Source organism: Sinohyriopsis cumingii, chromosome 16, assembly GCF_028554795.1.
Source record: "Sinohyriopsis cumingii isolate HCF-2022 chromosome 16, ASM2855479v2, whole genome shotgun sequence".
NCBI lineage: Eukaryota > Metazoa > Mollusca > Bivalvia > Unionida > Unionidae > Sinohyriopsis > Sinohyriopsis cumingii.
This window is the reverse complement of record NC_142976.1, coordinates 39,448,311-39,564,376: the sequence shown is the minus strand read 5'-3', so window position 1 is coordinate 39,564,376 and position 116,066 is coordinate 39,448,311. Positions and strand designations below refer to the sequence as shown.

General features: G+C 36.1%; 3 protein-coding genes across 3 annotated transcripts; 1 reads left to right on the top strand and 2 right to left on the bottom strand.

Annotated features, from left to right (window-relative positions):
• Positions 1–2,024: 2,024 nt before the first annotated feature.
• Positions 2,025–47,681, top strand: LOC149780259 (uncharacterized). The gene is made up of 6 exons (XM_089937064.1): positions 2,025–2,216; positions 6,435–7,031; positions 12,179–12,273; positions 29,550–29,738; positions 38,233–38,302; positions 40,386–47,681. Exons 1-6 carry the CDS (start codon positions 2,070–2,072, stop codon positions 40,539–40,541), a joined length of 1,254 nt encoding a protein of 417 aa, XP_089793190.1. The 5' UTR covers positions 2,025–2,069; the 3' UTR covers positions 40,542–47,681.
• Positions 47,682–68,290: 20,609 nt separating this feature from the next.
• LOC149780258 (uncharacterized) lies at positions 68,291–77,353 on the bottom strand. The gene is made up of 6 exons (XM_089936359.1): positions 76,461–77,353; positions 74,996–75,023; positions 73,880–74,052; positions 73,212–73,446; positions 71,928–72,252; positions 68,291–70,764 (listed from the first exon to the last, which is right to left on the bottom strand). Exons 1-6 carry the CDS (start codon positions 77,319–77,321, stop codon positions 70,023–70,025), a joined length of 2,364 nt encoding a protein of 787 aa, XP_089792485.1. The 5' UTR covers positions 77,322–77,353; the 3' UTR covers positions 68,291–70,022.
• A 488-nt stretch (positions 77,354–77,841) lies between these two features.
• LOC149780257 (uncharacterized) lies at positions 77,842–89,406 on the bottom strand. Its single transcript, XM_089936188.1, has 3 exons — positions 89,268–89,406; positions 79,555–79,614; positions 77,842–78,404 (listed from the first exon to the last, which is right to left on the bottom strand). The coding sequence occupies exons 1-3, from the start codon at positions 89,368–89,370 to the stop codon at positions 77,842–77,844; spliced, it is 726 nt and encodes a 241-aa protein (XP_089792314.1). The 5' UTR covers positions 89,371–89,406.
• Positions 89,407–116,066: the final 26,660 nt, after the last annotated feature.

Sequence of the window (116,066 nt, the reverse complement as noted above, 5' to 3'; positions counted from 1 at the left end):
CCCAAGGGTGTTTTTAATGCTAATTCCCATTGAGGCTAAAGTGCCCCCCTTCACTACTCAGCATTATGTGTTGTGTTCCACAATGGTATCAAATTCATTAAAATTATCATATAACATTGAAAGTGCTTTAGTAATAGCGGCGTTGTCAAACGGGTTTTGCCAATTCATGGTCAGATGATCCCGCAATTAGTGTTTGCAGTTAAGGACGCAGTGATTAAACAAAGTAATAAACGAACGGAAATAATTTAAGTTAAGATGGTATCCTAGAATAAACTCAAGAAATGCCAACGTAAACAGACAAGGAAGTGCCACATATGATTGATGGCAGTGAGGAAGTCCTCTGCTGAAAATCGGACCAGTCAGCAAGTGAAGTTACATGCCAGCATTTATGGACCATTGCTATATTATATTAAAAAATATTTTAAATAATAACATGCTTTTTATCTTTGTTCTTGTACAGTATGAATTTCAATTTGCATACAGTTCGATAATACATTTTTATATAGATTAATTAAGTAAAACAAATATTCCACATAAGCTATTTTTAAAAAGGAATTAAAATTCGCAGACCAGTATATATCAACGAAAGAATGAACCAAGAAACTAGCATTCTGAGACCATTACTGATTTTCATTAAATGTAATTTTTTGGTAAAAATACCAGTATCACGCATGCAGAGTTTTATTTCCTTAAATGTGTATTTTAACTGATCAACGTAACAGGAAAATAACGATAAATATTTTATTTTAAGCAAATGTAAATGTCACATTTAAATCCCGGACGAAACTAAAAAAATATTTCACATGGTCCGAATCAGCCTGGCATTTGGTTCGAATCAGTCCGTAATCTAGTCCGAATAAGCCCGGTCCGAATCAGTCTGTTACCCTCACGTAGGAACCATTTTCTTCAAATTGGCAAGCTGAAATTCAGCATATTACACTCTCTTACTATATTTGCAAAACCTAGAATAACAACAAAACTAAAACAGGAATGTTCTTCCATTTCTTTTTTTTTTTTCCTATTAACCTGACATTGGGTCTGAATCAGCTACATGGTCCGCATCAGAAGCATTCCTTTTGCCCCAAACTTTTCAGTAAATTGTCAGTTATAGTTTAAACCATATTTATTTGAGAAACTTTGTCAAAAGCAATTACAAAAATATGATTTGGGGCGATTCAGTAGAAAGTACACGTTTAATGGTACTGTCTCCCCAACAATAAAGAAAATATAACATCAAAGATCTCGATACTGGTACCAATGGTTTTACAGAAAATATGCATACACTTACATACATCTCATAACAATGAATAAAAACTAATTAATTGCGATTAAAATTGTTGTGAGTTCAGTCAATTAATTAAATCTATAAGTCATCCTAATATAATTTTGCACAGCTAGAAATATATGTGTTGTTTTCTGCAGTTAACATCGGGTTGCCAAATAATAATGCATGTTAATGACTTAAATTTTTCACGAACTCTATAATAGATCTGTGTTATTAAGTCTAATGTTTGGTGACCTTAGACTATCCCTAGGTTAACAAAAATACCCAATAAATATTGCTCGATATGTTACTATGCATACGTAGTTTGTTTCTAGTCACAGAAGAGCGTGCCAGCTGAGACAAGTAAACTAATGCTTGCAGAATCTGGATACTACATTTATTTCCCTTGAATTTCGAATGCCTGACGTGAATTTAGTTCCATTTACTGGACGATATGGCTTCTATACATCCTTTCTACGGATAAGTTATCTTTAATTTGTAAACAATGGGAACCAACATTTATGAATCATAAAATTAAATCCCATACCATAATGATGAGGGCATTTTGATGCTATTTCCCACGAGAGAACTGTCCATAAAGTAAAGTCAAAGCATTAATTGTTAACAGTGCGGGACAATATCGTAACTTGATACAACATTGAATTATAGCCAACAGTAGTGTCCTTACAACCTCGAGCCCTGATTTTAGTTCTTGGTTTAAGTTCAACCTATCTCACGTGACCTTCGCGTTACACACTTCCGCTTTTCGTCTGCTTGTGGCAATGTTCCAGAATCAAGTAGCAAAATGACAGTACACGGGCGATTTGTTCAAATACACCTAACAAAGTTGCACCAGCTAAGGCTTTTGCCGCATTCACCAAATACAGCCGGCAATGTTAGCAGTGGAAAAGGCACCCTTTTCGATTTCCAAGACAGCAATATTGTCAACAGTGTAAGTAGGGGCAATCGGTAAATCCGGGTTTCATCTGACCTTTCCGATTAATTGTCTGAGATTGAACAGTTATGTTGGGGTGGGAGGTCAGATTGCATCCCGTTTTGGTATAATCATCTCCCTGCATTCATTGCAACCTGCGATCCTTTGTTCACTGACATTGGGTACAACCTAGCCCGGAACACTGTATTATTGCGACACTTAATATTGTTATCGGTACATATTACAACCGTTTTGTTGTTGCTGCATGGTTACAGTTTGTGAAGCTTCTATTCTCTCTATTTATTCCAGTAAAATCCTCTGTCAATCGAAGCACGCAAATGTAAATAAAATCACAAACAGTACAACTCACGTGTATTTTCGTAACCCCACGCAACGTGGTGATGGTGGAGAGTAAGTGCAGAGGATTAAGAACAAAAAACCATAACCATCTCTCCATGCATTGTAGTTTACAGTTCTAATAATGATTCCGCCATTAACAGTGGAAGTTTGGTAATTGTTTTTAATTAATCTGTCCTCAAGGTATTGTTGAAATGAATGATAGTGTGGAAAATTGTCAAATCTTAAATGTTCAACAAATTTAAGGCATTCAGCATGGTTGTATCCACTTGTCCTTTTATTTGGTCATTCTTGTTAGGAAAATATAAAAACAAAATGTGATGGGTAAAAAGCTAATCAGTCATAAGTAAATGATACATCAGTAACCTAATTGTAATATAGTTCTAGGTCATTTAATTATTTCAATGCAGTTTTCACCGCTCCGGTGGCCTAGTGGTTAGAGCTTCCACTCGGAAGTGGGATGTCATTGGTTTCGAACCCAGGCCGAGTTATACCAAAGAATTACAAAAATGGTACTAACATCTGCACTCATCATTAAGAGGTTAGTATTAGGACTGGTTGGCCTGGTGTCAGGATAATGTGACTGGGTGGGACATCATGCTACATGTCTGCAGCATGATGCCCAAGTGCTAGACATCAATATAAACTGCCACACTGCAGACATCATAGTGATATGACTGCGTCGGTTCGAGTCTCGGATTCGGCTAATGTGGTTATGTGAGAAAGCTTGCCAGTAGCTTCTCGTGGGTCGGTGGTTCTTTCCGGGGGTTTTCCGGGTTCTTCCTCCACCATTAATACTGGCTGCCATGTATAGCCTATCTTGTGCTGAAAAATGGCGTTAAGCCCTACAACAACAACAACAACAACAACAACAACTATTGTACATTGATTTGAAGGGTCCAAATATACCAATGTCTAGAGGCTGAGTGATATGGCTTGTATGAGGGGGCAGAACAAAAAGAATCACCTTATTTTTCTATGCCCAGTCAAGCAGACTTAAAGATATGTGAAACTTATGATCTTACAATGAAGGTTGGCTGTGAGTTATTTCCATCACCTATTAAACCATGTTTGTAAAGTGTGTGGTAATGTAATTGTGAAATATGACAGAATTGGACCAACCATTATTTGGCATCACCAACTGAACATGGAGCACCTTCTAGAAATTGACCATTCCACTTCTTCCCAGGGAAGATAAAGTATGGCAGGATGTGGTTTCAAATTGCGTTGCCACACCCAGCGATGGATCTTGTGCTGGACATTTTATTTGGTGTTTCCATATCTGATCTCACTATAAACTTGAGATGATTTACCAGTTGACGCTTTTCACTGAAAATTCTCTCCAGACCTGGGTTGGCATCAAGGGATGCATTTCCTCTTGTCCTATCTCTATGGATTGACTCTGGCACACAAAATTGCCTAGCTGCATGATATACAGACATGCCTTCAAGAGATGCATTAAAGCACTCTGTAAATCTGTAGAATTATACTGTTGCCTTTAATTGTTGATTCTAAAAGACATCAAGAATATAACTTCGTAATTATATATATATATATATATATATATATATATATATATATATATATATATATATATATATATATATCGCTAGGATTTTAAAACAAGGAGTACAGGACTCCCATTTTGGTAAAAATAGGAGTCTCACCATCAAAAGTTGCAGTCCCTTCTTTCCTACAGAATCAACACAGACGTGAGTGTAACTATTTTTAAATGGAGAAGTTTCCTTAATGTAATCACTCACTTTAATATAGCTTCATTACAATAGTCCATTGACAGGATTGCAAATTTATGGTTTATTTATTTGTCTTCATCCTTGTAGTAATTTTAGGCAATGGTTAAATAGTATCTGATTTGCTTTTTTTTCCCCGTATTTTCACAAATACGTGTCAAGTCAGAAAACAGCTTAGACTCTAAAGCTCATCTCGTGAATTCCACAACACAACATTGTCCTCTACGTTTATGACCTACATAATTTGCAGTTTAAAGTTAAATCTTTAATAAAATAATACCTTGGCTTTGTTTTCAATGATTTGTATATTTTTCTGAAAATATTTGCCTGATGATTTTCGAAAACAATCTAATAAACTTGTACATCCCAGACTTAGTGAAGTAAATTATTTCCCGTTAGGCCTACCGGTTCACTTACAGTTTCAAACTAATTAAATAGCTCATGTTCATCAATCAGAGTGATACTGAATTTTGTCAATCCAAGTAAGGATTTATTCCAAACACTAAACTAGGCATCACACACTTTCATACACTTAGCTCCTGTCCTAATCGAACTATCAATTCTAACAGCTTTAGCTCTCTTCTGAATCTTGTTACAATCTTTGTAAGTTTGCCGTTTAACCCCAAAATACTTATCCAAATTTGCGAATGTCATTTTGTCTAAGTCTCAACATGTCTTGATTCTCGTGCACTACTTATTCCGATACATTCGGAAATGAACACAGTAACGAAAGCTAAAGTTGTTTATTTGATGTACTTTTATAGATGACCACATGTACATCTCTGTGTCTTTCTGACTCTGAATTCAATCATTATAAATATCAGTACATTTTCCCACCCGGCCGCCAGTTAAAGCCTTTGAACTGGCCGCCCAGCTATTGCATAATGTTCATTTTGATGTACTCTTATAATGGCAACATGTATGTACATCAAGGGGTCTTTCAGTCACTGAATTCTGTAATTGTAAATATCAGCACAGCTAATTGATCAACACATTTTCCCACAAAACGGGTGGCTGAAGCAGGACTGGCAAGTCTTTGAATTTTGCAGCACGCCTATTACATGCGTACGGAGAACTCCCGCCTCAGTGATTTTCTGTGTCCCAGATCAAAAATTGGCATCCAAATACTTGTAATTAAGCGTTTCCGAGATCTCTGTATATATATATGTATGTGTATATATATATAGATGAATACTAAAAAATATATTATTATTGTTATTGAAAAATAAATGAATGATGCATGGGATCATTGGCTATGTTTTGTCAGTTTTGTTTCTTATTGACTACAATAGAATGAAATTACATGAACAGGCTTCTTGGGGCCTGTACGTCACCACCCATATAAATCCTATAAGCATCAAACTGCAGATGGCACACTGAGTATATTTCGTAATCAAGACTAATGTAGAAATAATAAGTTTGATAGTACTTTTGTACATGATGATCAATAAAATTGCTTGCACTGTACCAAAACGTGAGGTTCTGGGTTTTTCAATGCAGACTTACCAAAAATGTTGATATGTTTGATGAAACAGACAGATTTGTGTACCTCTTGGCAGCAATGTTACATAGGTGAACAGCCGCTAGGAATAGCATATTCAAAATTCCTCAGGAGATACTGTGTTTCGCAATAATATGGGGCCCGCAATATTACAGCATTGGAGTATACATAGTTTGCTTGTCAGAATTTGAATCCAAGAGTCTAATTTGTTTGTATTTTCTGTCAAGAATGTAGCTGAAGCATATCAGTCCTTATTACTGGGAAGTGTACTATCAGAAAGCTAAAATTTAAATTCAGAATTAAAGATTTTGTTAGCAGTGGTTTTAGCTATGTTCAGCTAAGTAACTTTGTGAATTCAAGATGATTTGCCTTAGGTATTGTTGAAACTTTATGAGCAAGCACAGCTAGATGCCACGTCATCATTAAAACCACATGATAAGAGGTGTTACAGTTCTTTGATCTATGTAAGTTTTTTTTTAATTTCTTGTACATTTATAATACTACCAGAAAGAATGATTAGCAAATATCAAATACCATGTATGTCAAGCAGTTATTTATCATATTAACATGAATATATGTTGTTGTTTGTTTACGGATTCTAATGGTTGTTGTTTTTCTACTTTTCAGTTTGGTATACCAGAAAGACTCCAGGCTGTTATATTATGTGCAGATGGCCACAATAAGATCTTTGCTGAGGAGTCTTTATCTTGGGCAGAGTTTACACAATCAAGACATAGAACAAAGAATTTATTGAAGTGGGAAGAACCAGAATTGGCACTTTTAAAGTTTACTGACAATTCCAGCTTTTTAAATTCACTAAGTACATTCAAGGACACAAAGAATTCTATTGGACCAGTAAAAGAACCGATGCAACCTCGAAGTTGTCTAACAGACTTTTTACATCCAGCTGGATATGTAACAGATGACATACATATTAGGGAAGATTGTTCTTATAGCTTACTCCATCACAAAAAGTTGCAGGAGAATTTGGATATAATAAAGAGAGAACAACACCCTGTCACCATTTTGAAACATTGTGATGTTCATACAGCTACAGTGAGACAAACTGAGTCCATGTTGCCAGCTGTTTTATGTTCAAGACATTCTAATTTTTGCACCAAGACTATGAGTTGTAAATCAGTTGGAAGTGTACCCTTGCAAAACCATGATGGAAAACCTTCAGTAGAGCAGCTGGAAAAAATGAAAGCAGCTCTGATTGAAGTGGTAATATTCATCAATACTTATGGTGTAATTGACCCCAATGTAGTGACCCCCCCCAATTCTCACTTTCTCCTTCTGTCACCTTTTCTTGCTCTAATGATTTCTCTCAGGATTTTTATTATAGATAAATAAAATCGGGTTCTTAATCTTAATTGAGTTACGAAGCTAATTGGGAGTGAAAATAACAATTATTAAGGTAAAATTTCAAGTAGAAGTCTGTGTTTGATAACACCTTACCTGTGCTTCCCCATTTTGACCACTGATGTAAAGATTTTGCCTCCTGGATTGGTTTCTAATGGTAAGGATCAACCATTTCAATAAGTATTGTTGCTTCCTTTAGGGATTTATTTCCCTTGATTTGGCCTAGAATGTGTTTCATTTCTTGGTAGCAAGCTCTTTGTATACATTCAGTTAGTACATAAATTGGTACTTGTATACAGAAAATATTTTAAAAAATCAGCATTGACATGGCTTGTATGTAATGGATAAAATTACTGATGTTGCATTTAGAACCATTTAATATTCTCTTGCCTCCAAATATTATAGAAAATTTAACCCTTAGAAATTTACAAAATGTATTTTTAATAGGCAATTTAATAACAGTAATACAGAACCTGCTACGCTTGCATTACTTTCTTTTTCTGGGATGCTAAGTCTCATGCCCAAGGTAATGTTCCCACCTCCATTCAGTTGGAGATCCCAACTTGAAAAGAACATAATCCCAGTCTGGTTCCATAGCCACACCCAACAGAGGGGGATACTCTTTACCCTTAAGGAGAGCAAGTGCACTTTCCTGGCACATATGAGCTTCACCTGCTTATTGAGAGTAAGTAACACCTTCACAGCAGGGTTAAGCAGTACCCGCTCAAGGTAAGTAGAGTTCTAGTAATTAATATAAGTATGTTTCACCTTCCTGACAGGAAAGAGCATCAATCATGTCTAGATAAATCTGAGGCGGGTTTATCTGTCAAATCTTTGTTGTCAGTCCAGGCATTAGGCAGTTACTGGTCGCTGGGCTTGACATATTCCCAAGTTTGACAAAAAACATTCTTGCTTCAGGTCCTTTAAAAAGTCCAGGTTCACTTTTGACTAAAATCAGCTCCACTTCATGTTTTTATAAGTTTACAAATGTATCTACTTGGTACTTAGTAGAACAGTTTTGATTGCAACATGGGCATTTACTGTATTTTAAATGGGAAATGATGACGATGTCATACATAGCAAAACATATCAAATGGTCTGCAGCAGCATTCCATAAATAAGTGGCATGTTTTGTTGTTGTACTACCCATGTATACATATACATGGAAGAAAAATTTGTATTCCATATATCTTTAAGAACTGATATATATTTACCAAAAATGTGCTATTAGGTATATTCAAAAGTTCTTGTTATAATGAAGATTCATGTATTCATTGTGAGGCTTTTACCATCAGATGCCAGCACTTTTTAGCTGTGTCATTGTGAATAATTTTCTTGATGAAAGTGTTCAATTTGTTTCAAAGATATTATTTAAGTAATATAATGTACTAAGTTTTATGAAGTACATTGCTATTAGATTCAGCCTTCTCATTATCGACTGGCCCCATTCAAAATTACTGCGTACTTCTTTCACTGTAAAAAAATGTGTATTATATTGTTGAATTGTATTTCTTAGTTCTTATTTAAAGACCATAATGAGAAGGGCTGTAGCTCAGTTCAAGATAACAGAAGTAGCTGTTGTATAGCAAGGGTCCCACTGAACTATGTTTCACCATTTTTGGAACTGTGGGTTTCGAAATGAAACCTAAACACATTGTTGAACTGCAATTGCCACCAACATCAGCTCTGCAATGTCTAATTTTTTTTCTATAAAGATTAAAAAAAAGAGACAAACCCCAAAAATAACAAATATTGTATATTCACATTATTTGAAGGCTGAGGCCCACTATCAGAGGGTGTAGGTTGCTCCTTTAATCCCATTTGGATTTGAGTGTTGTCAAGCAAACATTCTCCTTATTGTGATCTGATTGGTACTAAGACTACCTCAGCATGGTCAGTAGATAAATATTTGAACTTAATTAACCACATGTCTGTTAATTGATTGTAGAGGTAGGCTAATTGACAAATTATCTGAACCAATTTTCTATAAGTCCCTTTAGCTAGGTTTTTTTCTTTTTGATATTTCTTTTTTTATTGTTGTCATTTAATGAGAGACAGATTTGGTTAATAGTAATAATGTCTTGCAAAGTTTGGATGAAAAATGTATATTATAATGGGACATTGAAGTTCTGCTTGTTACACAGTGCAAGTTACCAGGATGTATGACCATCTAGCAACTGATTGGAATTTCAAATAAGTATGCAATGACTGACAATTGTTGGTAGATAGGTGGAGTTCGACAATGCTTTAGTTCTACGCATATGTACTATATTGTACATGACCCGAGTTACCACTAGGTGTTTTCTTATTACACCTCATTTGATAATATGTTTGTAAATTACTTAAAGCAGCACTAAAGATTAGATCATGATGAAGAAAGCGGAGTAAGGAACCCTACCTAAGGGCTCTTGCAGAACCAGGCTGATCCACTGGTGGGAATTGAACCCGTGCACTTCCAATCATGAGGCTAAAGCTTTGACTACCGAGTCATCATGGTTTCACTTGATACAGATCAGTGGCTATGTTAACACCCATAATAATAATTCATATGTAGCATGTACCTATCTCTTTCCAGTGACTGATGGGCTTTGGTTGACATGACTGGTCTTTAAGAAAATCAAACACTTTACATTATTTTCATTATTGTTATAAATTTTGGTGTGTGTGTGTGATTTGGATTTTTAATGTAGCTTTAACAATTTTCCAGTCATATTGCTATGATGTCTGTAGTGTGGCAGTTTACGTGATGTCTAGTACAGGAGCATCATGCCGCAGACATGTAGCATGATGTCTCACCCAGTCATGTTATCTTGACACCAGGCCGACCAGTCCTAACACTAACCTCTTACTGCTGAGCGCCAAGTGAAGCAGATGTTATGACCATTTTTGTAAGTCTTTGGTATGACTCGGCTGGGGATCGAACCCACGACCTCCCAAATCCGAGGCTAAATTTTGGTTGTCAGGATTCATTAAAAATAGGGGCAAATATTGTTCATTATGTTCAGATGTGTGTGTGCATGCATGCGGCTCTGTGATTTGTCAGTTATAGGATAAGACAGCCATTGTGTCCCATTAAAATGTGCATATGAAAGTAAATGTACATTCCAGTCATTCAAGTGTTTTTTTGTGCATAAAACCATGCTTTGGATGAAGCTTGATATTACTTGCCTGACATGGCTCAAATTCATTGTTCATATGCAAGATTGAAACTTTGTAGACAAAATCTTAAAGTTATAGAATGTTAACAAAAGAGAGGTAAATGGTTGACAGTATTTCCATATATGATGGTGTATTAAACTGTATAATATTTTATGCTTAAATGGAGTTGGGGGTATAAAACAGTATCCTGACAACCTTTTATCCACTTGTCATATTTTACATACACATATTCCACCAATATCTGCAGTCATGGCCCAAGTCATTGTGTCAGTACATTAATCTCTCTCTCTCATTAGTTAAGTATCTTTAAATTCTCTGAAGGAATTTTGCTGTGTATAATACAGTTTCCAAGGAGTTCTTACTATATTAAATCTAATAAGTACACTGTCCTAATAGGCACATACACACTACCATTATATGTATAAATAAGGGTTTTGGAAATTATTTACAAATTGTCAAGGAATGGCTAATTTTGTAATTTATTTGCAATGCCGATGCACACATGATTAAATGCACAAGGAATATTCAAATTCATTGACATCATCACATTGCACCCATTAACTCATTAACCTCTGAGGTTTTTGTTATTTCCGTCTGAAATGCGAGTAGGAAACGCATTTTGGGTACTATTTCTGAATTCATCCTAATATATCGACTCACAAGCAATTTTGCTTGTGCATGAGCAGAAGGTTAAAAGTTGGAGTTTATTCCAAATGCCTATCTTATCCTACTGTTTACGAAGATTTGCCTGTCTGTGTGCAGTTCAGGGTGGTTTGCCTTAGAGCTGAGGCCAAAAAGTCTGGACACAAAATCCAATTCCAACTATGGCAAATCAGGTCCAAAAAAAATGATGTTTGTCCCTCTCTGTGTTGTAGTGCAACTAGAAAGTCTAGATTTTTTGGTATCATTGTAGGGCTACATCTGTCTACCTTCTATAATACCACCCACTTTAGTGTATCTTAAATGTCCTTGACGTTACAAAGCTCGGAAGTAGGCTACTACATCTTGATGCGTAAACGATGTGCCAGTGGTTAATGAGTTAAGGCAATTGGCATAGTTTCCTACAGAGGATTTATGATTGACAAGTTTTTTTGAAAAATATGTTTGATTGTAGAGTTCATTTCTCATAGTTTTCCTCTCACAATTTCTCATAAAGACAGTTTATGCATAGATGATTAAGAACTGAATTATCTATCTCTGGTAAATGTACTTCTTGTATAATGCAGCTGGTATTGTTTTCTCTGAATATTGGTGAACCAGCTTGGTGTTTATACACCATTTAATTATTAGCCACAGCTACCAGCTTACAGAAAGTATCTTGGGTGATGCATGCATACTCTTTCCCAAAAAGGACATGTTTGCATCATATATAGGGTAAACAGAACCTAGTCTTTTATAAAGCTAATGTTGATCTACTGTAAAATATGGCTACATTACAAAAACTTGAAGAACATATCAAAACCAACAGCTTTATCGAAGGAATACTGATACGTTGGACCAATTTTCACAGATAGCATCCTGTTACAAGGCCTTTCAGTACTTGACAAATTATGCTGATGTGCCATTAAATATGGATGCAGATGCCAAAGATATGTCAACCTGAAAACTCATTCTCATCACATAGGCTGTCAACAACATTGGAAGAAAATTATATCTGAAACACCTTACTGACCCAGATTTCATTGCCATCTTCTCTTGCTTTGGCTATTAGGTAATGTCAGATAGCTAAGCATTCTGGGTCCCATTTGGGTCTCTTGTTTTTGCTTGCTTTATCAACCTATATTTTGGAGAAGTGGTTAACTGGAAACAATTACCTGTGATGGTTCTCATATTTTAAACTCCCTTTTCAGTACCCAGAAATATTTAAGACTGCTCATCCTTATGACCTGTATCATGACAACATGTTGTTTGAGAACAATTACTGGGGCAAGAGTATTGTGAGAAGGTAAGTGCAAAGTGTTTTCAGCCTTCTTCAGAACCATTTCCTGATAGATAACTAGAAACAATCAATTTATCTCAGATATAGTTGTGTCACAGGTCTTTCTATAACGATACAGTTATATAGTTTCAGTTTTTCGGTAGTTTTATGTAAAGATCACAAAAGATATGAATAGGGATTAATATAATAGATCCTTGATCTTCACCTCTGTTATTAAACTGTTGGCTAATTCTGCAATGGAAATGAAGAGCAGGCAAAACATTTTTGTAAAATGTCAGATGGTTTTAGTGGCTGCCATATTTTGAATCATCTGTATCACTTTTCTTGCATGCATTTGATAGAGTAAGGTTGAAATGACTAAGTTTCACCTTTATAATTTGTCTTTTTAGAAATAAAAGAAGCTGTCTTGACTTAAAAAGGACCAGTCTAAAGCATTTTCAGTAACAAAATAACTGATAGGGTTAAATAAGTTACCTCAGGCATAAAAGGACCTGAAGCTCTAATATATGTCTGTTGCGCTATAATATATTTCATCTAAGTCATTCTTGCCAGGGCTTTCCCTCACAAGACTATAGGTGTTTAGTATACTCATATCCATCATTTGTACTCAGATTAAAAACACTGTTTAGCAATTTATTCCAGGTTGTCACCATACAGCATGAGAATGACCTTGCTTTTTAGGGTTGTCTCACTTCTTTTGCCTAATTTGTGTTAGTCTATTATAGATAGATTCTTCTTCAAGTTGTTCCATTCATCATCTTAAATATTTGAAGCAGGCCAGCCATTTCTCTTAAGTGCACACTATCACACTAGGGGGTAATTGAGGCAAAATAACTGCCTCATTGACAGTGACTTTGCTTTTCTCCGCTTTCACTGACACCCCCCACCGCCACCCTTTTCTTGCCATTGGGTGCTTCACTATTCTGAGTACATTATCAATTCTTGTCTATTTTCTGTTCAAAGAGCAATGTAAAGCAGTATGTACAATAATTTTCGTACTTCTTATCCATTTGTATAATACCGTAGTATCATTTATTTTTGTTGGGCTCAATTTTTGTGGTTTTGTATTTTAAAAAAGACATTTTTTAGGTACTTAGATTCGTGGTTTTGCCTGTCAAAGTTTGCATAATAGTAGGTATTTCATTTCATGGTTTAACCTCTACAAATACCCAAAATAAAGAATATAAAAGAATAAAATTTTGCCGACACAAACAGCGGTCACTTTAATGTTTTAAAGCAATACTACCACCTGTATGAGCACAAATCAAAGACCCGACAAGTTCAATACTTACACCATGTTTTCGACCAAGTGAATGACATCAATCGAAGAAGAAGCAGCTAACAACACTAAAACAATACTTCCATCTCTGTGAACATGAATAAAACGCCAGTCAAGGTTAATCACTTTCGCCATGTTTTCGTTTGAGTGCTCAACATCAAAGGAAGCCGATGCAGACATCAAGACTAGGCCAGTTGGTTATTAAAGTCCATATGAATGATCTCTTACTTAAACCACTGTCCATCTTGTTGAACCATTAGTACTTTCTGCTGATCATGGCATTAACTCATTGGCTTAAGAGTGGTAAACTTTAACTTAGATGCCCCCCCTTCAGCTCCTGGGCTTTCTAACCTGTCAGAAGCTGCGAACACGTCGCAGGCACATGCTTACCATGCAGCTAATGTTTGTGTCTGCCTCTTGTACAGACTGACTTCAACCACTAGACTTGACAGTAAATAAAGAGTAGAAAGAATTAAAGTCACACTTACACGAATGGTATGCTAAACAGGTGATGGACACCATTATGGAAAAAGATGTTACTGGTGACAACCAGTGCATATTATTAGTAAACCTTGCAACCTCATTAATCAAGCCAGTTCATGCTGGATGAATAATTGCAGCTCATGCGACAATGAGTGAACGATAGTACCTAATTATCAGTGGTTTTGAGCAAGCTGGACTTGTTTAATTTGGCAATTTGGGGATTATTTACTTGGGAAGCATTTGTGAGTACCATGTGACTTGATTGACACAATGTTGATACATTGGCATTGTCCAAAGATCTGTGAAGTGTGAGCTTTAATACAATGCTGTAATTAGTGTTTATAAGTAGTGTTTCATTAATAATAGTGTTTCAAGAAATAGTTGTTCTATTGGATTAAAAATGCTTGGATACAATGAAATATGCTTTTAGAAGGATTTAAACATTTCTACAACAGTTGTACTCGAAGGATCAATTTCAATAAGTATTAAATTTAATTTTCATATACTGTTATTTTGTATTATATTTTTTCATTTTCATTATTACTATTGTTGTTTGAATACCTTAAGCTTTTTCTCTATTTTCTTTTTATCCTTACTTACCTCACATAGTGGTTTAAGTCAGTGAGTGTAAAATTACAGCTGTTGGATACCTTATCGAACTTGTGCATTGAAACAATATAACATAATTTATAATTCTTGTTTCAGAAGGTTAAAAAAAAATACACACATGTAAAAGCTAATATTTAATTACCAGATTACAGTATTGACCTTTATTTATCAAATACTGGTAGCTGTGTTAATCTCTGAGAATGAAACACTGTAAGAAAAGGGGGGGGGGGCATCATTCAGTGTGGTTTATTTATCACTGGGGATTTAAATTTGTGGTTCGGGGCAAACAACTAAAACTATGAAAATTTGTCACCCACGAAAATTGATGATCCTACAGTAATTTAATTAATTTTTTTCCTTTCTTATAAGGTATCAGTCTATGAGATTCTCACCAAAAATTTACATTTGAAACTTGACGGCTGACATCTTGTAAATGTTAACAAGTTTACTTCATATTTCTTCCTGTAAAAGTAGGAAGTAAGGACCTGTACCTCAATATTTGTTAATTGCTTTCAATAGTAACCTATGAAGGCTACCATCTTTTACAAAAGACAGTGATGCAAGAAATTTGCTGTATCAGACTATAAACTGAAATCCTAAAAGTGATTAATTTGTTATAGTTGCTTGTTTCTTTCTTCATTCTGTTAATTACTCCAAATGAGGGTGTATAATTTTGTCTGATGATAAGAACATCTATTTTTATCGTTATATGAACAGCTTTGACAAACCATACCTTATCCCCATTCTGGAGATACCTGTAATAATTTAAGGTCATTATTGCCTTCATATGTATTATGTGATGAGGGTGGGGAATATATATATATATATATATATATCACAGTCTGTCAGTATGCATGTTCATAGTTCTCAGACTACTCAAGGTGTTTCAGTCATTCTTGGTACACATGATAAGGAAGTTGTGTAGAAGTACCTTACTTAGTTTCTGCATTAAATATTTGTATCACATACATGGTAAGTAGGATATAAATATTGCTAAGTTTATGTCTTTTAGTAAGCCTTTTTATGTTCAGAACATATTTCTTATACTGTTCAAGGTAATCATATTGGGCAAATAGGAAGATGTTACTTTTGCTATTTACAACTAATTAATACCACTATTTCCATGTTTTTATATGCATGCCATAAGGTGGACCATACTGCATTACAGTATCATCCATCCATTACCAGTTTGGTTTCCAAACATTAACTCTAGTCCACTATGTACAGTTTGTGGATTGCTTGCACTTGGAGTACGGAAGAATTGATTCGGGATGAAAAGACCAAAGATCAGGGTCAATGCGGATATTGTATCATTATGTTGAAATGGAACCTATCTCTCTGTTCATGGATACAATGAAAGTAATGATCATGACATTTCCATCTATTCCATGTGTTAATGTCAAATCTCCACTAACATTAGACATCTGATAATAGTATCAAGAGGTAAGATGAGCAATGATTCAGTAGATATCAGGTTTAAATTATTATGATTACATCAGTGAAAAGTACTACAATACATTTAATTTGCCAGAAAAGTCTCATGTTGACAGAAGACTTCAGCTATTTTATTTTTGACAGTCCAAGCATCTTCTCTGGCAAACAAATTCCGGTTCCTCAACATTGAAACCTCTCAAAACAAATTACGTCATCATTTCAGATTCACGCATCACATTAAAAACATTGTGAATCTTAAATCTGATGACCTGTTTGTATTCCAGACATGACAGAAATATGATGTCATATAATCTGGGAAAATTATTCTGTACTATTGGCATAAATGTTAGAGAAAGATTACCATATTTACCGCATATGTTGGGACACAATAAATTTGTTTTCATATCCCAGAACTTATGGTGAATTTTTTTAAACTTATATCATGTGTCCAAAAACTTAGGAAAAGAAATAAATTGTGTTTGATTTGCCCCCCGCCCCCTGCCGCAACCAGCCACATCGCATGTTACAATAAAATAGATAAATAAAATGCTTTTTCGATAATAAAATGAAAGAAACTAACCATACTGTTATCATGTATTCACTTTTTTGGTCGACATTAGCATTTTATTAAAGGAAAAATATATCCACAAACTCCTTATAAGTAGTGCATGCATCCATAGTGTTATCACTTTTGTCAGACAACACAACACATTGGTCATTGACGTGAATATTGAGAAATGAATCATGCTCCTCAAAAGTTTGAATGGCATGAGAATGAAAACTGGATGCAGCGAAATCACATACAAATGAGAGAGAGTGTTAATTATCAATCCCTTTGCTCAAAATCACCTGCCATTTATGCGTGACACAGTGTTAGGTAAAAAAAATAACCAAGAGTATTATATCCAGGGTAACAATATGATAATATATCGCAAACAAAAATCATTATTAGAAATACATTCACTGTGAGTACAGATGACAATCTTTTTGATTCCATGAGTTACAAAAAGTATTATTAAAGCAAGTTAATGCTGTGTATACTATTTACACTGAAGAACTCGAAACCTGTTTGTGTCAATTATGACTATAGATGGCATATAAATGAAAGTCCAGGTGTTGAATAAACATACCATGTAACAGCCATAAACTCGTTTGAACTTACCGGTAGGATATCAAATACAAAGTTAATTTATTACAAAGCAAGCTGGCCCCAGAAGCAGACTTAAGATTCCTTTTAGCGTGGAGATTTTTTAAAAAAAATATACATATGTATACAAAGTCGGCCGACATAAGGAAGACATCTTTGATTTCTTTCTACCAGTTTTCACTGGGATTTTGAAAATAAATAGAAACAATTGAACACTTTGAAAGGATAACTTCTCACACATTTATACAAAACGTGATTCCTTGCTATTGTTATTGTTATCACGTACATAGCATATATAAAGGGGAATAAAACAAAATAACCAAAATTATATATATTTCTTCCATTATGGTTAAGTTTTGTAGTGTGATACTCAAGTAGTGAAGAGGCCTTGCCTTGTACATGGAAAGAAATTGCGTTGCCAAAAGCTTCACCTAACAGGCCCATAGGTCGACCAAAAAAGCGTGCTAGAGAGGAAGAGTGTAATTAATACTAAGGGAAGTATTGCAGTATATTGATCTAAGAAAGAATTACAAATTGCTATTAATTTATTGAAATAAAATGAATGCAAACTGCATAAAATACTTAAAATTATTTAATTACATAATTAACATACAGTAGAGAAAATGAATAAATGCATTACAATAGTTGCAATCTAACATAGCAATAAAGAGTTACAATTTAATTCTTTTATCTGAACAGTTCACAGTTTGTAGTTTACTTTTTGATAAACATAAAGTGCATGAAACTTCAGATTGGTCTCTTCATTGTCACTTTACCCTGTGTAGTTCAAATTGAACTGCCTTGAAAATCACATGATGGAACTTCATATTTTTTTTAATAAGATAAGAGCATCAACATGATTTGGTTTTACGGCTGAACATTGTGCGTTTACTTTATCTCCAGCAGTGGAGAACACCCTCTCAGAAGGGACACTTGTTGCTGGGATGCACAATAATGATTTAGCAAGCTTTGCTAATCTAGGAAATCTCTGCTAGGGATTTTTCCACTATTGAAGAGGATTTAAATCCAAGGGAATCGACAGAAACACTATAGTTCTTGAGCTCTTCTAGTTCATCCATTTGTGTTTTTCAAGTCTCAACACCAGTTATGTAGACATCACCAAGAAATTCTTGCAGGCCAGAACAACAGGTACCATTATCTATCATGTCACTCTGACCAATGTCTGACTTGAGCTTCTTGCAAACTGGTTGAGCATCCTTTGCAGCCAAATTGGCAAACACACATAACTGTTCAGTTAGCTGTGGTAAAGGTGGCAGTTCTGACTGCCCACTATCACCCAAGTGCATTCTGCAAAATTTTGGTAAAGATTTCATTCCTTCATGCATCGCTGAGGAAAGGTAAGGCTTTAAAACATGGATCCAAGGCAGCAGCAATGGTGAGAGTTTCTTCTTGATGAGTGTATCTATCCCAAAGATCATCAGCCATAGCCCTTTTCATCTGAGCTATTACTAGGAGTCAACATCGCTGTGTTGGAAAATGCTGTCAGTACGTTTGTGATGAAGAGGCATGGTACAAAAAAAATGGTTGGAACTGACTATGCACAAAGAGTGGTTGTCACCACTTTAAGAGGTTTTAGACAAACCATTACCTCGTCTGCCAGGCAAATGTCATCATCTGACATTGTGTTCAAATCTTTCTCTTTTATTTTAGCAAGATCTTTGGATCTCAAAACGGCAATTACTGCACAATGCATTTCAAGAAACCTTGAAATCATGTCATAAGTACTGTTCCATGTAGTGGGCACATCAGCTATAAGCTTATGATCCGTTAGACCCAGCAATTCAGCCTGGCTTCTCAGTTTAGCTGCTGCCTATGTACTTCGGTGGAAGAACCCAACTATTCAACGAAAGCTGCTGAGCAGAATTTCAATGCATTTGATCTTGAGACGCTTTTGTGCAGCTTAATCAATTGTATGTGCATAACACTTGATGTGAAAGTTGCATCCTAAAAGAGTCCTGCCTTTTCCATGTTTGATGCATTGTCTGATACAATAGGTGGTATGGAGATAGACTGTATTTCCCATTTTTTGAGGGCCTCGTGAATCACAGCAGCTATATTCTCACCTGTGCCCTTCATACATGGGCCGAGTTTGAAGAACATAGTTTATCAGCTTCCAATTTTTATCAGTTTGAGTTGATGTGACTGTCAGATATGATTACGTTGACCTGGACATCCAACCATTTGTTGTCAATGCAACCTTCTCAGCATTTCTTAGGTCTTCTGTTACCACTGCCTTGACTTGAGCATATTTCTGAGAAATGATCAGCTCTGCAAACTGCTTTCAACCTGGAACATTATATCGGGGGTCAAGGGTATGTATAAGGTCTCTAAACTCTGGCGAATTCACTATTCAGTATGGACACGTCCTTTATCATAAGTCTGCACACTTTGTCAGTTATGTGTAAAGCACAAGAAAAATGCAAGGGGTATTTCACACCAGTGAGCCCTGGTAAGGTTCTCTGGATGAGCTGTGACGTTTTAGTTTTAGAAAGATCGGAAGTATCTTCACATGATGAAATCAGATTGGCAGGGATCAATGATCTGTTGTCTGTCATCTTGTAATTACGACAATTCTCAGGACGGTTTTTGTTCATGTGGTATGCTAGATTAGTGGTTCCACCAGAAAACTTAACAAGAGTGTCAAGTAGTCGGCACACAGCTTGTAATTACCACAATTCTCAGGACGGTTTTTGTTCATGTGGTATGCTAGATTAGTGGTTCCACCAGAAAACTTAACAAGAGTGTCAAGTAGTCGGCACACAGCAATTGCCTCATCAATTTTCCCATCCCTTTTACTCTTTCTTAATGTAAAATGAGTCCATATGGCAGATTGCACTTTTTAATTTTGTACTTAACCATGCTTGAAATAGTTGTAGCTCATGGTTAATGTCAGTTAGTCATCAATGTCAGCAAGGTGCTTATTTGTTGACAAAGAGAAGTTAAAGCTTCATAAGGATGAAGCTTCACAGATGTGTAACTTCCAATTACCCATGTTGCAACTTCTCAGGAAGCGAAATAAAAATGTTACTGAAGCTGATTACCAGAGGTAAAGGTTTGGAATTCAATAGGACATTGTCAATCAGAAAGTAGTGAAGAATGGCTAATATAAATTTATAATAATAATAATAATAGAGTTCGTCTGCTACTTGTTTTTCAAATTTTACATCAATATCGCACTGTATCGATATAAGAAAGTTATATCGCGATTATTGTATTGTATGTTTAATACCACAATATACTGGTATTTGATATTATCGTGTATTCCTAATGTCAGGCAAGGGCATTACAAGCATTTTACATTAAAGCAAAAAGAGGAGTTTGTAAATTTCTCAAAATTGCACGGAATTCAAGTAACAGCAGGACATTTCAAAATCCCCAAATCAACCATTGCAAATTGGTCAAAAATAGATTTTTCTCAGCAGCAGAATGAATGGGGACATTTAGCACAGAGTGGGAGACCAGTATCATATGGCAGTGAGTTAGAAGGAAAAATTGCAAAGTGGGTTCTCGCCGAACGCGATCTGCAGATACCTTTTAGTGTGGACACTATACGTTCTTATGCCAAGGAATATGTGTCAAGTGAACATCCAGAAATTGAGTTTCAAGCCAGTAGAAACTGGGTAACTGGTTTTTTAAAGCGACACAACCTCGTTCTTTGTTCATGGACAATGATGGCCAGGCGTCTCCCAGAAGATTTGGAGGAGAAAATAAAATTATTCAACGAATTTGTAAAGGCAAGAAAAGAAGATGATTTGAAGACAAGATGATAATTATCATGGATGAAACTCCTATGTACTTTGATCTCATTCCCAGACTGTCAGAAAGAAAGGTATTAAAAGTGTGAGAATTTACATGACTGGTGCAGATAAAAAGCATCTGACCTTAGTACTTGCAGTTTCCTCAGCAGGTAATGTGCTGCAACCCATGATAAATTTTCGTGGTGTGAGGGAGCTAAAAGATATTCAGGCACCAAAAGGTTGGATCGTATGTGTGCAGGAGAAGGGTTGGGTTGATGAGGAGGTGATGCTGCAGTGGATTAAGGAGATATATCTCAAATATACAGGAAGGGAATGATCTCTTTTAGTGATGGATTCATTCCTGGTTCATATTACAGATGCTGTAAAACAGGCTTTGAGAAGTGGTAACACGGTGCCTGCAGTTATTCCGTGTGGATGCACCTCCAAGTTACAGCCACTAGATGTCGGTGTAAATAAACTGGTCAAGTTGCTTGACAAATTTTATAAAGCAGCAGAAGCAGATAAACACACAGTTGTGGACTGGATTGTGAAAGCAGTCAAATCGCTTTGGGACAAGCCAGATCTGAACTGAAAATCATTTAAAGTTTGTGGAATTAGCAGTTACTTGAATGGATGTGAGGACAATATCAAAAGAGATACTGAATGTGATGGCAGCGACAGTGAAGAGGACAAATTTGATGGATTTGAGCCTGAGGAGGTTGAGTAGGCAATTAACAATGTGGACAGATTGAAGGATTTAAATTAAATATATTAGCTGCATTCAGGTTTGTTCAGCAGTACTTGAATTATGTCAGATATCACTGCTGTGTAAATAAAGGATGTTCAGTTTCGGAATTTGTATACTCATCAGTCAATCTGTACCGTCACTATTTACTGGTATTAACTCTTTCTCTGTCTCTCTATGAATATATTTTTACCTAATTATAGTGAATAGTTTATACTGTTCTCATTAATACTTATTTTGCCAAAATAAGTCATGTAATGAGCACGAACAGCAAATAAACTTTGGCATTTAATTTATATAAAAAAATTGTTGAAGCATAAATTAGAACAGAAAAAGTTGAACTCATTCTCATTCTTAGCAAATTTACATCTAGGAAGAAAAGTGTAAATAAACAATACTCACAGCATTTTCTTTTTTAAAGTTTTCTTTAATAAAATTTATGTTTGAGTGCATTTTCCAACATGTAATTTTCAAATGAATTAAAAGGTGTCTCACAACTTACGACTTAAAACCTGTGTCCCAGAACATACAGTGCACAAAAAAGTTACTTTTAGAATTAATTTATGGTGTCCCAACATATATGGTAAATACGGTAGATAGATCAGCCATCACACTTAAAAATATGAAACCCAATATTGGAGAAGGGCATCATCATATAGAACAAGGCCTAGTAGTTAGAGACTCCACCTTGGGTGTGGGAAGTCATGGGTTTGAACACTGGATGAGTCATACCAAAGACTTATAAAGACTTATAAAAATGGTACTAACAACTGCCTCACTTGGCACTCCGCATTAAGAGGTTGGTTTTAGGACTGGTCGGCCTGGTGTCAGGATAATGTGACTGGGTGGGACATCATGATACATGTCTATGGCATAATGCCCCAGTGCTAGACATCACTATAACCTGTCACACTGCAGATATCATAGTGATATGACTGAATTTTTTGTAAAGCTACATTAAAAATCCAAATCACACACACAGTTTATCATGTACTTTTGTGCTGAGGCACCAAAACACTACTAACATTACTAACATACATACATACATACATACATACACACACACACACACACATCAATACATACATATATACATACATACAGTGGAACCCTGCTATAGCGCAATAATTGGGGTCCAGAAAATCGGATCACGTTAATGCAGGGTTTTACAGTATTTTACTCTTTTCAGAGAACAACTCATTGGCACATACATGTATATGTGTATTCATGTCTAATGTATATGATGAATAGGATATCAACACATGTGGTTCATCTATAATGCATATAATTCCATTGAATAATCAATAATTTTGTTCCAGATCATTGTGTCTGAATTCAACATCTAATATACAGCATGAACAGAGTATCAACACCATTTACTTGCCGTCTGATATCGTATTGTCAAGGCCTGTAATTAATCCATAATACATGTAATTCCATTGCAAAAATTGCATACTTATTTAAACTATTCAATAATTTTGTCCCACATCATTATGTGTCTGAATTCATTGGGAAAAATTAACAGCAAAATTAGGTTAAGAAAGACAAAGCACATGTAGAGTTCCCTACATTCCAGGGTCTATGAACAGTGACTGTACAAATTTCATACTGCTAAAATTACACTGTCATGTACATTTATCCATTGCACATTTCCAATAATTAACACGTGTACCTATTCATTTGAACGACTACAGCAAGAGTAATAAACAATCAACACATTTTCAGCATGCATAAAACTTTTACTTCAGATTTTGTGAATATCGAAAGAAATGTGTGAAAACAACTATACTAATCATTGCACGAAGTGCAGAGAACAACTTACACTTGTGAACTTGCTTTTCCATAATGGTAAAATATTTTTATAAAAATAGGAAATTTATAACGATTTCATAAACAAACACCATACTCATGTAAAACCAGAGAGCTAAGTGCAGTAGGCCTGCAATGACCGGTCATGAGTCACTTTCATAAATTTTTGTAAGCTGAATGAATGTACAATTTCATGCCCTTTCGATTTCCAGCTAATAAAGCAGACATTATTAACTGGTCAGCTGATTGCGTCAAATAACACTGCCAAGCCCAGCAAGCATGTTGGTGGGTTTCGTTTTGTGATGTTTTTTAAATTGTGAGAATCTTTTATCAACCACTGCATTGTCTGCTTCTTAGTTGTGTATGCAGTTAAAGAAGAAACACATGTTGGCTATTGTTTTGAGCAATGATTGTATACAAAATTAATTGAAGACAATCACAAAGACGACTTAATGGCTTTTACTAATGTATCAGTAATAAGTAACATTTCCGATAATGTTTATTTTGGCATAACACTTCAAGAACCTGCCGAAATTCTTAAATTTCATAAGCTACAACATGATCATATTATATTAAAATTCATATGCGAACTCTTCCTCAAAATGATAATACATTTTTTACACACTGTTTCTCATACTTAAAAAAAGTAATCCCAGTATGAGAAAAATAAACATACATGTATTTAAAATTTCAGGAACCATGCCACAATCATATTATATACTAATTCATATGCGAATTCTTCCCCAAAATGATAATAAACACTATTTCCCATACTTGGCCCATAACATATTTTCTTCATGTGCGAATGAATATACTAAATTTCGGGAGCCATGCCACAACCATGTTATATCCGAATTCTCATTAACGCGGGCGCGTAATGGCGGGTTCACACTGTACATACATACATATGCACATGTAAAGATGATTGCATAGTTTTATTTTACCTTAATGTTTGAGAAGTATGAATTACTTAATAACAAAAAAGTTTACTCCAAAAAAAATTTGGAAAAATGGTTGGTCCATTACCTGGTGGTATGATTTAAAGACAAAACATTGTTTGGTCAGGATATATTATTAAACTTTAGCTGAATCAGTCTAGTTTTCGGAATTAACGTAATGCTTGTACAGTTAATGAAGAAATAGTCGAAGATTTTGTTCCCTGGTTAAGTATGAAAGGAAAAGGATGATGTAGATTGCAGTTGTTACATCAGTAGAACATAAGGTATATTAAAAGTTTATCCACTTGTATGTCCATACATTATCCACACTGTAGTTTCCAGGGAAAACTCTGAAACCATGTTCTATATCTTTTAGTTTCAATATACTTTATGTTTTTATTCATTTGTATGTTCATTTACCCAAATTAACACTTTTGTTTCCATGGCAAAACTCCAAAAGTATTTAAGATATCTCTTTGAAATTGAGTACACTTGCTAGACAAGTTGTCTTGATTTTCTATTTGCATTTATTTAGTTTCAGTATTTTAAATTGTTATCCATTTGCCTGTTCATCCATCCATAATTTGCACCGTCATTTCCAGAGCACAATGCCTACACTATATCTTTGAATCTTAGTACACTTTTCAGGAGTTAAAATTGTGATGCCCAACATGTACCTGTATACTTTATAAATACAAACTACTAACTTCATTCCTCTATGTGAAATTTGTAACACATTAGTTTAATGTCCCTTTTATGTAATAATCTCTGTCTACCTGCTGTAATTTGCTGTAAACATTTTTGTTCAGGAACTTACAGTAATTCTCAAACTGTACAGTGTACTTCAGCCATACACATGTCAGGCAAGTTGTGTGGAGGTTGCCTTTTGTTTAATAGAATTTTGCATTTTCAATACTTTTTATGTTGTTATGGAAATAAAGCAGGGCTTGAAATTAACAGTAATCGACTATCCTGCCATAGGAATTTTGCCTATGGGTTTTATAACCCGTCCATCACTAATCCACTAGAGCAGTGAAAATTAACACTGGTAGCTATTATAGCAGTTAAGATGTGTTCATGAGTTGGCAAACCTCTTTAATGGGTAATTAATTATTTTATTATGATATTAATTCTGTACCTGCCAGTATCATGCACAAGACAAGCAACGATAAATGCTCATAGCACAAATGAACAGGTGTTTAAACACTCATCCATTAATGATTGAAATTAAAGTGATTATTGTCAAAACAGTTTACTTGCACTTCACTGATTTCATTAGTGATGGTAACAAAAGGTTTCAGGCTACTTTTGACCAAGTGGAAAAGGTTGAGTTCGCCAACTAAATTAATGATCTGGAATTATGCCAGACAGTGTGTTATTATGTTGTTCAGTTCATTAAGCCATGACAAATGTAAACACCTGGAAGTACTTGCCAGGTGCACATCTAGAGCTGTGAACAGGTACCCACCCTTTGATAATAACCCAGGTAATAAAATTATCCATCCAGTAACCATTTACTATATACAAGTTTTCTACCAGTGCACCTAGCCCCATAAGCCCTTGGTTTGTAGAGACAGCACTAACTTTGTTTTCAAGTTAGCAGTTCTTTTGATCTAGTTGTGACTTTAATATATATTCATTGCCAAGCTGAGGTCTGCCTCTTCCAGTAAATGTTTGACCTTAAACTCTTTGCTTCTTTTCCCATGTGACAACCCTTTGATTGAGCTGTGAGTGATACTTGTTCATTTGCAAGTAACAGAGAGTGGTTATTTGATCTTGCCATACAACTGACACATGTTCAGTTGCAGCCTTTATAGATTTCACAAACTGTATAATCAAAGTAATATTTACAGAGCCCAAGCTCAGTCTCTTCATAAGCACCTACATGTGACAGTGAGGCAAAGGAAACGGAGTCAGATGATGTTCACGATGACTAGACCATGATGATTTACTAAATGATGATAGAATATTTCAGAACTTTAGCAGACAATTACAAAACCTATTGGACATTGTATCAAATGACATTAGGTAATGACATTAATAGCATACTGAGAATATTTAAATATGTGGACTTAACTTTCATTGATTATTCAGTGAGACACATGCAGTCAACATACTCCACTCCCTCGACAACTCAACAAACCCACTTATAACATGGGGTCAGTTGTCCATCCTCTTTTTTTTTAATACTAGAAAGTACCAAGCATTTGGCCCCTAGTTGTTGAATATGAAGAAAATTGTGATCAAAATTAGTGACTAAAACCTTGATATATCGCTCATTTTATCATTAAAAATGGTTGATATGACGAAATTTGAATCAATATTATGAAATTATCAACTTTTAATAAGAAATCATGTATTTTCTTAAAATTTCTTCCCAAACAACATTCTTGGTACATTGTATATAACATTGTGCAATAAACTTTCAATCAATGAAATTGTCACTATTGCCTACTTGAGGCAGCACTTTAATAAATAAATACCAATTAAATATGTTTTTTAGCAGATGAAATGTGTTCAGCATAAGTGTAATGATCATAAATACAATGTTCCCTGTTGTATTCAAACATGGAATATGTTAATCTACCATAACAGCTATGTCCACAAGTGTTTCTTTGAGAACCTAATTAAGTGCCAAGGATGTTTTTATACCTAATTTGAGTAATATTTCTTGTTATTGTTGCACTGAATTTAAAACTGTCCTTGAATTACCACGTTAATTATGTCTTTTGTATCAGAAAAAGGGGTGGACAAAATAAATGTTAAAAAGCATGCAAATCCAACCTGCGAAAGAGCTAGCAGCCCTGGTCTAGTGTCCGGTTACCTCATTTCTAGTGATCAATCAAACCCTGTTTAAAAAAATTTGAGAATGTAATATTAAACTACCTTAAATTAGCATACTGATTCACAAATGTGATCAATGATGGAAAGGCAACCAAGCAAAATGAATACTTGATGACGTAAAATGTTGTTTTACAAATACACTTTATTACTGCAAAGTTCATTTTAAAGTTTATAGTTAATTTGCAATTCCTTAATTGACACTCAGAGTTTTTTCTCACAGATGAGAAGAAATTTTACTATTATTTGCAATGAAATCATAGCATCAATATATTATTATAGAACAATACAAAAAGTTTACTTTCGACAATGACTGCTCTTTCATGAACTCAATGTTCTGTTTATTAAAGACAAGGAAATCTTGTTTGATTGTGAATTTGAACCATTAACTAGTCTGGTTCCCTTTTTAGAATGCTGCTTGAGTTGCATGCCACAAGAGTAGAGAGAAAAGCAAGTAATAATCAGGGAACCAGACTACTCAACAATAACATAAAGCAGTTATGTAATACACAATGTTTTCACATATGTGAAAGTTGTTGAGACCAGTTGGAACAGCAATAATAACATTCTCTCAGTGGTTGGATATCTTGAAAATAAAAGTCATTTTTTTATAAAAACAAATAACTTTGTTAGAAAAGCGCTTCGTTACAATTATTCCCAACACAATTTTAAGAGTATTCAGCCATTAAATAGACTAGTTCGCTCCCCACAGCCCCACTCAGTTTTTTCTATGTCCAATGAGGATATTAACATTTCATATTGTTATGGAGATCCCTCAATAACTTGTGCCCTCATTTATGGTTCAGCCTTTGTTTCTGGATCCCATTGTGTGTGAGTTTTTTAGGGAGAGGTTATTATAAGATATTGTAAATTGGATCATTCTGAACTATTTGTTGTTGTTGTAGGGTTTAACGCCATTTTTCAGCACACAATAGGCTATACATGGCGGCCAGTATTAATGGTGGAGGAAGAACCCGGGGAAAACCCCCAGAAAGAACCACCGACCCACACTTAACTATTTGTGTATCGCTATATGACCTGTAATTGAAATCATGGATTTATCATATTAATAGATTTAAAATGTCAAGCATTGTGGATTTTAGTGGATTTAATTAGAACAGATTGAATGTTTTTAATTTTTGTGTGACATTTTACACTCAATAATACAAGTATATTTTACAGTTTTGTTGTTAATTTTCCTTTCTTCCTATCTATCTGCTGATCCCGTTGGACTTATTTATTTTTCAAAGTGCAACTCTGACTCATTGATGACAAGTGACCCCTTCATAGGATCTGACTTGCAAATTACACTCTGACTTGTACACTTTGACCACTGAAAAAATACTCTTTTGCATGCCATTCATGCCAGTGTCTACCTACAACAAAGCTTTTCAGATTTGTACACATTTAATACAATTTCCCTATGATTGGGTACCCAGATAACCAGTCAATAAAATCGATGGGTACCTGATAGAATTTTTCTAAAATTTTCACAGCACAGTGAACATCTGCAACCAAACCAGCATACATTACACAATGGCGAGAGTAAGTTCAATCACAAGTATAATTAAGAGAAGAGACTAAGAAAGTACTTGAAGTGCTGGGAAAATTAGCACAAATGTCTCAAGTATGACCCCGATGTTGTGCACTTTCTTCACTGAGTATTTGGAGAAATGGGAAAGTGTGCAGGATAAGTGTGAGTCCTATTGGTGAAATGCAGGAATTACTGTTTTGAGTTGATGTTATTGATTTTTTTTTAAACACTTGAATTTGAAACTGATATGGTTGTTTTATGTTAGTATGATCAGTGAAATTTAGGCAGAATCAGTAAAATAATTTTTGCTTGATCTTGTGAATTAGTGGGAACAAATTTTTAAATTCAAGCCCTGCGTATTGCAGTATATCAGTTGAGAGTGATGCACCACAAGATACTTTCATAAGCAGGTTACGGGATCTCAGAACGAATTGTTTCAGCAAAGTAACACAATTAAGACTAGATTATGAACATAGCACAAAGGGACAAAAAATTCCAAGACATCTGAATTGCATTGTAATTATACCATATCTTGTCAAATTCTGATCTGTTTGGTGGATTGATCATGTCAGAAATATTACAGGAAAGCAGTAAAATATAAAAAAGTTAACCCACCCTATCATAAAATTCATTTCCATAATGTTTTTCTCTGTACAGTACTAACACCATCAATATAACTTGTCATTCTGTTATCATTCTTTTTAGAGGGAAAAATATGTTTGCGATGGAGATAGCAAAGCTGAGACTTGGTACCTTTAAATACAGCAAAGTCAGACTGATCATCAAAAGAATTACATCACATCCAGATGAAGGGGTAATCCGCATGCATTGGCAGGTGACAGGGGTCTCTGCATTAAAATACCTCATGTCATTAAAAGAGGAGGCAGCAACAGAGTAAGTAGAAAGGAGCTGTCAGTTTAAACCATCCAAATAAAAGTACAGTAATCACACTTTTGTGGACACCTTGTTTGATGAAAAAACAGACTTTTGAGATGGGTTGCTGCTGTTCATGGTGACCAAATAGCAAATGTCTTGGTGCAGGATCTGTTGACCTTTAAATACATAGTCCTGAGGGAATTCAGCTTTATAGTTTAATTAATATTTATGTTTAAAAAATGTCTTAAGTTGCCTGTTGGAGTCCTGTGTGTGTTTGAATAGCCTTATCACAAAATGACCTCTCTTAGGTGTGATATTATAAGAGAGATGGGGCTGTATATTAAAATCCTCTTGATTATATAGCAATCACGTGTTTTCTTTGATCCTCTGATGTCCTGTGTTAGATTCCAGGTTTGGACATGTGCTGGTTTATAGTAGCTGGAACTAATTTGACCTTATGTGTCTTAAAGCTGAGTCTATACTTGGGTATTTGATTGGTCAGTATTATGTGACACCATTAACACCATTGGAATAAAGACTTAAGTTCCTTTAGTTAAATTCAGTCCTCTTTGTCTGTTTCCTCAAACATCTAAGTGATAAAGATGATATGCATCGTTGCAAATCGAGTGCAGGATTGTTTGTTCCCACAATTTTAGGCCTATGTTCCCAAAATTTTTGCCCCCGGTTTCTCCTGATGCATGCTTTTTCATCATCATGACGTGCTTTTATATGCTTCAAGAGGAAAATGGCAAAATCTGCTTTAAATTTGTCCTTAATCCCAGACCATTAGGTGAATTCATGTAGTTAAGAACTTGTATATATCAGCTGCATTGTCATGCATAATGTGTCCATTGGTTTTAACAGAGTTTTTAACACATTGTTGGTTATATCATGTCAAAGAAATGGAAGCTTTGCCTTTCCCTTAGTGTGTCCATGGAAAAGGCCCTTGGCTCCCAAATTCCTTCCATGATTTAGTCAATAATTTGTTAAAAGTACCATTGAAATTAACAAAAACAGAAAACATTTTCACATCAGTGTCAAAGAATATGAATCATACAGAAGTGGTTTGTTGAGTAGTATGTTAGCCATAATAGGAAGTATCATATATTATGGAACTAATATTTTACTAGTTTCTGTTAAACAAAATATCACTAATGGTTGCCCTATGTAATTGTATGCCTGGTTGGAATAATTCTTCATATACTGGTACACAAAAACTGTTATGGAAAATATCAGATTTGCATAACAGTAAAGACTGGAAATGCTAGCCTAAAGGAATATATAAAATTTCATGAATATTCTGTAGTTATTGATTGATTAATATGACTCTAATAACAATGATGTAAACATCCATGGAAAAGTTGGTTGTGTGGTGCAAACTGATTTGAGATGGTAAACCCATCAAGGCAAATGTGATTATCTGATTATATTTTTACTGCTACAAATGCCTCAGGTATCTTCTGGTTCAATACTTTCCTTGGCCCTTTGAAATTGTGTGCATCCTGACCCACCCAGTTTTCCAGAACATGGTGTCCCTTTCTCCACTACCCTTGCTTAGATGCAACAACTTGTGCAGGAAATGTTAAATAAAATTTATATTAATGAAGGGAAACCTTGTTGACTTCATTTTGTTGTTATTGTTATGTACTAATGTTATTTTGATTGCTTTATTTAAGAAGTAACATTTTGGTTTTTATACTCTGTGTACCAACCCATAGCTCTGTTAATACATTATTGCTTAATGAAGATGATTTAGATGGAAATTTTACACTTAAACTGCAGTAATTTTTATGTGCATTAAAATGAGCCTTATGGGTGTTGCAGTTAGGTGGTGGGCATTAAATACTGTACATCACTGTTTGACTGAAAACATTTGTAAATTAAGTTGTTTTATTTATTTTGCTAACAGTCATTGGATTACTCGTGTACTGTTTTAGTTATTTGGACATAACATAATGGATCTATAAGGGTTGGTAAGGTAAGAATATGTTTTTTTGTGGGGGAAAAGGGGGATGTTTATTAGAAGGGGGCTTATTTACAGTAATTTGCAGTCAGTATAAAATGAACTCTTAATAGACGTTGACCCTATTTTTAACAACTAAGGCAAAACAATGTAGAAACAATACTCACATAATTATCACTTAGAGATTATTATAAAACTTAAGAGTAATTTCTTGATGACCCTCATTATGGTGCATGGAATACAAATTTGTGGAGATTTTGATGAATCTTTGTAGTGTGGATTGAATAATTTATGGATGAAATCTCCAAACATGTACCACTGAATATTCATTGAGTAAAGTATAGTATCCAACCTAATTGGCCTACCAGTGAAATCAGAGATGCCATGAAAACATGAGACCAACTGGTAGGCCAGTTAGGTTGGACATTATACTTTACTCAATGAATATTCAGTGGTACATGTATGTGAACTCAAGGCTAATGGAAACCATGCACAGTATAAAGTATGGATGAAAAAATATCAAGTTTGAAAACTTGTTTCATGGCATCTCTGATTTCAGTGGTAGGCCAGTTAGGTTGGTTATTATAGTTTACTCAATGAATATTCAGTGGTACATGTATGTGAACTCAATGCTAATGGAAACCATGCACAGTATAAAGTATGGATGAAAAAATATCAAGTTTGAAAACTTGTTATCAATCAAAGCTTGAAAGCATAAAGAGTCTTTTAAGAGAGTTTTCATTGAAATTATGGGAGCAAAATTTGAAGTTAGTCACACAAAAAAATCATTTGCTTCTGAAAAATAATGCCATTTCACAGGTAACATTGATATTGAAAATGTTTTTAATTTTAAAAAATTCACCAACATAATTTTCAAAATTAAATGAACCTGTAACAGTGAACAACTTTGATGAAATAAAACATGTTCTGCACCAGCAAAATAACATGTTTTCTGTCCCACTAGTATCAAAGAACTTCGTTCCAAAAATCTCAATATGTCACCTAATACAGGAGTTGATCAGATTGGTACATAACTCATGAAAACATCTGCCTAAGTTAATTCAGAAAGCATACCATTCATAGTTTAAGTATTGCAACTTCATTTGCCCACTTCACAAATCAGGTTTTATGGAAGATGTAGATAACTAACAGTCAAATCAGAACTACCAAACTTGTTAAAATTGATTGAAAAACATGGCCTCAAGTCATTCATGTCACATTTAACCAAACACTCAATTTTACACCCAAACCAACAGTTTTGGACAGAATTGTTAAGGTAAAACTGACTTGATCTTTGTCATGATAAATCGCTTCAGGTACTTGATCAAGGCAGAATAATGGAATCTGTGCTTATATATTTCAGGAATGCTTTTTCTTTACATTGGTTGATCAGGATTTTTTAAAAAAGTTTTTGAACATTTACCAATGTGATGACAGAACATTTATATGGTTTACTTCATACTTAAATGAAAGAATATAACATGTTTACATAAAATACATTATATCTTAATTGGAACAATTAAAGAGTACCACAAGGCTTAATTCAGTTTTATCTGTAGATCTCTCTTCAGGTGAAACAGCATTGTCAGATGTCCAGAAAAACAAAGCATGACTTGGATATTTCTTTACAGGCTGTCCTAACAAATTGAACATCTGATTATTACAACTCTATGGACTTAAATAATAGAAAAGAGTGAAAAGCAACAAATTTAGTAAAAGTCAACAAATAATTTCCCATGAATGCAAAGTGAAAATTTGAAAGGAACTTACAGTGTTGTGAATTAAATCCCAAATAGTCCTTAAAGTTCTATCACAAGTCCAGAAGTAAAGAATGTTCTGAATGAATTTCATTGGTGTTCTGAATAAATTCTAGTCTTGAATATGCTATGTGCAAATGGTCTTAAATTTGTTGATATGCCAACAATCTTGATGTATCACAATGATATAATCCAGGATATCCTTGAATGAATTCACAATAATTCCAAAAATAGTGATTTAGTCCTAAAAGCAATGAGCACTTAGTAATTCGAATGAATAATTTAAATAAATTCTCTCATATTATAAATGAACACAACTAAAAGACTGATTCCATTACTAATGTTAAGATAGGAATGAGTAATTCTGTTCAATATAAAAAATCAGACACAATATGAGGTTCAAAAGTTCATTTCCAGAACATTCCAAGTTGCAAAAAAAGATCAGGTCTTTAATTTAATTTTAATAAAGATACGATAAAGTATCAGGTTGACCTGGTTTTCCAAGGGGAAAACCAAAGTTCTGAAATCCAATCCAGTAACATGTTTACCTACAAATAATAATTATCTTAAAATATAATCTACAGTTATTGACAAAAATGTGTAATATTTTGTTTACAAAATTAACATTACAATCTTTAATCATGGTCAAGAAATTTAAATATACACACACATGCACACACACACACACACACATATATACATACATACATACATACATACATACACAAGTGATCATATGATACTTAATACTGGTAAAACTGAAGTATTACTTATCTCAGCATGGCATATGGCTTGTTAATAGAGTACTTGATCATTTTGTAGATAATAGTATAACATGGACTGAACATGTAACATTTATCATTAAAATTTTAATTCAGGTTTATGGCTGTTCAGTAAGATAAAAGAGACTTTTTCCCAGAAAGGTACAGGAAACTATTTTATTATAGCTGCATACAACCATATTTAAATTACTTTATTACCTTGTGCAAAAAAATTCAGTGCTAAAAATGTAGCAAAGCTGGTATGTCTTGGAAAAAGGGCATTCAGACTAATGTCAGACCAATTAGAAAATGGTGATAGCTATCTGACAAGTTAAAAATATTACTAATAAGGACTTTATATAGGAAAAGCTAAGTTAATGTACAAGATATCCAGTAACTGTACTCTATTTATGATTGCTATAATACTATCACACATATCTTGTTAGACTGCTCAGGTGGCCTAGTGGTTAGAGAGTCTGTTAGACCGCTCTGGTGGCCTAGTGGTTAGAGCATCTGCCTGGGATGCAGGATGTCATGGGTTCAATCCCAGGCCAAGTCATACCAAAGACTTATAAAAATGGTACTAACAGCTGCCTCGCTTGATGCTCAGCATTAAGAGTTTAGTGTTAGGACTGGTCAGCCAGGTGTCATGATAATGTTACTGGGAGGGACATCATGCTACATGTCTGTGGCATGATGCCCCAGTGCTAGACATCACTATAAACTGTCACACTGCAGACATCATAGCAGTATGACTGGAAAATTGTTAAAGCTACATTAAAAATCCAAATCACACACACACACACACACAAAACAGCCAGTTGACACTTTCCAACAGAGATCCATGTCCACCATAAAATCAAATAAGGTATTATTCAAAAGAAGTCTCTAGTGCTCTGGAACAGTATACAAGTAGAGATTAGAAATGCACACTCTACTTTTTTCTTTCATAATCAGTGTATCCAGTGACATCAAAGATTTAGCTACACACACACACACACACACATATATATCAGGGCTATTGCAAGCTATGTGAGAGCAGTTCACTTGCACAGGAAACTGTTTTCATAGGGACACAAATCTGTGGAAAAAAAGAGTACAAAAATCAGACACGGAGCTATAATGAAACAAAACCTTTGTTTTTCTTCATATAAAAATCATTTTATTTGATCATAAATTATATAAATTTCTTATGAGCTTTCTCATTAGCAAATATTTTAATGGGGGGGGGGGCAAATGTCTGTTTTGCACTGTATGCCATATTGCCTTACGCCAGCCATATATATATGATTTTATACTTGTTTATTTAGAAATATTTTCCTCAAGGTAGATTAGTTCTTAAGCTAATTATGTCACCCTCTTTCAGTAGTTATTTATTATTATGATTATTATTATTATTATTATTATTATTGTTCATCCAGTTAAATTGTGAAGGTCTTTTGTTTTTGCTTGGGTGGATTTATTTATCTCAAGCCTTTGGCATTCTCACTGCTCATTAACTAAGAATAGTTTGAATTTCTAATAATAGTTACTTTATATATTTAACTCTACTGATCAATTGTTTCTTTAATAAAAAGTGAATCAAGTTTTTTAAAGGAAAATAACTTCAAATCGTAATCCTAAAAGCATTGATGATACTCAGAGTAGTTAATTTACTTGGTATATTTAACATTTTTGTTGAATCATTTAAATAGAAAATGCTTGTAAAAGGTAATTACTTGTGTTATTAACTTATATCTACAGTTATAAACAAGAAGAGCTTATGGGATAATCTGTTGTCCATTGCCCATCCATCCAGCTCAAGTTTATTATTGCTACTCCTAAACAACTTAAAGGATTGACTTGAAACTTTTCATACACATTCATCTGATGGACTAGTTGGTCCTTATTCAAAATTGTGCCACTTTGACATCTAGCATGGTTGCCACACCGCTACTCCTTCTGAAGGGTCAATCATATTGACATGAGGTTTTCACTGTCAGCCTTCTTCTGCTGTCTAGTGGTCTGAAATAAAAATAGTTCCACTTAAGAATCCATCTTAAAAATTTTGTTATTGTTACTCCTGAATGGAAAGTCATATTGACTGGTTTTTCAGTGCAAATGTCTTACGATGTCTAGCTACAACTAATTGAAAATGGTACCATACAGTCATCCAATATGGCAATCACAGTCATGGCTGCTGGCTTAACAATGTTGTTATTGCTACTTCTGAATAAATGCTTGTATCAGTACATGGTTATTACTAGAAGACGTTTTCACCAAGACTTCTTATGATGCCTAGTTGGTTATAAATGAAATTGGTATCAATCTTTCTCACTCTCTCTTTCTGTCTTGCTCTGACTGTCTCTTTGTCATTGTTATCACTACTCCTCAAGGACTACTTGGAGTAATGCGATGAAACTTTACTCATGCATTCGTCACATATTTTGTTGGTTCTAAATGAAAATGGTGCCACTCAGATATCCAATACAGTGGTCAGCTAAGTCATCTTGTTATCACTATTCCTCTTGAATGGATGGTCATATCAGCATCGGGTTTCACTGAATGGATGGTCATATCAGAATGGGGTTTTTACTGAATGGATGGTCATATCAACATGGGGTTTTCACTGAATGGATGGTCATATCAGCATGGGGTTTTCACTGAATGGATGGTCATATCAGCATAGGGGTTTCACTGAATGGATGGTCATATCAGCATGGGGTTTTCACTGAATGGATGGTCATATCAGCATGGGGTTTTCACTGAATGGAAAGTCATATCAGCATAGGGTTTTCACTAGACGGATGGTCATATCAGCATGGGGTTTTCACTGAATGGAAAGTCATATCAACATGGGGTTTTCATTGAACGGATGGTCATATCAGCATGGGGTTTTCACTGAATGGATGGATGGTCATATCAGCATGGGTTTTTCACTGGATGAATGGTCATATCAGCATGGGGTTTTCACTGAATGGATGGTCATATCAGCATGGGATTTTCACTGAATGGATGGTCATATCAGCATGGAGTTTTCATTGAATGGATGGTCGTATCATCATGGGGTTTTCACTGAATGGATGGTCATATCAGCATGGGGTTTTCACTGAATGGATGGTCATATCAGCATGGAGTTTTCACTGAATGGATGGTCATATCAGCATGGGGTTTTCATTGAATGGAAAGTCATATCAACATGGGGTTTTCATTGAATGGATGGTCATATCAACATGGGGTTTTCACTGAATGGATGGTCATATCAGCATAGGGTTTTCATTGAATGGATGGTCATATCAGCATGGGGTTTTCACTGAATGGAAAGTCATATCAACATGGGGTTTTCATTGAATGGATGGTCATATCAGCATGGCGTTTTCACTGAATGGATGGTCATATCAGCATGGGGTTTTCATTGAATGGATGTTCATATCAGCATGGGGTTTTCACTGAATGGATGTTCATATCAGCATGGGGTTTTCATTGAATGGAAAGTCATATCAACATGAGGTTTTCATTGAATGGATGGTCATATCAGCATGGGGTTTTCAATGAATGGAAAGTCATATCAACGTGGGGTTTTCATTGAATGGATGGTCATATCAGCATGGAGTTTTCACTGAATGGATGGTCATATCAGCATGGGGTTTTCACTGAATGGATGGTTATATCAGCATGGGGTTTTAACTAAAATTCTTCATATGATGATATCTAGTTGGTCCTAAACGAAAATGGTGCCAATCTGAGGTCCTGTATGGCCACCACAGCAACCATCTTGAGAATCCTTTTATCATTGAAGAATATCAGATAGTTTCAACACTTGACTATTAGTGGTAAGAAATGGTCTTATCTTGAATTCCTGTAAATTTTTGTTTGGCCCATAGAGCATCTGTCCCTTCAATGGACTCTTTTTAAAAGATATTTTACTTAAGATTGTACATAAGGTATTTTATAACATGTAAAAGAATATTAATGACCATTTTTAGGCCAGTAGAGCATCAGTTCTTTTGAGGAACTCGTTTACTTAGTACTTTTTTGTTTTCTGTTTATAGGGTTTTTGAAGGCATCAACACATTTCTCCTTGGTCCAGATGGAGTAGTTCACAAGCTGTCAGTGGATAGGGTATGATTATTATACCAGAAATCTTACAAGAATTAAATGTTCCCATCTCAGTATTAATTCATAAGCATTTATTATCATGAGATGTTTCAGCAAAAAAAAAATGTTTCTCAGTATCTACAGTTGATGCTTGTTACAGAGAGAATTTGTACACATGATACACACTTTAGTTAATGGGTAAAAAGTCCAAAACCATGTAAGATACCTCTCAACTTTAGTATACTTTTTATACTCTTGATCCACTTAAGACTTGTGCTGTTAGAGCTGTACAAGTTTGCAGTATATATTTTTTTTATTTTTTTGTTTGTCCAGCCATCTATTATTTGAATTTTGTTTCTGAAGCAACACTTAAAATTATTAAATATGTCCCTGTGACAGTGTATGTGTGTGTATATACAGGGTTCTCAATAGATTTAACAACCGAAGTCATTTGACCCTTGACACCAGCTTCTCCGAAGTCAGAATGAAAAATCTCAACAGTCAAAACTGAAATCTCAAGTCATTTATTTTTAGTTGTGAGCTCATAACTGGAATTGTTTTGTTTTTTTTTGTGGGGGGTTGTGGAACAAACAGATGCTTAAGATTTCTTACAGCTTTAGGAAAATTATTTCCCTCTTCTTCAGAATTGGTATTAAATTTCCATTTCATTAGAGTTTGACAGTTGGAATGATCATGACTGATTGGTCATTTCTGAGACTGAGACAGAAAAGAGCCATTGTCATACATGCAAACCATTACGCTTATGGCATAATCATTACACTTTTTTCACTGAATTACATCTTACTCTCACCTATTTATGGATTATGCTCTTGCGATACATTATAAAATAAAATTAAGCAATGAAAAGTTGTAGCTGTCATTTATATTATAATCTCTTCAATTCCTCTCATCATAAAACTTTGAGAATATATTAAAAGGAAAGACTCCTGTGTAAGAATAGCGTAAGAGCTAATTTGCTAATTTGTTAATGTGCATCCTGGCATAAGGGAACATAAGGTTTGTACAGCAGACTGATTTGCTGTCAGATATATCAACAATTACTAAGAATACAGCTGCCATTAATAAAAACAGAGCAGCATTTAAACATCTTATTGACAAAAACTATTTAGTAGAATTTGACCAAATTTGACAGAAAGCATCCTGGCATTGAGGGCTTTAAAATTTGTTTCAGTGTTGTTAAACTGCTGTCAAATATGGCCATCACTACTAAGGGTATAAAAACATTTATATTAATTTTTTATATAAAAATAAATGCTTTACTGAATTGGATCAAATCAGACAAAAAGCATTCACATGTGACTGTACAAATAAGCTGATCAGCCAGCCTTCAGATATGGACACTGTTCCAAAAAAGAAAAACATTTAAACATCTTTAAGAAACACCTATAGATATTGACCAACTTTGTCAGAAATCATCCCTGTATAAAAGAACTTTCAGTATTGAACAAATGATGGTGATGTGCTTCCAGATATGGACAAAAATGCTAAAATTAGAGAAACCTTGAAACATCTGATGTGTACATTCAAAGTTCTGATCAAAAGTAAATACTGTGAATTTGCTGTTTTTAATATGGCATCAAATCGTGTGGTTCCTGCAAACCACAAACTCAAAGAAAACAGTGATCTTTTTGTGCACACACATTCTTTTTTAATCAGTGAATAAAAGTACTGATGCAAAAGTCACTGCCAAGCCATGAAAAATTACTCCCACAAAAATAAAGGAATTCACAGTATATGCACATTGAAACAACAAACAGAAGGTAATGGTATTACATACAATTCCATGAAAAAACTAAAGCCTACAAAATATTGGTAAAACAGGTCAGATCCTTAAAATAAATATTGAAAAATGTTCAGTGTGAACTGCACTCATTTAAAAAGTGCAAAAACTTATGTAGAAAATCATGATGGGATACCTCCAATAACTACCATGTTTCCTACATTACTTTCCACTTACAGCATGCAGAAAAGCTCTAGAAGAAAAGTGTAAAACAATTGGAAATAATAATATGGATCACAGGGACAGCTTAATTCTTAGCATCAGAACCACTGTAAGTTAAAAAAAAAATTTTTTTTGTTTTTGCAGGTAATGCCTGACATAGAAATGGCAGAAGAGAAGAAGCCTGGAAATTTAGCTTTCAAACTTGCCATAATGTTGGGACTAGTGCCAAAACATAATCTGAATGATTTCTTGTGTCTCTTTTCCAAACATAGATCTATACCTGGGCTGGGAGCAAAATAATTAATAATGAATAAATTGTTGTTGCAGAACTACAAAGCATGTTTTTTTTCATGTGTCCAAACCCACAGTCTTCACAGCTACTGACCAAATGATTTGTCAGTACTGAAAATATTTCAAATTAGTTGCACTTACCATCAGTGTTGGAAAGCTACCCAGAAGCATAGTTTTTTCCCATTTCCCAAAAAATGTGAAGGGTTGAATTGCAACATTTGCTTTAGCATGATATGAAGCATTTGTTTGTGCATTTCTTTCTGTAAACATTTTTTAAGGTTAATATTGCTGAATCATAATAGTGAAACCTGTTTTTGTTGAAATCTCAATCATTCTATGCATGGATTTCTGTGAAACTTTGGATGTATTATGGTCATTGTCATATTGACTAATCTTTTAGCTCCATGTTTTTGTAAGTGATGTTGCTATTTTGGACTTGCAGCTGGATGCAATATATGGAACATTTTGTGAATACAACTGTTCTCTCAATTTTAAGTGAATTTCTGTGGACTTTAGAAATCATCAGAAGATATGCAGGCTGGCCAGCCATTGTTATGTTTTGGAAGAGTTGTGCATTTTCTATAGACTCATCTCCATAATGGGGGTAGGGTGACATGTTGGGGTATATTTGTATTTATTTGATCAAATTGCTTACCATTTCTCTAGTTTCCTTAGTTCAGAAAAATGTCACTTGATTTTATAATGAAGACTCTTAAAACATAGTTATGAGCTGTAAAAAGTTAACTTTGTAGATAAAGAAATGCTTCAAAAAATTGAAAAGCACTATAGTCTGAATATACCTCCCCTCACAAATGAAATAAAAGATGCACATAATTTATGCTCAGAAAGGCCCTTATTGTCTGCGTGTTTCATTCCAAATGGAAGTTTTCGGTGTAAAAAGACAATCCTGCTTGCCAGTCATTTCCAGCTCCTGGACAAGTCCATTTTTAGCTGAGGGATGTATGCATTTGACCTTGCATTTGACTCAGTGACCTTGTCAACAATCTGGAATTAATATTTCTCATCAGATTTTTATCAGACTTGTTAAATAGTTGTATATTGTCATGATTATGGGTGAGTTTGATTATGAACAAGATCTATACATGTTAATTTTGTATCAGATTGGCTAAATTTATTGCACTATAGATATCTAATTCCGTTTTGATTATACTCGAGTGTGAGTTTTTATTATCATTGTCAGTGACAGGTTCAGTCTATAATTAGTGAGATCAATTTATGTTAATTATGCATCTACTTGGCTTATCTTGTTAACACTCTTGATCTAAAGGCTGATTCTCATCCAATTTCTACAAAACTTGGTAAATTGATTTATGTCATCAAGGTCCTGGATGATATTGATTATAAGACTGAGCAAGAAACTGCACATTTTATATACCTTTATCTTTAGAAATAATTTATCAGGATGTAAAAGAATATGTAGACTACACAAGTCTGACAGATGGTTTACATTAGATGTGTTCTTGAAATGGTCAGCCGCTGATCTTGGGCCTCTTGTTGGGGTTCAATAAATTTTATATATATATATATATATATATATATATATCATTGTTGTAATGCCATGTTTTTCTTTTAATAGTGTATAATTAATTGGCAACTCAGAAAAGGTTTTGAAGCTATGTTCTTTGTATTTATTAGTTGTTGAAAATATAATATATTTGTGCAATGTATATGTATAAATTTGCGAGAACAAAATTTATTTCATCAATATTTCTTAAATATTGCTTCTGATTTGTTGTAATCATATCATAGATATGATTAGCTATATGATAAGAATTTTTTTAAATTATGATTTTGATGTACATGTAACAAAGCAACTTTTTTCATTGTTTGAAACAGGCATGCTTAATTTTTGGTCATATGTGAATTGAGGGTGGGTGGATATTGTATGCACTAGAAAAGGGAGAGACATCAAAATTCCTTTTTCTGCAGTCGCAGCATTGCAACTATTCTGTGTTCAAGTGTTTGTAACTTTTTTTTTGCAAATCAGATTTACATCATAACACAATTTGTTGGTATCACAGCATGTTATGTGGGCCTTGTTCTGTGCATCATAGCACCTAGATTTTTCATTATTTTGGTGTCACATCATGCTATGTGGGTCATGTTTTGTGCTCCATATCACATAGATATTTCAATATTTGGTGTCATTATTTGGTGTCACATCATGGTATGTGGGCCTTGTTCAGTGCTCCATAGCACCTAGATGTTTCATTATTTGGTGTCACATCATGGTATGTGGGCCTTGTTCTGTGTTCCACATCAACTAGATGTTTATTTAGTGTCACGCCATGGTATGTGGGCCTTGTTCAGTTCTCCACTTCAGATAGATGGTTATTTAGTGTCACATCATGGTATGTGGGCCTTGTTCTTTGCTACATATCATGTAGATGTTGCATTATTTGGTATCAAATCATGGTATGTGGACCTTGTTATGTGCTCCATGTTACCTAGATGTTTCATTATTCAGGTATCTACATATAAATATTAACAGAGTTGGTATCTTTTGCTGGCATAAGTAAATGCAAGGAACAAAATGTTTTTTGTCAGTTACAGTTATGGAATTATTAAAGAACGTATTTTTTTCTAGCTTAAATAGCTTGAATATTGTCTGTACTGTTTATACTTGCTTTTAAGTCAAAACACAATGCAAGCAGCATAGATCTGGTCTGCCAACTCATAGTTTTCTGTCAGATCAGGATCTTTGTTGTTTATTCTACAGATTACTCTTAATACACTACATAGACCGAGCTCAACCTGCATGTTATGTGATGGCAGATCTGGTCTGTGCAGTTTGCAATTGGATCTGACTTGAATGTGAGTGTATATGGTATTTTTCATGATTCTTCTGTACTTTATTTAATATCTACAGTGTCAGTGTTATGCTGGTTCCTCAGACTTGATTTTCATGTTGTTAGATGTGTTTTATATTAAAAGATTTTGCCATTGTGTAATGTTATATTTTGGCTGGTCATCATCAGGCTTATTTACCAGTGAAATGGCCTAAATGAAAAACATTTAATGTCTGAACTAAATGATATTTGTTTCTTCAACACCAGCACACTAGACACTTCAAAAATGTTTGTCCCCATTTTCATGGCTACTTGATTTTATCATTTGGGGAGGGAATGAGTGAGGTAAGTTATTTACATTTTTCCCATGATATTCTGGGGGAGGGGACCAACCATGTAATTTAGAATCATGAAACAAAGCATTCTTAGAAAACCTGCCCAAAGTTTGTAGAAATAATGGATGGGATTATCATCAATCATAGGCTTGTCATTGGAAGAAAAAAAATATAGCAAGTATTCCAATGAATTTTTGGCTGGGCAGATGAACTTGGTATGCCCATGTTAATTACAAACGTAAACATGTTCCCAGATTGACTCACAAATGAAAGATTGACCCCTATACTACTGTTTTCTCCAGGTTGCACCTTTTGACAAAGTAAAATTTGTAAAGGTACAAGCAAACAATGTCAGCACAAAATTAAAAGGTGAACAAAAAATAACCGTATCTATTGCAGACTTGTACTCTTTGTAGAGATTATCAGGCATGACCTCTAAGTCATCAAGTGGATTGATTATAACACTTAGACCTTACATTGAAATTCACATTGATCAAGACTCCCATGAGGTTTTTGGCAAGTGTTATAAGTCTATACTCTTAAAAAAAAGTAACAGAAAAGAGCGAAAGACAGCAAGTTTTGTAAAATTTAACATATTTATTTCCATAGAATACAAAGTGAAAATGAGAAAAAAGCAACTTATGGTATTGCAAATTAAATCCCAAAATAATCCAAGTATTACAGAACAAGTCCTAATAATTTAAAGTCTGAATAAAGTTCAGTAAATATCCCAAAGAAATCACTGAAGGCAATGACATGTTATAGCTTATAGAGTGCTGATGTGTCAAGTCTTTTGTTGACTCACAGTAATAAAATTCCAGGTTTGAATTCAGTATAAATTCCAGTGAATATCCAAGCATTTTATCAGAGCACTTTTGCATTTCCAAAGAATTTAATCACTTGAATTCAATAATTTGAACAAACTAAACTCAGCCCAAACTGGTCACAACATAATACAACTTGAAGGTGCTGGATGTTAAAGCACAAATGATGAAGTCATCACAACTACAAGATTATATAGTTCTTTACTTGACCTCGGGTCACACTTAGCATTTCCTATATAATTTTAAAAAAACATCACCAAATGGAAAATAACCCTCTAGAATGATCTAATGTTTACAACACAATAAGCTAGATCATGTAAAATTCACTTAGGAAACTCCAAAACCCTGACCCAAATAAACATATTTACTTAATATTGTATTAATAATGCTTTTGATATTAAGCTCATAAAGATAGAGAATAATTTAGCTATGTATTGTTGACATTAAATGAAATGAAAAGAAGTTTTAAAAAAGTTTAGCAGGTCAAGCAGAAATGAACTCTGTTTTGGTTAAGGTCAAATCCAGCATACAGTGTTGCATTACAATAGCATTTAATGAAATAATTTTTTTTAAAGCCAACAAACAAACAAATTAAATATACATAACACAAGTAACTGAGCAAGCAAATTGTATGCTAGTGTAATGCTACAGGCAAATTGGTTAACCAAACTGCATATCAAATGTAATCTTCACCTTCGGTTCTGAAAGTGAAAATGACTTCTCCCTGTGATCTTTTATATGTAAATTAAGTGACATTAGTTTACTGCTTTTGAAATGCTCCCTCTACCCAACAGACTAGTTATCGCAGGTGAAATATATTTTGCTGAACCATAGCAAGTGTTAATATGAATTGTGCAGACAAAACAAACTTTTGAACATTCACAAGCATGAATTTTGACAGTTGATGACCATTAACCCTTTACCCTGCAAGTTATCATACAGTTTGTAACACTAATAGGTAACAACAATTTGGGCTTTAAGAACAGAATCGGTGAAAGCACTTTTTAAATTAATAAAATTCAGCTGCTGTGCTCGGATTATTTTATTCATAAAATCATAAGATGGCCTGTCAAGGGATATTAATAGTGGACTTAATTGTATCTAGGAAGTACCTCTCCATTTGACTGACAGTTTTAATGATTCACTGGGCACACAAATTAAGGAAACTATACATTTTGTAGAATGCAGTGTCTAAATGTTATCTAATGCAAGATCTAACATTTAAAAATAAACATTTTATGTCAGAAACGTGGGAAAATGCTATATTCTGGAATTTGAGTATGTGGTAAGATCAAGCTTGTTTCCTGACATAGTTCATTTTTGTGAAAATACTTAAAAAGAAGAAAAGTAAATATCTGACCAATGCAACATGAGTATTTCGACAATACTAAAACCTAAATTTGTAATCATATCTGTGGACTTGTACCGAAGCTAGAAAGCATGTATGGTCATGCTAAGAAAATCCCTTTTTCAAAAACTAACTCACCCACTTGGCTTGCATGGCACAGATTTGTTCTCGTCTGTGTGCGATTCAGTTGAAAACCAGGGTCTAGTTCATTCATATATTGACCTGAATACTTATGTTTATCATTTATGAATAGCTCAGGCAATGATTTATTAGCAATAGTGAAATTAAACATGTATTTTGACCATATGACTTCACATGAGTGTATTAGAAACTATATACCATGTATTTTGACCATATGACTTCACATAAGAGAAACTATATATTGTAATTTATTCTAATTGATATGAGTACTGAGATTACATGTTAGTCATTATAAATAGGTATAAATAGTTAATCAGCTGTCACTGGAACAAATAATTTTCTACACTTTAAGACCCTTGTGCTCTTTTGTACATGTTATAGGGACTGTTTCAAGCTAGTTTAGAAATGTTTTCAACTGAAATTTTCTTATTATGTGACAGTTGATTAAGTAGTTTTCCATATTTGTAATTTCAGTACAGGAATCTAAGTATTCCTGTTGCACAAAGATTATTACAATGTATAGTTTCAGCTGTACTGTCCAAGTCACATGTCCAAAATACATTACATCTCTTCAGCCAAACAAAGAGACATTCGTGTATGAATACACTGCACATGAATATGATACATACACTTAAAAAATGGATTATACAATGTAAGTGAATTTTCTACTTGAAGAAAAAGTAATGCTTAAAACCAATGTTAAATGCAAATATGCATAATGAGAAATAATTTCAGTAAGACAATGGTTCCAAATCACACATACAAATCTATGTACCCACTTCTCCCTATTCATTCCAAAAGGAGAAGTCCCTTCCTAAAAATTCAAGTAAAGCTTGACCCCTTTATACAATTTAAATATGATGGACTTTGGTGAATGATGTTAATAATTGCATGCTTAATGTGAATGCAATTACTGTGTATTTAGTGACTTTAGGAAGGAACTGAAATTAATAATGATGCCATTGTGGACATTGCATCAGCATTTGATGTTAATAGGAGAGATAATGTGACCATTCAAGGTAATGCATACGAAATATTGCTAATAATCACAGACCAAAACTTCGGCTCATTAATTCCCATAATCAAAAAGTATGATTTATTTTTAACAGTGCATCAATTTAAAATAAATTACCCATGAAGGAGTTATGTTGGCACAAAGTTATATGCACTCTTCTAATGTACTGGGTAGACATTCCTTTTTTTTATATAAAAATATGAGAATAATTCAAAATAAATTAACAATAAAGGTAAATTCTATATGAAATTAAAACAGTAAGTTATGGGAGTATTATATAAAAATTAATAATTGTGGTCATAATGATTAATAGGTAGGACCAGTTGAAAGTGAGAAGTGCCCCATAAATTATACATAGGAGACCCTTTTCTTGGAAAGTAAAACCAGAGCAACACCATTGTTTGTTTCGTATATGGTCAGGATGTTGAAATTAGTCATGATATAACCTATAGGGTGTACTTGTGTCACAAAAGAGAATATTGTGTGATAGTAAACATGTCTACCCACTTTAGTTGAGACCAGTAATTCAGTAAACCATGTGATAGCTTATTTCTGTTTGATCTGTAAATTAAAATCCATTTCTTTGTATTACTGCATTAGATTAAAATGTCCAGAGAGTAAATTGCCACATATGCTTTTAATGCTACTATATAGTAAAATAAAACCTCAATGAAAAGCAGTCTTTCTTTTTTTATGTGCCTAAAATGAAGCTCAACATTATCCTGTTATGATGTCCAAATGTCTTTCCATCTGTTCTCTATTCTTATTCAAACAATAATTGAGTTCTCTACCATCTGCCTTTTCCAAAGCTTGTAAATAGCTTGCTTTTGGGTTAAGGATAAAGTACATTGATGTTGGGGTCAAAATACCAGAGGTCAAGATCATTGGCTAAAAGAATAAATATGTTCTCCATCACAGTCTTGGACCAAACTTTGTGGATGGTTTGCATTTGGGATACAGAAGAAGCGTATAAGTTCTGTGGTCAAAAGGTCAAAAGTCCAGGTCACTATGGGTGAAAGTGTTCTGCACATTAACATTTGTTCTGTATCTCCGACCTGGAGCAAACTTTGTGAATGGCATGCACTTGGATAAAAGAAGAAGTCTATCAGTTTTTGGTCACTAAGCATCAAAAGTCACTGACTAAATGAAGCAAAATGGTTTTCACAAAAACTACTACATCACAGACAAGGACTAAACTTTGTGGATACCTAGCACCTGGAGTCCATTACAAACTTATTGAAATGAGATACGAGGTAAAAGTCCCTATGACTTTTTAAAAAAAAAAAAATAATTTCACATAATAGCATTTGTTCAACACCACATCTCACAATTAAACGTTGTGGATATTTTGCACCTGGAATATGGAAGAAGCCTATTGATTGCTTGGTCAAAAGGTCCAAGATCAAGGAAATGGACATGAACTAGAAATTATTTCTGCACCAAATTTTGTGGGTGACTTGCATTTGGGTAAAAGAAGAAGCTGTTGATTTTTGTATGCAATGATAAAGATACATTATCATACTCCGACCAATATATATATATAGAGAGAGAAAGAGAGAATCGCTGCAAGGGCAATATTTTTTTCTCAATTTTAATATTAACCTACATTTGGCCTGTAGCTCTAAACCATATTTACCACCACAGCAACAATAAATGGCACCTGTCAATGATGGAACAGTCCCTTCTCGGTTATTACATTGTATAATTTACCAGTCTCCAATCATAAATACTGCACCTGGAGTCACACAATCAATTTAGACCATTAGATTTTAATGGGGACTACTGAGTGACAGGGTCACTCATGTGCCTCCGATATGAATTCACCAAAAGTAAACCATGGCATAGAAACTCAAAATGATGTTTGCCTCTTGTAACTGGCTAATTATTTCAGTCTGAGGATTAACTCTCCAGCACTGACTTCCCATAATCGAACAAGTAATCACAAAAATCTAGGAAATCCTTTAAATGGAGAGCTATAAACAAATGCACATACTCCAAATTTATTACACTAAAATGTGAATTGAGACAAAAAAATAAGATATGGTGCATTAAACAAAGATTATTAAAATATATTTAATCTTTTTAATATAACGCCAACATTTTCGTTACATTATCATTTTCTTTATTATAATTAGTACGTGGTCCAGAAGATTAGCTTTATATAGACGTATGATATCTTACTCGAGTAAATCATATATTTGATAGGACTCGAGGTTTATTTTGAGCAGTTCTGAAATTATTTCGGTATTAAACTGGCAGTGATCACACACAACCGTTCTTTCATAAGGCTCTAATACAGACTGATGGAAAATGCTATACACTGTGCTGTATGATGATGAACAGATAACTGACATGAAGAATATGTGCTGCACCAAACAGACTGTTTTAGGAGTTGATAAGAAGTTTAACCTCTGTATCATACTTGTGACCGTGATTTTCTTATAAACAACTTTCTGTAAATAGACTGTGTACAGGACAAAATCCAATATTTATATGACCGGTTTTTCATGCACAAAAATAGTGACTTTGAGAGTTACTGCCACCTGGTTCATCATTTGAAGATGAAATTAATAGACAGAGATCTGAGTAAACTTGTGATTGGGACCAACAACGAAGTGGACATGGTCAAAGCAATGCGGACCACATTTCCAGAATCGACTCATGACTTGTGTATCAGGCACAATCGTGAAATAACTAGGCAAAATTTCAAGGATGACGCTGTTCACAAAAAGGACCGAAATCTTATTTTGGACAAAAGTATTCGCATTTGAGGGAATTTCGGATGATGAGACAACTTGTTTTGAAGAGAAATGCAATGATTTTAGTCTTTTTTGTGAGAACGTTTCTGCAAAATTTATTGAATATTTTCAATTAAGACCGAAAAACCAAGATAAACGGACCAACACAAAGGGATTTGAATGATGACGAATGAACAAAAACAATTGGGAATCAGTTAAGGATGTTTTAAAGCCCCCATATTTTCATTTATCATAAATTTCATCATTCTTCTAATCTAACTAAAGTTTGGAAGGAAGGAAATGATTTGTTTAAAAAAAGCTATCTGGCATAAACAGTTCTTTGAAATAAGATGTAAGCTTTAAATGACGTTCAGGTATTCAGTTCAGAATTAACAGGTACAGCCCCTTAATTTAGTCAACAACGTTGCTTGTAACAATATTTTCCAGAGTGCTTCAAAAGTAGTGATGTTATACAATCGACAAATTCCGTTCTTGACTAATCCAATAACAACAACATTCATAGATGTTACATATGTTGAATCGAGAGCAAATCAAGAGAAGCATGCCCGCTTTATAAATAAAAAAAAGTGGATCTGAAAAGAAAACTTGTGCATTAAATAAAAGAGAAAAAGGTGAATATTGGTGATTAGCTGGACGCTGAAATATACATTGAGGTGCGAACTTGGGCTGATGACAATCCAACATAGCATGGTGTTATCTTCTTATCTTTACAACAGTGGTATCATCAAATCTTATGTTGCATCTTTCAACTGAAATCGGTTCTCCCACAGAAACACTCCTGTGAAGCTACACTTTTATCTTTGAATGATAAATGGCTGAAACCATTAGATCAAGGAGAATCGATAGGCACTATTACGGGTGATTTTCGTGAAGTTTTTGATCTTGCAAACCATGACATTTTGCGTGAAGAAATATATCAATGCAGTGAAAACTCCCTAAACTGGTTTACTTCTTACTTAACCGATAAAGTGCAAAAAGTATCTTTAAATGGTCAACTTATTCAAAGTAAAAATATTAATTGTGGAGTACTACACGACTCTATCCTCCGATCTACGTTATTCATTCTATTTATCAATAACTTGCCTCATAAGACAGGAACTAGTAGTATATGGGGGCGATTCCATTAAAAACATGGTCCCGGCACTATAGGGTCTATGTAAATTTAACATGGGGAAAACTAGCCCGGCACTATAAGGTCTATGTAATTTAACATGGGGAATACAGGACCGGCACTATAGGGTCTATGTAAATTTAACATGGGAAAACTAGCCCGGCACTATAGGGTCATGGGGAATTTAACATGGGGAATACAGGACCGGCACTATAGGGTCAAGGGGAATTTAACATGGGGAATACACGACCGGCACTATAGCGTCAAGGGGAATTGAACAGGGTCGGGACCCTATTTTAATACGGTCCCGACCTTATGGGTCTATGGAAATTGAACATGGGAAAATTTAAACAGGGAGGGTCTCTATTTTTTTAAAAAAAAAAAAAGGGGTAGGCATGAAAGTCAAGGTCTTTTCGAGGTATATGAAGGGGCCCTGAAAAGGGCCTTTGGGTTTCTTCTTCTTCTGCTTCTATTTCCTCCATTTTTTCCACCATCCCCTTATCTTTCCCAAAATTCTTTTCTTCTTCCTCTTTTCAGTCTCTGTCATCCAGTCATTATAACCCATCGCTCTGAATTTCTGTTGGATCTTCATCCAGTTGTTATTCAATCTTTCAAATTCTAATTTCTTCTTCTTATTCTCTTCTTCCTTTCTCTCTTTACTCCATTTTTCTTTTATCTTCATCACTTCTACTTTCATTATCTCTCTAATTAGTTCTTCTGCTTTTATCAACTGGTTAAAACCCCACTTTACGTACCACCAGTTAGTCCAGTAAAAGCTATTTTCTAGGAAGCTCCTGACTTCTATGACATGATCCAAGGCTTCCTTTAAACTACCTACTCTCACGTAAGGTGGGTCAATAAATCCTCTGATTCTTTCTACTTCTTCCTCAATCATTCCCCCTGTTAGGTCTTTTGCTACTCCAAGACTCTTCACATTGTTCAGGCTACCTTCAAATCTTCCTTCCTTATTCAGTCTTTCTACTACATAAGTCCCATCCATGATCCAAAAATAGCTATGTCTCAAATCGTTAAATAAACTTGTCACTGTTGCCATGTTCTTCTTTCCGTTATTCCGTGGAATGGTGCGAACGACCAACACTATGAGTTCTGATAGGAAAAGCGCGGACGTGAAGGAAAACATCCCCTACTTTTCTCATCTCATATTATCTACTATCCACATACGCGAAGCAGCAATAAACAAACCCAAAATATACCATCCGCACACGCCAATGAGCAAAAAATCAAACCCATTAATCTACTATCCACACAACGTACGTTAGCGCTTACAAAACCCAAACTATACCACACACACACTAAGCAGCAAAATTAAACCCCAAATCTACCATCCACACACGCAAAGCATTAAAATCAAACCCAAATCTACTATCCACACAAACGTACGTGAGTGATTACAAAACCCAATAATCTACTATCCACACAAACCTAGGCTAGCGCTTACAAACACACAATCATATACACACATTGGCAAATGGATTACTATCTCTTTTCAAGGTTTTTGGCTAGCCCTGAAAAGGGCTGTTTGTTTTGAACTCCAGCGCACATGGTTAATGGTTGCACCTCCCTGGTCTGGCACCGCAGACACATCTAAACCTCCAATCTTTCTTCCAGTTTACTATTTTGACTGGGAGCGCAGAGGGAGGATAATTGGCTTCAGCACCCCAATCCTCTGTCTCTGGAATATTGTAAGCCATCCTCTCTCCTATTTTCTTTTCCTCCTCTTCTTTTTTCCTTTTTTGCTCCTCTTCCTCTTTTATTCTTCTTTCTTCAACAATGGCCTCCGCAGCCCGCTCATTCACTATACGCCTGGCATATTCCAGGTGTATCTGGAGTTCTAGAAGTTTTACAATCCTTGTATTCATTGTCTTGCTGTTAACAGGTCAACGATGGGTAGCCACCTGCCGACTAGTTTTGTATTTATACGAAAAGCGCGGACGTGAAGGAAAATATCCCCTAAGACCCAAAACTTATATTACCTAGAGCATCACTTAAAACGCGCGGACGTGAAGGAAAACATCCTCCTAAGACAAAACTTATATTACCTAGATCATGACCAAACAACGCGCGGACCTAAAAGAAACACTCACTCACTTTTTTATACTACCCATCACTATTCTAAAACATGTTGACAAGCCACTTAAAGAAAATACTTATACACACAGTTTCTAAGCAAGATAAAGAATTCATGTGCTTATACACGCACTTTTATTTTTTGAACTTATTATAGGCAATCGATTGTTATTTCTTTTCTAGAGATTGGATTAGCCCTGAAAAGAGATGTTTTTTTGTGTGTGAACCTGAAGCTATGGCCATCTTTTAGGTTCTAAGATTGCGACCTCCTCTGACAATAGGCTTTCTCGCAGGATAAGGTCTGCTTCATCGAAAAGAAAAGAACTCTTTGGTATCGATACGACAGTCGACAAAGCCTCTGTCAGGTTCAGGTTGCTGCTGCTGCTGTTGTCGTTTCTGTTGCTGCTCTCTCTGCTGTTTCTGGAGTCTTTACTTCTCTGTCCATTCTTCCTTCTCCCTGTTAATTTCTTCTCTGAAGAGCTCTTCTATCAGGTCTTCAGTGACTTTTAAGATTCTCACATTCTCTATCTCTTCTGGCTTCGGTATCAGACTGTGTCTGACCCTATGCAAATTCACGTAGGCTTCGTTTAGTTTAGCTAGTTCGGAGCACATCTTCGTAGGAGGATGAGTCGACAATGGATGGTTAGACTGGAGGCTGCCCCCGGTTTTATGGTCAAAGCGCGGACGTGAAGGAAAACATCCCTACACGGTTTTCGAGTAGGAACGTTCAATGAGTGTCATGAGAGGGATAGTAAGAAGTCAAAGAGCATTAATCAAGATTCCTATAGCAAAACAAATCACAAAGGCATTTTTTTCAAAACACAACATTTTTATTCAAAATCACTTAACACTTACAAGTAACTATAACATTTTAACAATAACTATTCAATTTAACATCAAACATTTTTTTCAAATCACAAACATTTTTTTCAACTAACACATTATTTTGGACAGGGTTGACAACATTGTGAATGAAATTGTGATTTCCACTGTTGGAAGTCATTAGGCCATTGATGGACACTACGTTTCCTAGCTTGAGCCAAAGATAAGTATAATGGTCACAAAACCATCGATCTACTTTCACATCGTTTCAAGAAGAAGAACGAGGATCAAAATGAGCCACTAAATGTTCTAAGGAATAGCCCAGGCTGCGATGATGCAGAAAATACACACAATACTGTCCACACACCAAGGAATCTGTGCCTTGTAATTTCACATTATTGAATCGTGTGGTCTGAGCATTTCTTCTCATAAAGTCAATGATATCGTCTTCCAAAAGAGACAATCCATACGAACCGAAATATTCCACACATCCTTCTTGAGGAAAGTAGACGGCTACCCTGTGGATTCCTGGGAGATGACTGTCGTCCGTGTTGATCACATAAGCTTGATGGTCTTGAGGTTTGCGATGAGGGAGTTCATCTTTAGCACAGACGACAGGATTCCAAGAAGCAGTATACGAACTGTAGTTCAAAAGATAATAAAGTTCCCAGGTATCCATTTATTTGTGTGGTTTTTTTCTTCTTCACAAGTAATGATAAGTGATCAATTCGATCCTGACTTTTTGCTTGAAAATGTCTGACAAGTAAAAGGCGTTTAGCTCCGACTTCTTACTCTGGTTAAAGAGAGATTCGATGGGACGGCACTCCAGAGACGTTAATGGAGAAGAAGAATGTTTATCCAAGCCTTTATACCACTCATTCAACACGAATTCTATCTCGATGAGACCCCAAGCTTTGTCCAGATATTTGTCCAACTTTTCTTCTTGACTCAACATCAGACATTTGTCGTGTTGAATTTGACTGGGATGATCGTTGTGACATCCATAGCACTCTTCCTTGATCAATTCTTTCATTTTATCTGCCAGGACTGTAGCAAAACAGGAGACTAAATGGGCCTCTTGTTCTGGCCATCTTGACTTCATCATGATAACTTCTTCGTCTTTGTCTTGGGATTCTTCTTCTTCCACAGTCTCCTCACATTCCATGTCCAAAGTTTCTCCACTAAGTAAAGAGGGATAACAGTCTTCCATAGCTTCTAATAATCTAGAATGACTTCTCTCAAACTGTTGATTTCTATCGTATTATCGAATTCTGCATACAGGATGACGTTCACCGTCTCTGTTAGAGTTGAAGCAAACTGAATTTCCACTCGAATCTGGCCGGATTTTATAGGGTGGAAATGTCCCACGTCGCTGCCTTGGTCTGGAGTGAAATCAAACGCCCACAAAGCATAACCTCCTGCATAATCTTCGTATGTAATACCGTGACTGGTGTTGGTTCCTAACTGTCCGGTGGCTTCGTACAGGGACAAGTACGACCTCAAGTAATTCTTCTTGTCAAAGTCAGGTTCGAAAGGTTGGGTACACAAGGTCTTGCCATCGCGACTGACTTCGATTTTGGACACGCCAAAGTGTCGAAACTCAAAAGGGTTTTCGTCGGAGGCTCCATTGAAGGCTGTATTCTCGACCATACCAATAATCAAGCGTTTGGGTAACTGTCCTTGGAACAGATGATCTTCGATCATGGATCGCTGACCCCTAGGAATGGTGAAGGTTTTCACTTCCACGCGTCATATCGGATACTTGGCAGTCGTTCTGCTCAACGTGTGACTGATGTCGTTTCCCACTTTAGGTAACACTTCCACGCGTCGTACGTAGAGCCTGACTTTCTCAATGGCAGTTTTGCAATCTGCAGCAGCAGCATTAGTCAACAAATGGAAAGTGGCACTGCTGCGATTGAGTCTCAGGCGGACATCCACACCGTTCAGCAAATACTTCTCTTGCAACCACATGTCCAAATGCAAGCGATCCATCAGTTCTACACTACGGCTTCCAGTAATTTTCTCTTTACGCTCTTTAAACTCCACATTGTTTTCGTCTAGAATTTTAAACTTCTATCGTGTGTCAGGTTTCCATATCACACAAGCATCCAGATGGGTGTTCTTGGCTTCTTTTCCGTACGTCAAGAGATTTTCCTGGTACGCTCGGTAAGGGTAAGTATCCATGCTGATACTGACTAGTTTGTTTTTCAAGTACAAATCCACTGAGCTGAACAAGGAATGCATGAAATTGTTGACGGGAGCTAGTACCTCATCGCCATCTAGGTCCGAATTGTCCTGATCTACAACTTTAACTTTCAAGTACAAGTAACTACTATTCAGATCGATGTAATCTTCGGGCTGTCCTTTGATTTCAAACTCGATGGGAGCTGAGGCTGTCAAAGAGGAGACAGGATGAAATTCGACCCACTGGGATTCTTGCATCGTCATCATGGGGGGGGGGGGCATGGCAAACAGATCCAGTTCCGACTTCGAACAAGCGCAAGACTCTCGGTGCATCATTTTTCTATTTCACAATAATCGAAAACGTCTAGGTTTCGAACAGTTCTTCTTTTTTTTTTGTCTTTCTAGCTTTAGAAGTGTGATGTCTGGTGAAAGGGTGTTTTCTTCGTCGTCTCTTTCTGCCTTGTCCTTGCTGTGGCTTCAAGGAAGTAGGAATGCCTGACTCAGTAGCGTGCAGGGCATTTATACGTGTTTCTCGTCGGCCCAAAAGGTCTTTACCCGTTTGCAGCAAGACATTTTTGCCTGCCCTCAAGAAGGCTTCTTTTGGGTTTTGTTTGTCGATGATGACATTTTGGAGAAATTCTTTGCCTTGCGTCAGTGCCGCATCTTTCAAGGCGTGCAATCCTCGTGTCACCATCGGTTTCAACACTGGAGCCACCGAACGAAAGGCTGATTTCAACATATCTCCTAAACCGTGTCCTCGCTGTCGAGCAACCCCTCGGTACACTGGATACATGACTTATGAGTCGTTAGAGAACCGTTTTCGAAAATGGAGTTTCACCGTGACTTTTCCTTTGGTGAATGGAATATTTTGTCCCAGATCTCCTTTTATAGCAATGTTGACCGTGTCCAAATACGACTTGCAGACAGGCAAATAGTGAGGATGTACAAATTCGCGGTGTACGTGATAAATGTTTCCACCTTCTTCGTCAGCGTTCGTGGCAGAATCCACTTTGAAAGGAATGACACGCAGTAACAAGTCACCCCAAAACGTGTCACCCAGAAAACTTTTTTATAATAGAATTAAATCATCTTTTACGTGATTCATATTCAGAGTAATATTTCTGAGGACAAAATTAAGTATTTATATAATCTACTGAATGACGACAGTATAGTGATTAAAAAGGATAAGTCTTTTCATTCTCTTAGCCGACCATATCCTTGATTCTGAATAATATGGGAAATATTGCTGTTCTTTCTCATCAGTGTTCATCTCCGACAGTTATACGGCAAAACTGTTTCAATATTGGTAGCAAAAAGTATTCGTTTTGAAATCCTTACTTTATTTCGTTGTTGAACTATGATAATTATATTTTAAACTTATATTAACATGGGTACTGGAACAATCCTTATTTTTTGTGTTTTTTTGTGCACTTTTTTGTATATCCATCTTTGAATTATAATAAAAATAATTCCAAATGAAATAACATTAACGACATGTTTATGTTTTTTCATTCAATGTTTCCAACATCAATTTATTATGCGCCTTTGATTTTGCATGTAACTGAATCGGATGAACATGCATTTTTCTTCTACGCTTACCTACATGACTGTTTTCCACCCGTTGCATAATAAACCCTTCCTTCCCATCCTGCATTCATCTTGTTTGAGTGATGTTGATAATAGAAATATAAATCACTTATAACTGAAAGTCCGTGCTTTCATATCAGAGCGTTACATTTCGTATAACAACACACACCGGATCACCGCGAGATTTAAAAAAACAAAAAAAAAACAAATATAACTATTAACTTTCGTGATTGATACATCTAATATACTAACATTATTAATTAATGTGGTAATTACTCTCAAACTCGGACCAGGCTGAATCTGTACAAACTAATGACTGAATCGGCAAAGATTCCTGGCTGATTCTCCAAACTTCCAACCTGATTCGGACCATGTGAAATATTAATCAGTTTAGTCCAGGAATTAAATGTGACATTTAAATTTGTTTTTAAAGATGATCTTCTCATTATGTCCCAAGTACGTTGAGCAGTTCAAATATGCATTTAAGGTAACAAAATCCCGCTAGTACGCGTGATCATGGTGTTTTTATATATAATAAAATAACGTAATCTTGTTTATTTTGCATCTGCAATTTAGTAGTGAAATATTTTTTAAACTTCTCGTTCAACTTTGAATAGTTAGTTTTATTGAGAAATAATAAAATTACGAACACTGACAAAAAAGAAGAAATAAACTAAATGATGGGCGTAGTACAGGTGAGCTTTCAGAAACCGTCCTAATTCTGCGCATTAGCCGTGATGATGAACTCAGTAGCAACCACATTTCCTGAGTAGGTGTCATTGATGCTTTTTATCGAGTTCAAGTATCATTCGTCAATGGTTAGCAAATCTCAACGAACAATCAGATTAAATTGTTCAGTTAGAGAGATGATACTATAACCCTTTGGCTTATTGACCGTCATCGCCAATTCAGTCGATTTCGGGTTATAGAGGTCCACGCCATAAAGTCATCTCAGGATGACTTAGGTTATTAGGCTGGAACCATTTCATATATAAAACTGCAGACATCACATCATGCTTACACCCACTCTATTTTTCCAAATAAAATTGATCTACTGATTTGAAGAGCAGAGCAAAAGGGACAGATAACACTTATTTTTCGTTCAGTACAGAAGCGGAGTTGATCAAATGGAAAAGTTTAAAAATTGCAAATTTTATAGATTTAATAAGTTATGAAGTTGAAGAAAAACAACAATAAATAAAGCCTTAACAATCATGTGGCGACATCTCAGAATTACTATGTATGATCCTTGGGGCGACTTCTCCGACCACCATGGGGCAACTTCTCCTGACACCTGGGATGAGTTCTCCACCGGCGAGTTCTCCGCTATTCAGAGTTATCTAGTCACAACATACAAATTTTCAGCCACGTGTACCACATTTAAAAAAAAAAAAAATCCTACACCTTATGCCTAGGATTGTACAGTTGGTACCGTTATACCGTGTCCGTTTATTATGATGCACTTGTGAAAAGAATGTTAGCTGCGATGTCGTAGCCTCAACTTGATCTGTTGTGGTAGGAGTAAGGGTAGTAATATTAGTACTAGAAAAATGTAACTTTGGTTTGGGAGAAGAAGAAAAAACTTTACAATAGATGAGATAGTTTGATCATGACCTGTATAAGGCGTTGAAAGAAAATAGGTTTTGATACAAATCGAAAGTGTTTACAATTATCCATGTTACGTGTTGTATCAACAAAAGTGAAAGGCTTTAGGGGAGATAATCAATAATTTTACAGACAACATGTATTTCTTCATTGGAGTTTATCAAGAGGGGAAATAATCAAGGTGTAATGTACGATAATCAAATTATCAAACACCTTTGACGGACTATATTACATTTGACTAGAATATATCAAGCTCCAGCCGCATTAATGATCGGTAGGTTCGATTAGGCATAGCAAATAAAGCAAATCATTCACAGGGTGAGTGGCTTCATTCACAAATCTAGGAGGTATATCTATAGTGACGCCGTGCGGAAATTAAGCAGAGTCCCAATATAATCCTTACAAAGGATTAGACGGAATGCACACACTCACCTCCTGTGTAAGGATGCAACCGTCAATTAGCTTAAACCGCTAGAGAGCGCTTGTGAGTGATAGCGGGACATGGCCTAAAAGGACCTTACCTTTTCGCATTAAAATCTGATGTTTCGTTTCTTGCCTGCACACATTGTGCAAAGTGACGAAGGACTTACTGTAAGATAAAACTGGGATCAAGAGGCGCAAAGTTTCACCAAAAGAAACGTGTTTTACTTTTTCTCACTTCACACAACGAGAAAAATTAATACTGTAATACAATTATTAATATATATGTGCAAAGTATGCACAAAGTAAAAACGTGATGAATGGAGGAAATAAAAAGTAAATATTACTTTCCACTCTTGTTTAATGAACAAACTGAAGGCAAATAACTTGTATGCCTTCTAAAATGTCAAATTTTAAGATTTTATGGTATGAAAAGGGAAGCAGTCCATTATACTGCAGAATTCCATGTCCAGTTATTCTTGCTTGATTTATTGATAGAGTTGATGCAATATTTTTTTACGTTATTAATGTCTTGCAATAAATATTCTTTCAAAAAGTTTACACAAATCCGTTATACATAGTCGGAAAGGCCGAGTCTATGAACTCGTTTTTATACTGAAAAATATTCAGCATACATTTTTTTTTATGGTTGTCGAATCAATAATGTTTTGCTGCATCCTCTAAAGTATTTCTGGTACAAATTTGCAACAGTACATTTCAGATTTTATGTAGCTTAATTGATACTGCCTTTTATGAAAGACGGGAGGAATATTTGTCCCCATTTGTCCATGCTACAGTCCGTATTAAGCAGGTAGTTATTTGATACTGGCAGAAATATCCATAGCTCAGATTCATACCATCATAGGCGATAATCGGATACACTCCTTTAACACTTTGACTAAACGAAAGTAAACTGATTTGCACAAAATAGCATTAGTTCTACATGAATGTATGTACTTATTATATTAACATGTGCTAGTAAATGACTAAAAACAATATACTTTATTTTTATTATATTCATAATCTCTCCAAAAGTTGCATTTGACCTGAGTATTTTTCACAACATGCCATTCGGCAGTCATGTTGGCATATGTGACACATGTCAATCATGTGATAAAAGGTTCATAAATATAATTATATTTGTAATATTCATAAATAATTTTTGACAACTACAACTTTATCAAACAAAGTAAATAAGTTTTTACAATTATTTTGCCATGAGAAATGAAAACATGCTTTTAATATCAATAAATTCCTACACTGTAATTTTCATGCATTCCTTCACTGACTGACACTACCGAAGTATCTGTACAGTGAAAATGTATCATGGCACGTACCACTGGAGTAAAAAAACCGCAGTAAACCAGTCAGTGGCGTCACTAGGGTTGGTGTCACCCAGTGTGGTAACTCATGGTGTCACGCCCATGGACCTCCTACCTGCAAAAAAAATTTTTTTTTTTCTTTCTAGACAGTCATTTTGTTATCACTTTCTCTGATGGTGTCACCCAGAGCGATCCACACCCCCAGCACCCCTTTACTGACGCCACTGAAACCAGTTACTGGAGTCGGACAGATCTAAATAATATGGGAAGTATACTGGCAAGGGACAGATGTAAATAATATGGAAGTATATTGGAGATGGACATATGTAAATAATATGGAAAGTTATTGGAGAGGGAGAGGTGTAACTAGTATGGAAAGTTACTGGAGTCGGACAGATGTAAATAATATGGAAAGTAACTGGAGAGGGACAGATGTAAATAATATGGAAAGTTTTTGGAGAGGGACAAATGTAAATAATATGGAAAGTAACTGGAGAGGGACAGATGTAAATAATATGGAAAGTTATTGGAGAGGGACAGATGTAAATAATATGGAAAGTTATTGGAGAGGGACAGATTTAAATAATATGGAAAGTTATTGGAGAGGGACAGATTTAAATAATATGGAAAGTACATTCAAGATGGATATACAGATGAAGAAAGCACCCAAATGCATGAATTACAAGCAATATACAGTAATTTACCAGGTAATGGAGAACTTTTGTTTCGACACAAATACGCTGGTGTATAATTTTACAAGAACTGGGAAAAACAAATCCCTTCCTAAAGGGTTTAATGTATTATAAAATGCAGTCACGTAAAGACAAGTCATAGAAAGGCAATGTTAATAATCTTGAGATTTACTCTAGTGATAAAAGCAAGCATTACTGACAATGTTCAAAACTAATGCAAAATTGTCATGTCACTTTGAAGCAGATATTTTTTAAAAAGAGAAATGGTATGAGTATGCTTGTGTTTATCAAAATTAGAATCTATATCTTCTTAAAATCAGTATCACTGTAACAAATCGGTTAAGCAGTTTGGCGTCTGGTGATTTCCAATGGTGTTATGTAAGAGTCATATCACGTGATTACCGTATTTGTCAAAAAGCATGAAGTCGAATCTATGATAGCATATAGGAGTCAAACTGTGAAGTATGTTAATATTGTTGTTTTCTGTTTTCTTTCGCAATTGACATGTGTTGACTTTAAAACTTTGTTGTACACGATTTATTACTTTTCGTTTGAACAACTGAAGTTGTTTAAACATTCTGTGGTCGACAATACTTTCATGCTTTTGTTGGAGGGTCCATTCTTACCGACAATCACGGCGCCAGCCCTCTCACTGCGGTTACAGGAGCATTGCTTTAATTTTCTGATACACGTTTCTGTTGGATGGAGCATGTAGCGGAACGAAGGCAATGGAAGCAGCGTCCATTTTCAAGTTGATTTATACTTTGTGAAACATGTATATCAAGTTCCCAGCATGATGACATCGTACGGATATGTTTTCGGTAGTACCGTAATACCAGAGTAACTCTTGCGTAACCTAGAATCTACATGACGTCTGTTTATCGATCGTCTTCTGCAAACATCAGATTTAAACTAACAATTAAATACATTTCAATAAAGAGCAAATGACAAAAAATGGGGATATACGTTATTTTGAAGGTAGTTTTATTTAAAGTTCTTAAATTTTACAGTTTTGAGGACAATGTTTCCAGGACTCTCAACGTTTAAAAAAAGAACTCAAGACGTTTTAATTAAAACACTATAATTTATATGGTAAACATATCAGTTTGGTTCTAGTTTGTTTTGTTTAACATTGTTTCCTCGACTTCCATGTGCGTTTCAAGTTGATTTGCACTTTGCGCAACATATACATATACATGTACATCAAGTTCCCAATATTATGATAAGTATATGCCATCATATATATATATATATATATATATATATATATATATATATATATATATATATATATATATATAACCCCCTTTACACACAAGTTCAGCTTTGAGATTACCCAAAATATTAGGTTAGTACCACCTTTTTCAGGTAGATGAAGTAGATAAACACTTTCTTTGCTTTGAGAAAATTGATAAATGGTCAAGAGAGCGTTAAACTTTATTCTAACAAAGTGTACTTCTTGGCAAAGCGCGTACAGTCTACACTTCACCATCGGTACAGCTGCTTATGATGCAGTTAAGGAATATATCTTGAACGGTTATGAGTTGGCAAATGAGGAATTGTAGAAAAGAAACTGGACAACCCCATGGCAAATTTGCAGAGGAAAAAGAACCACTATTAAGACAGGTGGTGCTCAACCAAGAAGTTTGAGGAAGATTACGATAACCTCACGCAGTTTATATTAATTGAGGAGTTTAAGAAGTACATCCATAGGGATGCAAGGTGGAAACTTTGGAAAATGCTGCTCGCCTAGTTGATAACTATGCATTGACTCACAATGTTTCATTTCTCCTTTCAGCGGTTGTTTCACAAAATAATCATATCAGTCTCATATGAGTACTTCCAACTTTTAATCCGGCACAGCATTTAGAAATCAAACATCTGATACGACAGATCGCAAATCCTTATATCTTCATACATGCACTTATTGTGAAAAGAAAGAGCATCGTATTTATGATTACTAAATGTTGGAAAGTAAGGAACAGAAATCTCTTAGAATGTGCACTTTTTTTTAAAAAAGAAGAAAAAAGGGCACGTCCCGATAAAAAGAAAGCGACAAAATAAAAGCACAGCTATTTTAAATGTTCATGTTTCAAAGAGGTCAAAGTCAGGGTCTTGAATTTAAAACAAATACTTTGCCTGTCAGAGAAAAGCAACTGATGCGCTATTTGGGTATGACTGGATTTTATCGGAAATTTTGCTCCAATTTTCGCGTAATTGCTGAAGCACTGACTATTTTGGGCAGTACGAAATCTAAGTTACGGAGGCTTTTGTTAAACTAAACGCCACATTTAAGAGGTGCACCATTTCTTTCATCTCCATATTTTCAATCAATCATTTCAAATGTCTGTTTTGCAAGTGTTGTTGGGGATCGCAAAGTATTGAGTCAAGAAGACAAAATGGTTTGGATCATCAAGTGTGATATTTCTTTTAAAAATTAAACAAACACCAGAGAAATTATTCTGTAATCGAGAAGTGATGTTTGACTTTGATATTGGCTTTGCAACAATTTGAAGTGTATATTCTTTCTACGATTATTGTATCCATTGATCACAAACCCATTACTTTCATGAATAAAATGAAAAACAAAGATCAGATAGTACTGTGGTAGTTTCTGATGTAAGAATACAACATTGTTATTGAAATTCATTGGTTCAGATCATCTGATTGTAGATGCAATTTCGCGTGTATAGAAGCACTATATTGCTTTATTTTGTGTATACTTTGTATCATTCATAAGACATTTACATATTTCCTATTTTAACGTGTATACCTGATTGTTGCTTGTAGTTTAAGCTAATGTTCATTTTTAACCAACCTATTTAGATAGCGATCCTTTGTTCATGATTGCGGATTGCACTTTAAGATAATATTTGTAAACATGTTTACATGTCCTCTTGACATTATTTAATATTGGAAGTGAAATTGATCACAAATTTGAAGGGAAAATGACCCACATCATGGTCATCTTATTGTATAATAGGTTTTTATACAAACGCATTGTGGTCAAAATTATTCATTACGTTTTTATATAAGTCCTTGTATAGTCACTTTTAGTAGTATTCAGATATAATTTGAGGAATTATTTAACCCCCTATAAGATGTCTAACCAGTCACTGAAAGGTAGTGTTACATATTGTTTTCAGTGTGACAGGTACAGTAGTTTGAAATTAGATTACAGATTGTATTGCCTATTTCCATAAACTCCATTTCTTTAAAATTAAAAGCTCATGGGGCAAAGTTTTGTTACTTTGTTCCACTGATTTTTATAATTTTCCCAGTTGGTTATTTATACATTTTATAAAACACTTGAACATTATCTTCTTCGCTAAAAGTGTTTAAAAGATTTAATATTTTTTAATATTAGGCAGATCATAATTATGATCACCTATTGCTACTATTTGGTCACAATTCAAGAGAGATTTGTCTAAGGCTTCACTTGGGTTCCCATTAAAAAAATGGGCTTGGACAAAGATGGTGCTCTATTTAGACCGAAATTCCCCATTTCCTACCATTAACATTCAGTTCAATACAAATGCTCCGAATGTCTGCATTCCATTTCTGGCCTTGACCTGACAGAAAAATCTGATTAAATGAACAATGCCAGTCCTCATCCCAAACGTTCTATCCTTAGATAGCCTAGAGCAAGGGAATGTAAACAGATACTACCTGAAGCACAAATGGAATTTAGTATCAGTTCTGCAACATGTCAACAATTCAATCAGCAAAAGAGAGAAAATAGTTCTCTATATTTTAATACCAGACTACTTATATTCAATACCTACGGTAATTATAAGTCATTTCCAATTTGCAGCTTTAGAGCTTCTGAGCCTGGTGAGGAGAAAATTCATGCTTGTACTGAAAACTTTAGTTTTCTTGATCATCACTTCCAGCTGGTGGAATGAAAACGAAAAAGTATCTTGGCTTTGCTTGAATGAAAAATAGGCAACACAAAAAGCTAATTTTCATGCTTTCAGTCTACTTTGTCTGGTCCTTTTGTTTCAATTTTGTATAAGCCTCCTTCCATTTGCATGGACATGATGGCATGCAAACTTGATAGATATACCAAAAATTCTATTAAATGAAATACAAGAAAAGTAATGTAGGCAAAAGTTTATTGAAAAACTGATTCCACATACACAGAAATGAATTAAGTACATGTAAATCAAAATGACAATGTGAAAAACAAAAAAATTAGAATTACAATGGGCCTTAATAATGAAGAAAAGTTACTTATTATAAATTTTGGAACTCCTTCACATAAACCAAATAATTATAATCTGTCACACAATACAAATATAGCTTTGAACACATCTGGCATATAAAAGTTCTATACAAGATTATTTTCAATTAGCATATCACAGACTTTTTAACCATTAAGTCAGAGCTTAAAGATGACAAATCTAGTTACTAACACAAAATCTGGAAAACAAGTGGTTCTTATAAAAGGATAAACATGCATATAAAATAAAAGTGCAGGAATAAATGACTCAATAAATGGTCCACTCTCTTTCCATCAAAAATATGATAATCTTGATATTGTTTTGATCAAAATGCCATTAAACAGATTTTTTTCTTCAGTTAGACAAAGTGAGGCACCACAGATCATGTAAACAAAAACAAACAATGCAGACAAAATTAAATATAAAAAAGCTCATATTTTGTGAGTAATGGAAACAATGTTTATAGAGAACTTTCATGGTTCCTGAGTTATCTCAACCTATAGTGAAAATGGACAAATTAAGAAAAAAACAAAGGTACCACCAGTACTTATATGCCTAATTTTGCTTTTTGAGAGCACTACTTTAACGAATACAGATGTGGGGAGGGGAACCATTGTGCAGGTTTTAAATACAATACCATTATTTTCAATCATCAACTGCTGATACAATGTCTACCAGTGTCTTGTGCATAACACTAAAATTATCATATCCACAAATATTAACACCCCTAATGACAATAGATTTGGTCTAAAAGCTAAATAACAGTTCAAATAGAATTAACCAGTACCAATAAGATTAAGAAGAGTATCAAAATACAAAAGATATGAGGAATATTAATTGTAAAATTTCATCTTTCAGTATTGTTAGTGACAACCATTTTGCACATTTATTAAATTTAAATAGCAACTTCTACTTTTCCCAGTATTAGTGACTCAATATTAAATTCAACAGCCTGATTCAAACAGCAAAATAAATTTGCTAGATGAAAAAGCTATAATAATCTGGTCAAGATCTTATCACTTGTATTAGAACATGCAATTGAAGTGTCCCACAGTTTGGAGGCCACAGTGGATGAGAATTTGCCAACATACCAAATCTGACTGAAATCACATGTTTTAATAAATGGAATTAGGCAAGAAAATTAAACTGTGTGTATGAACAAAACTGAGGCCAGAGCTCTACCAAAAAGACTTAAAACCTGACAACTGAACTCATCTGAAAAGTCCAATAAAAGTTATAATTTTAAAAACTGACAAGTAAACAGTGAGGTATCAATTGAAGTTGCACACCAAATTTGGTTTAAATCTAGTGATAATAAATAGTCATTATGTTGAGGAACATAAAATCCACTTGATACTGGCAATCAGAGGTCATAACTCTACCAAAAGGATGACTGCACACTGAATATGGCTGAAATTCAATAATGATCACAAAAGAGTTGGTGTGTAGAAACAAAAGGGGAGTTAATCCAAACATTTGGGTCAAAAACTTTGCAAAAACATTGATAACTAGTAACCTCATTTGAGATGTTGTCCTTTTGAAACTGTACATCAAATTAAGCTGAAATCCACGAAGAAAAGCCCAATACTGTGTAGAAATAAAAGATTGATTTACATAATTTGGGGTAAAAAATTATGACCAAGAACACTTAAAACAGAACTCATCTAAAATATGCAGTACATAAAATCTTGTTGGAAATTCAAAAATAATAATAATATAAATGTGCACACAAAAAAATTATATGCATAATTTAGACAGTTTTAACTCAGCCAAATAATGCTTGAAATATAATAATAATTAAAAAAGTAACTGTGCAGAACAAAAGTAGGACAGTTTGACTCATCATTTAGTAAACTGGTGTTCTGGTATGAAGATCACAAATCACATCAGCAGCTTTCTGGGTTGAAAGCACTGGTAAATAGTATTATCTACTATCATTATGTATTGTTTTTAGAATTTTTTTTATCTTTTTAATAATACCAGAACCAAAAATGTACTATTAATCCAAACAGACCTTGATGTCTTTAAGCTAGCCGGTTTTAGGAGGGTGTTTTATCTCTACTTTCATTGATACATGTCTGTTCCACTTTTGTTTCTGCACAATTACTATTTTATGTATTATTGGATTTTTATTTATAAAAGAATCTTCTGTGCAGCTTTATTGACAAGGCCTCAAATGACTGTGATTTTTAGCATACTACATCATTTTATGGAGTGACAGCTGCCAATTGTCCACATCGCTCTCTATGATTCTGCATAATAAAATGTATTTAGTGTTTTTGAATTTGAATAAATCTGCTTTGAAGTTTAATTCTGATAATGTATTGCCTACAAGAGATGGCTAGGAGTAATCTAATGTATCAACCAAGCATGGCAAGGCAGGCAGTTTTAAAGCTAATGTATTGCCCTGTAAGAGGTGGTAGGCATTGCCCAGAAAGACAGTAGTTAGTACATCTTCTACTGTATCACCAATGTAGACATAGCAGGCAGTTTTACATCCAGTGTCTGGCAGTTTTACTTACAATGTTAGTTATTGCCCAGAAAGCCATGACATGCAGTACATCTACCAAGTTTGACACGAGTACTGCTGGTTTTATCTCAAATGTATTACCTTGCAAGAGATGGCAGGCAGTAGATCCTAAATGTATCACAAGTAAGACATAGCAGACATTATTACATCCATTCTATTGCTTAGCAAGAAAGTGCATATTGATGAAAGGAAAGATAATTTAGTAAACTCATATTCTGGTATTAACTCCACAAATCACATCAGCAGCTTTCAGAATTGAAAGCACTGGTAAATAGTATTACATACTATCATTAGGTATTTTTTTAATTTAAATAATACCCAAGAATACTTACAACAATACCAGAATAAAATAAAGTACTATTTATACTAATAGATGTAGCATTGTTGCTAGCCTGTTTTAGGAGAGTGCTTTATCTTTTCCTTCCATTGTTATGTCTGTTCCTACTTTTATTTCTACAAAATTACTCTCTTCACTATTACTGGATTTCAACAAAATCTGATGTACAGTTCTCTTTTGGTATGACTCCAAATGTTAGTAATTTTCAGCATTCTACATTATCATTTTATTGAGTTATGGCCTGCAAATCATCTTAATCACCCACTGTAACTCTGCACAATGGCTCTATTTAATAATATCAGTTTCAACAACTGACTGTCCTAAGAAATGCATTACAACATGATATCGGATCACCTCTCATTCCTACATACATTAATACTCAACATCTGAGCAGCTTTGTACTCAGTTCCCTCAACACAATCACAATACAATTCATTTTAAAATTTCAGGCACCTGACCTTAAAAAAAAAATTCTTCATCCTGATAATATTTCAGACAGATTTCTCTAATGTATATGTTCCATCCTCATAATGCACAGTATTTTTTTACATAATTGATGATTGAAATTAAAAACTTCGTTGCATAATTATAAAAAAAATATGATAACATGATTATCAAATGACAAACCATAAACAAAAAAATACACAAAGAATTATGATGCTGAAACATGTCACAGATCTGTTTTTAAAAAGAATGTATTTTCATTTTTCTGGGAAAACATGCTCATTGGTGTTACAGATATTAATTTCTTCTGATACACATTTGTATGTTTTGTACTAAAATCAATAAATGTTTGACCAACTGAAAATTTCATACCTAAAGAAACATGCATTTGAGACATTAAAATTTTATAAATTTTTACACAAGTTATGATTAAAGCATGAACTATCCACTGAACTCTTTTTCAAGAATAATGAAAAATATCTCCACAGCTGAATGAAATTAGAATACATTCAATTCATTGGAATCAAAAGTGTAATTGGTCCCAAACACAGCTACTGAAATAACTTTAAAAAGTCCAAAATTATCTATATTTAAATTTGTTTGATGTTATAATTCCTTGCAAAAACAAGGAATATGTCAAAAACCACTGTGAAACCCAATGAGTCAAAATCTGATCCCAAATGATACCCATTTTCTTGAAACTTTCTGAATCTTTAAAGAAAAAAAATTGTAAAATATTTCAAAATTGTTCATGAAAAAGTACATCTGCAAGAAATTTTTTAAAGATAAATTTTTAACTAAAGAGGCCACAATGAACATTATAGATACATTTTTATAAAAACAATTGTACACACATAGAAAATAAAACTGCAAGAAATGTATTTATACAAATTTCAATCATGAAAGCCAGGAACATTAGGAGCTCTGAGTTTATATCTCCTTCTAAGATGTGATGCAGATGAGGTTGAGGTGACAGGTGTGGAGGGTGGATGTGGCTGATGAATCTTAGGTGATGGAGTGGGAGGGGGATGTGGATAATGGATATATGGCTCCTCATCATCTGGTGTCATGGTGCCATCATCAATATCCCAGGCACCAACTTCAACTTCGTGTATGACATTTCTTTCAGACCAAGCCTGGCGAGGCAGTGGTGGTTGTTTTGGGATTGGGTAGGAATGAGGCACGTTTCCTCTTAACAGGATATCGTGCAGAACAGGACTTGGTGATCTCCCATCAATTGGAGCCAATATTTCTTTGAAATTGTTCTTCAATGGAGGTAGGCTAGCAGGCTGGAAAAGTACATCATGAGCTTTACCCAGTTTCCTACCCTGTATTGGATCAAATGGTCTGTTTATGCTTGGTATGGTTGTAGGAATTCTGGCACTCTCCTTTGCAAGGTCATGGCTGATATGTGAAATTGGAGTTTTGCTCAAGCTATTGGACTTTCCCTTAATTCTGCCAAGATTTGATATTGTTGTAGCTTGCATGGGGGTCTGAAGGGGTGGTCCTCTAACAACAGGGAGGCTGTTCCCTCTTCTTGGAAAAGGGTTTGGGGCCAGCAGGTCAGGTTTGGGAAGAGGGGGAGGCAGATTGGTTCTCCAGAGTTCCCTCCCATCTTGGCCCTCATCTGTTTCTCTGAAATTAGCACAATATATGGTGATGATATTAGAAGTATTTGACAGCAGCTTGGATTACTTGGTAGCTGGGTCTATTTCTACCAACACCTCTGGCATATATCTATTGACTTTTAAATCAAAGTAACATACTTGTATCATATATGTCTTATCTAGTACTGCTACCATAAAAATTCATCTTATATGAGTATATGGACAAGTCAAAGTACTGTTGATTAAACTTCTCGGGTCTAAGTTTAGAGTAGTTCGAGTTTTCCATGGTCACAGACATCAGAATGTGCTACAGTGTGTTAGCAGACATGAGAATGTGTTACAGTGTGTTAGCAGACATGAGAGTGTTACAATGTGTTGGCTGACATGAAAAAGTGTTAAGCAGATATGAGAATGTGTTACAGTGTGTTACACTACAGAGTCATCTGAGTGATGATGAGTATCTGAGTGATTGACATTTGAGTTATTACACGTTTACATTATATAAACTAATAAAAGTATAAATGAATGACCATTCCTAATAGTTAAGTACAAATATATTCATTTTAAAGACTTCTTTTCATCATGAGTAGCATCTTGCTTTTATTTAATCATTCAAAAGGAAATGTATCCAGTTATTAACATATGTAAAAGATAAATGGAGCATGTGGGCGTTCTCAGGTGATTTCACTTTTAATGCAATTATAATTGTAAACAGGTAGCATTCACAATTGATACTGAAATTATATCAAGAGCAAGTGTTTCTTATATCTCTGAGTTTAACATAATGCATTCTTAAATAGTCTTCAACTGAATGTCGTGTTACATGGACAGCCTCCTCTAATGTTGCACATTCTCTGTGTTTGATTTTGTTGATATTACAGCGTTGGAGATTTGAAATGTGACATCCAGGATAAACATGTAACAGTTGCTATTGAAACCCTAACAAATATTTATATATTACACATTTCTGGTCTATAATATTTGTAAACATTTATTTAAAAAAAGAAACTTTCAATAAACTTAAATAAGAAATATCATGCAATAAAAAAAATATTATTAGGTTAAATAGATTCATCAATTAAACATTCAGCTCTAAGACAGAAGGACTATAATAAGGTTTAAATATTGGGGCAAAACTTTTTAAAAATAAATTCTTAACTGCATGCTGTCTGATTATACCCCAATATATACCTCTGTTGTGCTTCTTCTTCCAGACTAGTGGATCCATGATACATCCCCAACTGGTCATCCTGATCATGATCCAATGGCAGAGTCGTATTCCTAACAGGCACTGTGCCATCATATGGTTCTCTGGATTTTGGAGCGCTGGGATACTGCACAGAACTTGCTGCCTGAATGGAACCTGACTGACCAGTGGTCATCTCAGAATCTTTTGGTTCCTTGGGCCAAGTTGGGTCACTGTAACCTGCTGGGATGGTAACATTATCATCATCATCCTGACCAACAGCAGAGCCTCTTATATGGAGGTTTTCATCCCCAGTATTTTTGCTGGAACCTGATTGAAATAAACAAAAATGAATTTTATTTTAGCTCTAGTGCAGTCAGATATCAAGAAATATAACAATTACTATTTCAAAACACAGACTGAAGACTCACTATTTTCTTAATTTCTTTATAATGTTTTGCTTTTTATTGTTTATTCTTTATTTTCTTGTCATGTTATTCTTTATTTATTCTTTGCATTTTTAAAGCACATATTTATTTTCTGTTCATGTATATGCATATTGTACTTGGTTCTTTATCTCTTTTTGATTTAAAACTTGCACTGTTCAAGTCTTGTGTGCTGCACAGTGCATACACAGCAGAAGTAGAAGAATGATTTTCCTTGGGCAAAAGGGTATGTGGCCTGGGCCTATTGTATTTGGAAAACTAGAAATGTATCCATATTTAACAAATGTCTCTCTAATAAAATGGAACTAAATAGAAAAATTGACAATCAAATTTGCCCTTGATCTTTCAAACATAACGCATCATGTCCAAATTGTGCTTGAGTTCATGTAGCATGTTAAACGTTACAGAGTGCAAACAAAATTCATGATGAAAAGAAACGGGTAATATTTTATATCCACTCCATAAACACATCATGGGCATACCAAACTGATTACTTGGGAATAAACTTTTCAGGACTGAAATGTTGTAGCTGGGAATTCTGCATAATCCTATCTGCTACTACATAGGAAATTTGGTAGGGTATCTTTTTAAAATTTAAATAATGAATCAATTAATGTGTTATATTTTGTGATGGCCTACAGACTGTTACAGTTATTTTTCAATCACTTTCATCTCAATATAACTTCAACTTCATAATTAGGTAATTTAATTAGCTGCCAATTATAATGTAGATAATCCTCATGAATTGTTCTACACTTTAAGGATCTGGGCCAGGTTTTAGCCAGAGTATGGGGCCAATAGCTATGGAACTCACAGTACCATAAGTAAGGTCAATAATCTTACCTTTGTGACCAGATGATGTGTTATAGTCAGCCTTCTCTTCCTCCTGCTTCTTCTCCTCCTCCTCATACTCTTTTTGATGATCCTTATCTTCATGAAAAACCATGTCCAGTTTGTTTTTGTGCAGACCTTTATCCTTATTCACAGGCTCCAATGCCCTGCTGACAACACTCTGAGCTCGCTTCCTGCCATTCTGATTCAACAGGCTGACAAATTTTTGTGTGATTTCTAAAATGGCCTGAAAGTAACAAGAGCACTGTTAATTGTTCAACTGATAGGTACATGTCCCTCACTATGAAGACCTTTAGTGTATCATTGTCTTCTTTATCACTACCCTCAGTATATCACTGCAGTATATGTAGATATGTCCATGGACCCTACAGATCAATAAAAGTTTAGGACTGCTAATTAATTTACATCACTTCAATGCAGTTCTATGCTGATGACAACTGATCATACTGTGATTTCACACCATTAAAAACCTGTTTCATTTTGATGAATTATTGTGGATTATTTATTTTACCATTATATGCACTATCATGACACAATCTTTATGTAACAAAATACAGTCTTTATCACTTTTTAAAACCATTTGTCTAAACTGCTGTTTAACTTGATACATTGCCATCTACATACATATATATAAGAATTCCTGTTAATTACTGCTCTACCTGATGATGTATGTTCTGCTTGCTGGTGGCAGTATCAACTGGCTTAAGCACTGGTGATGTACCAGCAAGGTGGCTGAGAGTCTCTGTGTGGGTTGTATCAAATGGAAGGTTTTCAACAGGCTGACTTTCATTCATAGAGATGTTGCTGTTCATCTTAAAGTCATCCTGCCCATCTGTTTGATTTACAAAATATAAAATATTTCAAATGAAAAGATCCTTTTTATTTTTTAAATCTATATACTTTTCTTTGAAAAAACACCAAGGTCACTGAGTGACCATATTGTATCATACTTTTGCATATGGATTGTTTGCTTGCCTCTTCCCTTGAACTTATCACCCCATACCATAAACTACAAATCAGCTTTTATTCAACATCTAATTTTTAAGTCTGGTTAAAGCTTTTCGTGTACATGTTTTGTAATAAAAATCACTTAAACTAACATGTCACATGGATTCTTATTTTGCATTACTTTAATAAAGCTCTAGTGTCCTATGTAAATATGGTAAAGACTGTCTTCAGAAGTCACCTCTGCAGTGGAAAGAAGTGGCCACAAAAACAGATAATTGCTTAACACAGGATCATTTTTGCAACAATTGGCATATGGGTTTCTGCAATCTGAATATAATCAAGAGCCAAGTAAAATTAGTAGATTTGACAGGTACTAGTAAAGAATCATACTCTGGTGACTTTTGTAATTCCAGGTCTATTTATTTTCAGTAACCTATCAGATTAGGATTTCATCTTGAATTAGGGAGTCATCATTAGAAATGGCATGTTCTAAATGGCATATTCTACTTTTTAAAATATTTAAAGTCTAAGTTAGATGTTGAATGAATTGTCAGCAAAGCATAATGTTGTATTTGTGTCTTTCCAATCTCTGTTGGGGATCTCAATTTTGATCAGACTATTGTTCCTGTGGATGTTATTTTGTAAGACAGGTGACTGCTTCACAAAGGTTACCTTCAAGGCAAGATGAATGTAAAACATTATGATAGTGGTAAAATGTAGATTTAAGTAACATTAGAGAGGTAGATATCCAGTTTACTAAAAGGTGTTGAAATCAAAACTTTTATCATGAAGTCTAATTTGAAATGTACATGTGATATGAGTCTCACCTGGAAATTTCCTCCATGTTGGGTTTTCCTATGAAAAAAGAATTTTTTATTCAATAAATATGAGCTAAGAAACAGTTTATAATGTCAACACAAATTATACAGATCTTAACAGTATCTTAACTTGAACATTTATTCTTAAAGGTTGAATCTAAAATGAGAGATGTAATTTAGCATCAAGAGATAATACCCTTTGTCCACGGCTAGCAACGTCAAGAAGGTTCACAATAGACCCATGCAGGTGGTATTAGAGACCAAAAGAAGGATGTAGTTTCACAATGATATCAAGTAACACAGACATTCTCCACACTAAAAAATATATCTGAAGAAAAAAAAATGTAGTTTTGAGGCCCAATTTTCTTAACTGAAGAAATTTGCAGGTGCAAGAATGGTTTTTGTCTGGATTTCGGACTTCCACCCATAAGATTTAAAGCAGACCTGATCAAACTGCGCATGGGCAGATGAATCTTTGTGACAAAATTGGGTAACTTTGATATTTGGACTAAAATGAGGCAAGCATGAAAATATAATGGATCCAATAGAAAACGAAAGTTCAATTTTCACCCATCTAGCTCACGTATACATTTGAAAGCCAATCCTAAACAATCTCTATTAAATATCTTGGCAAACCTCATTTTCAAAACTTCAAATCTGATCACATTAAGTGTGCCTTCATATTGTCAAACTAGCGTCAATATTACAATGTTCTGCTATTTACAATCTGAGTGAAAATAGTATGAACAATTGAATGCTAATTCAGGCAAAACACTCAGGCAGGCAGTAGACATCCAGTGTTCAAATGCTACCATTCAGTACCATACAGGTTTAAATCTGCATCAAGACCTTGTGAGTGGATGGCTGCTGATTTCCTGTACTTTCATATTTTTACAAATCATAATAGCAGAGGCATCCAAATGTATGGACACATTTCTAGTTATGTCTACTTTGTATCTTGAAACTTATATTTAGGCACTTTATAGTTTGGTTTGATGTTTTACAACATAGCAAAATAAGCAGGTTATTTAGTACTGAAGGAGTAAGAGCCTTGTCTACAAACACACCTTGGTAACATTTTGGGTGGGAGTCCAGCACACGAGCCACTAAGCCACTGTGGCTCCTACCTCCATTACCTCTTACAGCATGCAGGAGAGCGCACTGAGCCTGTTCTACATCCCTGAGCTTTGCATTCACTGTTTAGAACACAACAAACCTTCATAAGCATATGATCTTTATAACCTTTGTTGCCCAAACACAATATATAATAAATTTGCTCTGGGTTAGTTATTTTAGAACATCAAGCAACAGCCTTAATATAAATTATGCTGAGAGAAGAAAGATTCTTTTTTGCTAATGAAAATAAAAATACACAGTTCTGACTGAAACAATGCTTATAATGCATTTTAAATAATAACAGGTCTTGTGATATGTTTATACAGGCAGAACAGAAAATACAAATATTAAATTAAACCTGGTATGAGCTGTATTCCGAATTATATGGTGCAAATAAATGTATCTTGGTGATGTTGGTATCAAAGGTGACACTCTTTTTCTTCTTGATGGTGGGACTTGCATCCACTGCCTTAACTGGGACAGGACCTAAACCAGCCATCATGCTTAAGGTTTCATTAGAAAGGTGAATCACATCCACTGAGGAAACATCTGATTCTGATCGCTTGTCTGCAGCTTTTTCATTTTGTTCACCCAGATCTCCTTCTTTAGATTTTATCTCAAAGGTTGGATCCTGGCCAGGCACTTTAGCTGCTTCAAGGGACTCCTTTCTGGTTTGATCTCCTTTTAGCTCAGCATTGTTAGCCCCATCTTTTCTCCTCTCATATTCAGCTTTGCCAACCGATGGAATCTCAACACTTTCTGAAGACTTATTCTGTTTTATTTGACGCCATCTACTGACCAGCTTTTCATCTGTCAAGACTCGGCTAATGACATCATGGACCATTGCAGAGGCTTCATCTTTAAGAAGTTTCTTAAGTTCTTGGTCCACATTGGTACAATTTAATTTTTTCTTGATCTTGCTACTTGTTTCTCTTTGCTCCTCTTCATGGATGTCAGCTACACCAGATTCTTCTTGTTTAGAAACAACTGGACTTTCTTGATCAGACAAAACATCAACATTGTTTTTAGCCTGCAATCTTGCCTCATTGTCAACCAGAGATTCTTTTGCATCTTCAAACTCTTTTGTAGGTTCGTTGCTTTTGGATGGTTCTTCTCTTTCCCTTTCCTTGTTTTCATTTCCAACTTTTCTGCTGATTATTTCCATTATCTGACCCTTAGGATCTTCTATAGTCTGTTCCTCATCTTTACTACTATTCATCTCCTTTTCTGACCTGTGTCTTCTACATGTTCCCCCCTGAAAAGAAACAATATCTATATTAGCTTTCTCACTTTTTAGGACCTTAATGTTTTCTCCATTGTTTGAATCCAAATGGTCTGCTAAAGATTCTCTTTATTTTTTTCCATGATTGATCTTTGTTTGATTTTTGTTGGAAACCACATCATCCATAACTGAGTTTGCTTTTTGATGTATGTATTTGATTTGCCCATGATCTGCTTTAAAGGTTTCATTTTCTTTCCTTCTAAACTGCTTTCTCTCTCTATGAACTCTTTGCTTTTTAATAACTAGACTGCCCTGAATTTCTGATTTTTACTGGGACATCTATGTACTGTTTATCATCTACATCTAATGTTATTTCTTTCCCTTTACACATTTCCTCTCTGTCATCCCTTTGCTCTTCAATATTCTATTGCAATTTTGATTTTCCTGGAATGACCATATTCTGCATATTATCTACTTGAGATAATGTTCTATCTCTACATTTTTTCTCATTTTCATCCTATTGCTTCTTCCTACCATCAATATCCTGCACTTCTGATTTCACTGTGCTCACCTTGTCTTCATTTTCATCCTCAAGCTGAGTCTTGCTCATGGCTTTCCTTGATTTTTTGTCATGCACATCAGATTCATTGATGGTGTTAAGCTCACTCCTGAAATCAGCTGAAGCCTTCTTCTCTGTGACTGCCTCTATATCAAGATCTGCTGGATTTCCTTCATCTTCTTTTTCCACACTCTTGAGAACAGAAGTCCTGGATTTTTCCTCCTCATGCTTGTCCATCCAAGCAACTTCTCCAAAGAGTCTCTTTTCTTCTACCTTCTCCACATTCTCTTCAGCTTTCTTCTTCTCATGTTCATCTCTCCTTGAAACTCTTCCTTTAGATCTCTTTTCATTGGAATGGCCACTGCTCTCCTCATTTTCCCCATCTCTCCTCCTTCTGGGCTCCTCATTTTCTTTTACTGTGATGATTCCGTTATATCTTTCCCTCACATCCTTACCCCGTTTGCTGCCTCCTGCAAAATTATTTTCTCCAGCACGAGCATGATTTTGTCTGTAACCTGGTTCTGCAATAAAAAGTACAAGCCAGACTAGGTACACATTGAAGTATTTTTTGAGAGTAACTCTATTCTAAATGTACACAAAAAAAAAAAAACTGTTCAAAAAACACCATTCACCAAAAATAATACTGGACAATATTGATGAGGTACTTGCAGACATTTTATGGTAAGAACTTCCAACATTCTCATGAGGCCAAACTTTGAAAATAGAAAATTTATCAAACTTCACACACCTCTCCTGAAAGCAGCTTTTTAAATATAATCTGAAATGAATCCGCTATGATCTTTGACAACAATTCAATCATGAGTCAAGATATCAGCCTGCATAAAAAAGATTTGCCAGTAATTGTTTAAACTTATTTATGCATAAGTGCATGTTGTAATAAAGTTTAACAAAATCAATAGATCCATTAATTTATTTCAACATTATTGAATATATATGTGCAGCTAGCAAATACATGTACATATTGTATACAATATGATGACATTATAAAATAAAAATGATTCAATTATCAGGAAAACTTATTAAACTGGACACATTCACTAGGAATGAAGGTGTCCAGATTAATGAGGTTCCAATGTATATAAAACGGTACTTTCCGACTATTAACTAAATTGAAGCTATTCTACTGAAATGATGAGAAACTCAAACTTTTCCCTGTCCACCCATTATGCTGACAGCTATTATAAGGTGCATTTCATACTTCACTCAACTTTGTTTTATCTGTTGATCATCATTTACCTCATGATTCAATTTGTAAAACATGTCTTTGTTGAATATATCTTTCAGTTTCAATAAAACATCACTAACATTGTCATGATAACATTTCCTACTGTAACATAATAAAAAAAATTAAACTGAAACCAAACATACACATGAGCTGCTTTTCAAGGATCTACAACAGCAAACAAGCTGCCATATTTTCTTTACAATAACATGTTATCAAAGGTTATAATAAAAACACTATAGTTTTAAGAAATTTGTATCAGCATTTAATACCACCATATAGTTAAACTGCCCAATAATTATAAAAAAATTAAATGACTGTACTAGCATATAACATGAACTGTGTTATAATGAAGGTGCCTTGTGGTGATGAAGTGCTGTATATCAGTCATCTCTAAGTCATTCTATAATTCTTATGAATTATCTTACTTTTGGACTTTTGTGGCTTCTTAAACTTGCATCCAGTACAACTACAGCAACAAGTTCCATCTGTAAACAAATAAATGAAAATATATATATATACACACACACGCATACACACATGTATTACATAATAACATAAAAGTCAAAATAATAAATTAAATCATCAAATTTAAAAAGATATATAGTTTTAAAGAAACATGATTGGTGAAAACTTCTGTGCAAATCTAAATATTTATATTACTAATTCAATTACATTATTTTTTAAGAATGATTTTGCAGTTATTATTTACATGAATGTTGATCATAATTATTTAGATTTATACAATCCCATGGTAAGCTGTCCACCTATGAGGATCACATACTATATCCTCTTTCTCCTTCAAATGTGTTGTCAAATGATATTATGTAAGGAACAGGCCTTACTAAAAGATGAAAATTATCTTTTTCGGCCTAAATCAACAAAGGGCAACAACTCTTGTCCATTACCTCCCTATGGCAGCACCAAGTGTTGTAATTTTTAGCTTTGCTGCTGGACTGGATAACACTGTCCAGCTTATCTTCCAACAATCCAAGCCATTTTTGTTTTCTAATTGATTCATCCAACATTCCTTTTGCATTTATTGTGTGGATCAATCATTCTGCTTCAGGTTCTATACATATTTTTTTATAATTTCTGCCAAATTTGAGTGATTTTGTCACTTTTAGGGACTTTGTCCCTTTTAGGCATCACACCACACTATCACTGACCACTGTCGGGTCATTACAAGTTAGTATGACTTGGACTTTTTTTGCTTCCTCCATTTGTATTAGAGTTGGTTTTAGGGAGTTTTTAACATGAAATATTGTTAATTTATTGCTTTGTTTTTCCCTTCTTGTGTAGTTTCAATAGAATGATCAATTAAGTACTTGAAATGTAGTAGTTCAAAGCATAGTGTATAAGTTTTGAATCTTCCTTTTTTTATTCCTTCCTTAGTAATGGGGAATATATTTATATTACCAAGTTAGTAGCCTAATATATAACTAAATTCTGCTTTGCTTCCTCTTCTTGTGTCGTTTCAGCAAAATGTCATTTGAATGCTATTTGTGCAATTTCAGAGCATGGAAGTCTACCAGTATACACTGTCTATGATATGCAGCATCTGTAATACATGGTGGGAGGAAGTCTGGGCTACTGTATTAGCCTGTTAGTCACATAATGATTTGCTAACTTTTGCTTTTAACTAGTTAGTCACATAATGATTTGCTAACATATACTTTATTCTCTTCTTAAATCATATCAAGATAAATGTTTACTAAATACATGAAATCCACATTCAAAGCCATAGTCCATTTAGCATTGAAGGGAAGGAAAGACAGAGTAAGTGAAGGAAGCCCCCTGCATGTCCGAGGTCAGAGCGTGGCATTCATTGAGAAGATGGCCTAGCCAACTCCATCTCGATGGGGCAGTGTTCCCCAATTTCCAATAGCGCAGTGGGTATAAGTCTTTATGTATTGGCACCTTTTAGACTCAATTGATACACAAGTCCAGATGCATGGGGTTTATACCAGGTCCAATGGATCTAATGCAAAATTAAACTGTCCAGCCATTCCAAAATGGGGACCTTTTCATTGAATCAGATCAACCATGTTCTTCTGGGATCTTAGTGATGATCCATCTGTCTAACAAACATGCCCTTTCTATGACAGAGATTTCAGTCAGAAATCTGTCTCACAGGCCCTTGGAGCAGCCACTACTGGTAAAAGCTGGACCATCTTCTACACTGCCAGCTTCCAGGACAACCATTTACCAGGCAAACCAACAAGCAGTGTCGGACTATTATATGCTAATTGCATGTCCACAAGGGAGAGGTGGTGATGTTTTCATAGGGATGAAATTGGGTCTACATACCAAACAGTACATCTTCTCTAGTGCTACAAGCCAACCCAGTTGGGGGCTTGACACATGATGAGTGTAATGGAACTCTTTCAAATCCACCATCCTTCACATTTTACTCAGATCCAACCATGGAATGGACTGACAAATTTAGCTTTCAAACCACCATCAAGGACATTTACAGGGTATTGGCTACTGTAGAATTCCCTCTCCACTGTACCACTACTCTAAAGAATTGGCAGATCTCAATTGTTGAATCTGGCCGCATTGGCACCTTTTAGACTCAGTTGAGACACCCAGCAATCACCATGTTATGAAGGCCATGGCCAGGATTGACAGAGTTGCTGAACAGGGCTGCTTACTATACCATGGACAGGCTTTGACGGGTTCAGCCAATTTACTCCTGTTACGATGTATCACATGTGTGCGAACCATGTCTCTTAAACCTTGTCATACCCTATCTTTCTGGATGACCCAGTTTGGTCCATTGTTACTTTGGAGAAAAAATAGAGGAAGTTCAGAGGCAGACGGCTCAGGAACTGCCCATCCACCTTTCTGCGCAACCCACATAGGTGTTTGCAACCATTCAGCCCCTGCCAGTGTGAAGGGATGTTAAGCAGCCTCAGGACAATGGATCTTCTCATTCACGTGTGCACCAACACTGATTCCTAGGAGCAACTGTGCAGAGGTGGTCGAACTTAATTTTCAGCTCACTGGATCTCCCTATCTCCTCAGAAAGGAGGTAGGGGGAAGCCAGGTAATTTGGAAGGGCTTTAGGTTTTGTTAATCAACAATCCCCTCCCCTCTCCTCATCTCCCCTCTTCACAGAGGCACTGTCAGATCACAAGAAGAAGAATGACTTTCTACAATAGGAGATATGATCACTCACCAAAAATAAAACAGAAAACTTTTTAAAAGTCGGTGGATATTGTGAAAAGATCACAATCCCCAGGGTGTTATTCAAGGCTGTTTCTTTTTCTGAATGCCAACAGCAAGATGAGACCTGCTATCAGTTTGAGCTGCCTCAACCAATTCAAGATGAAGATGGTGACTTGAATCCTCCTCTCCATCTGATGGAACAAGCATGCCATCAGTCTCAATATGACCAAAGCATACTTTCACATCCCAATCCACTCTGTGTCACAAACTTATTCTCCATCTTTTTGCTTACTGCAACACAGTTTATCAGTTCAAAGTTCTCATTTTGGCCTTAACATTAGCTTTTGGGCTTTTACCAAGATTATGTATTACATTGGCCCCCTGTTCTAAACAACGTCATCTACAACGACAGCAGCTTACATGGATGATATCCTCCAGAAACATTTGGTAAGTTCTATTCTACTCCGAGGCGGGAATGATCTCTCTTTTAGATCATCTAGGCTTTCTAGTGACTTGGGAAAAGTCAGCCCTTCTTCCATCCCAGACATAGCATTTTTAACCAACTGGAATCTAGTGCAATTCCTCCTGTTCGATCATTCCAGCATCAGTGTAGTCTGACAAATCAACCCCTCAAATCTGTGTTGATAATCATGTACAATATGTGGGTCTGATATCACCTATTCATTAAAATGTTAAATTTTGCTGCAAGCAAACTCTTTCTGGAACACACTTTAGACACTTACCAGTATTTGGCAACAGCCATATCTAGTGCAAAATTCAAAATGGCCATAGGACACTGGTGGTCCTTCTTTACCCCAACCCTCCTCTTCTTCTACATGCTTGGCCTGTATCAGGCAACCTTGTGAGACAAAGAATTCAATCCTTTGATTGTCGAGAGAATGTTGAGAGCAAGAAAGCCCTCCAATCTGAAGGCTTACATCATCCCTCTGTGTGCCATTAATCCCTGAGCTGACTGATTTTTTATTGATAGCTTTAACTTCTGCATGCTGGGTAAACAAGCTGTATGCCCTTTATGTTGATCCAACCTCTCATCAGTTCAGATCAGAGGGCTTGGTGGTTCTCTTGACACAACCAAGCTTTGTAACCCCAAAACAGTTACCACTGTCAGCAAACAAAGAGTCGTACCTAGCTCGCTTTTTTCCATTAGACAGGCTGAGAAAGCAGCCATACAAGATCCTGTTCATGCTATCAAGTATTACCTGAAATGCACAGAAACCAGTAGTGGCACATGCAAACGCCTCTTCCTTCTGATGTGACAAAGATTACTGCTCAGAAGCTTCAAGCCATCTCTGAGTCTTGTGTGCAAGTGCAATGTTTTGATCCAAGATATAATAGAAGCTGTTAGCTGGCATGCAGAGTCAACCATTCTTGAGCTATCATCTCAGAGATTTAGTGCTCACAGAGGCAAACTTTGAATCAAGTAGATGACAGGACACATGGCCACTAGACCCAAATAGATCAATCATAATAGCCTGTTAGCTTCAATGGATTTGCCAGTGAAACTATATAGGTAAGAAGATTTCTATATTTATCTTCTTAGCCATTTGTCAGGGTCACAGGTCAAGTGACCCCATGCTGTTGCTATCTAATTAGGAGAATGGGTTATCATTCACATGAGGATCCAGTGATCCTTCCCTAGAAGGATACCCAAGGCAGAGGTCAGATGGTCGGCATCTCCTCCTCATATTACTTATTCTCTTAATGTATTGTGATTGGAAAAACATAATCAAAGGAGAAAGAAACTTTTTAAGTAAATTATATTTCTCCAAGAATATTTACCATTACCCAATTGCATTATTTAAAAACCCTCCCAACCACACCACCATGTGAACATCCTCATTAGTATTTCACTCAGCTAAAAACTAGTGACACCTGGTGGTGCCAAGGGGAGTTAATGGCCAAGAATTATTACCATCTGTCGATTGATACATACAGAAAAAGATGATTTCATCTTTTAGTAGGACTGGATTCAAGAGGTAGCAGGCTACCATTCCTAATGCAATGTGATTAAGGATTCTCAGAGAAAACATAATTTACCTAAAAATGTGCTTTCTCTCCCTCTTTCTGTGTGTGTGTGTGTGTGTGTGTGTGTGTGTGTGACATCCACAGTGAAAATTCCCTATACGTCTGAAAAATCAAAGCAGTGAAGTAGTCCCTATTTAAATCAGAGTTCCATGTATTACGGGTCTAAAAGTTAGTGATCGGTGAACATGTAAATTGTTATATATTTAATATGCATTTCTTAGTTTTTCTTTATGATTACAGATTATGCATAATTGTATTTTGGGCTTGATGTTGTCCAAAATCAAGATAACTATGTACCTGACTAGGAACATTTAAATTTTTATTTTGTAAACAAATAATGCATAGCTAACATTTCTCAAAAAAGTGTGGTAAATATTAAGATAATAATAATAATAATAATAATAATCAGGACTTTGTTTAGCGCCTAATCTTTAGAAGCTCTTAGAGCTTTACATCATTAGACAACACCTATAAGATAAAAAAACATATAATAATATTATTAGAAAAACGAACACCATGAAATTAAAAAAGCATTAAAAATAAAAAACATGCTGAGAATATTTCAGGTAGGAAACATATTAGGTCTTTAAGTTTGTTCTTGCAATCAAAATAAGTGAGTTTTTAAAGCCCTCCTGAATGTGATCACTGAGTCTTTGTGTCTACGTTCAGTGGGTAATTCATTCAACGTTCCTGGGCCCTGGTATGCAAAAGAACGCTGTTTATATGGCTTTGTTTTCATAGTGGGAATAATGAGTATACGGTTGTCAGAAGAGGAGCATAAGTATCTTGCTGGTGTGTACACGAGTGAGGTCGGATAGGTATGTTGGGCTAGAATCCGACAGTGAAACATAGCAAAGAAAACAAATTTTGTGTTTGATTCTGGATCAAATGGATAGCCAGTGTAGGGTACAGAGTAGCGAGGAGGTGTACTCTGATCGTGGTACTTTAAGTATGATCCGAGCAGCAGTGTTTTGAACTTTTAGAAGTTTCTGGAGTAGATATTGAGATGAACCAGACAGAATTGAGTTACAATAGTCCAGTCTTGAAAGAACTAATGAACACATAAGTGTTTTAGTGACATCTACTGAAAGATATTTGCGAATTGAGTTGATGCATCTCAACTCAAGATATGCAGCCTTGCATATGTTCATGACATGTTGGTGCAATGTGAGAGTACTGTCCAGAGTAACACCTAGGTTTCGTATTGATTGTGGAAATTTAATGTTGGCATTGCTGATATTTATTGTCTGAGGTAAAGGATGTGAATGAGAAAGTCTTTCTGTTGTGATCAGAATGGCCTCAGTTTTATCATCATTCATCTGCAGCTTGTTATAAGTCATCCATGATTTCACATCAGAAATGCACCTCTCTACACCATAATGGTTGCATCAACTTCAGTTGGGTGGCTAGATTTGTATATTTGGGTGTCATCAGCGTACATTTGGTGAGACACTGGATGATGAACTATGACACTTGAGAGCGACTGAGTGTACAGAATGAAGAGAACAGGTCCAAGAACGGACCCCTGTGGAACACCACAAAGGATCATTATCAATAAGGATAAACATGTTTATTAAGGTCTGGATCTAGGATATTGGAATTCAACCATGAAGAACCTGCTGTACCTGATGTTTCCCATGTTTTTTAGTAACATTTTAGAAACAGATTTTATTTGTTCACATCTTAGAATTTTCTTAAAATGAACTCAGGACCTATATCCTGGCTCTACTTTTGTGTCTTAATTTTTTAATATAATCTTGTTTAATTGAAACATTATTCATTTTTGCGATAACTTCAGAAGCAGAATCATTTGTATTATTGTGTTCATTATTTTCATTTAGGTGGAATTATTTATTCAAATTTATTGTTCATTAGAAATACAACGTACACATCAATAATATGCCTGGACAAGAATATTAATTTGGAATTAGAGTGATTTCAGACAATAACATCTTGATTATATGATTGTGATTCATCAAAAACTTTTGGCACATCTCCACACCACATGCCATTACAGGCACATCATCACATTCAAAGCTGAAGAAATTCTTTGGGAACACTACTGGAATTTAATTTGAACTTTATTCATTAGGACTAGTGATAGAACTTTTTGGAATATTGGAATTTAATTCACAATAGTGTAAGTTCTCTTTTTTACATTTTTACTGTTTATTCTAGGAAATAAATTATTTCTTGAATTTTTAAAAGATTTGTTGGTTTTTACTCTTTTTTGTTAATATGTTTAATACCATAAAATTGTAATAAAATAGTCACTTGTATTCTAGATTATATATATATATATATATATATATATATATATATATATATATATATATATATATATATATATATATATATATTGCTGTTCTTTGCCATTTATTAAAATGCATTAATTTCCTGTTCATATTAGATGACTGCAACAAAAGATATCTGATTGCAGAAAATGATCTAAAAAACATGACATAGACTCATGATTTTGCAAGGGAAGTTACTCTGATATTGCAGTAATACCAACAATAACAAAAATATCCCTATGACTGAATATACTTGTCTTAATGTTTGGAACTTGATGTACATGTTGCCAAAAGTATAAATCAACTTGAAAAATTGACACTACTTACATGGCACTCATTCTGCCACCCACGACCTCTAAGAACAGAACCTTATCTGAGAGAATTAAAGCAATGCACCTGAACAAACTGTGACAAGGGAGACAAGGATTTTCTGGGATAATGGGCCCACCAACATGAGTATGAAAGTACATGTTGATCAATCAGTCTGTTTGAACAATTCAAGTTGTTCCAATGAAAAGTAATAAATCATGTACAACAAAGTTTTAAAGTCATTAACTGTCCATTGCAAAAGTCACTAGAAAACAACATATTTCACATTCTGACTCTTATATGCTACCATAGATTCAATCTCTGGCTTCTTCACAAATATGGAAATCATGTGATCTGACTCTTGCATAACATGATTGGGCTGGTTAACTGACTTGTTATAGTGATATCAACTTTAAGAAGATATACATTTTATTTGAGAACATGAGGTACAGTCATATTTGAAAACAGTGATACTTATGGGTACAGTTTTAAAATATAATAGTAGCCAGCAATCACTACACTTTCCCAAAATCAACTGTTGATGAAGCACTAGTAACTTATCATCATCCAGTGCATATAAGATCAACACACGATAGTTGGCGCTATGTAGAAAAATGCCTGAACACTTCAAATACTGTGAAACCATACAATCTGCTGTTTCGTAGGAAGCTAAAGTAAAAGTCACACAGGGGTCATGTAAACACATTACTAGTATAAATTTTTAAAATAATTTTTAAAAAAAAATTTAATAGTAATATCATTCTAATAAAGTTCATTCAATCTTGAGTTTTGAGTGATCTGCAAAATAAATGTCATAAAAATGTATAGATGAAAATTATCGATATCTATGGACTTTTACAATGGCAGTTTGGCATCAAACTAGGTCAAAAAAGGGAATCAAGGTATAGTTGCATGAATAAGAAGTTGTAAGTATTTTCATTCATCTCCTTTATGGATGTTCAACAATGAATGGAATAAAGAAGTAACATACAAGTTTTTGTATGTCTTATTTTTAACTTGTACATATGAAATTTCTTCAAAATTACCATTTAGCATAATAATAATAATAAATAATGAGGACTTTTTATAGCGCCTAATTTTCAGAAGCTCTAAGCGCTTTACAACTTTAGAAAACACCTATAAGATAAGAAACATAATAATATTATTACAAAAACAAACACCATGAAATTAGAAAACATTAAAAAAAACATGCTGAGAATATTTAATGTAGGAAACATTATTAGGTCTTTAAGTTTGTTCTCGCAGTTGAAATAAGTGAGTTTTGAGAGCCCTCTTGAATGTGATCACTGTGTCTTTGTGTCTAAGTTCAGTGGGCAATTCATTCCACGTTGCTGGGCCCTGGTTTGCAAAAGAACGCTGTCCATATGACTTTGTTTTCATAGTGGGAATAATGAGTATACGACTGTCAGAAGAGGAGCGTAAGTATCTTGCTGGTGTATACACATGGGTGAGGTCGGATAGGTATGTTGGACTGGATTCAATCAGTGAAACATAGCAAAGAGAATAAATTTTGTGTTTGATTCTGGATCGAATGGATAGCCAGTGTAGGGTACAGAGCAATGGGGAGGTGTGCTCTGATCGTGGCACTCTAAGTATGATCCAAGCAGCTGTGTTTTGAAGTTTCTAGAGCAGATATTGAGATGAACCAGACAGAATTGAGTTACAATAATACAAAATTTAACTAAAATAAATCTAACCTGACTGCCGCCTTTCTGTCTTTTGCGTGTATGAAAGAAGATATTTGTATGGGAAAAATAGGTATCAATTGAAATATTGAGATATGACATACCATACATGAGATGTATACAAAGTTACTTAATTACCACCAAGTTATTAGACTTGTGTGCCGTACTGAGTATATTTCCTGTTGGTCTTTTCCCAAGCTTTGTTTTTAAATGACGACATTGTCATGGTTTTTTTAAATTTATAGTACAACTTCTTCCCAACAGCAAGCGCTCTCCCTGTTACATCATAGCGCGCGACAGAAACCGGATTAAATAAGATCAACTTTCTTGGTGGTTGCATTCTAAAAATGTATGTCATCAATGAATTTGCGTTTAGCATTTCTCGAGAAATGTATACAATAATATTCAGTGTAATTTTTATGCACAAGGAGAGAAATAAACTGAATAAATTTCATTTTGAGGTGTCTGTAATCAGATTCTCCAAAAATTACACCAATTACTGCAAAAAGTGACTGAGCGCGTACATGACATGCGAGTTGTACTACATACAGTACTTTATTGAGGAATACCATCAATTTCACATTGATACTACTGCAAAGTTTAAATTCTTACCTTCTCCCCTGCAAAGTATGATGTCTCTGAAGCGCCTCAGGTGTTCGATCGCAGTGACTGAGGTGTTTTCTACATTTATTTGATTTTCATTCACATAACTCATAATTTAGATCGAACGTTAATAAAGTTTCCATCTTGGCGGATGAGAATCGGTGGAATTGTTACCAGAAGTACAGACGATATTATGACGTCATATAAAGACGGCTTTACCCTCTCTTCGTATTTGTGCCAATGTAAACAAAATTGATTAGATATCCAGTCTGAAATATTTCAATGGGAGTATCCTCTACTTTGTTTTTACCGACTAAGGGGGCGCTCACCAATTAATATGTACTTTAGAGAGAGTGACGTATGTAAGGTGAAGTAGTTTGCATTTAAAACATGCACAATGGAGAGAATGTTGGCATACCTGTTTATGCTACAGTAATGTAATGTGGATGATATTTCTTTGGATATTGAACTTTTGGAAATTTTACATGCTTTAAGCACACTGCTAACTAAAATGACTGCTCCCTTGTGTTAAAAACTCAGCCTGAATTAGTCTAAAGTACACTATACATAGCAGCTATTAAAATAGGGAAAATGAATTTTGCCAGACTAGACAATACCAGCTTCTGAAAGTGCAATGAATGAATTACCAAATATGTAAAATGTAAAAAAAGTTATCGGCTCTCTTTTATATAATTTACCTCTTAAGTTGAGGAAGTGAAAATGACCAAGTAGAGCTAGCACTTTTTGAAAGATTCACACTTGAAGTGAGGCCAAGCTGTATACTCTATAACCCATAGTACACCCATCAATCATACATCAAAATAAAGGTAATTAAAGGTTCTTTTAATTATCCCTAAGATATACAAGGTCTTTTTAATAGCCAGTATAACCAGTGAGGGAAGCCGGGGAAATTCTTTTTCTTGAAAATCTTAACCTATGGAAAATGCGAAACTGTATAGCGCCACCTAAGCCGATTGTGAAATAGTCTGGTTCCCTTACCACTCTCCACTCTGTTACGCTTTGTTCTAACGAGTTTGACGTGTTTGCCTATTCGCCTGTAGATACTGTTAATTCGCTATATAAATAAAATAAATAAATAAACATAAACATTTTAAAATATCATGGCATTGATGTAAGCATTGATGTAAGCATCAACATTGATGGGAATATGACCCAAACTGTAGAGAGTAAAATGGAATTAATTCACGTGTTTGATGTGGATACATGTCTAAATTTGTATTCAACTAAATTTACGATACATCGCAAAGATGTCGTCAGCTTTACCAGGTCAGTATAAAATCATTTCTCAGAAACACAGTTTGTGGTGAATAAAGATACATACCAACCATTTTTATGTACTAATTTTAGTGCAACCACTGTTTTCCTTTTTCCGGGTTTTCAGATTTTCATGTTGATGTCTGTTTTCTTTATTTCACTTGTCAATGTACACTTTTTAACGATGTTTCTAATGTTGCTGAACTCGGTTACTTTTTTATCCTCTCCACACATGGCCTATATCTAGTTAAATTTCAATATTTTTCATTACTTGCAAGCAGCATGGTAAGTCTTCCTGCACTTAATATTTCTAACAACTTCACATCATTTTATCTTCCAAACTGCGAAGACAAAAAAGATGAAACTGAGAATTGAGCAGTTCCTGGACATGTCACTTCACAAAAGACAAAAGATCCGCATAACTGGCTTGCATCTTGGGAAATATTCACAGCACTTAAAATAATAGTCAGGAAGAAATTAAATGAGATCAAATAGCAAAATGTATTATTTTACTGGTTATCGAGTGCTTTTTTTTTTCCTTTGATCAAAAGGTCAAAAGTTATTTATTCTCCAAATATTATCATTCAGTGGTAAAAGAAGTTGAAAATAACAATGAACAATCAACCATGCCACAAGGGAACATTACCATTACTTTATTCTTCAACGGCGACATCTAGACTGCGACTAACCCAATAACAAAAATATAATGACAGTCTTTCAATTGGTCTCAATTTGGCAAAATATTTTGATTGATTAATGATTTCGAGAGAAATAAAAATATAACCATCACAGGAGACCACGTTGAATGCAACATGCTTTTAGCATATTTTTTTTAAAAAATGACAAATGGTCCCCCCCCCCCCCACGTCAGTAATAGACACAAGAAAATGCAATACGGAGAATTCCATGTTGATTCAGTTGGTTCACTATTAGCTACCTTATTACACGTGGACTTTAACATAAGAAAGTTTTTAATTTGAAAACAAATCGACATTGCTTAGAGAGCTTAAAATTTACATAAATAACAACGTGTCGAGCGTAACCAATAACAAAATATTACAATCATGGCTAGAATTCGTGTTTTCGCAAATCTTTACCAGTGTTATGCATGTGCAGATACAGAGAGATAAAGGGAAATTATATATATATATATATATATATATATATATATATATATATATATATATATATATATATATATATATATATATATATAAGCCACCCCTACCCCTACCACCCCCTTTACACACAAGTTCAGCTTTTGAGATTACCCAAACTATTAGGTTAGTACCACCTTTTTTTGAGGAAAATGAAGTAGATAAACACTTTCTTTGCTTTGAGAAAATTGCTAAATGGCCAAGAGAGCGTTGAACTTTATTCTTACAAAGTGTACCTCTTGGCTAAGCGCGTATAGTCTACATTTCACCGCCGGTACAACTGTTTATGATGCAGTTAAGGAATATATCTTGAACGGTTATAAGTTGGTAAATGAGGAGTTGTAGAAAAGAAACTGAACAACCGCATGTCAAATTTGCATAGGAAAAAGAACCACTATTAAGACAGGTGGTACTCAACCAAGAAGTTTGAGGAAGATTAGGATAACCTCACGCAACTCATATTAATTGAAGATTTTACGAAGTACACCAATTGTGAAGTAAGGTGAAAACTTTGGAAAATGCTTCTCACCTAGTTGATAACTAGGCTTTGACTCACAACGTTTCATTTCTCCTTTCAGCGGGTGTTTGGCAAAATAATCATATCAGTCTCATATGGGTACTTCCAAACTTCAATCCTTATCTCTTCATACATGCACTTACTGTAAAAAGAAAGAGCACGGCATTTATGATTGCTAAATGTTGGAAAGTAAGGAACAGAAATCTCTTGGAATGTGCACTTTTTTCAACAACAACAAAAAAAAATGCACGTCCGGATAAAAAGAAATCGACAAAATAAAAGCACAGCTATTCCAGATGTTCATGTTTCAAAGAGGTCAAAGTCAGGGTCTTGAATTTAAAACAAATACTTTGCCTGTCAGAGAAAAGCAACTGATGCGCTATTTGGGTATGACTGGATTTTATCGGAAATGTTGCTCCAATTTTCGCGTAATTGCTGAAGCACTGGCTATTTTGGGCAGTACGAAATCTAAGTTACGGAGGCTTTTGTTAAACTAAACGCCACATTTAAGAGCTGCACCATTTCTTTCATCTCCATATTTTCAATCAATCATTTCAAATGTCTGTTTTGCAAGTGTTGTTGGGGATGGCAAAGTACTGAGTCAAGAAGACAAAAATGGCGTGGATCATCCAGTGTGCTTTTTTTGAACAAACACCAGAGAAATTATTCTGTAATCGAGAAGTAATGTTTGACTTTGGTATTGGCTTTGCAACAATTTGAAGTGTATATTATTATAGCTCTTTCTCCGATTATTGTATCCAGTGATCACAAACCCATTACTTTCATTCATAAAATCAAAAACAAAGATCATATATTACTGTGGTAATGTCCAATGTTGTAAGAATGCAACATTGTTATTGGAACTTCATTGGCTCAGATCATCTGATTGTAGATGCAATTTCGCTTGTATAGAAGCACTATATTGCTTTATTTTGGGTATACTTTGTATTATTCATAAGAAATTTACATGTTTCCTATTTTAACGTGTATCCCTGATTGTTGCTTGTAGTTTAAGCTAATGTTCATTTATAACCAACCTATTTAGATAGCGATCCTTTGTTCATGATTGCGGATTGCTCTTTAAGACAATATTTGTAAATATGTTTACATGTCCTTTAGACATTAGTAAATATTAGAAGTGAAATTGATGACAAATTTGAAGGGGAAATTACCCACATCATGGCCATCTTATTGTATAATAGGTTTTTGTACAAAGGTGTTGTCGTCAAAATTATTCATTACTTTTTTATATGTCTTTGTGGAGTCACTTTTAGCAGTATTCAGATATAATCTGAGGAATTATTTTGTTCAAATACTCATAGGAATTACAAAGTGTTAATCATTATTTTGGACTATATTGTAATAAATTTGGAGTATGCGCTTTTGGTTATAACGTCCCATTTTAAGGAATACTTAGATTTTTGTGATTACTTGCCTGATTATTGGAATTCGGTGCAATATAAATATTCTTTTGCCCGAAATAATTTGCCAAGTACTATGAGTAAACGTCACGGAGTAAAGTGTTAGTGAGTTTCCATAATGCCATGGTTCACTAGTAGTGAATTCAGATCCAAACAGAATGAGTGTACTAAAATCTAATTGTGTACATTGGTAGTGTGACTGATATGGCAGTATTTACGATAGGAAACCGGCAAATTACACTATGGAACCAATAAGAAGGGACACGGCAGATACCGTGTATATCGCCATGTGGCAAATGTGGTGCACTTGTACTGGCGCAATGTGCAGAAAACCATGAATTGATTGGCCTAAGTTGGCGTAGTTAAAATAGTTCCTTGTGTTAATGGTTAGTTGTATAATTTCTACGACGTGAACTGTACAGAAACCTAACAAAAAGAAACTATGCAGATATGCGGTTGATATATATTTAGTGAGTAGTCAGATTTGTGGTCTTGCATTGATTATAGTAAAATGTATGTATAGAACGGGCACATCTGGCTTTCAAATTTACCACTGAAGTTGTATGAAAGTCTTTGGAAATTCGGGGTAAACGTATGACGTCTAGTGGGAATCGCGCCAGGGTTTGACACCGCTCAGTCAAGCAGAGAGCCCTGGCTTGTAACAATATTATTGTAAGTGATACAACAAGAATATTGGTACATCGGCGCATTTAAGACTGGAATTCATTTGGAACACTATACGTTTCGATTTGTGATAGCATATTTAGAATTATTTGGGATTTAGTTCACAGTACTGAGCGTTGCGTTCCTCTGAAATTTTCACTTTGTATCATAGAGAATTTATTATTTGTTGAAATTTGAAAACAACTTGTTTTTTTTTTCTTCTTCTCTTTCTTTTCTGTTACTTTGTTTAAGACGATATAGTCGTAACGGTACCAAGGAACCAATACTTTTCTTCTAAGAGATGACCTGGAGAAAATGTTTCGCACAAACGAAAACAAATCACTAATCCAAAGCTAACTTTAGAAGACATTTCATCTCTGATTTATTTATGTAGAACAACCAGAGATTGTAGATTTTTGTCAACCAGAACAAAAGAAAGAAACTTAACTTTTTATGTTGTTAGAGTTTATCGTTCAAATCAAGATATTGATGAGACAAAAAGATAGTGTTTATCCGGAAAGCTCTTGCCATCACACATAAAGAATGGTACCTTGTTCAGTGTCATTCATCATGACATGCCGTACGGTGCTTGTATAACCAAACTAAATGTATTAGCTGCTACTATTTGTACATCTCAAGCTGTACCTTTTCTGGATGCGCATTTGAATTTTTATGCCTTGGCAAGTTTTTCATCATTATCAGTCCTTTATGAATAATGTTTTCCCATAACTGATTAAACTCTCTTATTAATATATCTTTTAACGCATCCTTGAAGAGATAGACTGTTGTATTTTAATTTTGTGACATGTTAAACACATTACCATTGTTATTAGTATCATGGTAGTTTATGTCGCATTGTAACAGTTACCTATCTTTATACACGGAGACTCTATATCCGTTGCCAATAGTGTAATTTTATCGCCGTTTTTGCTTTACAGTTGGTGTAACATAATTATACATCAGCGCTTTCAGTGTCAATGATTGTAGATTATATTTTAAGATAATGATCGTTTGCTAGCAACATGTTTACTTGGATGTGAGTTCAGGACATTGATTTTTCCCTACGAAAAAACATGGTCTACCTGATATTTGTCAGGGTGTTTGCGTTACTTTAAGTAATCCCTTTAATTAACCTAAGTCTATGGCATTTTGATTTGTCATGATTCAGGTGACTGATAAACAGTATACAAGTTAGAAGTAAACAAGATTACATCGTTCCTGCTTTTAGTTTAGCTCAAACATCGTTGTTACTTGAGCTCAGATATAATTTGAGAGGAATGAGTTACAAAGTACTCATTGGCATTTTGGATTAAATCACTATTTTGGGATTGTTGTGAATTCATTCAAGGATATTCTGGATTCTAACCTTGCGGTATATCAAGATTGTCAGCACATCAGCTCATTCAAGGCTACTGACACATCAGCACATTACATGCTGAAATGTATTCGAAATATTCTATACTGTGGAATTTGTGATAAACTTATAGGATGATTTGAGGTTTAAGTCACAATACCCTGAGATCCTTTTAAATTTTTATTTTTGTATTCAAGGGAAATTAATTTTTGGTTGAATTTTACTATAGTTATTAGTCTCGCTTTTTGTTACTCTTATTGGTTTCGCTTTTGCTATTTTTGTTGTTGAGTTTAATTATAGTACCGTTCGCACAATTGTGCATGTGCCACTTTTTTCTGACTGCACCGCAGCCTGCTAGTTGTTCCTGGGGAAGGGGATGGTGCCACCTCCCCCAGGCTTTTATGGATTCAACGAACCCTGATAGTTTGGCCTCAATCTGTGGGTCCATAAAGGTCCCTACAGTTGAATGGTTGGCTGTCATTAGTGGGAAGGAGAGCTCGGGAACGGTCCTGCTTGCTTTACATCGCTGGTTTCTTGTTGCATTTGCCTTTTTTTTTGTTTTTTTTCAAGATTTTTTGTTTTTTTTGAGATTTGTTTTTTTTTTTTCGAGATTTTTTTTTTCCTCTTCAAAATGTTCTAAAAGGAGGGGGGATGTTCTATGCTGTTTATAGAGGTTCTTAGTAGATATCATGTCTGAAGAGAGATTTTCAAGATTATTATGGTATTACTAGTCGAGGTGTTTAGGGTGTGTTTCCTACGTTATGTTATTTATAAGTTTTTAGATATTACCTCTTTAAGTTATTTATTAATTGATGTTTTTAGAGATTGAATGTTATTTATACTTTATTTAGCAAGAGACCGGAGTCCTAGCCGATTACACGGTTCGTTAAGGACATCTAGGACAGGAATCCTAGCTGATTACTCGGTTCGTTAAGGACATCTAGGGCATCCGATTTTGCGGTTTCCTTAGTTTTTTATAGGTGCTTCGTAAGTGAATTATTTATTAATACTTTTATAAAATTGAATGATATGTTATGGTTTTTTATGTGGTGGCTTCTACATTTATTTAGCTAATTACTGGGTCTTTTGGTTTGTGGGGATAGTAATTATATTTTGTTCCTAAGTCCTGCTGAGTCTATGAATTGATTTATATTTTTATATGCTGATTGTTTATTTTTATTAGAGTCCATAAGTAACTCTGGGTATGTGTGTGGTAATCCAATCTCTTTTTGGTTTTTGATAAATATTTTCCGAGCCAGTTGATATTTTGGGCATATATTGAATACGTGGTGTAGATCTTCGGTGGTGTGGCAGTTAAAGCAGTTAATGGTTGCTGCTTTGGGTCCTATAAACCTTCCAAAACTGCTTGCTAGTTTAGTTTTTCCAGTTATTATCCTGTTTATGGTTTATTGTTCTAAATAGGTACCCTTAGGTAGCTGTATGTTCCTATCAACGTTTTTTGGGGTTTCATGGTGATTTTTCCCTTTTGTGGAGGAGTTCCAAAAATCTTGCCATGTTTGGTCTATATATGTTTGTGCGAAGCCTATTGCTTCTGTAGAGCTATAGTTAAGCTTGATAGAGTTTTGATCTCCTAGTTTGGTTTTTGCAACTTTGCTGTTTCGTTGCCAGAGATTCCAATGTGCGACGGTATCCACATGAGCTCGACTAATTGATGTGCTGTGGTGATATCGTCGATTAATTGGCATGCTCTGTCGAGGAATTGTTCCCTAGAGTGTGTATTGCGATTTTGGATCGATTTGATAACGCTTAGGGAATCGCTTATAATGACTGCTTTAGGTATTTGGTTGTCTTTGATCCATTGTAGTGATTCAAGTATAGCCCAGAATTCAGTGGTGTAAATGGAGCAATAGTCAGGTAATCTGGATCCCGTTTGTATATTGAATTCAGGGATAACTATTGCTGCTGCTGTTCTTGGTGGGTTGTTTGTTTTTGAACCATCGGTAATATATTTTAACATAGTCCGGGTATTTTTGGTTGATTTCGTTTACCAGTACAGGTTTTAGTAAGTTTTCTTGTCCTTCTTTATTGCCTAATTTGGTAGCTTCAATGTTAATCCTTGATGGTTTTTGTAACCATGGTGATTTGTTCTGGTCTGTATTGTTTATTACCTGTTTTTTTAGTAGAGGTATCTTTTCTCTTAGTTCAAGGATTACTTTGCCACTTGGTGTGATAGGTATGATTTTGGGTTTGAAGACAACTTTACACTTATTTATAGCTATTTTGGTGGGATGATTGTCTGGGTGGGTATCTAATCGAATGGAGTATCGGAGGAGCAGTTCTTGCCTACGTAATTTTAAGGGTAGTTCTCCTGTTAGTGTTTGCTATTACTTAGTTTGATCCTATGGAGTCGTAACATTTTAACCAAACAAATGTTGTTCTTTTTGTTTTTTGCTTTGTATCCACATGCTTCCTGAAATTACAGTCGTGCTCTAGATACAAAACACTTACCTTATAAGCACCAGTAGATATTGTCATTAATCTAAAGTATTCTCCATCTACACTTGCTCCGAAGCCAGAGTTTGCAAATTAATATGCCAGTTCTCTCGACTTCAATAGGTACACTTTTTTCCCTTTTCGTCTTTGTACGTACCCTTGCTGCGTTTACGCCATCACCATTACCATATTTAAATGCTTCAGAATTAAAACCTGAATATAAAGTGCTTATCAGAACACTCTCTGGAGTTATACACTTCATAGCCTTTCAAAAAGGTGAAAGCTGTTAGTTTTGTGTTATTTAACTGGATATTTTAAACAAAATTAAAATGTTTAATGCATACATTTTGTGCATGGTTTCAATACTTGTACAAGTAAGGTTGTAAAGTGTTGAATTTTGAATTACAGAAATTTTTAAAGTTGAAAGCATTGAGCAATTAAAGTCTTGTCGCATTTTAGTCAGAAAAGCCTTTGTGAAGTGTCACTTCGACCTTTATTCGTTCATCTCCCCCATGTCAGTGTAAACTTCAAAGGAATATAATTCCGACCCAGTGAAATTGACCCAATTAACACGGTCCTTGGAAAGTAAACATTTGAGCTACCAACCCTAACCGCTTGGTAGGAACGTATGTCCACTTATCATATTTTCAAAAGGGAAATTGTCACGCACTGTCGTACTCAGATTCTGAGCTGTCTAAATATGATGAAAGGTATTATTTCTTTGGAAAAGATTAGGGACCACCGCTTACGATTGGGTAGAATAAATCAGGGCGTACACTTTAGAGCAATCTGACTTTAAAGTAACGACCCTAGTCGAAATTCTTTAGTCTGAAAATTTCCTAGAAGAGGAAACTTAGTCTCGACTCCGAGAAAGCATAAACGTGGTTAGTGCTTTTATCGTAAACAAGGAAGGGACCAGGTGGTCATCTTGAAAAAAGAAAGGCCTGTTTAGTGCTAGGACACACAAGACCTGAAAGAAACAGCAACAAGGTACGCAATTTTATTTTCACGTAATATTATATCATTTGATTGTTTGTTTTATGCAAATGTGTTTGCTGTGACTAGGTTTCCATATTATGTATCGTTTATTCAATTCATGGGAATGTGTTGATGCTAGAGATGTCATGCAATTTATTTTATTCAATTTCATGGAAAGTAACGTTGCTAGAATTGTTATGTAATTTACTTTTTAATTATACAATTATTAGTTCATTGGTAGAATTGATTGCATACGATCCAAATGTTCATATGTGTAGGATTTCATATGGTTATATGAAACAAATGTTGTTGTTAGGACGATACAAATCATCGTGAGTTAACGATAATTACCTAATATTATCTCATTTTGTAATGCTGTAGTTAAGGAATGCCATGAGTTATATTTCTTTTGAATTGCATGCAGTAGTAATGGAACATGTAGTAGCATATGTAAAATAATATGGTAATCTTTGGTAGACGTTAACGTGGTAATTTAAGACGTGCCGCTGGAAAGCGATGTCAATGTTCTACTGTATTAAGTCAGAATTTACGTGGTGTGTGGACAGCAACATGCTCTGAATAACATTCAGTGAATTGTATGTACCTCTAAATAGCGAGTATACGGAATTATGGGGTAAATTTGTTCTTTAAGGAACAGTGTCTGAGAGGAAGACGAGTCAGGAGTGCGGAGAAAGAACGAAAGAAGGACGAGGCCAGAATAAAGGACCGGGAAGTCCATGAAGGGGCAGCACATAGCGTTTAGGAAGGATGAACTATCAGACGTTGATATACGGTCATAGTGAATGAAGGTGATGCACTCATTCGTGGACATTGCGCTCTTTTCACCTATTGTTTTGGTTATGTAATAAATCGAAATTGGACAACCAGTTAAATTCTACTCAGATATTCTAACTTGAAGTGGAATCGCCGTTTAATTTGTTCTGATTAAATTTGTTATTTTTTCTTGTCAAAAGGGGACTAGTATTGTTTATTTCTTCCCAGTATTCTTGCTCAGTTCTCTGTTGAAATTCCATTCTTCTTTCAACCCTGCCGGACGATAATATCGAGGGAGGTCATCCTCTAGATAACGCCAGCCAAACCCAATAAACCACCTCTCCTTCTAAAAGGGCGACGTTACAAAGTCATAATATAATATTATATTAATTATGCTTCAGGACTCTGATAGGCAGAATTCTTGACATCTTCATTGGCATCAATGACTTACATATCTCCAATGACACTAAAACATTCGCCACTGCCGGTCCCAAGCCCATATGTAAAAGGAGGAGGGTTGGGCGTGGGGCTAGCAACCTGACCCTGTAAAACCCAACTTGCTACAAAAACGCCAACAGAAGAAAAACCAGAAATTGAAAGCCTGAGGGAGGAAGGGTCTGACGCTATGTGGTGAAAGCAGCGAGCCCGCGGAAGCCATACCAAAAAAATACCTGGCAACGCGACCTCAAGGCAGACATCACTAAAATGGGTCACACCTGGAGTCAGCTCTAGATGATGGCACAATACAGAACCTCTGACGATCTTTTGTGGGCGGCCTATACCCCGACAGAGATATCGGGCAAAACTGACTGAATGGCACTAAAGACTGATATAACTTGGTTCTTTATTTGTTCATTAAAGGACACATGGTACTAAGTTTACGGAAGAACTGTGAACCAGTCTAGAAGTGAAGAAATAATTGAGTATTTACGGGTTTGGAGGTCCATAATTGGTTAATAATGAAAATTAAAATTTTAGTAAAAATATCTTTTGAGAGCTTATCCTATATGTAATTTTAAAAAAATATAGACAAATTTCTACTGATGCAATTTTAGCATTCTTACAGGCTTGACTCAGGAGTACTCAGTAATGAAAGTAGCACGTGATTCATTTGGTACAGAATCAATAGCATGTGTTTCATGCACATGTATGTAAACAAAATGCCGCGGGTCATATGGTGTTCTCCACACATAAGCTTGCACCGAGGTTAGATGTGCATGGAGAATTATAGGTCTCATCATCAGCATCCAGAAATTTTAAGTTATTGAATTTTGAATATGATGGTGAGTAGTGAAGTGGGGCACTATAGGGTCTATGGGAATTAGCATTAAAAACACCCCTGGGTCGATATAGGGTCTATGTAAATTTAACATGGAGAAAAATCGTGGGTCGATATAGGGTCTATGGGAATTAGCATTACAGATTTAACCTGGGTCTGTATAGGTCTATGTAAATTTAACATTAATCACCCTGGGTCTGTATAGGGTCTATGTAAATTTAACATGGACAAAAAACCCCTGGGTCTGTATCGGGTCTATGTAAAATTGAAACAGGGAGGGTCTCTATTTTTAAAAAAAAAAAAACTAAATAAAAAAAGGGGTAGGCAATGGTAAGGCTATCTCTTTTCGAGATATATGGCTGGCCCTGAAAAGGGCCTTTGGGTTTTCTTCTTCTTCTTCTTCTTCTAATTTCTTCTTTTCCTCCACCAAGTTCTTATTTTATCTCCTACACTCTTCTTCTCTTTCTTTTTTTTCTTCTCCTCCTCTTCTTTCTTCTTCTCTTCCTCCTCTTCTTTCTTCCTCTTTTCATTTTCTTCTTCTTTTTCAATTTTTTCGTTCCATTTGCGTATTCTTATTCTTTCCTCTTCATCCTCCTTCTCCTCCTTGATCTCTTTCATGACACCACTAATCTTGTCCTTTGCTTTCCTTAAGTTATTAATTTCCATCTTCACACGATGGGGACTATAGGAATAATGGTCTTCAACCAGTCTTATTAGCATCTGTTCCATTATTCCTAAGTTGTCTAAAACGTCTTGCAAGGTTTGTATTTTGTCCATTTGGTTTGACGCCATCTTCTTTTTATTCTTTGCAGAATGGTTTGAACCACGAACACTGTGGGTTCTTATAGTGAAAGCGCGGACGTGAAGGAAAACATCCCCCTAATAACATAAATTGGATCTTACCTAGATCATGACTAACATCGCGCGTACGTGAAGGAAAACATCCCCTTACTTTCTCATTTCATATAATATAAACCTCAACTATACTCTCTACATACGCTAAGAATCAATAAATAAACCCATAATCTACTATTCACACAAACTTACTTCATCATTTACAAACAAAAACACACAAACTTACTTCAACATTTACAAACACAAACTCACAAACTTACTTCAACATTTACAAACACAAACACACAATCACATACACTTCCATTATTAATGTTAGTGTTTATATTCACACTACTCTACCTACACACATTGGCAAATCGATCGTTATTTCTTTTCTAGAGTATTGGGTAGCCCTGAAAAGGGCTGTTTTGTTTGGAACTTCATGGACACCTGGTTAATGGTGGCACCTTCCAGGCCTGGCGCCACATACACATCTTATCCCCCAGTTACTTTTTACCTTTTGGGGGGAGAGAGCAGAGGCAGGATATGTCGCTTCAGAATCCCAATTTTCGCTCTCTGGGATTTTGAAATTTCTTCTCTCCTTTTCCTCCTCTTCTTTGTTTCTTCTTTCCTCTTTATATCTTCTTTCTTCTTCTTCTTTGTTTCTTCTTTCCTCCTCTCTTATCCTTCCCTCCTCGACAATGGCTTCCGCGGCCAGTTCATTTAATATGCGCCTGGCATATTCCAGATGCACATGAAGCTCCAACAGTTTCTCAAGTCTCGTGTTCATTTTTGGTGTTGATCAATCAACAAGGGTAGCTGGACTGCCGAACGAGTTTCAATTTATACTGAAAGCGCGGACGTGAAGGAAAACATCCCCTAATAACATAAAATTCATCTTACCTAGATCATGACCAAGAAAAAACAACAACGCGCGGACCTAAAAGAAACACTCACTCACTTTTTATTCTACCCATTACTATTGTAAAATTTTTTATAAATCACTTCAATGGACTATCCACATACTCAAATCAATCCAATCTAACCCCAAATATACACCTCAAACACTAAGAAAAGATATCATTTTAATCTACTATCCTCACCAACTTACGTTAGCTCTTACAAACACAAACACACCAACACATACCCTCACATTTTTTTATAAAAGAGTTAGTGTTTATTTTCACACTACTCTACCTACACACATTGGCAAATGGATCGTTATTTCTTTTCTAGAGTATTGGGTAGCCCTGAAAAGGGCTGTTTTTTTTTGTTTGCTATGGCATTCTTTTTTAGTTTCTAAGAATGCGATGTCCTCTGAGGATAGACTTTCTGGCGATAGGTCTGCTTCTTCGGAAAGAGAAGAAGAACTCTTTAGTGTCGATACGACAATCGACAAAGCCTCTGTCAGCTTCAGGTTGCTGCTGCTGCTGTTGTTGCTGCTGCTGTTGCTGCTGTTTTTGAAGTCTGTACTTCTCTGTCCATTCTTCTTTTTCCCTGTTCATTTCTTCTCTGAAGAGCTCTTCTATCAGGTCTTCAGTGATTTTTAACATTCTCACATTCTCTATTTCTTCTGGCTTCGGTATCAGACTGTGTCTGACCCTATGCAAATTCACGTAGGCTTCGTTGAGTTTAGCTAGTTTGGAGCACATCTTCTTAAGAGGATGAGTCGACAATGGATGGTTAGACTGGGAACAACCCCGGTTCTTAAAGTCAAAGCGCGGACGTGAAGGAAAACATCCCCCACACGGTTTTCGAGTCGCAACGTTTAGTGAGTGTCATGAGAGGGATAGTAAGAAATGAAAGAGCATCAATCCAACATTCTTATAGCTAAACAAAAGACAAAGACATTTTTTTCAAAACACAACATTTTTTATTCAAAAATCACTTAACACTAAACAACAACTCTAACATTTTTAACAATAATCCAACACTATAACATCAAACAATTTTTTCAAATCACAAACATTTTTATCTCAATGGACAATCTACTTTAAACAGGGCTGACAACGTTGTGAATGAAATTGTGATTTCCACTGTTGGAAATCATTAGGCCATTGATGGACACTACGTTTCCTAGCTTGAGACAAAAGATAAGCATAATGGTCACAAAACCATCGATCTACTTTCACATCGTTTCTAGCAGAAGAACGAGGATCGAAATGAGTCACTAAATGTTCTAAGGAATAGCCCAGGCTGCGATGATGCAGAAAATACACACAGTACTGTCCACACACCAAGGAATCTGTGCCTTGTAATTTCACATTATTGAATCGGGTGGTTTGAGCATTTCTTCTCATAAAGTCAATGATATCGTCTTCCAAAGGGGGCAATCCGTACGAATCGAAATATTCCACACATCCTTCTTGAGGAAAGTAGACGGCTACCCAGTGGGTTCCTGGGAGATGACTGTCGTCCGTGTTGATCACGTAAGCTTGATGGTCTTTAGGTTTGCGATGAGGGAGTTCATCTTTAGCACAGACGACAGGATTCCAAGAAGCCGTATACGAACTGTGGTTCAAAAGGTAATAAAGTTCCCAGGTATCCATTTGTGTTGTTTTCTTCTTCACAGGTAATAATAAGTCGTCAATTCGATCCTGACTTTTTGCTTGAAAATGTCTGACGAATAAACGGTTATTCGTTCTCTTTCCTCACTCTGATTTAGGAGAGCTTCGATACGATGGATCTCTTGAGTGGTTAATGGTGGACAAGAATGTTCACGCAAGTCTTTATACCACTGGTGCAACACGTCTTTGTTTGAGATGAGACTCCAAGCTTCGTCCAGGTACTCGTCCAATTTTTCTTCTTGACTTAACATTAGGCATTTATCGTGTTGAATTTGACTGGGATGATCATTTTGACATCCATAACAATTTTTCTTGATCAATTCCGTCATTTTATCGACCAAGTGTTTGGCAAAACAGGAGGCTAAATGGGCTTCTTGTTCTGGCCATCTCGACTTCATCATGATTATTTCTTCTTCTTTTTCCAGGGTCTCCTCACATTCCATCTTTAAAGTTTCTCCACTAGGTAAAGAGGGAGAACAGTCTTCCATGGCTTTCTAGTAATCTAGAATGACTTCTCTCAAACTATTGATTTCTATGGTATTATCAAATTCTGCATACAGGAGGACGTTCACTGTCGCTGGCAGTGCATCTGCAAACTGAAGTTCCACACGAATCTGGCCAGATTTTATAGGGTGGAAATGTCCCTCGTCGCTGCCTTGGTCAGGAGTGAAATCGAAAGCCCACAAAGCATAGCCTCCTGCGTAATCGTCGTACGTAATCCCGTGACTGGTGTTGGTTCCTAACTGGCCGGTGGCTTCGTACAGGGACAAGTACGATCTCAAGTAATTTTCGTTGGCAAAGTTAGGCTCGAAAGGTCGGGTACACAAGGTCTTGCCATCGCGACTGACTTCGATCTTGGACACTTTGTAATGTTGAAACTCAAAAGGATTTTGATCGTGGACTCCATTGAAGGCTGAATTCCTGACGATACCAACAATCAAACGCTTGGGTAACTGTCCTTGGAACAGATGGTCTTCGATCATGGATCGCTGTCCAGTGGGAATGGTGAACGTTTTCACTTCCACGCGTCGGATCGGATACTTGGCGGTCGTTCTGCTCAACGTCTGACTGATGTCGTTACCTACTTTAGGTAACACTTCCACACGACGCACGTAAAGTCTGGCTTCTTGGATGATGGTTTTGTAAGTGGCATCAACAGCCATTAAATGGAAAGCAGCACCACTGCGATTCAGTCTCAGGCGGACATCCACTCCGTTCAGCAAATACTTTTCTTGTAACCACATGTCCAAATGCAAACGATCCATCAGTTCTAAACTTTTCCCTTCCTTAGTTTTAGTTCTACGTGTGTTAAACCCCACATTGTGAGGATTGTCATCTGCTGTCAGGGCTGTGTCGCTAAACGTGTTTGCACCGGCCGTGTCAGGTTTCCATACCACGCAAGCATCCAGATGAGTATTCTTGGCTTCTTTTCCGTACGTCAAGAGATTTTCCAAGTAGGCACGATATGGGTAAGTATCCATGCTGCTGCTGACTAGTTTGTTATTCAAGTACAAGTCCACTTCACTGAACAAGGAATGCATGAAATTGTTGACGGGCGCTACCCTATCATTGGCTCCAGGATTGGTGTTGTCCGTTTTGATCACTTTGACTTTCAAATACAGGTAACTGCTATTCAGATCGATGTAATCTTCGGGCTGTCCTTTGATTTCGAACTCGATAGGAGCGGAATCCGTCAAAGAGGAGACGGGATGAAATTCCACCCACTGGGATTCTTGCATCGTCATCATGGTGGGGGGCATGGCAAACATATCCAGTTCCGTCTTGGAACAAGCACATGACTCTCGGTGCATCATTTTTTTCTGTGTCTCAATAATCGAAAACGTCTAAGTCTCGAACGGTTCTTCTTTTCTTGGCCTTTCTAGCTTGAAGTCTGGTGAAAGGGTGTTTTCTGCGTCGTCTCTTTCTGCCTTGTCCTTGCTGAATGCCTGACTCGGTAGCGTGCAGGGCATTTATAGGTGTCTCTCGTCGACCCAAAAGGTCTTTGCCCGTTTGCAGCAAGACATTTTTGCCTGCCCTCATGAAGGCTTCTTTAGGGTTTTGTTTGTCGATGATGACATTTTGGAGAAATTCTTTGCCTTGTGTCAGTGCCGCATCTTTCAAGGCGTGCAATCCGCGTGTCACCATCGGTTTCAACACTGGGGCCACCGAACGAAAGGCCGATTTTAACATGTCTCCTAAACCGTGTCCTCGCTGTCGAGCCACCCCTCGGTACACTGGATACATGACTTACTTACGAGTCGTGAGAGAACCGTTTTCGAAAATGGAGTTTCACCGTGACTTTTCCTTTGGTGAATGGAATATCTTGTCCCAAATCTCCTTTTATAGTAATGTTGACTGTGTCCAAATACGACTTGCTGACAGGCAAATAGTGAGGATGGACAAATTCACGGTGGACGTGGTAAGTGTTTCCACCTTCCTCGTCAGCGTTTGCGGCAGAATCCACTTTGAAAGGAATGACACGCAGTAACGGTACGGAGGTGTGTCCCACCACGTTGTACTCCACCACATCGGAATACACGAACATCAAATTCAGTCCTTGGTTCAGTTCTACCGGGGTACGAAAATACTTGGCAAAAGAATCGTTGTCAGAAATGACTGGTAATTCACCTTTTTCTTTTTCTACTTTCTTCCTTAGCTCCATGTCACCGCCCAACATGTCAAACAATTCAGGACAAAATAAGAAAGACATGATTTTATCCCCCTCAGGAAATTTTATCAGGAAGCGACGAGCTGTTTTGTGGTACTCCAGGGTGACACTTTTTTGGGCAGTCACCAAAGCTTTCCCAAACACACCATTAAACCTGGTGGCTATGGTGTTGACCAAATGTTGACCACTAAAATAATAGCCTGGGGGAATGAACAAGTGATAGTCGGTCCACTTTGCATTTTCTTTGTTAGGGTTTTTCATGGTATATTTGCTATGGGTATCCAAGTACTGTTGCACTTGATTATCATGAACTTGAACCGTAAAATAATTTTGATTGGGAAGGACATTGAGGACTTGGGTCGGATGAATCATTTCTACTAAAGCCACTTCCCAATGGGCTTCGTGATCTAAGGGGATGGCTTGAGGTAATTTGGCCGTGTAACAGCACAACATGTTGTTGGGAAACACCTCCATGGAACTGTCACTGGGTAAGGTTAAGTAAAATTGGTTTTGGTGACTCATAATTCCAGAGTTCTGTGGCTGTCCGAGGGAATATTACTGGACGTCAGAGGTGTGTCTCCGCCCAAAATGGGGTTCTGGTTGTGGTTGTTGTTGTTGGAGTGGTGACTGGCACTGGACACAACGTTCCCGTTCGAGGAGAATTTCAGGGAGGGATTGGGAAGCAGGTAACCGATGCAACTGCTCAATAAAATGGTCCACAATTGTTTGTCTCCTTGTTGCAAACTCAAATTGGCAATGGCTGCCCCGATGACACAATACACCACGAAGATTTGGCAGAAAAAGACGATTTGCGTTTTAGGCACACGTTCTCCACACCACACCCACAAGGGTTGTTTTTGTAAATCTTGCACAGAAGAACTAGGGGAAGAAGGAGTGGTCGACGTAGCTGCGTCTGCTGTGTGAAAGGGCATGATGGTCACTTCTTCTTTTTATAGTCGATGACTTGCGAAGCGTCGATCCAAGAATCGAAACTGGGTGGATATCCTTTCCAACGTACTTTGACTTCTTTGACACGTCGTTTGCCCACTTTACGGGTTCTGCGTTCGAGAATGCTTTCGATGTCGTACATGTCGTCTTCTTTTTTGGTGACACGTTGTAACTCGGGCAAATAAAACGTTCCTTTGAGTACTTCTCCGTTCATGTCTTCCAATTTATAGACGGTAGGATGACGGCCATGCACTCGTCCAGTGACGCGAAACAATTCGGTCGTCCAGTTAGGTAAGTAACCTTTGTCGAAAGTGCGTTTGGTTTTGCCAATGCGCACCCAATCTCCTACGGTCAACTCTCCACTTTTCTTAGGGACATCCCTCGTCGGGGACGTACCGAACAGGCGCTCAAACACCAACACTTCGTTCTCGGGGGTCACGTCTTGCGGGGCACGTCCGATGCTTCGATGGTAAGATTGGTTGTACGCTTGCACCAGGTGCGGTAAGATGTCGATGTACTTCAGAGTGTGGTGATGCGTAAAATATTTCCACATGCGTTCTTTCAAAGTGCGTTGAAAACGTTCCACGATGCTGGCTTTGGTTTCGGGATTCTCGGTGGTAAAAAAATGAATGTCACGTTTCTTTAATTCTTTTTGGAAAGCTTGGTTCAGAAATTCGGTGCCTTTGTCCGTTTGCCATCGAAGAGGGTGACGACCGCTTTGTTTCAACACCCGTTGCAGGGCTCGCACTAACTCGCTGCTCGATTTGGAAGTCAAGGGCACGACCCAAGCAAATTTGGAAAAGACGTCGATGACACAGAACAAATATTTGTAACCACGATTGTAGCTGGCCAAATGAGAGACATCGGCTAAATCGGCTTGCCATTGATGATCGATGCCTTCCACTCGGGTGCGACTTCTGGCAAACTTGCGTCGAATGGGTTTGTGTAAAGTGTAGGTAGCTTGTTCTTGTAACCATCGTTGCACTTGAGGTAAACGGAGACTTTTCAGTCGCGTTTTGGCAGCACGATACAATTTTTGAACTCCTGCGTAACCTGCAGGATGCGAGGGATCGTAGTAAATGCTGGCTAAGACTTTTTCCATTTTTGTGTTGGTGTGTTAATAAGTCACCCACTCTTCGGTGATGCTACTTTGGGTGGGTCGAAAGGGTGGTTTGGAAACGGATTTACGTGTCCGATGGGCTACGGGAGTAGAAGTCGAAGGTAGTGGAGGTGGCAATGGAATGGCTTTGGTTTTCTTTTCTTTTTTCGCTTCTGGTTTCCCTTCTTTCTTTTTCACTTCTGTCGAAGGAGGCGTGGACATCATCTTTTTAACCCAAGCTTTCATTTCTTCTCGTTGGGGTGTGGGGGACGGGGTCAACAAGGATGCTGCAATCTTACTCGAAATGGGAGCTGCTGACGGTGTTTGAAACACTTCGCGCATCTCTTCTTCCTCAGGTCTTTGTGGGGTAGCATCTCTGGTGACCCTTGGGGATGGAAGTGGTGGTGGTGGTGGTAATGATGATGGTGCTGGACTTTTCATCAAGGTCTTAAAATCTTTTAGAGTGGGTAAAGCTGTTTCGTCTAAAGCTTTCTGGTGAAAGAGTTGCAGTCTTTGCAAGAGTTGACCGTACTTTTGCGATTTTTCTGTTTCGGACAAATCTTGGCGATCCATCAAGGATTGCAATTCGTGTTGTAACTGGGACATCTCGCTCAAATTGGGATTGGGAGGTAAATGCGGGGTGCGTTGTTCTTGCCACCGATGGTATTCCATCCATCGTTTGTAAGGCACTAAAGCTAGTTTTCGTCCTTCCATGGGGTTGTCAGGGGTCGATTCTGAGATCTTGGGACTTTCGAGGGCCTTTTTATCTTGCTCCCACCAGTCCTCCCAACATGGTTCCCAAGACTCCTTTCAGTATGGGGCCTAGCAAGAGAGGCAAAATGTCTCCACGTTGGACCAACATCTTCTTTTTTTGACGAATGGGAATTTTCTTTTGAACCATTTGGCGAAGAACGTGACGATGTTTGCCTAAGCATTGTTTCTGGTGTTTGGACAAAGGGATCGTGCCTTTCAAAACGTTCAAACAACATTCGCACACGGTATCGATGACCTCTTTGGAGGCCGTTTGAATGAGTTTTTTTCGTAGGGGTGGAGAAGCTTTGGACAGGACAGATAACAGGTCCCCATGTTTGGCTAAACGTGGTGGCAGTCCTTTCCTTTTCTTTCCTTGGGGTTTTCTGGAGGGTGACATTTTTGCTTGTGGGTTCCGGGACATTCACCGAACAGACACTAACGTCGATGACTTAACGCACACCCTTTTATCTTTTTTTCTGGGACTATCGCTTTGTCATAAAGGTGACAATGTTTTTCCCAAAATCGCCAAGGAATCCTCCCCTTTGTTGACGCCTCCTTTTCTTGGAACGACTGTGTCTTTTCTTAGGGTAACGTCGATGCTTGGCTAAGCGCTTTGTCGGATGACGCGTCTGCCTTTGTCTCTTTCTTTTGTGGCTTCTTGGAGGTGACATCTTTTTTTACAAGTTCACTGATACCCCGACTTGGTCACAGGTCTTTTTATACTGGAACGCGTCGCCACTGATTGTCTTTACGTTTTATCAGTTTGAGGACAGGCATGACACGTCGTGCAGGGGTACGTAACGGACTAAATCGAGCCAGTTCTTGCTTGGACAAACCCAGTAAACTTTGTAACATGCCCGATCGTTCATGGACTTTGATTTTGGGAGAAGGTACTTTGTGAGCAGCAGCCACTGCCGCTAAATGGGAGGGTCCTGCCACTGGGGAAGTTCTTTTGGGGGTCATCAACGGAGAAGTTCTTGGTGTGATCAACGTCTCCAAGTACTCTTCAGTTCTGGGTGTCATCAACGGAGAAGTGGATGAACGTGAGGATGCCGGAGACGCAGTCACTGCCGTGGCAGGTCGTGGTTTGCGAGTGTAAGGTTGCGTCCTGGCCGAAGTGCCTCTCTTGCGACTAGTTTTCTTCTTCTGTGGACTTTTCTTTTTCTGGGGACTTTTTCTCTGTTTCTTTTTTGGGGGGCTTCTTTTCTTTTTCCGGGGTGGTGTCTGGTAAGAGGAGGGTCCCGCCACTGGAGAAGTTATTCTTCTTGGGGACCTGGTCTTTTTCTTTTTCTTCTTGGGGCTTCGTTGAACTTTTGTCTTGGGGATAACTTTGGGGGCATTAGGATCCCATCTTAAGAGTGAACGAATGATGACCCCTCCTAAAGTACCGCTCCCTCCAGGTTTCAAAATGATTTGTTTTTTGGTTTGAGTGTCGATGCGGGGATCGGCCAGTTGGACCAAAGCGACTTTGTTTCGATCGAAAAAGCGTTGGGTTTGATGAGGAATCTGAATGATTCCTTGGAGTAATTGACGTGCCGTCACCGTAAACCATCGTAAGACTTCTTTGAGACTAGCTTCTAAGACACGAGCTCGTGTTTGTGGATCTTTTTCTCGACTGATGCCATACAAGGCACGAATCAATTTGACGGGAAGATGCGACTGAAGGGACGTCATGTTCACACTGTGTGAGACAGACGAAAAAGGGTCTGAGGTTTTTATAGATTTTTTCATGGGGAGTGAAATGAAGTCGAGGACGGAGACGTGTACAGGACAGGCCCTCCGTCTTGGCACCAGTGGTGAAACAAGTGGGTACGAAATCGCAAATCCTCGGGAGTGGTAGGTTTCAAATCGACGAGTAAATAGGCGTGTGGCGTTTGAATGGCATCGTCGTACGCCTGAGTCAGCCAAGGCGTTCCTAACTGTTTGGCTAAGACTTGCACTTGCGATTTATCTCGAGGGCTTTTAAACAAGACCACGTAATGTGCATTGAGACTGATGGTGCGATGGGCTTTACTTTGTTGAAACAAATTTTGGGTGATGTAAACGACACTGGCATTACGGTGATGCCCTTTGCGCGTGAACCACAATTTAATTTCTTCTTCGTCTTCTCCTAACATGTCGTCGAAAATGACCAAATGGGTTTGACGGGAGTCAGAGACGATGCCGTCGTCTTCTTTAGGAATGCCTTCCACAAACACGATGGAATCGCCTTGACTTTCTCGCAAGAGGCTGTACGCCGATTGCCACTCTTTGTAACACCACACGATCCGTTGAGGGGGTCGATCGATCAAATGATGTTTATGTTCGATCAAACGTTTGACGAATTCGGTTTTGCCTGAACCACTAGGTCCAGCAATGAGCATGTTAAAGGGATGGCGAAGATACAAAGCCTCCCAACTGGCACGATCTAAGTGTTCGTCGATGACTTTGACAGTAGAGGAAGAGGGAGCAGAGACAGCAGAGGTAGCCATGGTGTGAGAAATGTCACTTGTGACACGAAAAAACAAACAAGACAAGAGTTTATATACTTTTTCAGAACACGTTTATTGAATGTTTCAAACATGAATACGAAAGACAAAAATACATAAAAGCCAAAGGCTTAAGTACAAGAATAAAAGGCACATGATAACGATGAACGTGGAATAAACACAAGTGTCTGTACAACATGTTTTGGGTAATGTTCTAACCAGTTCTATAGTAGGGGGTAAGGTCACACAAGTGTCCTCCCGAAAGGGTCTTTCAGGTCTGTCCACGACAGTCCTGTCCTGGGTGACGGGTTCTTCTGGCACCGTCACTAACACGGGTTGAAAAGTAACTTTTTTCCTTGAACAACTCTCGTGCATACTGGGCCACTTCTTGGGTCCAAGCCTCAAAATCCCATTCTTTCCAGGCACGGACATCTGTCCAATGGGGATGTAAGTCACAAGCTACACACACATCGTCATACACGTCTTGGGTAGCTAAAAGTTGACGAATCTTTTTTTCCTGTTGAGGTCGAGAAGTATCCAGATGAAAACGCAAGGCTTTGAGCAAAAGGAGTTTTTCGTGACCATTTAAGGCCATGGGGGTATGGTAAGTACTGATCGTAAGGAGTCCACAAAGAATCGGCTGGTAAACGAAATCCCAAAAAACAAGTCACTAAGACACACACCACTTGTCGTCCCAAATTGAATGGATCCAGTTCTTGTAATAATCGATGGTAATGATCCACGGTTTGAATATGGTCATTGAGTTCCTTCCACGGAATCTGTTGGATGACATGTGACATAAACCGTGGCATGGCAGCCTGTTTTTATAGTCTCTTTGTTTCGGAAACAATACACGTACTTTCTAGCCAGAGATCTTCGTTCTCCAGTAGGGAATCTAAATCTTGCATACTGTAACCGAAACGTCAGAGTTCGTTTAGGTGTTTCCTCTTCCGCTAAGTAGATTCCACGTAACAAATGTTGGTAATCCTTTAACTTGTCTTCCTCAATGTATTGCTGTAGGTGAATCTCGAAGTAACCAAAATCATGAACATGTCGATCATTAGCGACCTCAAAGTTTTGAACAAGGTCTGACCACTGAAACAATTTCTGACGAATCAGTTCTCTTATACCATTCAGGTACCAGTGGTTAAAGATCTGGTGACGTATCGGATGCAATTGTTCTTTACGTTTGACTTGTATTTTGACCAGCTCTCGGTAAATGCATTCTCTCAATTCCACAGGCAAGGCACGAATGTTCTCTAGCAAAGTATCCATGAATAGGTCATACTAAATCCTCTTTGGTCTGACACAAGAAATGTACTGTTTGCACAAACATGGTTTTAATTCATTGTCGAATCTAAATCGTTTCACCACTAATCTACACATTACAATTCGTTCAGAAGTTTCCTCTTTCACTAAGTTGACATTGCGTGAAAGATGTTGGTAATTCGTTAACTCTTCCTCTGGAATTCGATGCAGTACGTTTACAATGTAGTAGATAGAATCGTCAATACCAAACCATTCCTTTTTATAACCAGGAGGTCGTTGATCAATGTCTGTCCAATGGAACACTTTCAACTCAATCAGTCCTTGTATAGCCTGAAGGTACCAGTGGTTCAAACACCGGTGACGTAACGGATGCAATTGTTCTTTACGTTTCACTTGTATTTTGACCAGCTCTCGGTAAATGCGTTCTCTCAACTCCACAGGCAAAGCACGAATGTTCTCTTGTAAAGTATTCATGAACAGATTATTATGGTAAGAAGTTACTTCAATGTCTCGGTCCCACTAAAGGTAAGTAATGACAATTCGGTGACCATCGAGCATGTTCAACGTAGGCTGAATCTTGCGGTTCCCAGTGGTGAAGTGACACACCGCAACTGAAGCACTTGACTTTATCTCCTTCACCCAAGTAGAAAAATCCGGCTCTGGCTAATTCTTCGGGGGTCGGTCCTCCCAGATACTTAGGCCATTTTCCTTTGAATGATTGAAGACGATTTTCAAAGTCACAGTATTCCGACAAACGCACAGGGAACGAATATTCGTCTTTCACAGGTTCGTTTCGATGAGGATTGAGTGACATGGGCAGGAGTTTGCTCAGGGCTGGATGACATCCGTAGGGGGGTAGACGTGAAGGTGGACATTCCCCTTTAAAACGAAACCCAGTAAAATGTCCAAGAGGACGAGCGGCATCACTTTCGCATCCCACAGGTTTGACACGCACAGCATCGCTTTCCATGATAGGGGTAGGGACACTAAAGTTCCCATGATGCTTTACGGCATCGCTCAGGTCACAACGTACAGCATCGTACACATCACAAGGCTCACAATCGCACTCGTCTGCAAACTCCGTTACGCAATTACAATGGTAACCACATGGACAATCGCAGTTTCCTTCCGGACATTTTCCGTCGCAATGCCTGGGTCTTATCCATCCAGTATTAGTCACACTAGAGGAAGATACAACTTTTTTACAATCCCCAAACTGGAACGATGTCTCTTTCAAAGTATTCATCTTGTTCGCTCGGTCTTGGTAGTCCCAATGAACTATCGATCTTGCCTAGGGTTCCTTTTTATATACAGACCAATACCAACGTGACCGTACGGTAAGGTGAAATGATTGGGAAGTCGCACTCGCTTCTGGTACACGATTTGATAGACTTTTTCCAAGGGTCGACTGACGATGTGGTGAGTGGGTAAACGTACAATCTTGTTCGGTTGGTGAGTGGTCACTTTAAAGTTTCCATCCTCTCCCGATTGCAAGGCTTCTTTCAATACCCCAAAGTTGACCACTCGACTGGTACGATAATTCAGAGTCAGTCCTTTCACTTTGCACGTCGTGTGCACTTCTCCTTGTTTGTCCCGGTATTCGTAGCCGTAATTTTTGGGACCACCACTGACGAAACTTAGAATCTTGTCGTCGGGATGCTCGTCTGTCCAGGCTCCTAAACGGTCTCCTTCGATGTTAGGGTGATGTTGAATCGGGTGATGGATGTAAATGCAACTGTCCGTGTCAAAGGACAGGACGCGTTCTTCTAACAGTTCTAAAGCTTCGTACAATTTTAAGCGAGCATGAGCTGTCACGTAAGCCGCAATGATGACATTTCCAAAAGGGTCGTCTTGTACAAAGTCCAGATCTTCTTCGTAATTGACCAAGATCAAATTCTCTCGAACGGCGTCCACGTGTTTCATGTATTTGGTTTTGTCGTGAATCATCTGGAAGTAGCGGGAAGGTTCTGTCAAATATTCCGTCTTGGGTAAACACGGTCGTTGTGCCATTTTACCCCACAAGCAATTTAACATCACTTTGGCAAACGATCGCCTGCCTTCGTTTTTCTCGATGTGGTCTAAAGTGATGCCTTCTTGTTCATAGTATTTCTCTTTGAATTGTATTTGGTCTTCGGAAGTGTGACACCAGGACGGATAGCCGCTGGCTTCTTGCTTCAGTTTCAAAAAGGCATCCACGTAGTCTGCGAAAATGCCTTTCTGAGTAGGGTCACCCTTGTGGTATTGTTGTGTCTTGGGAAAGTGGCAAATTTCGTACACTTCTAACAGTTGGTATCCCATGTCCAGAGCTTTGAACAATTCTACGCTGACCC

What these genes read in the sequence shown, in the direction of transcription:
- LOC149780259 (XM_089937064.1), top strand. Translation starts at nt 2,070, where the DNA reads ATGACAGTACACGGGCGATTTGTTCAAATACACCTAACAAAGTTGCAC. An exon ending in ACAGCAATATTGTCAACAGT is followed by an intron (nt 2,217 to 6,434) that starts GTAAGTAGGGGC and finishes TCTACTTTTCAG; the next exon opens with TTTGGTATACCAGAAAGACT. An exon ending in AAAGAGGAGGCAGCAACAGA is followed by an intron (nt 29,739 to 38,232) that starts GTAAGTAGAAAG and finishes TTCTGTTTATAG; the next exon opens with GGTTTTTGAAGGCATCAACA.
- LOC149780257 (XM_089936188.1), bottom strand. Translation starts at nt 89,370, where the DNA reads ATGAGTTATGTGAATGAAAATCAAATAAATGTAGAAAACACCTCAGTC. An exon ending in CATACTTTGCAGGGGAGAAG is followed by an intron (nt 79,615 to 89,267) that starts GTAAGAATTTAA and finishes ATTTGTTTACAG; the next exon opens with ATGGAACTTGTTGCTGTAGT. An exon ending in GAAGCCACAAAAGTCCAAAA is followed by an intron (nt 78,405 to 79,554) that starts GTAAGATAATTC and finishes TTTTTATTGCAG; the next exon opens with AACCAGGTTACAGACAAAAT.
- LOC149780258 (XM_089936359.1), bottom strand. Translation starts at nt 77,321, where the DNA reads ATGAATAGTAGTAAAGATGAGGAACAGACTATAGAAGATCCTAAGGGT. An exon ending in AGCAGAACATACATCATCAG is followed by an intron (nt 73,447 to 73,879) that starts GTAGAGCAGTAA and finishes TGTTACTTTCAG; the next exon opens with GCCATTTTAGAAATCACACA. An exon ending in CACATCATCTGGTCACAAAG is followed by an intron (nt 72,253 to 73,211) that starts GTAAGATTATTG and finishes TATTTCAATCAG; the next exon opens with GTTCCAGCAAAAATACTGGG.